This window comes from Pristiophorus japonicus, chromosome 21 (assembly GCF_044704955.1).
Source record: "Pristiophorus japonicus isolate sPriJap1 chromosome 21, sPriJap1.hap1, whole genome shotgun sequence".
NCBI lineage: Eukaryota > Metazoa > Chordata > Chondrichthyes > Pristiophoridae > Pristiophorus > Pristiophorus japonicus.
In genome coordinates, this window is record NC_091997.1 from 44,705,213 (window position 1) to 44,849,391 (window position 144,179).

The 144,179-nt window shown below is 43.1% G+C and overlaps 1 protein-coding gene across 2 annotated transcripts; it reads right to left on the reverse strand.

Moving 5' to 3' along the window:
* Positions 1-2,561: 2,561 nt before the first annotated feature.
* Positions 2,562-104,784, reverse strand: LOC139233980 (26S proteasome non-ATPase regulatory subunit 11). 2 transcript variants are annotated; one of them, XM_070864722.1, is made up of 15 exons: positions 104,638-104,784; positions 72,647-72,748; positions 54,160-54,284; positions 52,532-52,603; positions 46,666-46,723; positions 41,415-41,609; positions 39,767-39,911; positions 38,658-38,718; positions 36,685-36,747; positions 20,291-20,416; positions 12,620-12,655; positions 10,446-10,497; positions 9,392-9,418; positions 8,676-8,818; positions 2,562-3,067 (listed from the first exon to the last, which is right to left on the reverse strand). In XM_070864722.1, exons 1-14 carry the CDS (start codon positions 104,726-104,728, stop codon positions 8,676-8,678), a joined length of 1,296 nt encoding a protein of 431 aa, XP_070720823.1. In that variant the 5' UTR covers positions 104,729-104,784; the 3' UTR covers positions 2,562-3,067. The 2 variants fall into 2 exon arrangements, with proteins under 2 accessions (XP_070720823.1, XP_070720824.1); XM_070864723.1 differs by lacking the exon at positions 9,392-9,418 and having other exon boundaries at positions 104,638-104,783.
* Positions 104,785-144,179: the final 39,395 nt, after the last annotated feature.

Genomic DNA, 144,179 nt, shown 5'->3' on the forward strand with positions numbered 1-144,179 from the left:
ACAAGGACCTATGGACTTCATGAACATTTTAAAGCCAGACATTGGAAATAACTGGGACCTAGGGTTAAGGGCTCACAAAAGCTGGACTGCCCGTTAAAAGCCTCCTTCAAAATGATACCAGTTCATAATCACTGAGCCTTTAAACTGTGCATGAGAACTTGAGGAAAAAAATTAAGTATTTCACTTCACCTCATCTCTCCCACCCCAAAAAAGCTTGTAGATTAAAAAACATTTTTTAAACTGCGTAGTGAAAATAAAATGAACGGTGTACAATATTGTTTAGTGTGATCGATATCAGGCAAACCACCTGCTGGCCAAGACAAGGAAAACAATGTCGACTGCGACCAAGTGGAGGAAGGTCATCGGCCACCTGGAGAGATTTACAGAGGCACAGTGACCTCCTCTGGAGGATAGCAGTTCCGATTTGTACATGAAAATGAATAAAAGACAGATCTTACAGAAGATCTGTTTGGTTGAATGTACATGCTGGGATGCTAGCATTTCTAGCTAAAGAATACCACTTTCACGAGGTAATGAGTAAAACCTCCAATATGAACTAACACTGTTACAAGCTGTAAAACATTCATATAATTTAATTTAAAACTCTTAAAATGCACTAGATCAAAGATTTTTTTTGGGGTCGGGTTTAAATTGTAGAAATATGCCAACATTCTCAATATCTTCCAATATTCCATGTGGACAATGACATGAACAGGTACAGGTGATGGAGGAGCTCCATGCACCGTATCTGTACATTTTAAGCAGGATCAATCAAATGTAGCGACATGAAAACTACCTCAATTAGGCTCAAAACCCTCCCCAAAAATAAAAATTAGACACACCTGCATAGGGCATGTACTGTCCCAAACTACATTTAGTTACTGTGATCATCACAGCTACACATTAAAGCAGTTTTAGCAACAAAAAAAGTCCTCCTAACAGTCTTGATTTGTTAAATAACAGGACGTATGTTAATCTATTGGATAGGGATTTTGTGTGTCAAAATACTCAAGTACAAAATTAACCGGGTACAACAGCAACTTGCCTCTTAAATTCAATTTCTCTTTTTGGGCTTGAGAGGATTGCCAAGATTTTACGTTTCATCTCTGCTAACATTCTCATTTGATATAATTCCCATTTTTTTATATGCCTGCCTTTCATGTAGGGTTTAAATCTGGCAGTGAGCTAACATTCCCTCCTTGAGGAGCTGAACATTTCCTGTTTGAGGCATCAATGTTTAATGCAGTTGTTTCTAACTCGATATCCTGCTATTCCACCGCAATTGAGCTGAGCTGCCCACAGCCATATCATGTGTTGCAAGTGAAAGTAGAGTAGACTCGACAATGCCATCCTTAGATATGGGACGGAAGCTAACGGTTTCCTTCATATTCCCTCATGCACAAATCTGTCTAAGGAAGGTCTAAAGAATTAGAATCATTACGAGTTATTGCTGATTTTGCTGACTGAGGTTCATTTGTGAAAGTCTGAAGTAGTGGTCAATCAAGAATGCTCTGAAAAGATCGATCATGTCACCGGTTAAAGACAGCTACTGTGAATTAAATCAGTTCATCTTTTTGCATCTAAAAGCATCAGAATCACTTATCTCGCATTGCAGAGGCGAAGCACACTCACTGCTCTATTATAATAAAACTAGCCATAGCCAAAAAATAACTTGGGCTTGATGAAGTGTCAGTGCAACCTTCAGCCATCTGGTGTAACTAGTCGGAAACAATGTTGCTTTTGCTTCTGCTGCTGACAGCAGAACCAATACTTTGTAATTTTAACATAATTTCATTGCATTCCACATTTACACTGCAGATAGAACACGATGTTCAGAATCAATCCAGCAGCTATTAATTCGTTAATGAAATCATGGAAATCAATTTCCGGAAATCTTTTGCAACTGAATACATTTTATGCCACCAAAAATAATTAGGAATGCAAAGTCCAGTTGTAAAGGAAAAACGTGGCGGTTCGAATCCAGCGAGTTGTGAAAGGGACCAGTGACTAGGCCACTACATCGACAAGCAACCCTTATACTTCAGTGACCTTGAAAACTAGGTTTGGAACTGTATCATCAGCCCTTTAAAAACTTGCAGACCACTCTACTTTTCGAAAGTATTCCCTCTCCCAGTTTACTTTTTTAAACTGCTGGTGGAGTTTGCTTAAAAAGACCACTAGCAGCTTTTTAGGCAAATCTCCTTCAACAAGATGCTGATTTAATATGTGCAATTTAGTCTTGCCAAATGACTTCTTACACATCGATGTTCAGTGTAGAATATACAGTACCAATATTGATATTTCAAAAAATTACCAAGAGACTTTCTTCCTCTTCCCACCCGCCCCCCACAAAGAGACGCAAAAAGACGGCAGAAAGTATGTACACTACTGACGACTCATCAATAACATTTTATTTAAAATATTCAAACATCTGTGGGAAAGCCGAGATAAGGTTCTTAGGTACCTATGAATTCCAAGAGTCAATCTACACAGTTTTCGCAAGTTTTTTTTCTCAAAACTAATTTAGAAACCTAAAAAGGAAAAAAAAGCACACATCACACTTTGAAAAAAAATGTTTTCTTCTTTATTTATGAACTCATCTGAACATCAGATATACCTGATAATTGTTGGTTAGCGAGAACCGTTTGTACATTTGATATTGATGGCAAGAACCAAAACAGCGACGGCATGTGTAGGAAACTGTTGGAAAACAAGTCAGGTCAAAAGCAGTGTGATGTCAGCCAGGTCCATAGAGACAGCATGGGTCAACGGTCAACCAAAAACCTCTGCATATAACAAAGCGAGAGTTTGGTTAAACCCTCGAGAGAATGAAGAGCAGGACAAAATATGACAAAGGATTAAAAAAAATGTCATACCATCCCCTGATAACCTGCTGGGTAAAGGCTACATCAAACCGGAACAAACCTGTTCTGAACAGAATGAGTTTGACGAGGGATTTAAAAACTTTCAGACTGAAAGTAGGACACACTGAAAAAATCCTAGCATTTCTCCAAGCTCCGCTCTCTTCTGTCACACACTCCAACTCTCTGGAATAAAGTCGCTCTCTCTGTAGGAGGAAAACAAACAGCTAAATATACATCGATAGAGCTGAGCAAGAGCTAGTCTGACAACAAAACTGAAATGATTATTTTATAGTAAAGAAAAATTCTATTGAGCACATAGCTCAGCTTGCAAAGGGAAAAAAGAGATAAATCTTAATTACCACTGAAAATTGGTCAGAGACAATGTTATCATTGAATGATATGGCACAGAGGAGGCCATTTGGCCCAGTGTGCCTGTGGCTGTTATAGTGGCCAATGTGTGAATATGGACACTATATTTTGTACCCGATTGTCCCTTTAGAACCTCAGGAAGGATATGCTTGCCTTGGAAGGGTTACAGCACAATTTCACCAGACGAATATCTGGGATTAAAGAGTTGAATTATGAGAATCGGTTACATAAACTTGGCTTGAATTCCCTCGAGTTTAGAAGATTGGGAGGTGATATTATCAGTGTTTAAAATGATAAAGGGATTCAATAGGGTAGATACAGAGAAACTATTTCTGCTGGCGGGGAATCCGGAATTGTTGGGCAAGGGCATCAAGGGATATAGAACTCTACTGATAACGGAAATTCTTGAAGTTTGGGATGAAAATGCTGCCACTGGTTGCTCTATGGTGCATAGAACCTTTAGCTTGACCTACAAACCAAATTGGAAAGACTCAGCACCAATGTTCCGAACTACTAAAGGCAAAAGCTCTCCTCGAAAACACACCAACTCCACGGTCATTACTCCTCAGCTCAAAGTACAGTAACTAATTCTCACACTCATGTTCTTTTATTGACACAATAACCGGATAATGATTTTTTTGGCACCACTTTATCAATCCTTTTTGGTTTTCGTTACCACACGTGAACAGACTTTCCAATTAATAGGGCTAAAAACAGAAGATCTACACAAGTTCTTTTTTTAAAAAAAAACTTGATTCAAAATGTAATGAAAAATACAAAGCCATCATTGTAAGGGCCCAATTTCAAAAATAAAATTGTATTTTGAAATAATTTGAACAAAATAATTTGTTCCAAAAACAAAAGAGAATTGAATTGAACCATTACATATTTCTGCCATGGCTTAAATGTAGCATTTTGGCAAAGGAAAAGATTGTTAGACAAAGTGAACACTCCCCCAGGAGAGCAATACATTATTCATTAAAAATCTGTGATAACAGTGTCTCATACATTTTTCAAACCTAAAAGTTTGTAGGCACAAATGTACAGAAACAGTATTCACACATCTAAGAGTGGAATCACACCCCAGTAGTCTTTGCCTAATGCTAAACTGGAAGAGTAAACACAGACTCAGGGCACCATTCAACTCCAGCAAAGTGGAGTGTGACTCAGGAGGTAGTCTTACACCGCGTAACATCGCATGGAGTGTCCATGCTACTGAGGTGACAAGTTACAAGATTAACAGAAGTCATCTGGGGTGATGATGGTCTGCGCCCTGTACATTTAATGAGAAAAATCCAAAGAAATAACTTGCCTTTGCTGGTGGATAACTTAGTCTGTCTGAACCGAACACATTTATTACACAATGAGCAATTCAGGCAATGGTCAAAGATGCAATAGAAAAACATCTACAAACTGAAAATGTAACAAAGAGCAGTCAGTCAGCACGGATTCTAAAAGACAAGGTCATGCTTGATCAACCTTATTGAATTCATTGAAGAAGTAACAGAAAGAGTAGATAAGGATAATGCAGTAGACGTAATATATTTGGTTTTCTAAAAGGCCTTCGATAAGGTACCGCATAGTAGACTCATGACTAAGGTCAGAACCTTTGGAGTCAGGGGACAAGTAGCAGAATGGATAGCTAGCTGTCTACAAAACAGAAACCAGAAAGTAGGGGTTGAAGGTAGTTATTCAGACTGACAAAAGAGGGGAAGTGGTGGTCCACAAGGATTGGCGCTGGGACCACTGTTGTTCACCATTTACATAAACGATTTGAATATGGGAATAGGAAGCACAATTTCAAAATTTGCAGATGACACCAAATTTTGGGGGTGGGGATGGGCGGTGTAGTTAATACAGCGAAGCAGCACTGTGACAAAATACAGGAAGACATTAATAAACTTGCAGAAGTTTCTCAATTTAATCCAAGTTAGTATGTGTAGCATTGCCTTCATCTCCTGCCAAGATCGTGGGGGATACCCCCACCTGCCTGAGCAGTAAATTAAGCGCTGTTCTAAAAATCGAGCTAATTGTTTTCAAGGCTCTGCTGAGTGCTAACGTGATTTATGTACTGCAAGGTAGTTCAGACGACCGATGGAGTGCTACGCAAGACACTGCATCAAATCAGCCTATGGAAATCCCTGCCTCTATATATAAACTTTGTGTAGAAATTGAGCTCAAGTGTTGGGTCATGGAACTATAGAACACAAACTGGTCAAAGTAATGGTTCCTATATTCCCGTTATATGTGTGAGAGAGAGAGAGAGAGAGAGAGAGCGAGCGCGAGCGCACGCTACAAATTAATTACATAGGATATACGACACAGAAACAGGCCATTTGGCCGAACCAGTCCATGCCGACGTTTATGCTCCACTTGAGCCTCCTTCCATCTTTCCTCATCTAAATCTATCAGCATAACCTTCGATTCCCTTCTCCCTCATATACCTGTCTAGCCTTTTTTCTACGATACAATAGCACATAATTCTGAAGACGTGGCAGAGTAATTGGTTTCTAGGCAATTAAACTTAACTACTTGCAAAATGAGATTTTGTTCAGCAAAAAAAAAAGCACTTCTTCAGAGACTTCTAAGCAAAGAGATTGGCATTAAACCACAGACTGACGGTTATAGGAAAGAGACCATTTTAAAGAGTGAAAGGTTCACAAGTTGTTTTGACCGAATAGAGGTCATTCAGGAAACCTACAAAAGACGGGCGTCTACTTTTTATAGGCTGGGATTGAGTAAATAGGAGGCAGGCTGGAACTGAGCAAGCAGATGGAAGAGGGAGAGCAGGCAGGATGTGGTGTTGGGCGATGAGTGATGTATAGAGCACTAGCAAGCAAACTGCTTTAGAGCATCTCCTCTTTAATGGCAGTGAGAAACCAAGGTGAAGTTGGTGGGGAACTGTCATGTCAGGTTCCTATGTTTGGAATTTGATTGGTCCGTTAGCCATGTGACTGGTCCACACTAACCACATTTCAATCAGAAACACTGGAAGCAATCTACAATCATAACATTTAAGACTATATAAGAACATGAGGAGGAAGAGAAGGAAACACTCATTCCTAAACAGCAATTAGGCTCTGTTCTACTTGAGAATGGGAAAACACATGGGAGGTTCTGAATATTTATTCCCTGCCAGCGACATTTCATCAGACTAAACCTGCCACCTTTTTAAAAAAAAAAAGTGGGCTAATTTTTTCTCCGTTAATTTAAAAAATGCTGTATAACTTGAATTAGTTATTTTAACAAGCTGTACATTCATAGTAGGCTCCATGCCAATCATACTTTCATGGAAGCTTTTAAATTAGTTTAGTTTAAATATATATTGCCTTTAATCTGTAAATCAGCTGTACTCAGTCCCATGATGAGAATTAGGCATGTTTTTAATGTTATACAACAAAGGTAGGCAATGCAGGCTTTTAATTAACCGGCCAGCTGAGCAAAAGGAGGCCCCAATATTGCATAAAGGGATGGTTATATCAAAATATAATGGAGTTTCTCTACAATTCCTGATGTGTCTAGAAATATCGACATTGTATTCGCAAGATAAATAATTTAACCCAAAAAATTAGCAGTACAAGCAGAAAAGTGGTCTTTGTACAGAAGTTGTTCAGTACTCAATAAAGGGTTGTGTCAGTGAAAGCACAGAATTATATTTAAAATCTTTTAAGATGAACATTAATTTGAAAGGTGTGCACGTGGGCATCATTAACAGGCTTGGATGGTGATGCTGGTCGACTACCTTCCAGACACGTACTTTGTGGGCTCGCACACAAAGAAAGGAAAACTTAGAGAAGGTGCCTTCATCCTTGGAATTGCAGCCTATATCTGTAAGCACCTTTATGGGGAGGGAAGAAATTAATGTAACCGATCAATTAATTTAAAAGAAAGCAGTTAATCAGAATTTTAACTTCAACTGTAGTCTGGATGAGCTTGGTGCAATACATTTAGTCGTTCAGATCCTGTTCTTAGATGGACATCACTGTTCTCATATCCAGTATGAAAATGGCCTCACGGTCTTTAGGTATTGGGCGGATAACTGACAGTATGCATCTCAATGTCAAAGCAGAAACCCAATTACTATAGTATTTCTGCGACTAATTGGACAGGAGTCTTGTTTAAAATGATATAAAAGACTACATTTTAATATCTTTTAATGAATCTTGTAGCTTTGTCAGCATTGGAGCCTCCTCAATTTAACTGCTGCTTGCCGGAAACAAATAGTCCGTGTGTACCTGAAGTACCCATTATTTGTCTCATGCTGAAACCATTGCGAAGGCTTGACGAGCCACCCGTCTCAATAAATCATTTAACGGATGCTAATTCCAATTCCACATACATGACAAACACTTTATACCAGTCGATCATCCGTGTCATTGCACACATGGAGTGAAGAGCAAATGTAGTCTTCAAATGAAGCAGGGCTAGAGGGCCGGCTTTAATTTGACAAGGGCACACAGACATAATTAAGACCCTATTTTAAGGTCATACATTCTGTCCCCATTAACTATAAATAATATAAAAGTAAAAAGTAAAGCAGCAAAATGTTCAACAAGTTAGGAAGCAAAGACGTAGAGTTGGTTGAAGTTAGATTTTCTCTGCAGTATAGGTCAAGGTGCTGCGAGACACCAAACTGAGGCACGGCAGTGCCACCACTGGCAGGAACATGCAATTACAGCATGACAAATTTACATACGCAGTTTCCAATGTAAATACAAACACAGGAATTTATAATGGAAATGCAGGCTTGTAAAAGATTGTTAACACGGGAAGTCAACAGGGTGGATAATTGGACAGGGTGCAGAGATGTAATTCATTCTGCAGTGCCTCCACTGGCTGGTGGGTATAATTATAATTTGACAAGTTTTCATTATAAATGCAGACACAGGAATTTAAAATGGAAAAAGTAGACGGAAAATGCATGCAGTTATGTATTATGGATAAATATTGATTAGTTGGCTGAGAGAAGGAGACTAAGCTAATCGTTTGGGATTGCTAGCCCAACTTTTTGTTGCGGTGGGAGGGGGAAAGAGAGCTAATCCCATTCTGCATGAAAGTTGCTTTGCTCTGCAGGTGGAAACTTTAGGAAAATTGGTCAAATAGAACGATCCCTTTGCATTCTACTTTGGTTATTAAATATAATTGTGAAAGATAACCAATTAATCTTTTGGCCCAGTTTGGTCTTCAAGGTAAAAATGGGATACAACGGGTTTGCGTACCTCGGTCCCTTATTGGATTTCTGCCTTGCCGAGCAGCTGTACAAAGTAGCGGAAAAATTCCATGATGTCCAATTTGATGGAACAAAAACGTATTTTGCACATGAATAATGCCTTGCCTCGCGAGTAAGGAAGGCCATGGATATCTTCTGGTGACTACACGTAGGTCATCAACTACACCTGAAAAAAGAGAGAGATTCTGTCCCTCGCATTATTTTACACCCACCTATGTTAGTTTTTTTGCCTTGTTGTAGAGCGAGTCCACTACTTTACTCATATTCTGGATTGTTTCAAGCGCAGTTTCATATGTTTTGTCTACTGGAGGCTCATCAAACACAATCAGGACCCCTTCACCTTGGTCTAGAATACCTGAAGTAAATACAGGGAAAAAACACGAATGAATCCTGGAGTATAACTGGCTGGAAATAATTTTTCAAATTTCTCCTGCCAGATTACTAGTTTTTAAAAATAAATCTAAGGAAGCATCAATCTAATACCTGGAGAGCTATATAATATACAATATCCAGTGTGAAATTATACAACTGAGCATACCGAATTTATTGGTTGCACAATATTGACGGGATTGGTTATTCCAATACCAACAAATCTTCCAGGAACTATTTAGTTAAAACTAGTAACTACAAGTTAGACAGTTATTTTTTAGCGCTAAAATATCCTAATCTGCCACGGGTTAAGGTGATAAAAGTTAAAAATAATGATTGCGTTTAACATATCATTTTTATCTGTGTATACAAAACTCTTCAATTTCTGCATGGTATTTCTTACACTGCAGCCAAAACCAGAATTGTGTCATACCAAGGAAATGCAGTATGGAACTGCATACTGGAGAAAACATGCCACACGCAGCTAATATTTCAGTTCCATCTGGAACAGGTAAAACGTTATTTGGGACAAAAGATTTGATCAAAGTTAAAATCATACCTGTCTTCGGAGATGATTTATTGAGAACTAAAAAAAAAAGACAAAGGCTACTCTTGGCAAAAATGTTAGCCCTCAAAGAAAGATATTGCACAGTCAAGATATCAAATTATAACTGCAACTGTGATTAGGCTAGGTGGTTATATCGGTTACATGAAAAAGGTTTTTGGTTATTGACTAGTTTATCATATAGGGCTGGAAATTTGGTTCTTAAGGCTCTAGTGTCAGGTGGTCGCTAAATTTAGCGCCGGAAAATGGGTCAAGACAGCAGCCAAAAAATTCAGTGGTTGCGCCCTGACAGTGGAGTGAAGCGCAAAGGGAAGCGTTCCACACCTCTCTTAGGGTGCTAGGCCGGGTGAACAACTGAATATCCCGTGCTAAACAGCCAGCTTCGTTGCGCCCTAAGAGAGGCCTCCCTGCAAAAAAAAGAATCGTAACAAAAAACACAAAAAACATTCCCGATACATTACTCACCCCAAATAAAGCTAAATCGCAAAAAAAATATCACACTTACCTCATGCAGTCATTCCTTCCCTTAGCACCCTGGGACAACTCTGCACGGCAGCTTTCCCTGGCGCGGTTACTACAGGGCGCTACGGGTGCAGCGCAAACCAAATGTTGCATCCGTGTGTGAGGCGGACTGGTTGGGCTGGGCGCTCTTTATCTTTCCGCTATTGTTCATAGGTTTATATGTAACCTTCAGGGCTGCTGACCGAGGGCCGTGCGGCTCTTTGTCGGCCGGCGCGGACATGATGGGCCAAAATGGCCTCCTTCTGCACTGTAAATTTCTATGTTTCTATACCAGGGGCGTTGCACACCGGTGCTACGCTCCCAGGCGATACTCCTCAGCGCTGCCGGTAACACCACATTGAATTTGCCAAGTGGCACAAATGCCGGCGCTCGCGGCTGCAAATCCTTTAACACCCCTGTTCCGACCCTCACGTGGGGCGCTATCCAACCGAATTTCTCACCCATAAATGGGCTGTCAGAGATGGGCATGATTTTAACTTTATTGTAGTTCCACCTGTGTTCAATGTAGAAACTGTTCAACACTTACCATGAAACTTCTTGTCCAAGATCATCTGAGAGAGTTTTCTTTCCACATCACCCTGTAATAACAGTCGTGTTAGCTCCAAGTTTGATTTTACACTTGCCCAGCTGAAGATGGGTTACTTTGGTTGCATTATTTAGGGTAACATTCCCTGGATTTTCTCCCATCTTGGCTGGAGCAGAGCTCATGGCATTTCAAATTTAGTCAAATAACATTCCCGAGATCCAGTAGAAGATACAGATTGGGAAGTTTGGCAGGTTTCAAGATAACCAAACAATTGACTTGATGCACTGTCAAACTCTCTTGGCATTTCAGTTGCATGTGGGACAATAGTTATTTTCAACCATCAGTCCAGAGAATGGATATAGACTTTAAATTATTCAAAACAAACCATTATTGATAGATCTCAAGTGCATTATCAAACAAACTATAAACCTGCTCAATTTCATGAACTGGCACAAATATAGTGGTGCACAGTGCTTTTTAACTCTACCCTCAAAGAAATATCCTAAAAGGCCTGGATAGAAATGTAAGACTCTCTACAACTTTGCCATGCGTGTTTGTTTAAAGCAGAACTACTTGGGATATAGACCCATGAGGTCAGTGACTACTACATATTATCAAGCTAACCATCTGTACTCCGATGAACTGCCAACTACAGTGAAATTAATTTGGTGTGCTGAAAAATGTCTTGCCATTCATTCTTAACTCAGAGCACCTTCATTACTCTAGTGGGAGCACTGAGCAAGAGATGCTGGGAGGCAAAGGCATATTTCAACCGCTTGGTTTTGAAACATAGTGAAGTGTGATTTTGAGGCCAGCTGCTACATAGCAAGATTAAAAATAAATCTGCTTTTTAAAAAAAAATTAAATTTCACGTTTTTTCTGTAGAAAAAAAATCAAAAACCAAGACCTTCAGTCCTAGAGCAAGAGATAACCCCCGATTTATTTTTTTAAAAGTTGTGCTCACCAAGGTGAAGGATGCCAGTTAAGGGTTGAAACTTTTCTAGTTTTACTGTATCTATTCAGTAAACATTCAGAGAACAGATTAAAATAGGGAGTCAAAGATATTGCAAATAATTCTCTTGATTCATTACTTTGGATTCTAGCTTTGTTACAGAATGTGCAGATTCAACTATTTGGAAAAACAACAGTTTATAGAAAGTGGCGAGCTAATCCAATCCAAAATTGTTGTGGAAGGTAATTAGTTACAGTCTCTGCACTACAGAGAACTGCATTTTTTTAATCCTCAATTTTCTCTTCTCTTGATGGTGTTGACCCTTTGCTGAGATGCAGTTCCAGAGTTCATTATTCTGAAGTATTGGCAGGCGACTCGGTCATAGGGAGGTGTCGCAGCTCAGCTTAAGCTTATCCTTACCCAATGAGCAATTTCAGTGGGGGGGCCCTGGATAGAAATAAAGAGCTGGAATGCCGCTCAAATTTCCCCTCCTCAACCCCAGGACAGTGAAGCCAACTGTCGTACTCTGGCTGAGATCAACTGACTAAGCAACAGAAGGATCACATGGGATCTTCCTGGTCTGAAATGCTCAGCTACTCGTTTACTAAATGTAGTCAGCCACCAGGGAGCTCAAGGAGAATGCTTTAATTTTGCTTCATGCAGTCTTAGAAACAACTCAATTAGATTACTTAAGATACTGTTATGAAAGAGTGTCAAACAGATTTGCAAGAGAGACTTTCATTTTTGTAGCATCTTTTCACATCTCAAATGTCTCGAAGCACTTCAGATATAATGAATTACTTTGAAATGAAGGGATGTACATATGGCAACCATTTTACTTACAGCAAAACACCCACAAACAGCAATAACATCAACCAACAGTTAATCTACTTTCAGTGTGTGGGCCGAGGGAGGAATTTTGGCAAGACACCAGAGAACTCTGCACTTCTCTGAATAATACAATGGGACTTTCTTGATGCTCATCTGAATCACCAGATCAAAAAGAGCAAGTTTTAGTTGAACATCTCCCTTAGCAGTGCATTGAAGTTTCAGCCTAGATTACGTGCTCCAATTTTGGATTGAGGCTTGAGCCCTCAATCTGCTGCCTTTGAGGTGAATGCTACCAAGTAAGGCAAACTGGCTTAAAAAAAAATTAGATTCAGATCAGCATCAACAAAATGCAGAGTTTGTATTTCACTTCTAAATGTAGATGATCACTTACCTTGGATAGTTTTATAATGCTTGCTATGTGTTCTATCTGTAAGATTAAGAACATTTTATTTTATTAACTACAGGCTGCCATTTAAATACAAGACTAGGAAAGAATCATTTGTCATAATGGCATGCAAGGATCTTCACAACACAATCAAGCAGCAACACAAGCTGTAACTTTTTACTGAATGTTCAAAGAGTTTGCCAAATAATTTGTGCTATTTTAATACTCAAAAAGCGGAAGTAACAAGATTTGCAAAATGATAAAATTCTAATATTTTCAGTAAAACAAGCCTTTGTTATACAAGAGTAGCTATTCTGAAATTAATGATGACTTTATGTGGCAATAAATTCAGTCATTGCACTTTGTTCTATGGGTGTGAACAATTTATATACTGGATAGGAAATCTTGCACTTTTATTCATGTATATGGAGAAAATTGACTTCACAACAGTCAAAGCTAAAGCAATCAACCTGCACGAGCGGGGACCTTTACAGAAGAATGTATGCACGTAAAAAACAGGCCCACTTTTAGTGGTATTTTCTATATTTTGTATACAATTGCTGGATTCAAAGGCTTTAGTAACGCAAGAAACCTGGGAAGATGTGCCTCAGTTGAGTTTCGGTCACCAATATAATGCTCAGTGCGTGGGAGCGGTTTGCGTTCGTCCACTCTAGAAATTTTTGCTCAGCAATGATGTGGCAAAGTGAATTTGCTATTCCATCTTGGAACTGATGCGGCGTGCGTGCAAAGTGGGGGGGGGTGACTGTAAGCTTGTTATTCAACCGGAGATTATTGAGGCATAATATATACTCTGTTCAGCAGGGCAATTAATTGTCATAGAAGGATTGGAGATTTCTACAGTTTATGGACTGCTCTATTCATGTGGCAAATGAGATGCAGTGCATCTCAAATCAAGAATTGCGCTTCACAAACTCTCCAATTCCAAAGAGAGCCAAAGTAACACATAGGATCACACAATCCATCAATACAAGTGGTTTGACTCTTTGTTCATTAACAAATTCAAATCCTAAGCAGGAGGTAATTAGCTTTACTTTCCATGTCTTTCTAAGTCCACACAACCTGGATGTGTGGGTTTTCTGTCAGTAAGTAAGACCATGGAAGTCTATATTCTAGCAGAATTTGAAAATATACATTCTACTGGGTTCCTGCTGCTGTCATAGCATCAGTTGATAAAGCTTTTCCATTTTGCAAGGTAAGCCTTGAAAAATTGAGGGCTTGCAACTGCTTAAGCTAGTCTTCCTTATAAGCCAGGTTCTGCAGAAGAGCCTGTGTGGGTCGTTGTATCATTTTGGGTCTCCATTAATAGACCTTCTCTGAATGGGTTCAGATAAAATTTGTTGGTATGAAATCCTCATGCTGCTTGGACTGTAAGGAATGTTCATACATTACCGTTCAAATGGATGTAAAGGATCACATCACAGTATTTGAAGATCAGCAGCAGTAACCTGGTCAACATTCCACCCTCAACTAACACCCCAGCAAAAAAATAAAAATAACTGACCAGTTATTTCATTTGCTCGCAGGATCTGGCTGTGTGAAGATGGATTAGAAACATAGAAAATAGGTGCAGGAGTAGGCTATTTCCATACTCCTTAATCCCTTTAACCGTAAGGGCCATATCTAATTCCCTTTTGAATATATCCAATGAACTGGTATCAACAACTCTCTGTCGTAGGGAATTCCACAGGTTAACAACTCTGAGTGAAAAAGTTTCTCCTCATCTCAGCCCTAAACGGCCTACCCCTTATCCCAAGACTGTGTCCCCTGGTTCTGGACTTCCCCATCATCGGGAACATTCTTCCCGCATCTAACCTGTCCAGTCCCATCAGAATCTTATAAGTTTCTATGAGATCCCCTCACATCCTTCTAAACTCCAGTGTATAAAGGCCAAGTTGATCCAGTCTCTCCTCGTATGTCAGTCCCACCATCCCGGGAATCAGTCAGGTGAACCTTCGCTGCACTCCTTCAATAGCTAGAACGTCCTACCTCTGATTCGGAGACCAAAACTGAACACAATATTCCAGGTGAGGCCTCACCAAGGCCCTGTACAACTGCAGTAAGACCTCCCTGCTCTTATACTCAAATCCTCTAGCTATGAAGGTCAACATACCATTTGCCTTCTTCACCGCCTGCTGTACCTGTATGCCAACGTTCAATGACTGATGAACCATGACACCCTGGTCTCGTTGCACCTCCCCCTTTCCTAATCTGCCACCATTCAGATAATATTCTGCCTTTGTGTTTTTGTCCCCAAAGTGGATAACCTCACATTTATCCACATTATATTGCATCTGCCATGCATTTGCCCACTTACCTAACCTGTCCAAGTCACCCTGCAGCCTTTTAGAGTCCTCCTCAGAGCTCACACCGCCACCCAGTTTAGTGTCATCTGCAAACTTGGAGATATTACACTCAATTCCTTCATCTAAATCATTAATATATATTGTAAAGAACTGGGGTCCCAGCACTGTATCCTGCTGCACTCCACTAGTCACTGCCTGCCATTCTGAAAAGGACCCGTTTATCCCGACTCGCTGCTTCCCGTCTGCCAACCAGTTCTCTATCCACGTCAGTACATTACCCCCAATACCATGTGCTTTGATTTTGCACACCAATCTCGTGTGGAACCTTGTCAAAAGCCTTTTGAAAGTCCAAATACACCACATCCACTGGTTCTCCCTTGTCCACTCTACTAGTTACATCCTCAAAAAATTCCAGAAGATTTGTCAAGCATGATTTCCCTTTCATAAATCCATGCTGACTTGGTCCTGTCACTGCTTTCCAAATGCGCTGCTATTTCATCTTTAATAATTGATTCCAACATATTTCCAACTATTGACGTCAGGCTAACCGGTCTATAATTTTCCGTTTTCTCTCTCCCGCCTTTTTAAAAAAGTGGTGTTACATTAGCTACCCTCCAGTTCATAGGAACTGATCCAGAGTCGAGACTGTTGGAAAATGATCACCAATGCATCCACTATTTCTATGGCCACTTCCTTTAGTACTCTAGGATGCATACTATCAGGCCCCGGAGATTTATCGGCCTTCAATCCCATCAATTTCCCTAACACAATTTCCCGCTTTATGAGGATATCCTTCAGTTCCTCCTTCTCACCAGACTCTCGGACCCCTAGTGTTTCTGAAAGGTTATTTGTCTTCCTTTGTGAAAACAGAACCAAAGTATTTGTTTAACTGGTCCGCCATTTCTTTGTTCCCCATTATAAATTCACCTGAATCTGACTGCAAGGGACCTACGTTTGTTTTCACTAATCTTTTTCTCTTCACATATCTATGGAAGATTTGCAGTCAGTTTTTATGTTCCCAGCAAGCTTCCTCTCATACTCTATTTCCCCCTTTCTAATTAAACCCTTTGTCCTCCTCTGCTGTATTACAAAATTTTCCCATTCCTCAGGATTGCTGCTTTTTCTGGCCAATTTATATGCTTCTTCCTTGGATTTAACACTATGCTTAATTTCCCTCGTTAGCCATGGTTGAACCACCTTCCCCATTTTATTCTTACTCCAGACAGGGATGTACAATTGTTGAAGTTCATCCACGTGATCTTTAATCGTTTGCCATTGCCTATCCACCGTCAACTCTTTAAGTATCGCTCGCCAGTCTATTGTAGCCAATTCACGTCTCATACCATCGAAGTTACCTTTCCCCAAGTTCAGGAACCTAGTTTCTGAATTAACTGTGTCACTCTCCATCTTAATAAAGAATTCTACCATATTGTGGTCACTCTTCCCCAAGGGGCCTCGCACAACAAGATTGCTAATTAGTCCTTTCTCATTGCACATCACCCAGTCTAGGATGGCCAGCTCTCTAGTTGGTTCCTCGACATATTGATATAGAAAACCATCCCTAATACACTCAGGAAATCCTCCTCCACCGCATTGCTACCAGTTTGGTCAGCCCAGTCAATATGTAGATTAAAGTTGTCCATAATAACTGCTGTACCTTTATTGCACGCATCCCTAATTTCTTGTTTGATGCTGTCCCCAACCTCACTACTACTGTTTGGTGGTCTGTACACAACTCCCACTAGCGTTTTCTGCCCTTTGGTATTCCGTAGCTCCACCATACAGATTCCACATCATCCAAGCTAAAGATCTTGCTTACTATTGAATTAATTTCCTCTTTAACCAGCAACGCCACCCCACCTCCTTTTCCTTTCTGTCTATCATTCCTAAATGTTGCCAAATGATTGCCAAATTTGCCTACATAATGACAGCAACCCCACTTCAAAAATAAATCAATGGTTGTGAAGCATTTTGGGACACTTTGAAGTGATAGTTTTACATAATTTGAAGTTCTTCCTTTCACTGAGGCTTCCTCCAAGTGAATATTGCGATCGATCTTTGGAATGAAGGATCAGAAGTAAGACAGAAAGACCTTTTGTTTCAGGGATCAAGTAACTAAGTGTTGTTGGCTGTCTTGGCTATTGCAACTTCTTGCCATAACCCCAACTGGAGATGACTTGTACCATCTTATTGTAGAATCAATGCATCATCCCCAAGTGCACCTTCTGGTGCTCAGAGCTCCAGCAAGGTGTTGAGGTCTATGTGATTTTGATACCAATTCCAGATCTGCATGACACCAAGGCAGAAATGCAGAACCAATGCATTCATACACAGTACCCCATGACAATACAGAAGCAGATCAATTTATTGAGAATGCTCTTTTAACAGGACCACGCAGGGTGCTTGCTACTCCAGCCTGTTTACATGCAAGAGATGTATGGGGTGGGTTCATATTCTTTTGAGATGTAGGCTCCAACCTGTAAGGGATGTGTTGATTGCCTGCTCACCTGCTGCAACTCATGTGGAATATTTTGCTTTTGGGACGACCACCTTGGGACATCACCTATCTCTTCGTTAAACTCTTCCTTAGATTAATAGTGCTTACTGACGGCCACCAGGAACATTTAATTGCACCCACCTCCTGAATAATTTTGGTATTATAAAATATTGTTGCTCAAAAGGAACTCCCTTGCTTTCCTCTTCTGAAGACACTTGCTGTGGTATGGCTGGTGCAAGCTCATGTGGAGCATCAACGCCGGCATAGATCAGCATAGACCAATTTCTGTGCTGTAAACTCGATGCAAGGCTCTATGGGCATGGGCCATCCTCCGATACCTTGCCCAAGTGGTCATTCTTCATCTGGGAGCCCAGACAGTGAGTACCAGCAGACTATTTGACTACTGGGCATCAACGCAGTACCCAATCCTGTTCTTTCTCAGTGTCTACACATCCAGCAAGGATCACGAAAAAGACTCCAGCCTGATTTCCCCTTTCTTAACTCAGGAGTATAGAGGGCAACTGTAGCACCCCTACCACTGCCCTGGCTGAGGTCAGCAAACTCAGCAAAGGATCTGCATGGCTCAACTAATCATCTTGATACTGGGGCGGCTCTCACTGAACAGATTAGTTCAAATCAAGAGTTTTAATGCAAGGGTATGACAAGTTATGCTCATGGCTATAGTGACAGATTAATAGGCTCCATAAATGCTTACCATAGAGAATTTAAACCAGCCTGATTACAAAAAAAACATTGATAGATTCCATTAAGCTATATTGTGCACATTTGAGAATATGAAGGCCACATCTACATCTTCAGTACAACCATAAATCTGCAATATTCAGGCATTTTATCACAACTATAATTTACTTGCATACTATCGAATGAAATTTGAATACAAAAGCAACTTCTCTCTTCAATCAGCAGCAAATAAATTTGAAGAGATTTCCCATTTTTCTTCTGCTTTGCGCTGAGTTATGCCAAATCACTGGTTACAGACTGGTGTATGTAGCCTTTTGGGACAAGACAGCACAAGGTTCCCCTGATGGCTGAGAGAGAGTTTAACCAGTACCCAAACCATTTGGGCACTAAGGAGCTGTCAGCATTGGCAGTGTTGGCAAGATACTAACCGGTGCTTGGTACTGAAGACTCGTGGCTGGAACACACCCGACGACAACCGCCAGTCTTTTCTCAGGTGCGTTCATTTTTCTTGTGCTTTTACACTGTAATTTATCCCACTTCATGCAGAATAAGTAGAGTGCTTATTTCTTACGGTGCAAGTTTTGCTTGGGGGCAGGCCGTGTAATTACTGATGGTGTGCTTAGCAATGGGTATTTTATGTTGTTCTCACACCTTTCATTACTGAGAATGGGCTGCTTCAATGCTATAAACTCTTCGGTTGAGGCAACCTTAATCAATTCAAAATGGATTAAAAATGTGAATACAAAGGACTCCTAACTATTCAATTTTTCAGCGTGCCTGACTAACAATTTTTAATTGGAAATGTGCTGATTGACCAAAGAGAAGGTTGCACTACCCCTTTCTTATAGCAGATCCAAATAATGACGTGAACAGCACTAGGAGCACCAAACTCAGTACAGGAGCAGGGCAAAATTGAACTAGCACACAAACATGTTGCCTGTCTTTATATAGTATAGCGAGTTGGCACCAGTACAAATAATGGCATTTTTTGCGTGCTAAGCATGTATTCCCAGGACCCAATCAGAAGATTGCTAAAGTGTACAGAAAACGTGGAATGGAAAAAGAGAACCAAGAGGCTCTACTATGGGGGTTTAACACAAAAGTAACAGCTTCATGATCCAAAGTTGTTTAGTAAGATGTGGGCAAACAGCATTTAGGGAGTTGAGTTTGCAGGCGGCGTTAGCTGATGTATACATAATAGCATGATAGAAAACAAAAGGCAATATTTTCATATAATGGTAACTTGTAGCAAGCAGGTGCTGTAGCAAAAATTAAATAACTGGTAGAAATGGTATGAGGGGACATCTTTAAAAGGATGCTATCTTCAATATACACATGCACACCACACACAATTTTAATAGTGAAAAAGGTTTCAGAAACAGTCCACTGCAAATAATCCATCAATATTCAGTCTACAGGTGAGCAATATTGAAGAACCCAATATTTTTGTAATATGCCGCAAATATTAAAATTAATTTCAGGACGGGTTCCAGTTCGACCTGCTGTATAAGCAAATACTTTAAGAACATAAGAATTAGGAACAGGAGTAGGCCATCTAGCCCCTCGAGCCTGCTCTGCCATTCAATAAGATCATGGCTGATCTGGCCGTGGACTCAGCTCCACTTACCCGCCCTCTCCCCGTAACCCTTAATTCCCTTATTGCTTAAAAATCTATCTATCTGTGACTTGAATACATTCAATGAGCTAGCCACAACTGCTTCCTTGGGAAGAGAATTCCACAGAGTCACAACCCTCTGGGAGAAGAAATTCCTTCTCAACTCGGTTTTAAATTGGCTCCCCCGTATTTTGAGGCTGTGCCCCCGAGTTCTAGTCTCCCCTACCAGTGGAAACAACCTCTCTGCCTCTATCTTGTCTATCCCTTTCATGATTTTAAATGTTTCTATAAGATCACCCCTCATCCTTCTAAACTCCAACGAGTAAAGACCCAGTCTACTCAATCTATCATCATAAGGTAACCCCCTCATCTCCGGAATCAGCCTAGTGAATCGTCTCTGTACCCCCTCCAAAGCCAGTATATCCTTCCTTAAGTAAGGTGACCAAAACTGCACGCAGTACTCCAGGTGCGTCCTTACCAATACCCCTATACAGTTGCAGTTAGGATCTTTATTTCATTCACACTACTTGCAACCATACCTGAACTCTGGAGAAAGGCTCAATCACTCGGATAAGATTCTGCTCCAGTAAGTTGTCGTACAGTTTTGCCAGATGCGTGGTGATAATTGGATCATCCCGTAGCTCTGCTTGGAAATCTGTTAAAGCCTGCAAACCGGAAGGGCAGAATTGTCATTGACAGGATATTTCAGCAGCTGCAAAATTCACACGCTCACAATTAAGCAAATTAAGGTAATGCTTTTCTTTTTTGCAGGACTGAATTTAACAAGGCAAAATCCGCCCTGGGTATCTGGCTGGCATAGTGACAAAAATCCTGAAACCAACCATTCTAGAATAAGACATTTCTTTAACCTCTTGCTTTGCAGGCTGCTTACCACCAATAGAATCATAGAATGGTTACAGCTTGAAGGAGACCATTCAGCCCGTCGAATCTGTGCCAGCTCTCTGCAACAGCACTTCAGCTAGTCCCACTTGGTCACCTTTACCCCGTGATCCAGCAATTTTTTTTGGAAGCCACGACTGAATCTGCCTCCACCACCCTTTTCAGGCAGTGCATTCCAGATCCTAACCACTCGCTGCATAGAAAATTTTTTCTTCATTGGTTCTTCTGCAAATCACCTTAAATCTGTCCTCGGGTTCTCGACCCTTCTGCCAATGGGAACTGGTGCACACCATCTACTGCGTCTAGACCTCGCATGATGTTGAACACCTCTATCAGATCTCCACTCAAACTTCTCTGCTCTAAGGAGAACAACCCTAGCTTCTCCAGTCTATCCACATAACCAAAGTCCTTCATCCCCGGAACCATTCTTGTAAATCTTTTCTGCACCCTCTCTAAGAACATAAGAAACATAAGAAATAGGAGCCGGAGTAGGCCATTTAACCCCTCGAGCTTGCTCCGCCATTTAATAAGATCATGGCTGATCTGATCATGGACTCAGTTCCACTTTCCTGCCCGCTCCCCATAACCCTTTATTCCCTTATCGCTCAAAAATTTGTCTATCGCCGCCTTATATATATTCAGTGACCCAGCCTCCACAGCTCTCTGGGGCAGAGAATTCCACAGATTTACAACCCTGAAGCAATTCCTTCTCATCTCAGCTTTAAATGGGCGTCCCCTTATTATGAGACTATGCCCCCTAGTTTTAGTTTCCTCTATCAGTGGAAACATCCTCTCTGCATCCACCTTATCGAGCCCCCTCATTATCTTATATGTTTCGATAAGATCACCACTCAAAAAACAAAAAGGGCCACTGAATATAAAGGGGCTGCAGGAGGGGTCAAAACTAGAAATCATGGTTTAAAAACTAGGATTAAAACACTCTACTGTGGAAATGTATTTTTATCTAAGCTGATACCACACGGTATTTTTGTGCCCTTTTTAATATATAACAAAATGGAGTCCTGGTCCTTCCAGAAATTTCTGCATAAAGCAGTCGGCTTGCATAAACAGCTAAACCTGGCTTGAAATGGCTGATAGCCACCAGACAGCTAGGAGACAAGTCCTGCTGAGACAGGAGGCTCATGGTGCTCTCCTATTGTCCATATAACACCAGTTCCACTCCATCCCAGCCTTTTCGAAGTATTCAAACCACCAGCCATTATCTCTTGTAGCGACCTCATCCATTTGATGCAAAAAGATAACTGACTAGGAAACTGAACAATCCTGACACAATGCAAGACAGGTAATAGCTCATTACCACACTCTCATGGAGTAATGGCCGGCTGGCCAACTAATAACCCTGACAAAAGGAAATATCTGGAAACCATGTCAGGACAAGGATGTAGTAATTAACTCTTTATCTGTATTCACTGACTGCGAGACAGAGCCAATACACGGAGAGGCCATATCTTGTGAAACTGTACGATTTCGGAGGTGTTCACTTAGCCCTTGACTGAGTGTGACCTGCCCCTTGCAAGCAAGTAAATTAAAGAAACTTCTGCTGGAGCTGAAAGTGTCGGAGTCATTTTTTTTCGGAGGTCGAGATTTCGACAGTTACTTCTTGGAGGTTCCACCAAGATGCATACTCTCTGCCCTGTGAGTAAAACGGATACAAGCATAGTGCCTCTCCAGTGAAAGGCTTCAGTGGCCAAAACAAGGTGAGCCTTTTGCTCACAAGAGGTTTCTTCACTGTTGAATCGCATATGTAATCTGTTGCCCACAGGGGAGGTACTGCAATCTACAAGACTCGACATTTAAAAGCTAAAGTTATTTTTTTTAACCATTTCTTTCTCAGCTTGCAAGCAGAAGAGAACGGGTTGTGGAAAAATCTCGAAACAGCCCGGGGAAGGTTTCAGTAGGTAAGGTAGAAACAGCGCTAGTCGATCGAAAAAGGTTCCTGAAGGTTCTTATGTGATAAGATTAGGAAAAAAAAGCACTAATCGATCGAAGGTTCTTATGTGATAAGAGTTAAGTTTTTAATTAGGAAAAGGTTCTTATGTGATAAGAGTAGGAAAAAAAAAGAAGCGCAATCGATCGAAGGTTCTTATGTGATAAGAGTTAGGGTAATGGAACCATAAGTTTTATCAGTTTTATAAGTTTTATTAGGATAAGTTAAGGACTCGGTCTGTAGTGGCGTACAACGCAGACTGAGAATTGATTATTTGTTTAAATAGAGTTTAAGGTTATGATTTGTATACTCGCGTGAATGTTGTTTGTCCTAGCTGTCCTTGTTATATTGTTGTGTTCAATACCTTTGTGCGACATTGCAGTTAGAGAAACGGGAAGAGTCACTGGGGAAAATTGTGATTCGGAAAAAAAAACAAGGATTGATTAAGAGAAGAAACAGTAACTGATTGATCAACTACGGTTGATTCGTGCCAACATATCTCACACACCCAGACTGAGCCCAAATTAAGAGCCTTTTCAGGCTACGTAACGGCCAGGAGAAGTGGGCATAGAGAACTCGGTTGGCCGAAAGGATTGTGAGATCAGAAACTGTGGAAAATCTTAATCATCCAGAATGGGTGCCGGAGCAAGTTAAAACACCGCAAAAGGCACACCAGCCTATGTCATGCTCCAGAATTGTGGTCAGTCTTAAATTGACCAAAGAAAAAAAGGGTAAAGTGGACTAAGGGTGAAAACAGGCCATTTCCACCCGATGGTTCATTTAATTTAGAGAGAACAACATGTCTAGAGGAGTGTCTTATAAACAGAGATCCAGGTAGAAGAGGTTAAAAAAAAGGGAAGTAATAGAAAAGGCCTGGGTTCCGATTCTTCAAGCCCATGTAAAATTAACAGAGGAAGTAAATCAATATGTAAAAAAAAGGAGAACCTGATAGTGACTTATGATTCAAAAAAAAATAAAGCTAGCCAAAAAAAAAATAAAGCTAGCCAAAAAAAAGCTTTATTGAATGGAGAGAGACTTTTGTGAATGTCTTGTCTTTGAATGAGAGTGCTTCTGTGTTTTTTTTTCATGTGTCTGGAAACCTGTTTGGAAAGGTTGTGGAGCTGCCTGTTTGTTTTAGCTCCACCCACTTTTTCAAACAGAATGAAGTTTTTTAACCCTTCATAGTGTTGTCCTGTATGTGGGAAGTTTGACATTTTAAGTTAGAAACGCAGGTGTGGATTTATTCGGATGAGAAGTTACGGAGCTAGGAAATGCACAGAGGATAAGGTTTGTCGAGACATGGTCCCGGTGGTTTAAAATAAAAAGAGAATTTATTTGACACGCTCACTTACTTGTCGAAAGAAGACATGCAATCATTATATTGGTATGAAAGACATAAATTTAGTCTAGGAGTAAGATAAAGAACGGGGAAGGGAAGTTGTAATGCCTTTTTTAAAAAAAAGCCTTTGTGGGCCTTTCGCGGTGCAGGCTGGGGGAGTACACTTCCATTGTCCTTGGTATAAAAGCTTCTATAGCTCAGTAAGAGGATTTTTTTTTAGATAAAGAGTGGCAGTACAATATTTGAATTGGGATTTTGAGATATTTCAGGTGATCTCCTTGATCAACATTTTGGGGGTATTGGAAAAATCTTGGGTTTGGAAGCCTTTTAATAAAATTATAAAACAAGTACTTTACATTCTGTGATTTGTGAATCACTATAAGCATAAATGAGATGTCCGTGTAACACACCGATTCTTCCGGTTCAGAAGCCCAATAGTGACAAATGGAGGTTTGTCCATTACCTATGAGCTGTGAATGAATCTACTATATTCTCACAATGCTTAAAGGAGGATTTGGAATGAAGAATCCCGGAATGCTTTCCAGAGTCTTAAGCAGTCCCTCACTTCAGCACCAGCCTTGGGATTACCAGATTACACTAAGCTATTCAACTTATTTGTGCATCACAAAATCGGGTTTTGCACAATCTGTTTTGACTCAGTTACATGGGGACAGGCAGCGGCCGGTAGAGTATTTCAGTACCCAACTAGACCCAGTGGCACGCGGACTACCAGGATGTCTTCCTTCGTTGGCAGCAGCTTATTATGCTATACAACAGGCTCAGACAATAACTCTAAATCATCAGACCATTTTGTATATCCCACACTCTGTCGAGATTTTACTTACTAAGTGTGCCACCCAACACCTAACCTCCGCAAGAACCACTAAATAGGAGGTCGAACTGTTATCAAATCCGAACCTTATCAAAAGATGCACTACCTTAAATCCAGCCACTCTACTCCCCACGGAAGAAGACGGCGAACCCCATTCATGTGAAATGGTAACCGAATTAGTGACTAAACCACGTATCAATCTAACAGATGTACCAATGTGTAACCCTGATCTAGTGTACTATGTTGACGGATCAGCCCTATGAAATGATAGGGGCCAACCTAGAACGGCTTATGCAATTGTAACCCAGTTTAATGTTGTCGAAACAGCCTCTCTTCCAGACTCCTTTTCAGCCCAACAAGCCGAATTGTTTGCGTTAACTCGAGCCTGTATTCTGGCTGAAGGACAAACAGTTAATATCTACACTGACTCCAGGTATGCTTTTGGGGTATCACATGACTATGGACAAATTTGGAAGATTCGCAGGTACCTGACTTCTTCAGGAACCCCTATCAAAAATGCAGAAGTGGAAAATCTTCTGCGAGCCATTCAATGCCCCTTGAAACTTGCCATTATCAAATGCCAAGCACATACAGGCCAGTCGAATGAGGGGGCACTTGGGAATGCCAGAGCTGATAATGCAGCTAAGTCAGCAGCTCTGTCAAAAGGGGGGATGCAGGTGTCATGTTCCCATTAAGGAAAAATAATTGCTCAGACCCGCCACCCACTATTAATAATGTGCTGGCCTTTCAGACACAGGCCAGTACGGAGGAGGTTGACCTGGACGAAGGATCAATGTTATAAAAATCCAGAAGGAATATGGGTTCACCACGACGGCCGCATGGTGGCACCCAAATCCTTACTTCCATGGATTGCCCGATGTGTTCATACATTCACACATGCAGGCAAAGGGGGAATGGCAGATTATATTTTGGCAACTTTGTATGCACCAGGTATTTCGGCAATCGCAAAACAAATCTGTGAAAATTGTGTTACCTGTCAGACAATGAATCCGGGTAAGACGGAAAAAGTAGAATCTGCCTCCCACCCAAATCCAGTCGGGCTTTTATACATTTACAAATGGATTTTATTGAATTACCTATGCGTATGGGATTCAAGTATGTATTAGTTATTGTAGATGTGTTCTCTAGATGGATTGAAGCCTTTCCATGTAAAAAGGTCGATGCCACTACTGTTGCTAAATGTTTGTTAAAAGAAATCGTACCGCGCTTCGGAATCCCTGCTAAGCTTTCTAGTGATAACGGGTCACATTTCACAGGAACTATTATAAGGGAAATGTGTAAAGCTTTACAGATTAATCAACATTTTCATTGCAGTTATCATCCACAATCAGCTGGACTTGTTGAAAGATATAATGGAATGCTTAAAAATAAGCTGGCAAAACTATGCAATGACACTGGACTGAAATGGACAGAACTGCTGCCCTTAGCTTTGATGGTAATGCGAACTGCAACCAACAGAACAACAGGCCTGTCACCGCACGAGATAGTTATGGGACGTCCCCAACGACTACCTTTTACAGCACCATTTACTGCAAAACAAATGGACATCCACAAAATGGAGGAAAATATGTTGAATTATTGTATTGCACTAACCAAATGTATTTCCAGCTTTCATTCACAGGTAAAGGAAGCTCAAGTCAAGCCAGCGGAAGGGAAGTGTCATAACCTGGAGCCAGGGGAATTCGTTTACATCAAGATTTTTAAAAGAAAAAGCAGTTTACAGCCAAGATTCGAAGAACCATACCAGGTCTTGCTGGCGACTAATACTGCAATCAAGGCACCCGACCAGGAGGCAGGGAAGAAGGAACCAGAGGAACAGAAAAAGACCGAATAAGGAACTGTATGGACTATGGGGACTGATGGTGCTGGGCTTGACAGGGTTTTACTTTGCATTATTGATTACACCAGGGGTACAGACCCGCCACCGAAGGGAATTGCAAGTAAACGTATTTATGGCACTGAGTCATAGGTATGCTCAAGAAGGAAACTTGTCGAGTTGTTGGATATGTTCCCATGTACCTGTCCACTCCGAAGGGGGTATTCCCCTGAGACCTGTCCGCTTTAACGAATCAGAAATGGTAGAATGGTTGATAGTGCAAAATAGGACAAACCTAACTAAGGGTCCAGAAACGAAGGAGCAAACAGAATGGAGGCAAGCAGGGTATAAACTTACAGCCTTCCAGGGATGGTACCAGCCCAATTATGATAATAACCGTCAGCCTCCCTTCCGAAGCATTACTCCCGGAATAGGAAATCCTGAAGGTATAATACTGCCTAGTGAGTGATGAGACTAAAGGACCAGAAATGGGACGCAGCAAGTGTTCCCAAATGACTAAATGGCAAGCCACAACTAATCCCACTGATGGGAGAAAGATAGCAACCGTTGGCTGGACAATGGTCCATAACAAAGCCCCAGGTGAAGGGTGGGAAGGTGAGACCACTAGAGTATGGATGGCGCGAAAGGACCAAGAGCTGACGTCCTATAATTGCACCTACTTTATTTGTGGCCATAAAGCCTACCCGTGGTTACCAGCCAACAGGGTCCTGTTACTTAGGATATGTGGTACCCTTTATCAGATCAATAAAGACTCTAAGGGATGCCTATGGAAGTCATAGCTTTAAACAGGATTTGAAATGGCTAAACGGAATATTCAAGGTAATGGTGCCACCCTATGGAATAGCATCAACCGAATGGCAGTTACGGGAACTGGCTAACTTAGTCGAATCAGTAGCCAACGCAACTTCCCAAGCCTTTGAAGGGGTAAATGATGAAATGGTAGCTATTCGAACAGTGGCTCTCCTAGCCAAGGAAGGAGAGACATGCGCATTAATAGGTGGAGAATGCTGTATGTATATCCCAGATAAATCAGAAGAAATCGGCAGTCTAGCTGAATACATCAGGAAAAAGGTAATAGAGTATAATCAGACAGTTGGCCAGGACGGTATCACCTTGTGGGGTTGGGCATCGGAATGGTTGGGATCCCTAGGGAAATCTGTGGTACAGGGTTTGATCATATTCCTGCTGATAGTCTTCGCCCTGTATCTATTATTTGTCGTCGTTAAGTGTTGCTGTGCCAGGTTGGGAAAAACTATGTTACCTACCAAGACCACGGCTAGAGTTATGGTAGCAACAACTGAAGGGTCTTGTGTGGAAATGGAAATGGAGAGACTGTACAAGATCAGAATGGATTAAGTTGTCCTTGTGAAGGACAAAATGGGGGAATGTGGAAATGTATTTTTATCTAAGCTGATACCACACGGTATTTTTGTGCCCTTTTTAATATATAACAAAATGGAGTCCTGGTCCTTCCAGAAATTTCTGCATAAAGCAGTCGGCTTGCATAAACAGCTAAACCTGGCTTGAAATGGCTGATAGCCACCAGACAGCTAGGAGACAAGTCCTGCTGAGACAGGTACCCCCCATGGTGCTCTCCTATTGTCCATACAACACCACTTCCACTCCATCCCAGCCTTTTCGAAGTACTCAAACCACCAGCCATTATCTCTTGTAGAGACCTCATCCATTTGATGCAAAAAGATAACTGACTAGGAAACTGGACAATCCTGACACAATGCAAGACAGGTAATAGCTCATTACCACACTCATGGAGTAATGGCCGGCTGGCCAACTAATAACCCTGACAAAAGGAAATTGTGTTGGGGAAATTGATGGGATTGAAGGCCGATAAATCCCCAGGGCCTGATGGACTGCATCCCAGAGTACTTAAGGAGGTGGCCTTGGAAATAGCGGATGCATTGACAGTCATTTTCCAACATTCCATTGACTCTGGATCAGTTCCTATCGAGTGGAGGGTAGCCAATGTAACCCCACTTTTTAAAAAAGGAGGGAGAGAAAACAGGGAATTATAGACCGGTCAGCCTGACCTCAGTAGTGGGTAAAATGATGGAATCAATTATTAAGGATGTCATAGCAGCGCATTTGGAAAATGGTGACATGATAGGTCCAAGTCAGCATGGATTTGTGAAAGGGAAATCATGCTTGACAAATCTTCTGGAATTTTTTGAGGATGTTTCCAGTAAAGTGGACAAAGGAGAACCAGTTGATGTGGTATATTTGTACTTTCAGAAGGCTTTCGACAAGGTCCCACACAAGAGATTAATGTGCAAAGTTAAAGCACATGGGATTGGGGGTAGTGTGCTGACGTGGATTGAGAACTGGTTGTCAGACAGGAAGCAAAGAGTAGGAGTAAACGGGTACTTTTCAGAATGGCAGGCAGTGACTAGTGGGGTGCCGCAAGGTTCTGTGCTGGGGCCCCAGCTGTTTACATTGTACATTAATGATTTAGACGAGGGGATTAAATGTAGTATCCCCAAATTTGCGGATGACACTAAGTTGGGTGGCAGTGTGAGCTGCGAGGAGGATGCTATGAGGTTGCAGAGTGACTTGGATAGGTTAGGTGAGTGGGCAAATGCATGGCAGATGAAGTATAATGTGAATAAATGTGAGGTTATCTACTTTGGTGGTAAAAACAGAGAGACAGACTATTATCTGAATGGTGACAGATTAGGAAAAGGGGAGGTGCAACGAGACCTGGGTGTCATGGTACATCAGTCATTGAAGGTTGGCATGCAGGTACAGCAGGCGGTTAAGAAAGCAAATGGCATGTTGGCCTTCATAGCGAGGGGATTTGAGTACAGGGGCAGGGAGGTGTTGCTACAGTTGTACAGGGCCTTGGTGAGGCCACACCTGGAGTATTGTGTACAGGTTTGGTCTCCTAACTTGAGGAAGGACATTCTTGCTATTGAGGGAGTGCAGCGAAGATTCACCAGACTGATTCCCGGGATGGTGGGACTGACTTATCAAGAAAGACTGGATCAACTGGGCTTGTATTCACTGGAGTTCAGAAGAATGAGAGGCGACCTCATAGAAACGTTTAAAATTCTGACGGGTTTAGACAGGTTAGATGCAGGAAGAATGTTCCCAATGTTGGGGAAGTCCAGAACCAGGGGTCACAGTCTAAGGATAAGGAGAAAGCCATTTAGGACCGAGATGAGGAGAAACTTCTTCACCCAGAGAGTGGTGAACCTGTGGAATTCTCTACCACAGGAAGTAGTTGAGGTCAATTCACTAAATATATTCAAAAGGGAGTTAGATGAAGTCCTTACTACTCAGGGGATCAAGGGGTATGGCGAGAAAGCAGGAAGGGGGTACTGAAGTTGCATGTTCAACCATGAACTCATTGAATGGCGGTGCAGGCTAGAAGGGCTGAATGGCATACTCCTGCACCTATTTTCTATGTTTCTATATCTGGAAACCATGTCAGGACAAGGATGTAGTAATTAACTCTATCTGTATTCACTGACTGCGAGAGAGAACCAATACACAGGGAGAGGCCATATCTTGGGTTTTACTGTATAAATATCTCGTGAAACTGTACCATTGCGGAGGTGTTCACTTAGCCATTGACTGAGTGTGACCTGCCCCTTGCAAGCAAGTAAATTAAAGAAACTTCTGCCGGAGCTGAAAGTGTCGGAGTCATTTTTTTTTCGGAGGTCGAGATTTCGACACTACCTAAACGCATGCAGCATTCGAAATAAAGTAAATAAGTTGACGGCACAAATCATTAGAAGTGGGTATGATTTGGTGGCCATTACAGAAACATGGTTGCAGGGTGGCCAAGACTGGGAATTAAACATACAAGGGTATCTGACGATTCGGAAAGATAGACAAGAAGGGAAAGGAGGTGGGGTAAGCTCTATTAATAAAGGATGATATCAGGGCAGTTGTGAGAGACGATATTGGCTCTAATGAACAAAATGTTGAATCTTTGTGGGTGGAGATTAGAGATAGTAAGGGGAAAAAGTCACTGGTGGGCGTAGTTTATAATCAAGGAAATAATGGAGGCATGTGAAAAAGGAACGGCAGTAGTCATGGGGGATTTTAACCTACATATCGATTGGTCAACTCAAATCGCACGGGGTAGCCTGGAGGAGGAATTCATAGAATGCATACGGGATTGTTTCTTAGAACAGTATGTTACAGAACCTACAATGGAGCAAGCTATCTTAGATCTGGTCCTGTGCAATGAGACAGGAAAAATAAACGATCTCCTAGTAAAAGATCCTCTCGGAATGAGTGATCACAGTAGGGTTGAATTTGAAATACAGATTGAGGGTGAGGAAGTAGTGTCTCAAATGAGCTTACTATGCTTAAACAAAGGGGACTACAGTGGGATGAGGGCAGAGTTAGCTAAAGTAGACTGGAAACACAGACTAAACGGAGGCACAATTGAGGACTTTTAAGGAGTTCTTTCATACTGCGCAACAAAAATATATTCCAGTGAAAAAGAAGGGTGGTAAGAGAAGGGATAACCAGCTGTGGATAACCAAGAAAATAAAGGAGAGCATCAAATCAAAGACCAATGCGTATAAGTTGGCCAAGGTTAGTGGGAAACTAGAAGATTGGGAAAATTTTAAACAGCAAAGAATAACTAAAAAAGCAATAAAGAAAGGAAAGATAGATTACGAAGGTAAACTTGCGCAAAACATAAAAACAAATAGTAAAAGCTTTTACAGATATATAAAACTGAAAAGAGTGACTAACGTAAATGTTGGTCCCTTAGAAGATGAGAAGGGGGATTTAATAATGGGAAATGTGGAAATGGCTGAAACTTTAAACAATTATTTTGCTTCGGTCTTCACAGTGGAAGACACAAAAACCATGCCAAAAATTGCTGGTCACAGGAATGTGGGAAGGGAGGACCTTGAGACAATCACTATCACTAGGGGGGTAGTGCTGGACAGGCTAATGGGACTGAAGGTAGACAAGTCCCCTGGTCCTGATGAAATGCATCCCAGGGTATTAAAAGAGATGGCGGAAGTTATAGCAGATGCATTCGTTATAATCTACCAAAATTCTCTGGACTCTGGGGAGGTACCAGCGGATTGGAAAGCAGCGAATGTAACGCCTCTGTTTAAAAAAGGGGGCAGACAAAAGGCAGGTAACTATAGGCCGGTTAGTTTAACATCTGTAGTGGGGAAAATGCTTGAAACTATCATTAAGGAAGAAATAGCGGGACACCTAGATAGGAATAGTGCAATCAAGCAGACGCAACTTGGATTCATGAGGGGGAAATCATGGTTAACTGATTTACTGGAATTCTTTGAGGATATAATGAGCATTGTGGATAGAGGTGTACCGATGGATGTGGTGTATTTAGATTTCCAAAAGGCATTCGATAAGGTGCCACACAAAAGGTTACTGCAGAAGATAGAGGTACGCGGAGTCAGAGGAATTGTATTAGCATGGATAGAGAATTGGCTGGCGAACAGAAAGCAGAGAGTCGGGATAAATGGGTCCTTTTCGGGTTGGAAATCGGTGGTTAGTGTGTGCCACAGGGATCGGTGCTGGGACCACAACTGTTTACAATATACATAGATGACCTGGAAGAGGGGACAGAGTGTAGTGTAACAAAATTTGCAGATGACACAAAGATTAGTGGGAAAGCGGGTTGTGTAGAGGACACAGAGAGACTGCAAAGAGATTTGGATAGGTTAAGCGAATGGGCTAAGGTTCGCCAGATGGAATACAATGTCGGAAAGTGTGAGGTCATCCACCTTGGGGAGAAAAAAAAACAGTAAAAGGGAATATTATTTGAATGGGGAGATTACAACATGCTGAGGTGCAGAGGGACCTGGGGGTCCTTGTGCATGAATCCCAAAAAGTTAGTTTGCAGGTGCAACAGGTAATCAGGAAGGCGAATGGAATGTTGGCCTTCATTGCGAGAGGGATAGAGTACAAAAGCAGGGAGGTCCTGCTGCAACTGTATAGGGTATTGGTAAGGCCGCACCTGGAGTACTGCGTGCAGTTTTGGTCACCTTACTTAAGGAAGGATATACTGGCTTTGGAGGGGGTACAGAGACAATTCACTAGGCTAATTCCGGAGATGAGGGGATTAGCTTATGATGATAGATTGAGTAGACTGGATCTTTACTCGTTGGAGTTCAGAAGGATGAGTGGTGATCTTATAGAAACATTTAAAATAATGAAAGGGATAGACAAGATAGAGGCGGAGAGGTTGTTTCCGCTGGTCGGGGAGACTAGAACTAGAAGGCACAGCCTCAAAATACGGGGGAGCCAATTTAAAACTGAGTTGAGAAGGAATTTCTTCTCCCAGAGGGTGGTGAATCTGTGGAATTCTCTGCCCAAGGAAGCAGTTGAGGCTAGCTCATTGAATGTATTCAAGTCACAGATAGATAGATTTTTAACCAATAAGGGAATTAAGGGTTACGGGGAACAGGCGGGTAAGTGGAGCTGAGTCCACGGCCAGATCAGCCATGATCTTATTGAATGGCGGAGCAGGCTCGAGGGGCTAGATGGCCTACTCCTGTTCCTAATTCTTATGTTTTTATTCTTCTGAACTCCAATGAGTATAAGCCCAACTTACTAAACCTATCTTCATAAATCAACCCCCTCAACTCCGGAATCAACCCAGTGAACCTTCTCTGAACTGCCTCCAATGGAAGTATACCCTTCCTTAAATATGGAGACCAAAACAGTACGCAGTACTCTAGGTGTGGCCTCACCAATACCCTGTACAGTTGTAGCAGGACTTCTCTGCTTTTATACTCTATCCCCCTTGCAATAAAGGCCAACATTCCACTTGCCTTCCTGATTACTTGCTGTACTTGCATACTAACTTTTTGTGTTTCATGCACAAGGACCCCCCAGGTCCCTCTGTACTACAGCACTTTGCAATTGTTGTCCATTTAAATTATAATTTGCTTTTCTATTTTTTCTGCCAACGTGGATAATCTCACATTTTTCCACATTGCCCAATTTTTGCCCACTCACTTAGCCTGTCCATATCCCTTTGCAGATTTTTGTGTGTCCTCCTCACAATTTGCTTTCCCACCCATTTTTGTATCTTGGCTACATTACACTCGGTCCCTTCATCCAAGTCATTAATATAGATTGTAAATAGCTGAGGCCCCAGCACCGATCCCTGCGGCATCCCAGTGGTCACTGTTTGCCAACTGGAAAATGACCCATTTATCCCGAATCTCTGTTTTCTGTAGTGAGCCAATTCCCCTATCCATGCTAATACATTACCCCCAAGACCTTCACATCCTTCCTAAAGTGCGGTACCCAGAATTGGGCACATTCCAGTTGAGTCCATACCTGTGTTTCATAAAGGTTCATCATAACTTCCTGGCTTTTGTACTCTTATATCTATTAATAAAACCCAGGATCCCGTATGCTATTTTAACTGCTTTCCCAACCTGCCTGCCACCTTCAACGATTTGTACACATATACCCGCCAAGATCTCTCTGTTTCTGCACCCGCTTTAGAACTGTAGCCCTTAGTTTATATTGCCTCTCCTCATTCTTCCTACCAAAGTGTATCAAAATGTATTCACACTGTTCTGCAACAAATTTCATCTGCCATGTGTCCGCCCAATCTACCAGCCTGTATGTTCTCTTGAAGTCCATCACTATCCTCCTCACTGTTCACTATACTTCCAACTTTTGTGTCATCTGCAAATTTTTAAATTGTGCCCTGTACACCCAAGTCCAAGTCATTAATATATATCAAGAAAAGCAGTGGTCCTAGTACCAACCCCTGGGGAACACCAATGTATACCTTCCTCAAGGGTGAAAAACAACCATTCACCACTACTCTGTTTCCTGTCACTTAGCCAATTTCGAATCCATGCTGCCACTGTCCCTTTTATTCCATGGGCTTCAACTTTGCTGGCAAGCCTATTACGTAGCTTGCCAGCAAAGTTGAAAAAGGAGGATGCAAAGCATAGTCTGGGCTCAAAATGTTACTTTCCACCAATGGCACTCTGAACAGTCAATAAAGGAACTGTTCCAGTAGGAATTGTCCATCCCTCAAAGGGTGAATAGCTTTCTTTCATATAGTTACCTGGAGCCATACCAACAAAGAAAATTCAGTGGCTCTGAAATTGCAGTCGGAGGCTTCCCGCACGGGCAGATCCCTCCGACCACAAAAATATTTGTGAATTTACCTGGTGGTCCCGGAGAAACGAACACTTGCGCTATGAGGCCTCCATGCGCAGCTCATCGCTGAGGCCCATGTATTCCAGGAGTGTATATGCAGCCTGGGATGACATGGGCCGGACCAACCAATGAAAATAGCATACCCCCATTCACAGACATGGTGAGTTCCGTTTGTATGGAGGTCACCATTTCTGCGAATGAAAATACCCCCAAAACACACGCATTTTAAATAAATAAGAAAAGCACTTCACATATTTAAAATAAATTGAAATTGAATTTAATTAAATGTTTTAGACAAAAATTATTTAAAAAAAATGTTTTAATAGGGGTAAAAATAAACTTACCTAATGGTCAGGCTTTTTAAATATAAAAATTATTGATAACATTTTATTTTTATAGCCTTTAAAACTCTTACGCTGGTAAGAGCAGGCCTTACAACTGCTTTTACCAGGCGTAAGAGTTTGAAAGACATTCGCTGGGCAAGAGTTGGGTAAATAGCCCAAATCTCCACTCGCAAAGGCTCTTCTCCCGGAAATGCTTCGGAACGGTCAAAATAAATTGATAGTTCGCAAATGCCGGATTTTGGCGCATGTGCATTGCGTACCGAGTACCGACACTTGAGGCCTCTACGGGTGTGTGCACACATCATACGCGCCTGTAGAGACCGCGATTTTTGGTCCACTAAGTCTGAGTGACTTATCAACCTAGTTGAATTTAGATTTTTGGTTTCAAACTCAAATACTTATTCTTTTGAACTGCTGGGTCACATAACGCTCTCAATGTTAACCTGTTAAACACTATAATAGTAACTAACAACTCACAAATTCACCATGCGCTCGTTAGTTTTCTTCTAATCTTAACATGCTACTTCAAATCGTTTACAAGCGTCCAACAAACCTATTTACCCCCATTTGTTTAGAAACAAATAATTTGATATAGATCTCAGTGACAAACATTACTTTGCTTCTGGCAGATGTGATAATAATGAAAAAGCTCTTCCAAACAAATGGTATGCCAAAAAAAAACTTTTATAGAAGAGAATGCCATTAAGATAAATAGTCTTTAAGAGCAACTGAAACTCTGATGTAGACAGTCACCTATGAGTATTGCTGACATCATAGTGAACAACAGTTTGGAGACCAAAAGCTGATACAATCTACCCAGTTTAACCCCCATCTAATCTCAGTAGGTGGTGACATTAGCAGCTCCTGCAGCAAGCACTTTCTGTATTATGAACAGCAGTCCAAAAATTAGAATATGTGATCTAATCTTATAAAATCTATTCAATTTTACAATCCAGGATTCATGTATTTTTAGTATTCACCATTTTCAACTGGAAGGCAAAATTTGATCGAAACTAAAAAGTTAGATAAATCTGGGCATGTTGAGCTTCTCAACTGCAAACTCCTCAGCAAGAAGAAACGCATTGCCTCGGGAAAGCTCAGTGGGAAAAAAGACACACATATATTCTTCAACCCCAAACATTAAAGTACTGCCTAATATATTGCAAATATTTACAGTTCACAGGAACAGGATAAAATGTTAGAGGAACAAATATTTTCCCATTGTTTGAATGGAGAATTTTCCCAACTGGGCAACAGTATCAGTAAACCCATGCACATCACCTTTTCACAGGCATGTTCTGTAGTGGGGTGCCCCATGGACTGTTTTACTGTAAGGCCTCAAGTTTCGCTTTGAACCCTTTTTCTCCATAAATAGGCTAAAACTTCCTTGTATTTTTGTTGTACAGTGAGAAGCTAAACATACCATCACCTAACAGTACATCCTTTCTGATTATTTGGATTTCATGCCACTAGCATACAGTTTCCCTCTCACTATGGATACTGCATACCACCGGCTAACAGTGACATTTTTCATTACTTCCAGTTCAGCTTCCTGTTAACTTACCTTTTCAAAATCAGCCAACGATCGATTCTTGCTTGCACGGGCCACACATTTTAGAGAATCGGTCTTAAAATAAACAAAAAGTTAACCATTAGCCGAGGTGAAATTAATCGTTTTAACTAGAGTCTGCTCTCAATCACCACTTAAACATACCAGAGATGCAAAAAACAGCTCGGACTATTTTATGACATACAACAACTTGTATTTATATAGCGCCTTTAACATAGTAAAATGTCCCAAGGTGCTTCACAGGAGTGTTACAAGTCGAAACAAATAAATCTGACATCGAGCTACACAAGAAGAAATTACGGCAGATGCTTGGTCAAAGAGGTAAGTTTTAAGGAGTGCCTTAAAGGAGAAGAGAGAGGTGGAGAGGTGGAGAGGTTTAGGGAGGGAATTCCAAAGCTTGGGGCCGAGGCAACTGAAGGCATGGCCACCAATGGTTGAGCGATTATAATCAGGGATGCTCATGAGGACAGAATTTGAGGCATGCAGATATCTTAGGGGGCTTGTGAGGCTGAAGGAGATTACAGAGACATGGAGGGGAGAGGCCATGGAGAGATTTGTAAACAAGGATGATAATTTTGAAATCGAGGCATTGCTTAACCGGGAGCCAATGTAAGTCAGCGAGCACAGGGGTGATAGGGGAGCGGAACTTGGTGCAAGTTAGGACACGGGCTGCCGAGTTTTGGATGACCTGTGTCTTTATATAATAAAGCTATATACTATTTCAACCTAGTTCTTTTCAACAAGACAGTAACACACAGTAAAACTGTTGGTGTTTTAGAACCAAGGCAGTAGAATGATAACTTACTATCCTTGCCTGCCCAATACCACTGTTGCTCTATCGACACATTAGCATCATTTTGTGCTGCTTTTCTTGTCATGGGTTTAAGTTAATTTAAAAACCATTTCTAAACTTGATACTTTTTTTTGTTATGTTCTTCTCCTTTTCAGTCCCCAACACTACCTGCATGACTCAACATGCTTCACGCTAAAACGAGAAACGTGCGAACAGAACAGAGATCCAAGGAAAGACACATCAACTCAGCCAAAAGCTGGGATTGAATTCCCTCTCTCCAGTCCACCTTTCACGTAAAAATTCAAGCAAATGCTCACTTAATGAGGTAATGGCGAATGCATCACCAATGGTGGCACCGTGCCATATAGAAGAGCAAGGCTGTGGATTTGATCCTAAATTTCTGATGGATCAGCTGATTTTAGCTAAGGCAACATTAGAGGTGCTATAATTGACTATCCTAGGCTTTTGGCCCCTGACTGGCAAGTGTATAGGCACCGGGTAATCTGTGATGCCCTCTACAGTGGTCAAGTCATTGGCCAGACTCTTGGACAAAAAACCAGAGATCTGCCAGTGTTAAGGACACAGCAGTTTTAGGAGACAAATAAAAGGGTGTAAAAATGAAATAATGATAGACTACTAACACATAGTGGCCTAGAAAGAGGAAGGTGGGAAAACTGATTCAGATACTTCATTTTTATCCACACACCGTTGATATCCTCAGAAGTTAACCAAATGGAAAGGGAGCGTAGTAAATGTTTGTAAACCTTGCTTTCTGCAAATGTAGTCTATGGCTACCCATTAAAGCTAGCCCATACTGGGGTCATAAATCTTTTCTGGCAAGTCCCAGTCCTGCCAATGAATATACTCACATACGGAAGTCAATTTGACCCTGGGTCCTGACTGCCTGGATGATCAAGAGCTGGCCAAAACTTCCAAGAACTCTTGGCCCGTTTATATATAAACAGAGAATCCACGCAATGGAATATATGCTCCTCGTTAAATTTCAGAATACAAGAGGAAGAAAATATTTTACTACCCAAGGTAAATTGGGGAGAGGACCTAAAAGCATCTGTGAGAAACAGACTGAAATCCATACTGGCAACCCATTCATTACCCATTTTTCTCATCCTCTCATTCTCCTGAAATCAAATCATATATACAATTTTTATATTACCTGTCGCCCAGCATATCGGAGAGCAAGCTTCCCACTCACTAATGCCTGCACATCCTCTGGTCTGAAAGAAAAACAAAGAATTCACATTTTGAAAATTGCTGTGAGATCCACCTTTCTTCAAGTATTGTAATACGATTTGCCAGTCCACCTGTAGACCCCACTTCATCAATTCGGATGGTCTCTTCCCTCCCCCAACAAAAGAAAGGCAATGCCAGAGCTTTATAGTCACAGGAACTACCTATCTTTGATACAGCGCATATTTAGACATCAGCTTTAAAGGCATTCTACAGTATTCATTCCAGAGGCATTTTCAAAACCACAAAGGGACTGGTTTTTGATCTCCTTTAACTACAGTAACTAACAAAGGAGAATGTGCTTCTAAAAAAGTATTCATTAGCATTGGGATATTCTTCAAAATATAAATCAGGCACCTAAACCCATGAACCACATTGTCAGCATTATTCTGAAATGGCCTCTAAGGTGGGTTTTTTTTCCCCCCCAGGCCTTCGATTACAAGATTGTTAAGTATGACATTCAAGTTTTCAACTCTTTTCCTTCCTGTAATCCACATGGGGCTGTATTCAGAATTATTTTAAGCTATTAGTTTCCTGCTTGGTCAACTGCTCTTTCTCAAAATAGTTTGTCATACATGAGTGGCCAGGTGGCTTTAGTGGAATAGTTTTGGCCATGCTGACTAAAGGCAGAACAAGGCATTTACTGCAAGTGAACACGTGTCTCAATCACCACCTTCTCTGTGCCACTCTGCCCCACCAAACAAAAAAAATCTTTATTAACTTTGACCAGTTGAACAGCAAGGGGTAGGAACAGTTGCCATAATTGCAGCCTTGTTTATCACAAGCGTTCAGATTTTATAGGTTCAACTCAAGGCACTTTTACAGTTTGTCTGGGTCCGGGGTCTTGAGAGAATGGTCTATGTGCACTGCTCCCCAATATTTACATAATTAACTGCATTCAGACTTTGCATAGACCATCAAAATCCAGCTGTTTCGTGTACGCACTATTCCTTTAACCAGACTAACTATAGTTGCTTTCTAAGGTACTGTACAGCTTCTGCACAAACAATTTTGACCAAAATCTTTCAAACTTACGTATTTAACATAATTTTGCACAGTAGCATATATTTCAATGCTGTGATAGCTTTGGGGCTATCAATAGAGTCATATCCTTCAAATGCCTCGTAAAAATAGGAATAAGCAGTCTTCCAGTCCTTCTCTTCAGCAGCATGGATAATACCTACACGTAGAAGCAACAATCTCAGATTAATGCTTTATTTACAAAGCTAACCTGATGTTTAAAGGCAGTCTATTTTCTTGTTTTGGCTCATCACATTTCTCATTATGTATATCTGACAAACAAATAGTATGGGCAAGACCATTTGGACATTATTTCTATTAGTAATAGATTAAACTGTTCCAAACCAATTAAGATAGCAGAAATGTCTCAAAAATCTGGGTTCTCAGATTTCCCCATGACTTAACTGGTTAAATCAGTAAATATATGGACTAGGAAAGGTTCCATGTTCGATTACAGAACTTAATGGATCTCAGCTAGGGCAGCATTTAGAACAATCGGCCACATTGCCCCCAGATTATGGAGGAGAAAAACTGGCTATACTTCACACTCCTGTCCTGCCAGCCACATAAAGAAACAAAGACTTGGAATTTATATAGTGCCTTTCACAAACTCAGGACGTCCCAGATCACTTTATTGCCAATGCAGTCGCTGTAATAGAGGAAATGCAGCAGTCAATTTGCGCACAGCAAGGTCCCACAAACAGCAAAGTGGTAATGACCAGGTAATCAGTTTTAGTGAACTTGGTTTGAGGGATAAATATTGGCCAGGACACCAGGGAGAACGCCCCTGCTCCTCTTCGAATAATGCCATGGAATCTTTTACGTCCATCTGAGAGGACAGACGAGGCCTCGGTTTAATGTTTCATCCGAAAGTTGGCACCTCCGACATGCAGCACTCCCCGAGTACTGTGCTAGAGTGTCAGCCTAGATTACGTGCTCAAGTCTCTTCTCTCAGAGGGTCGTGAATCTTTGGAATCACAGATCCGTGGAGGCTGGGTCATGGAATATATTTAAGGTAGAGATAGACAGACTTTTGAATGACAAGGGAGTCAAGGGTTATGGGGAATGGGCAGGGAAGTGGAGTTGAGGCCAAGATCAGATCAGCCATGATCTTACTGAATGGCAGAGCAAGCTTGAGGGGCCAAGTGGCCTAATCCTGCTTCTATTTCTTATGTTCTCTGGCATGGGACTTGAACCCATGACCTTCTGACTTAGAGGTGAGAGTGCTACCAACTGAGCCAAGGCAATATAATGATCCTGACCATCTCTTATACAAGGGGTGCTACAGGTTGGTAATGACTAGAATCCTTGAGGTGAGAACAAGTCTGCTCAGTAACTATTCCTACAGATAGTATACAACTTTTAGGATTTATACAGTACATATAATATTGCAGGTTTTCCACATTAATTTCAGATAGAAGTCAAGCATAAAAATCTATTTTAACCTAATTTCATCTAGGATATCCCTATAATCAGTGAAATTCTTTCCTTTATAAAGATATATATTTTAATTGTCTGTGCTTCATGATTAAACAATCTTACAATTTCAGGTAAAAAGATTTTAAACAGTGTTCTATTTTCTGCAAAAGGGATAAACGGAAGAAAAATCCTACTGGGATGCATTGAAAAGGCTAAAATTATACGTTTTATTTTTGTTCCATACCTGACTGCATATCGAGTGCAGCCTGTAGTTTGGGTGGGCAATAGATTGCATTTGCAGTTGTTCGTGCTGAGGTCAGGGCAGCTCGTGCTTTTGGCAAGTTACTCAAAGCGTGATACGTCTTACTCTCCAACAGCTGAACTTCCACCAAAAGTGCCTTGTCATCCATCTTCTTCAGCTCACGAAGCAACTGTGATCCTGAAAAAGATTAGAAAATTTAGTAGAGTTATTTTTTTAATTAATTCAAAAACTGTTAGGATTTTATTGATGGTGTGATCATCCTCATAACTGGACCATTATTCTTTATGTCAGTAATACTTAAAATACTTCTGAAATCTGGGTTAATGTAGGTTTGAAAGGATATTATTAATCGTACTTTTGAGCAAGTTTTTAAAAACTTGAATACAATCAAATTAAGCCATTTCCTGATCAGCTGCCCAATTGTCACAGTTTGTGACCCCATTAGAGCAGGTGATTAATAAAGGGGAAACACTTTAACAACTTGCAGTTATATAGTGCCTATGACATCGAAAAAGATCAGCAATGCTTCACAGGAGGAAAAAGGAAGACACTGAGCCTTTGTGGGAGAGTTAGGAAAGGTGACTAACAAAACATGGGGCCCAAGTTTCCACAAGAAAAAAAACGGGCGCCCCTCCGAGCTGGGCGCCCGTTTTTCGCGCCTAAAAAAATCCTCGGTATTCTCCACCGACTTACAGGTCCTGTGGCACTCGGCGCAGCCGGCACGAGCTGTGGGGGGGCGGAGCCAGGTCCCTGCGCTGAAAACAGTGCCGGGACCTCTGCACATGCGCGCTACAGTCGGCACGCAAGTGCAGTAGCTCCAGGCGCCGAACTGTGTGGGAGGGGCCCGAAGCACGCAGCCCCTAGCCCTGGCCCAATGGCCTCACTGGGGCTGCGTGAATGAGGCTCCTCCCACGGCCAGCTCCTGCTCCCCGCCCGACCAGACCCGACACTCGCTCCCCCCCCCCCCCGCCGACCAGACCCGACCCCCGCTCCCCCTTGCCCTGACCGAGACCCGACACCCGCTCTCCCCACCCCCCCCGCCCCGAGACCCACTCTCCCCACCCTCCCGCCCCGACCCGAGACCCGCTCTCCCCCCACCCCCTCGCCCCGACCCGCTCTTCCCCCCCCCTCCCCCGACCCGACCCGCTCTCCCCCCCCCGACCCGAGACCCGCTCCCCCCAACCCGACACCCGCTCCTCTTCCCCGACCCCCCCCTCTCTTCTCTCTCTTCCTCTCTCTCTCTCTCTCTCGCTCAGCGGCACGAACAGCTGCAGAATTCTCCCTGGCTGAAGCACTTTCACACAGGTAGGAAGATGGTTTATTTAATCTTTTCTTGGCTTATAATTGTTTATTCAGGTTGGATTTATTTGTAGAAGTATAAATAAGGATTTATTGTCAAATTTAATGAGTTCCCTTCACCCCCACCTCGTTCTGGGCGCCTAATTTTTTAATGTGTAGAACAGGTTTTTTCAGTTCTACAAAAATCTTTACTGGCGCCATTCTACTTTAGTTTGGAGTACATTTTCACTGTGGAAATTTTCAAACCAGGCGTCAGTGGCCGGACACACCCACTTTTGAAGAAAAAATTCTGTTCTAAACTAGAACTGTTCTACCTGACTAGAACTGCAGAAAAAAAACTGTGGAGAATTGCGATTTCTAAAATAGTCCGTTCTCCACCAGTTGCTCCTAAAAATCAGGCGTGAATCATGTGGAAACTTGGGCCCATGGTGTCTAAACTGTGGGCAGAGAGAATCATATCCAGCACGAGCTCCAATTATCCATCCCACAAAGCCCCAATCTCCTCACTCAATTTCCCAGTTGCTATATTTCTTCTGTCTAGTTTGGCTTTTTAAACTTGTGGGCTGGCAGATTGAATAAGGCTACGCTGTAAAAACTGTACCCCGATTAGTGGATTTAGGCCCAATTGGACCAGCTTTTTTCCAACAATGGCTTGTAGGCTTTTCCAACAATCAGGCCCAAAAAGTTCAAAAAAAGCACATAAGAAATAGAGCTGAAGTGGGCAAGCGTCAAGGAGAGAATTATGTAGTGGAAACAGAGAGGAAGGAACAGCAGGTGAGTGAGTAAGGAGCATGGTGTGGAGCCATGGCAAAGCAGGGAGCAGCTTTTCCTTTTTCTGCTCCTCTGGGAGCTATAGGATTTTAAAAAAATGGACATTCACAAAAGAAAACATGTAAAATATGATCAGGAAATTGTAAGAAAACTTTTAACATGAATATTTATTTTAATCAATTGTACAAACTTTAAAAGTCTGCATTTAATGGATATTGATCACAAGTTATCAAGGATCTCACGTTCAAACACATTTATTTTAAATGAGCAAAGTGCATAAAAAATGTTTAAATCCAATAGATATAGGAACATGAGAGGAAGAATAGACCACCCAACGCCTCAAGTCTGCTTTGCCACACTATTAGATCATGGCTCATCTGTGGTTCAACTTAATTTACCACCTTTACTCAATATCCCTTTATATCCTTGCCAACATGAATCTATCGCTCTCAGTCTTGAAAATCTCAATTGACCAAGCATCAATGACCGTTTGGGGTGCAGAGTTCAGATTTACACTATCCTTTGTGTGTATGTGTAATTAGATAGAGTACCCAAGAATATCACCAAGGAGGTACACTGAAGTGAGGGTGGAGGCAGTGCTGAGCTGGCACTTGGGAGATGATGATGCTTGGGATCTTGCATTTATGTTTGAAGCTTTCCAAGAAATTCACAGCATTCAAGACACTGCATGATTGAAAAATAGTTTTCAAAATGGCTGCCAGTAAACCACCATTTGAATTAACACAAAAACACAGTCTACACATTCTATCCATTGAGGAGAATTTCAATTTCTGAGTTGAAGTCTTTTATAATACAATTAAGGTCTAAAAACTGCACCAAGGTCAGATTGCTCAGTAACTCTAATGTTACATCACTGCACTGTCACTCAAGTCTGTTCAAATTCCAGCTTCAGCTGTCAAACACTAATCTGCAAGGCTCTCCAACTATTGTCTAGGGCACTTCTGGGAGAAACCAAAAGCTAGCAGCACCATTTCCAATTTGCTGAAAGGCATCTCCTACAGCAATTAATTATTATTTTCTTTAAGAACACCCAATTTAACAGGATAACAGACCATTGGTCCATCAAGAATATTGTTATCACCCAATGTCTACACATGCACACTTCCAGAGCTATAGGTTCATTGGTCAAGCATGAGAACTTTGGCTAATTTTTCTTCTCTAAAACAGGAGCACTAAGGTCAATTATACATGCGGAGATACAATAAATTAACAGAGATGAGAGATAGACCCCGAGACCCTTCTGGACTGTAAGCTCGGCTAGTCGTCGATTAAACCCACTCAGGCATTGTCGGAGTCCCTTTAAAAATATTTACTCAAGTCAAAAATCATTCTCTGGTCAAAAGCTGGGCTAGTGATCGGAACTTAGACCTCAGCCATTGTTGCACTTGGTATTGCTGCTGGAAAGTGGAGGAACACACCCAGTCAATAACCAGCTATCCCTCCCTTTACAGGTGATCACTTCAGCCATGCTTTGTATCTCTAACAGAACAGCTCAGGTATTTCAACAGGCGAGAAAAATTCGAGACAAACTTGCGCGACACAATGTATTCAGCGCGTTGCATCTTTCAGCATTCTTATTAGGTCATTAAACTTTAAAAAAGGTGTCTAATCCTAAATATTCAGCAAGTGGTATCTGGCTGCTGAGCATAGCAAAGCAAAGTTGAAAACAATGGTGCGAAAGATGATGCACAAAAGTGGAAATCCAAGACAGCTTCAAGACCTGTCGGAAAAATATTGCTTCATGCTCAGGCATAGAGAAACAAAACTCCCGCACTGTGTAATAACGTGAAGTATAAGGGGAAGTGGAGCTGCATTCTAGCTAATTTCATCATTCTCAGTCCAGCTTCGTTATTACCATTATTTCCCTTCCCGTAAAAATAATCGAAGACCAATTCTGTTAATGACTCAATTTATGTAGAATATGCATCTTTCACTATGTGAAGTGCATTCGAGATGTCTCAGAGATGCAATAAAGCTGCTACATAAATGTCTGTCTTTGTTTCTAAACCTTTTAATTGCAAATTTAAAAACACGTGAGAGAAAATTCAGCATACCTATACCAACAGAAATACTAAAGTAATTAAATTCAATTATGTTCCATAGTACACTGACCCCTAGTGGGCAGTTAGGGATATATAAACCATGGTATTAAATTACAGCAAGTTCTGAAAGGTTATAGAGCCCTGCCCTCTAGTGGAACTTGTATGTTGTATACTGAAGAGAATTGATGGCTTAGCACAGTGGATGCACCGCCATGGTTCTGAAAAACAATTACTAAAGCGGTTAAGGATAAAGTGCCTTAATAAAAGACACTGCATATTACAGAAACTAGAATAATAGGTTTGAAATCAACACATTGGTCTCATTTTAAACTGAGGCCAGAAACAGTTTTGAAGTCACTTTATCTGACTTTAAGCACAAAGTAACTCACTAATGTGAAGTGCTTCGAGATGCATATCAGATGCAATAAAGGTACTATATAAAATGTTCATCTTTCTTTCAAAACTTCTTCAAATATTAAATATATGGAAATTCACAGCTTACTCATCTTGAAATCGGTGTCAAAACAAATAGTAAAACATTTCTCAGGATATCAAACAGAAGATCAATAGTTGGTGCAAATTTGAATAAAAATCACATATCTCAATTGAAAAAGCGTGAAATTACTCTGTCATTTCCCCAGGTATCAGTGTTTAGATTTTGTTTTAGCACTGGTGCTTACCAGGTTTTTGTATGGATAGATCATTGTATAGTTTCCCCAGATATCGGTGTTTTTAGATTTTGTTTTAGCACTGGTGCTCACCTGGTTATTATACTGATACAATTCCTTAAGCATCATCTGATTAATAACCAGTCCAACACAAGATCCACCCCAAAACAGCTGAAAAACACCACCATATATTTCCCAAAATAAAAATACACAGCTTAAGATTTCTGTCCAATGACAAAATGCAGCACTTTTTGGGACAGACTTAAACCAGTAGTACACAACCTGCAAGCTACTTCATTACCATTAACACCTTAAATATACGCAAGGCATTGAAAGGTTTGGGAATGAAGATGTGTCTCTTCCACCCATGCCACAGTGATCACAGCTCCCATGCCATCCACCCAATAGATGAAAGGCAGTATCAATAGTTACCTAATTGCAATGCCTCCTGGTACCTCTTAGTGTCAAAGTATAGAGAAACCAAGCGAGCCTGTATAGGAAATATTAAAATGGTTAAAATGTGTGTGTTTCAGCTGAAGTTTGAACTCAAGTCATTAAAGTGTAACACTTTTGGAAGTACAGTAAATACGTTAAAAATCCTTTAACTCTGCTGCCAAACTTCTGTTGCAATACATCTTCCATAACTTTAAATCTTTAAGATATGGGCCTGACTATACCTATATCTGACAGCCATCTTAAATTCTCCAAAACAGTTTTGCAAAAAGAACATTATTCTAAGGTGCAGTTGTTGTGAAAAATTAATTTAACAGATTTGAATTAGGCTGATTAAAAATAGATGATATGGAACTAGAAAAATTTTGTTGAAGCAGGCCGAATGAATTACTTCCTCATACTCAAGCCGGAATTGCAAAATATTCCCTCTTTTGCACCTGGTATCAACAATTGAACACTCCTAAGCTCGGACAGCTGATGAATAATCTACTTTACATTTTATTTTCCATCACCAACTATTTTTGATAACCAAGTGAATTTATCAGCTGAAAGACAATAATGGGTAAATCATCATGGAAACTTTACCCAAAATTCAAGGAACTGTTGAGGGTAAAATTGAAATAAAAATCATGAATATAAAAATAGATTATTGCTCAAATGTACATGTCAGCAGAGCTAGCATAATGACAAGTGGGGAATTAAAAATGTTTTTGTTAAATTGCATCTTCAAGACAATTAAGTAGCTGAGCATTGGGATCAGCATACAGTTAGTTGCAGTGCACCAGTATCGTACTGTATTAACTGGAGCAGGCCATACTACAGCTAGTGATCCTACAGGAAGCACTCCAGTTGCTGTTGTTGAAGTTTATCTTAAAAAGGCACAATATAGAAAGCAAATTTGTTGTTAGCGCAACATTAAAAAAAACTTATGTCAACATTCAAAAAGTCATCACAATCCCAGGCAGCAAAATCATGCTAATCACAGTAGTTACAAAAACCATGGGATGTCGGTGTTTGCAATCTGTAACAAATCACTAAGCCTCATCATGGACACGTTTTTGGGTGCTGGCATATAATTTCCAGGTTATCACTAGGAACTGGCTGTACCTGCCCAAACTAATCAGGAAATATGTTGCAGATCTCAACCTGAACTGGATTTGAATGCAGTTCTGTGATTTTAATAAATACAACTCCTACTTTCCTCATGCTCAGCATTAAGGACTAACCTCATAAGCAAGCCACTGTTCACTATAAACTTAAAAGTGTGACTTTAAAGACATATGTGGTATTGTACTGATGCCCAAGGGTCAAGCAAAAAACCCTAATTATTGTATTTAGCCGACAAACATGACATGAGCCCTCTTGTGATCTCCTTCGGAACGCTAGCAAAGAGCATTACTGCTGCTTGCGTTATAAAGTATAGGAAAGGTTTATCTATTATCAGTAGTAAAAGCAACACAGCAAATTACAGCATCTTACAGGACATTAAACTCTCACTCCGTCCTTGGATACAAAAATAACAAATGCATACTTCACTAAATATGCAGTGGTATCCAAGTGGTATCCACATGGAGATTCGTGTGGCTCACAGGGTCTTACTGTAGTATAACAGTACAGGAGCAATGGGTATCATTTGTTCAGGAACAAAGGAAACTATCTTTCCAAGTCAAATAAAGCTTCCAATCAAACTTGTATTTAGACAGAGAGAAGGTCTGCTGATCTTATCTAATTGATGTTTCATACAAAACTATCTGCCACTTAATTGAGCATTCACTGAACAAAGCAGGATGTACCAACTAGTTTACAACTGAACAGGTACACTTAAGCAAGTACTTTTTAAGCTTTGTGAACAAAATGTATTTGCATTGGAAGAATATTCTATCCATTTAGCAAAATGCAAAAGACATGGATTTTGTCTGCAGTGGCTTATATATTTTGAATTGAATATTAACTGTGACAGTAACCAAAATTTAAGTGAATGCTAGTTTCCTATACAGGATATTATATGACTGTTTGTCACAAGGTCCTATGGGGAAGGATTGCATTCTAATCCAGTGCTTCCTTTAAAATAATTAATGGGTAGATATCTACCAATGGCAACTTCTTTGCAGAGCTTTAAAAAGTATTTTGTTTGCTACAGGAAGCAATAATGCCTGGTTTGTATACAGATGCTGGCTTGTTCTATACACATGTGCTTCTGTTAAGGATAAACCCTAGGTGCAAACAAAATTTGCAATATATACATGGTATTTTCTTTCCTCAGATGGGTGTCTAACACACAAGGAAATACATCACGACGCCTCACAGTCTTCACCAAACAACTGACAAAATCCACAAAGTGGACTAGGTTTGCCTGATACGCAATGCACTCTATCTACCTACTGGTCACGTACACTTACCTGAACCCAAAGAACTTGCATGCAGGTTGGCAAAGCCAAACCTTAGCGACCCAATCATGGGTATTGCTGGAGTTGAACCATGCAGCTCAACAGCACAGAACGTTGCTAAGATTCCAGCTGCTTTTCCGCCCTACCCGATTTAGCATTATCTTGCAGCGTTATGCAGGGCAGAGCGGGAATAACTCTAGCGCCAATGACAAGTTTCGGCAATGAGTTAGGCTCTCCGGCCAATCCACAATCCCCTGGAGTACTATGGATCTGTGCGATTCAAGTATCAGATTAACAAGTCTGCAAGAGGGGCTCAACCTGGCTCCAATCTTCCATATGTCAAGCTTGATCTCAAAAGAGGCAGCACTTAGCTCACTTATCGCCCCCTAGCCAGCCACTAGACAACTGACTTGTGAGCTTCAGCCATTGCTAAGCGGAGACAGCAGGCCAGAAATGAGTGGAGCACATACGCTTGATACTGTCCCTTATAATGCCATCCAACACATTGATGCAGGTATTAAATAGGATGGTGATGGTGGACTGGCTTGCGAGTATATTTAGCGAGCCTGCCAACTGCCCTTGAGATCTTAGAGCTGAAGTGCACATCCTGGATAAAATAAAAGACTCAGCAATATGCTTCCAACTTCTGCATGAGGGTGGTATGAGAACTAGGTTGGAAATCTTAAGATGCATGAAAGCACTACAAGTGGGCTCCTCTGAGCCTTACATCATTCAAATCTCATTCAAAGCTACAACCTGCTTCAGACAATAATCATGGCAATTAAATCTTATTCCCTTTTCATTATACCCCAGGTTTCCAATACATTTGACATACATCCTGGAGAAAAGAAAATGACGACGATGATGATGATGATGCACTTATATTGCAATCAGCAAGATTCCTCAGTAATTTAGAATCTCCCTTCTTGTGAATATAAATCACAATTACACGGAGGGAGTACATATCCCAAATTGAATCCAATTCTCCAGCCTCAAATGGGCTGCTTCAAGATGAGTCAGCGAATCTTCGTACTTATCATCGCCAAGACTATTACCTCTAGTCGAGAGCAGCTTCTAGAAATTTACCATTTCATGTCTGCATCTCATCTTTAACAGAATATAGAGTCCACTCTCTCCCAGTAAAATTGCTGATTAAGTCCTATCTACACATTACATTCCAGTGGCTTTTTCAACATCAAAGCAGATGCCACCCTATTGAGTCAGGCACTAACAAGGTTCAATGTTTTCTCCAGATCCAGAGAATACTTTTGTGTGCTTGTTGAACAGCATCAGACTTGGAACTCATTAGGACTAATCCAGGGGAAACTTTTGACCATGATTGACAAAAGTCTTTAGGCAATGGAAATTTAGGATAACTTTTGTCATCATGACCTTTTGCGGATGAACACAATGAAGTGCATCATATTCCTAATCACCCCCGTAGCTTCATAATGTGCCGAATCATCTACTTTCAAAGCAGTTCTGAACTGCCTAAAGCAGCTTCAAATACCTCTCTAAAAGACCCCATACTTCCACTCAACAGCACTTCTTCCCTTTGCTGTCAACTTAAAAGGACTTAGCAGATGTGCACGAGCAGGCTCCAGCTTCAGTTGTTTTTTAAGATTTAACTCTCAAACAAAAAAATCACTGACCGACTCATCTGCCATCAGCTCCCCCAATCAGCAGTCAAAGACGAATGCCAGATTGCCTAGTCACCAATTGCCTTTGTGCAATTGAGTGTATTGTCTCACTCCATTGGGACTGCACCAAAATAATCCCATATTTTTGAACTTTATAACAATCACATAGCAGTTAAAAACCTAGGCTTAGTGCAATTAATAGTGGTGATATATACAGTAAAGAAGGAATTCTCTTCACTGCCTCGTGCCATAGAAGATTTGCACACTAATACGTTGCAGAGTGCTAAGTATGTGAATTTTCATCTGTAACTTCCCACATATCAGACTTGAGGGTATCTTCAGCATTGCCTCCACCATTTACTTCGAGATACACTTTAAATCACATTAAGAATCAGGAAAATGCTCAACTATGAATGCATCTCAAACTTCTTGAAAAATAATTCTCCAACCCACTTTTCAAATCTGTCCATGCTACAGGTACATCATCTCAAATCCGGCTATCCAAAAATTGGAATTGTCCGAAAACCGGACATTTTTGAGAAAATCCCATTTGACATTCAGTAAAATAAAATCTGGAAATATTGTCCGATAACCAGCAGGCCGTACTAGTTATCAGCTTCGCTGCTATGTTTTAAATGGTGTAAGCCTTGGCCAATGACCCTCGATCCAGCCCGACCCACGCCACCATTAGTACTTTGTCTGTCTTTGTCCAAAATCCGAAAACCGGCACGGTCTCAGTCCCGAGTTTGCTGGATTGGGACATTGTACCTGTATACAATTTCCCTGGCTGATACCTCCTCTCAAACATTTACTGTTCTACGTCACAACTCTAACATGCTTAAAAATGTTTTCCTGGTATTCCTGCAACTTAGTAAGCTTTACAATTAACCCCTCAACAAAACTATCAATAGGTCAATGATACAAAGTTCCCCCCACGGAGGTGATTAAGTTTAATTCTTAAAATACAAATTGTAAATTTGAAGTCAGTGACTATGGATTAAAAGTACAAATGCTATGCACACCCTTTAACTAGCATTTCTGGAAGACAAGCTAACAATTTTTGTAATTTCAGGTATTCACTAGTAAGGTGCAGATTTAAAAATCTTGAGAAGCCCTATTTTAGCAATAATGAGTCACACCACCTGTGTATTAATCCAAATTAAGTTTCACAGTAGAAGTGTCCAGGTGAAACTATGAACAAGAAATTTTTGCCCCTCCCTGTTCAACTCCCTTGCTGAGAACAGTGGGCTGGTGTCATGTTCACGGGCTCCCGCTAATGCAGCAGTGGAACTAGCTTCTAGCTAGAAAGTACATAAACACGGTGTCAATGTTAGCTCATTTCCCTCACTGCCTTGGGAAAGCAGGCCACCTCATGCATGCAATACCTAGAGAGGTGCTGAGTGTCAGAAATTCGTATTCTAGTAGTCTCATTGATTGATTCCCCTGAATGTCAAAAGTAAATATTGGAGATTCCCCCAAATGATACAAGAGAATCAAAATGATACAATTTTATAAAAACTTTAAAAAAATTACTCAATGCTAAAGTGTTAAATATGAAAAATAAGTCAAAATCTAAGTATTCTTTGCTGTTCCAAAAAGCATGAATGGCTTGATAAATTTATTAAAAAGAAAAATGTATGAAAATAATACTTAGAACACACTACAACATTTCTCCCTACAAATACTAGCATGTATTAAGTTGGAATTTTGGAAGAAAAAAAATTGATTTAGCAACTTCATCTGAACTCTTGGGTGAGTTGTAGACTTTAATTGGATATTATTTAGTAGTACCTCCCAATTAATGTGTCAGAAACATACCTCCAAAGCCTGGCGTAGAAACGTCCTTTTCTCAGATTTCGCCCACTCAATGCATTCTAAACATAATTCAACCTGTAAAAGCCATATCTTAGTTAATTCCACAACAGCCAAATACAAAGGAAAGCAAGCTAAACAATCTGATGTGAGGGCACAGCATTTCTAAAAAAATTATGCGGCAACAAAAAAAGCATCCAACATTGGCCTGGAATTTGCGGTCTGGATCACGGCGAACAGGCAGCGTTCGTCGTCATTCCACCTTTGAAACTGACCGCAACATCGGGATTAACTGCATGTGCAAGTGGACATCTTGGAAGTTGCGCTCTATCATTCAGTGCTCCTCCACAGGCTGCGCCGTGCCCCCCCCACACAGAGCCGGCAACCAATATAATCACTCAAATCAGAAAAACGGATAAAATCTTCGGATTTTCCGCAGTAATTATTCCGCACTAAAAGTTAGACCCAAAGGGATTAGGTGTAACTGGAGTTTTAACAGTGTATTGACTGCTAAACAAAGGTTATGGCCCTGAAAAACTAAGTTTAATTTTGTGCAGTGTCAAATTTATCCATTTTAATCAAAATTAAAAATTAATTTAAAAAAAATTATATTTAGTTTTCAAAAAGATTGTTCATCTTTATTTCAGGTTTACCGTTTCCCAATGCGAGAGCCCCAATCTTTGTTTTGCTCCTAACATTTTTAAAAAGGAAGCTTATTCAATTTCTTGTTCGCTGACTCTGCGAATTCTGCGTTTTGATTGGCTGCGTAGACAGCTTGTTGATGTCACAGCAGCACGCACGAGGTAATCCTTACTAAACTCCACTGATTTGAACTACGTGACGGAAAACCCAAACTTACTACACAAATTGCGAGATCTTACTTTGGGGCCAGTGGCGAACGCCTTTGCTTCACCGCTAACATCCCATTCTGGGGCCACTAACTTAATTTAATCTACAGGCCCACCTTCTGCAGTCTCTGGATGTGCCAAAGAGCTTCACAGACAAGGAAGTAACGTAGGGAAAGGTGGCAGCCAAATAGTGCACAGCAAGGTCCCACAAACAGTAATGAAATTGATGATCAGATAATCTGCTTTAGTGATGTTAGTTCAGGGATAAATATTGGCCAGGCTCTGGAGAACTCCTCTGCTTTTCTTCGGATTTTTTAAGACCACATCAGAGGGTAGACGGGACCTCGGTTCAACATCTCATCTGAAAGATGGCACCACGAATAGTGCAGCATTCCCTCAGCACTACAAAGAAGTGTCAGCCTAGAATATGTGCTCAGTTTTCTGGATTGGGGCCATCACTGAACCGTGGCTGACATTATTAGGTGGCTTGTTGTCCACTTGATAGCCGCTTGTCACCATACAATAATTACCAGGATGGATGGTCTGGGCCATCAACTTCACCTCCATCAATGCAGGTCCAAATTCCTGGTAGGATTCACTGAATTAGGGGTATGCATGAAATGCCGGACTCCAGTTTTTGGTCATGACTTTAATCCTGCATTATTTAGGTCCCAGGGAAGTCAATTCTATGTAATCACAACGATGCTTTCATTTGTTTTCGTGAATTAAAACATTAACTAGAAAATCAGCATTGGGTAGTTAAAATTCAGCACTGTTGGCTCTTACCTCTTGGCCAGTTGCTGCCTCCATATCGAGGAACAAGTCGAGCAGAGACCGAACCAACCGAGCAGCCTTAGCTTTACTGATGGAATTCAGGAATGGTCTGACGTACTTCAGCAGCCCCCCCAGCTCTTTGGAGAAAAAAAGACAGATTTCAGATGTTCAGAGTTGCATTACATACAAAACAAAAATCAGGATCCTCAATTTTCTTTTGCCATAAAAGGGAAACCACAATGGTATTTTACCAGATACCATTTCTGCACTTCCTCTTTGTACTGCGGATGGTTGAAGGCTTGGAACCCAAGAAGCATTCAAAGCATTCTTCCACTTACTTTTGGTTAATTAGAACTTGGTGATCACTTTCACAATGAGTGCCCACAAACTCTGGGAAATGCACCTCATACATGGCTTGGTGTCAGCTGGTTACAACTGCTCAAATCTCAATTACTAGAGTAATTTGAAGAGAAAGGGAGAAGCAAAGAAATAAAGTCTGTGCTGTTGTGAAAATGTGGCATCAATTATCAATGCCTCCTCAGCCGTTTGTAATACGTTCATGAAAGAACATACAAAATACTATGTTTCAGAGCTATGTTGATATGTACAGTAAATGCCATTTGCCACTCACCTCTTCATTTTCCCACCCTATCCAGATCCCTCCCATTCACCTGACAGCTTTGTTTACGGCCCATGATATCACACTAATGTCCTCCATTTCAGAAAAGTAAACACGATCTTCTGACGCACAGAGTGGTCTCAAACTGAGTGCTTCTAAACAGAGTGTTATTGGGAATTTGGATAGAGTGGAAGTCTTTGGTAAGTTCTGGGTGAGTATTAACTGTAAAAAGTGAAATTTAGTTTAATTTTGAATATAACATAGAACTTAAAAACTGTAGTTCACTGCCAGTCAGCTACAATTGCTTGTCTTGAATAGGCGCTAATTACTGTGAGCAGTGTGCTGCGACAACACTTGTAACTCCAAGGGTATAACACTATCTGCTAGCGCAGAGTGGTCTGCACAGAGTGATCTTAAACACAGTGCTTCTAGAGTGTTAACATTTGGAATTTGGAGAGAGTGGGAATTCTGAGCAAAGGAGCTGCTGCTTTTTGCCTCCAATACTTGTAGAGCTTTGTGTTACAGGTAAATATTTAATTCCATTTACCTAGAATTTAAATAAGATCGAGTAATGAGTTTAAAACGAAACTATAAGCTAAGTTAATTAAATGCATACATTTTAATTAAATAAATAAAACTAGGTTATAAAGGGATGGCAGTGTAGTTGATGTGCTGCAACTGCAGCATGTGGAAGCTTGTGGAGAACACCGCGATCCCTGATAACCACGTCTGCAGTAAGAGTTGTTGAGCTGGAGTCTAAGGTGCAGACATTGCGGGTCATCAGGAAGGGGGAAGAGTTATCCTGACACTTTGATCCAGGAGGCAGTCACACCCCTTCGGCTCGGTACTGGTAGAGGTCTGCTTAGTGGTCAGGGACAGAAGGGTGTGACTGCAACTCAGGCAGATAAGAGAACTCCAGGTGCAGTGTTGGAGGAGCCTTGGCCTTTGCCCTTCTCCAACAGGTATGAGGTTCTTGCTGCCTGTGTGGATGAGGGAAGAGTCTGCAGGGTGGATGAGCAAATTGACCATAGCACCATTCAAGTCGGGGTAGTGAAAAGGAATGTTGTAGTGGTAGGAGACAGTATAGTCAGGGGGATAGATACTATTCTCTGCAGCCGCGATTGGGAGTTCCGTAGGCTGTATTGCCTGCCCCGGTGCTAGGGTTAAGAATAACGTCTCAAGGCTGGAGAAGAATTTGGAGAGGGACGATCTAGTTGTCATGGTCCGCCTAAGAGCCAACAACATAGGTAGAATTAGGAATGAGTTTCTGCTGAGTTTGAGGAGCTAGGGTCCAAATTAAAAAGCACAACCTCAAAGGTAATAATCTCCGAATTGCTTCCTGAGCCATGTGCTAATTAGCATAGGGACAAGCATATCAGAGAGTTAAATGCGTGGCTCAGAGTGGCGTGGGAGTAAGGGCTTCCGATTCATGGGGCACTGGCACTAGTACTGGGGAAAGGGGAAGCTGTTCCCTTGGGACGGTCTCCACTTAAACCTATTGGGACCAGCGTCCTGTCAAATCGAATAACAAAGGCTGTAAATAGGGCTTTAAACTAAAAAGGGGTTTGGGGGGGCGGGGGGGGGAAATGACGGAATTTAGAAATCCAAGGAGAAAAATCAAGGCAACAGAGCAGTGTCGTGATTTGGGTAAAGATAAGCAGAGCGTGATAGGAAGGGAAGTGTGTTTAATGGTAAAAGTGCATCAACGAATAAGGTGAAAAGCAGGGAATAATGGTAAAAAGTTCAAATTAAAGGCTCTTTATCTGAATGCACAAAGCATTCGTAACAAGGTAGATGAACACGAGTAGAGGGTTGGCTAAGGTAGATTGGGAAATTAGATTAAAAGATATGACGATAGATGAGCAGAGGCAAACATTTAAAGAAGTATTCCAAAATTCTTAATGAATATACATTCCCATTGCGAAATAAAAACTCCATGGGAAAAGTGATCCATTCATGGCTAAAGATGTTAAGGATAATATTAGATCGAGAAAGGCTTAAAATGTTGTGAAGAATAGCTGTAAGCCTGAGGATCGGGAGAGCTTTAAAAACCAGCAAAGGATGACCAAAAGAAAAATCGATAAAAGGGGAAAAAAAATAGAATGAGAATAAATTAGCAAGAAATATAAAAACAGATTGCAAGAGCTTCTACATGCATGTAAAAAGGAAGAGAGGAGCAAAAGTAAGCGTTGGTCCCTAGGAGGCTGATACGGGTGAAATTATAATGGAGAATAAGGAAATGGCAGACTTTGAACAAATATTTTGTATCTGTCATCATGGACGAAAACACAAAACGCATACCAAAAATAGTGGGGAACCAAGGGGATAAGAGTAAGGAGCAAGCGCTCGACTCGGAACTCCTACACAGCAAGCGAGCCCCAGGTGGGCAGAGGAAACATTTCAAGAACACCCTCAAAGCCTCCTTGATGAAGTGCAACATCCCCACTGCACCTGGGAGTCCCTGGCCCAAGACCGCCCTAAGTGGAGGAAGAGTATCCGGGAGAGCATTGGGCACCTCGAGTCTCGTCGCCGAGAGCATGCAGAAATCAAGCGCAGACAGCGGAAGGAGCGTGCGGCAAACCAGACTCCCCACCCACCCTTTCCTTCAACCACTGTCTGTCCCACCTGTGACAAGAGACTGTAATTTCCGTATTGGACTGTACTGTCATCTGAGAATTCACTTTTAGAGTGGAAGCAAGTCTTCGAGGGACTTGATGATGAACAGCGAGGAACTTAAAGTAATTAATATCAGTAGAGAACAAGTATTCGAGAAACGAATGGGATTAAAAGCCAACAAATCCCCTGGATCCGATGGCCTACATCCTAGGGTTCTAAAAGAGGTGGCTACAGAGATAGTGGATGCATTGGTTATGATAAGGTGCCCATTAAAAGGTTGCTACCCAAGCTAAGAGCTTGTGGGTAGTAGATTAGCATGGATAGAGGATTGGTTAAAGGACAGAAAACCGTTACAGGTTTTCCTTGCTACAGGTGTGGTGCCGGAGGACTGGAGGACTGCTAACGTGATACCTTTGTTTAAAAAAGGAGAAAGGAATAGATTACAGGCCAGTCAGCCTAACCTTGGCGGTGGGAAAATTACTGGAAAAAATTCTGAGGGACAGGATAAATCTTAATTTAGAAAGACACGGATTAATCAAGGACAATCAGCATGTATTTGTTAAGGGAAGGTCGTGTCTGACTAACTTGATTGAATATTCTGAGGTGCTAACAGAGGGTCGATGAGGGCAGTGCGTTTGATGCAGTGTATATGGATTTTAGCAAGGCTTTTGATAAGGTCCCACATGGCAGACTGGTCATGAAAGCAAAAGCCCATGGAATCCAGGGCAAAGTGGCAAGTTGGATCCAAAATTGAATCAGAGGCAGGAAGCAAAGGGTAATGGTTGATGGGCGTTTTTGTGACTGGAAGGCTGTTTCCAGTGGTGTTCCGCAGGGCTCAGTACTGTGTAGAAATATGCAGGCTATGGCAACATGAAATGGAAAGACCCCAAAAAATAAGGTTAAGGTGCCTTGAACATAAAATGAATTACCAATTGAAATTTGATTAGTCATGCTTCCTTAGCATTGCAGTAACTAGAATATACTAATCATAAGGATACAGACAAAATGTAATCAATGGGACAGAATATACTAACCAGCAGGGTACAGACAAAATGGGACAGATTGCCCCCCCCCACACCCCCTGGTAAAAACGGAGCACCTCCGTGAGCTGCGCCGGTTTTCTAGACTAAAAAGGGCACTGAAAAGTTACCGTCCTATTCTCCCCACTCCTCAGGATGTCTTCAGCCGCGGTGTGGCGCAGCACATCCAATGGGGGGGGGGGGGGGGGAGGGGGGGGGCGGAGCCAGGTCCCGGCGCTGAAAACAGTCCCGGGACCTCTGCACATGCGCGCTAGAGTGTGCGGGCATGTGCAATGGCTCCTCGCAGCCCGAATCTCTGACGCTCTGCAGGCTGCGTGGGAGGGGCCCGAAGCATGCCGCCCCTATCCCGGGCCGAGTGGCCTGCTGCACAGGCCAGCCGCTGCCTTCCTGCGCTCACTTAGTCCTGCCCGAGAGAGCAGGAGTTGGAGGAGCCCAGGGGAGCTGGAGCTGGAGGAGCAGGAACAGGTGCTGGAGGAGCCCGGGGGGGAGGAAGAGCAGGAGCTGGAGGAGCCCGGGGGAGGAGGAGCAGGAGCTGGAGGAGCCCGGGGGAGGAGGAGCAGGAGCTGGAGGAGCCCGGGGGAGGAGGAGCAGGAGCTGGAGGAGCCCGGGGGAGGAGGAGCAGGAGCTGGAGGAGCCCGGGGGAGGAGGAGCAGGAGCTGGAGGAGCCCGGGGGAGGAGGAGCAGGAGCTGGAGGAGCCCGGGGGAGAAGGAGCAGGAGCTGGAGGAGCCCGGGGGAGGAGGAGCAGGAGCAGGAGCTGGAGGAGCCCGGGGGTGGAGGAGCAGGAGCTGGAGGAGGCCCGGGGGAGCAGGAGCAGGAGCTGGAGGAGGCCCGGGGGTGGAGGAGCAGGAGCTGGAGGAGCCCGGGGGAGGAGGAGCAGGAGCTGGAGGAGCCCGGGGGAGGAGGAGCAGGAGCTGGAGGAGCCCGGGGGTGGAGGAGCAGGAGCTGGAGGAGCCCGGGGGTGGAGGAGCAGGAGCTGGAGGAGGCCCGGGGGAGCAGGAGCAGGAGCTGGAGGAGGCCCGGGGGTGGAGGAGCAGGAGCTGGAGGAGGCCCGGGGGAGCAGGAGCAGGAGCTGGAGGAGGCCCGGGGGAGCAGGAGCAGGAGCTGGAGGAGGCCCGGGGGAGCAGGAGCAGGAGCTGGAGGAGGCCCGGGGGAGCAGGAGCAGGATGAGCCCGGGGGAGCAGGAGCAGGAGGAGCCCGGGGGACAGGAGCAGGAGCTGGAGGCGGCCTGGGGGAGCAGGAGCAGGAGCTGGAGGAGGCCTGGGGAGGAGGAGCAGGAGCTGAAGGAGGCCCGGGGGAGCAGGAGCAGGAGTTGGAGGAGCCCTGGGGAGCGCAGCTCGAGTCCAATGTGTGCACCTTTCAAATAGTTCGATTGACATGCCCTGGAGGGCTCTCCCGCTGCTTGCTGCGAGCCTCCTGCCCCTAAGCCCTGGCCGAAGGGCTTGCCGGTGTGCTGTAGTCGGCGAGGTAGGGCTTTTTATTTTTTAGTAATTGATTTATTTTTCATTTATTATTGATATTTGTGAGGGTGCTGTGATGGGAGATGCTGTTCATTTCTGGCTACCTGCACTGATTTCTTAATTCACCGCAAGGTTTTTCTGAGCGGACACAAGTGGCCTCATACGCTGGCCTAAGTTAGTTTGGAGTAACTTTTAGCAGGCTAAACTTGCTTAAATGGCCAAAACAGGCATAAGTGGCTGGTAACACCCCCTTTTGAAAAAAAAACTAATTAAAATCCTAACTCACTCACTTACAGTGGAGCAAATTAAATGGAGAGAATTGCAATTTTAAATTACTCCAAAAAAATCTAGTTGCTCCAAAAAAAAAAGGGAGCAACTGCTGGGGAAATTTGGGCCCATAGCAACTAAAATATCCCAATCGCCAGGACACAGACAAATGTGTCATCAAAGAGATGGAACAGATTATAGCAGAGTATAAACCAGGAAGGGAAATCCCACAGAAGCAGCGAGAACCTAGGAGCCACACTTGAGAAGCAGGAACCTTAGGCCAAAGGCTCAAAGCAGGACACGAGAAAAGTTGGACCTTTAAGAAGAGGCTTGAAAGCAGGATACCAGTGACGGAGACTGATCACCTCTGTTAACGGGTAATACCAGCACAAGTAGTGAGGCTTATGTGCTATTTTATACATTGTTTGTTCTTTATTTCTACTTTGGGAAATCGTTTGAACTTTAATTCTACTTTGGGAAGAAGGATAAAGTTTGTTTAGCTGAAACATAATGTTTGTCGACGACTTTCTTTCAATACTCGAAGTCCCACCAAATTGTTGCGACTGTAGTGACTAAATGCCTACTACATAAGCTGTCTACAAACCTACAGAGAGTTTTGGGCAACAGATTGGCACCCCAGATGGGACTGTGAATTTAAAGAGCATTGCAAGAAAGCAAAAATTTGAACTGGTCAGGGACCAGGACTAAGGATAGTCAGTATGGTGACTAAAAGGACATTCAAGGTTTAGAACAATAATTATGGACAGGGTTATGGGCAAGGAACCCACGATGGAGGATAGGATATCCTCGTATGTATTTGGGAAAGTAAATCTTTCTGACATGATGCTAGAAATGTTACACTCTGACTGTCCGTATGAGAAAGCGGTAGAGTGGATGGGTAGCAGTGTACATAAGAAATCGAAGGAAAAGGCAATTTGGTTAATATGTATGCAGAAACAAATTCAGATGCTCATGGAGTAAGTTGAGCGTTTAGAAAAAGAGAAACAGGAATCAGAAAGTAGGGCAGGAGAGAGAGAGAGAGTCCGTAGTGAACCGGCTGACAGAAGTTTTGAGCATTGAAAGGCAGGAGAGATAAGCTCAGGAAGAAACTGCAAGAAACACGATAGAGTACCTGCAATTTCAGGCCACCGAAAGTAGAAGGCAGTGTCAGGTTCAACAAGAAGAAGGAAATAGGAACTGAGAGAGAGCTGACAAGGCTGAGGGTCAGTTAAAAGATATAAAAGTGGCAGACGGTAGCTTAAAATCGGGTATATGAAGAGGCCGATCATGATCCCTGTAATAAAAAAAATCAGTAAGTTGACCCTAGCATTATCTGGGGCCAGGGGTATGGCTTGTCTTATGACACCGGGGGAAGTTGGGGTAAACTGGGATAAAGAGAGAAAGGAGTCCGATGATGGGACCCAGTATAGTGAGGGTTGATCAGCTCCCGAAGCACCAGACTGATCAATAACTGTGATGAGGATGAATCGGCACCATTGAGCCGATATATAGGCCCCATTATCTCCACGGATAGTCCGCTGGATGTTAACAGACGCTGGGCGGATTTTTGGAGGGGTAACCTGGAGTTGGGGGATGTGAACTTGAAACAGATCCTCAGGAGCTGCAAAAGCAGTTTTAAAAATCTGAAAGCTGACAGCAGAGTTTTCAGGAAAGGGTTAAACAAGGTGAGCAGAAGGACCCTGCGGAATCCAAAGGGAAGAACAAAGCATGGCACGGAAGCAGTGTGTTTATGGTAGTAAACCGCTTGTTTAAGAAAAAAAATAGAAAAACATTTCTATGAATCTAAGAAAATAAAGCATAGAATTTGTTACTATGGATGTTTGAAAAGTTATGAAATGTATTGTGTGTGATGTTTCAATGTGAATGGTAAAGTTAAAAGCATGTGGATGGTTTTTAACTTGTCTTTAAGTGTGTGTGTCTGGATAGATTTTTTTTCAACTGGCACTGGTTAGTTTGAACTAATTTGGAGTTATTGAGGTTAATTAACCCGTGAAATGCAGATTTTTTTATGATGGCCATGATGAATTTTTGATTGGTTTAAATTGTATGAAAAACCTCTAGTTCTGGACATGAGACAATCACACATATTTGGTATTTTAAAGCAAGAAGTAGGAGATAGTACCACCGAGGGAAAAATGGGAAGGAAGAGAGGATTAGTAAACGATGTAGGCACTGTATATGGCACCGGTATGGCTACTGTAAATAACATGGATATAACAAATTTGAACAATAAGATTAAAACTTTGACTAATCAGATCAAGGGAGCCCTAAAGGATTTGAACAACAATCAGCGAACCTCTTCATAGGCAGGCAAGGAGAATGCTCAGACACAGGAAGGGATAGGGAGAGTTTTAGAAGGACATGCTCAAACCATCAATAAAATAATCCAGGTAACTCAGTCGGGCCTAGTCAGAAGCAAGGATTATTATGATGGTCACATTAACAATTGTGAACTGAGGAAACTTAGTAAAGTTTGGTTCAACAAGGACTGCAAGGGCAGTAGCAGTAATAGCGCCTTGGATCTAGTTATTGATATCCCAATTACGGTAGAGCAAGGAAAGATGAATTTAGTGGACGTCCAGAGAATACAGGGAGGAGTCTGGGTAAGGTATGACCATCTGTTGCCATATGCCGTATAACAGAATGATACTTTGATCGGCACCAGACTTAATCAATGCAAACAAACAGTGCGAGTGGTGATAGGTCCATACAAAATCTATTCCACCAACACCGCCAGGTGTGGGTTCAAAGGAAATCTACCCATAAATTGCACCACGAGGATTGAAGCAACTACGAAATCAATCGTGAGAACCAGTTACCAAGGAAATGGGGCTTACTGCATCACCATGAACGAAAAAACTTACCATTACGGGAATAGAGTATGCCTCATAAAGGATTTCACATTTTGTCTACATCCCCAAATACCGATGAGGCTGGGAAATGAAGAAATCATCAACATAGAAAGAAGGCCAGCCGTGGAAATCAATGTGATCAACGAACTAAAGGGACATCTGAGAGACTACTTTGCCAAATATGATAATGATATCGCACTGGAAAAGGAACATTTGTTTAGGATGCACAGCCAGCTGGAATTGGCACATCAAACCTATTTAAAGGTAGAACAAAATACCAAAGGAATAGGAAAGGACACCTGGTGGGACAACATATGGAATTGGGGAAACAGCATCAACGTTCATCCCTGGATCAGAATATTCTCACACGTTAGTGATCCTAATCGTAGTGGTGTTCGTATGCTTATGCCTCACATGGAGAAATATGTTGAAACTAGAAAAGGGGTTGAAGCTGAGACTTGAGAATGTAGAGGTTTATCAATCTTTGCACAAATCAAGACAAGAGAAGCCCTATGACAACATGAACGGGTGATCATGATACTCTTCAATTTAATATGATCAAAAGGGAAGAATGTAGAAATATGCAGGCTATGACAACATAAAATGGGAAGACCCCCCAGAGTAAGGTTAAGGTGCCTTGAACATAAAATGAATTACCAATTGAAATTTGATTAGTCATGCTTCCTTAGCATCGTCTTAGAATATACTAATCATAAGGATACAGACAAAATGTAATCAATGGGACAGAATATACTAATCAGCAGGGTACAGACAAAATGTAATCAAGGAAATGGGACAGATTGTAACTAGAATAACCCAATCACCAGGGCACAGACAAATGTGTCATCAAAGAGATAGAACAGATTATAGCAGAGTATAAACCAGGAAGGGAAATCCCACAGAAGCAGCGAGAACCTAGGGGAAATACTCGAGAAGCAGGAACCTTCGGCCAGGAACTTGAAAGCAGGACACCAATGGCGGAGACTGATCACCTCTTAACAGGTAATACCAGCACAAGTAGTGAGGCTTATGTGCTATTTTGTACATTGTTTGTACTTTATTTTTACTTTGGGAAATCGTTTGAACTTTAATTCTACTTTGGGAAGTATAAATTTTGTTTAGCTGAAACATAACGTTTGTCGACGACTTTCTTTCAATACTCGAAGTCCCAACAAATTGTTGCGACTGTAGTGACGAAATACCTACTACGTAAACTGTCGACAAACCTACAGTGAGTTTTGGGCAACAACTGGGTCCCTTGCTTTTTGTGGTATGTATCAATGACTAGACTTGAATGTAGGGGATATGATTAAGAAGTTTTCAGATGATACTAAAATCGGCTGTGTGGTTGATAATGAAGCAAGCTGCAGACTGCCGGAACATATCAATGAACTGCTCAGGTGAGCAGAACAGTGGCAAATGGAATTCAATCCAGAGAAGTGGGAGGTAATGTATTTGGGGAGGGCTAACAAGGCAAGGGAATACCTTTCAAATAGTAGGACACTGAGAAATGTAGAGGAACAAAGGGACCTTGGAGCGCATGTCCAGATCCCTTAAGGTAGCAGGACAGGTAGATAAGGTGGTGACAGAATACTTGCCTTTATTAGCCAAGGCATAGACTACAAGAGCAGGGAGGTTATGCTTGAACTATATAAAACACTAGTTAGACCACATTACAGGAAAGATGTGATTGCACTGGAGAGGGGACAGAGGAAATTTACGAGGATGTTGCCTGGACTGGAGAATATTAGCTCTGAGGAAAATTGGATAGGCTGTGTTTGTTTTCTTTGGAACAGAAAGGCTGAGGGGTAACCTTATTAAGGTGTATAAAATTATCAGGGGCCTAGATAGAGTGGATAGGATGGACCAATTTCCCTTAGCAGAGGGGTCAATAACCAGGGGGCATAGATTTAAAGTAATTAGTAAACATCGAAACATAGAAAAATAGGTGCAGGAGTAGGCCATTCGGCCCTTCGAGTCTGCAGCACCATTCAATAAGATCATGGCTGATCATTCACCTTAGTACCCCTTTTTCCTGCTTTCTCTCCATACCCCTTGATCCCTTTAGCTGTAAGGGCCATATCTAACTCCCTCTTGAATACATCTAACGAACTGGCATCAACAACTCTCTGCGATTGAGAATTCCACAGGTTAACAACTCTCTTGAGTGAAGAAGTTTCTCCTCATCTGGGTCCTAAGTGGCTTACTAATGTCAGGCTAACAGGTCTATAATTTGCTGTTTTCTCTGTCCCTCCTTTTTTAAAAAGTGGGGTTACATTAGCTACCATCCAATCCATAGGAACTGATCCAGAGTCTATAGAATGTTGGAAAATGACCACCAATGTGTCCACTATTTCTAGGGCCACTTCCTTAAGTACTCTGGCATGCAGACTATCAGGCTCTGGGGATTTATTGGCCTTCAATCCCATCAATTTCCCTAACACAATTTCCTGACTAATAAGGATTTCCTTCAGTTCTTCCTCCTCGCTAGACCCTCGGTCCCCTAGTATTTCCGGGAGGTTATTTGTGTATTCCTTAGTGAGGACAGAACCCAAGTATTTGTTCAATTGGTCTGCCATTTCTTTGTTCCCCATTATAAATTCACCTGATTCTGACTGCAAGGGACCTACATTTGTCTTCACTAATCGTTTTCTCTTCACATATCTATAGAAGCTTTTGCAGTCCTTTTTATTTTTCCTGCAAGCTTGCTCTCATACTCTATTTTCCCCCTCCTAATTAAACCCTTTGTCTTCCTCTGCTGAATTCTAAATTTCTCCCAGTCCTCAAGTTTGCTACTTTTTATGGCCAATTTATATGCCTCTTCCTTGGATTTAACACTATCCCTAATTTCCCTTGTTAGCCATGGTTGAGCCACCTTCCCCGTTTTATTTTTACGCCAGACAGGATGTACAATTGTTGAAGTTCATCCATGTGATCTTTAAATGTCTGCCATTGCCTATCCACCGTCAACCCTTTAAATATCATTCACCAGTCTATCCTAGCCAATTCAAGTCTCATACCATCGAAGTTACATTTCCCCCAAGTTCAGGACCCTAGTCTCTGAATTAACTGTGTCACTCTCCATCTTAATGAAGAATTCTATCATATTATGGTCTCTCTTCCCCAAGGGGCCTCGCACAACAAGATTGCTAATTAATCCTCTCTCATTACACAACACTCAGTCTACGATGGCCTGCTCTCTAGTTGGTTCCTCGACATATTGAACTAGAAAACTATCCCTTATACACTCCAGGAAATCCTCCTCCACTGTGTTGCTACCAGTTTGGTTAGCCCAATCTATATGTAGATTAAAGTCACCCATGATAACTGCTGTACCTTTATTGCACACATCCCTAATTTCCTGTTTGACGCCATCCCCAACCTCACTACTACTGTTTGGTGGTCTGTACACAACTCCCACTAGCGTTTTCTGCGCTTTGGTGTTCCGCAGCTCTACCCATACAGATTCGACATCATCCAAGCGAATGTCCTTCTTTACTATTGTGTTAATCTCCTCTTTAACCAGCAAAGCTACCCCACCACCTTTTCCCTTCTGTCTTACCTTCCTGAATATTGAATACCCCTGGATGTTGTGTTCCCAGCCTTGGTCACTCTGGAGCCATGTCTCCGTAATCCCAATTACGTCATATCTGTTAACAGCTATTTGCGTAGTTAATTCATCCACCTTATTACGAATGCTCCTCGCATTGAGACACAAAGCCTTCAGGTTTTTTTTTAAAACAGGCTTTGTCCTTTTAGAATTATGTTGTAATGTGGCCCTTTTTGATTTTTGCCTTTGATTTCTCTGCCCTCATCTCCTTTCTATCTTTTGCTAGGTAGAGAAGGGGTCTGATCAATGATGCAGGAACGGCATATGGAGCAGGGATGGTCACGGTGAACACCTTGGATTTGGTTAATCTAAATTTAAAGGTTAGAACCTTAACCTACCAGTTAAAGGAAAGATTGAAGAAAATGAATGACAATCAAAGAGACTCCTCAAAGGGAGGACAAGCAGGAATGGACATCCAGTTACAACAGGTGGTGGTATTAGAAGGATATAGAAACATAGAAATTAGGTGCAGGAGCAGGCCATTTGGCCCTTCGAACCTGCACCACCATTCAATAAGATCATGGCTGATCATTCAACCTCAGTACCCCATTCCTGCTTTCTCTCCATACCTCTTGATCCCTTTAGCCGCAAGGGCCATATCTAACTCCCTTTTGAATATATCTAACGAACCGGCCTCAACAACTTTCTGCGTAGAGAATTCCAAAGGTTAACCACTCTCTGAGTGAAGAGGTTTCTCCTCATCTCGGTCCTAAATGGCTTACTCCTTATTCTTAGACTGTGACTCCTGGTTCTGGAACTCCCCAGCAACGGGAACATTCTTCCTGCCTCTAACCTGTCCAATCCCGTCAGAATTTTATATGTTTCTATGAGATCCCCTCTCATGCTTCTAAACTCCAGTGGATACAAGCCCAGTTGATCCAGTCTCTCCTCATATGTCAGTCCTGCCATCCCGGAAATCAGTCTGGTGAACCTTCGCTGTACTCCCTCAATAGCAAGAACATCCTTCCTCAGATTAGGAGACCAAAACTGAACACAATATTCCAGGTGTGGCCTCACCAAGGCTCTGTACAACTACAGTAAGACCTCCCTGCTCCTATACTCAAATCGTCTAGCTATGAAGGCCAACATGCCATTTGCCTTCTTCACCACCTGCTGCACCTGCATGTCAACTTTCAATGACTGATGTACCATGACATCCAGGTCTCGTTGCACCTCCCCTTTTCCTAATCTGTCACCATTCAGATAATATTCTGTCTTCCTGTTTTTGCCACCAAACTGGATAACCTCACATTTATCCACATTATACTGCATCTGCCATGCATTTGCCCTCTCATCTAACCTGTCCAAGTCATCCTGCAGCCTCTTAGCATCCTCTTCACAGCTCACACCGCCGCCCAGCTTAGTGTCATCTGCAAACTTGGAGATATTACATTCAATTCCTTCATCTAAATCATTGATGTATACTGTAAATAGCTGGGGTCCCAGCACTGAACCCTGCAGCCCCCCACTGGCCACTGCCTGCCATTCTGAAAAGGACCAGTTTATTCCAACTCTCTGCTTCCTGTCTGCCAACCAGTTCTCTATCCACGTTAATACATTACCCCCAATACCATGTGCTTTGATTTTGCACACTAATCTCTCGTGTGGGACCTTGTCAAAAGCCCTTTGAAAGTCCAAATACACCACATCCATGGCTTCTGCCTTGTCCACTCGAGCAGTTACATCCTCAAAAAATTCTAGAAGATTCGTCAAACATGATTTCCCTTTCATAAATCCAAGCTGACTTGGACCGATTCTGTCACTGCTTTCCAAATGCGCTGCTATTACATCTTTAATAATTGATTCCAACATTTTCCCCACCACCGATGTCAGGCTAACCAGTCTATAATTCCCTGTTTTCTCTCGCCCTCCTTTTTAAAAAGTGGTGTTACATTAGCTACTCTCTAGGTTATTTGTGTCTTCCTTCGTGAAGACAGAACCGAAGTATTTGTTCAATTGGTCTGCCATTCCTTTGTTCCCCATTATAAATTCACCTGATTCTGACTGCAAGGGACCTACGTTTTTGCCTTCACTAATCTTTTTCTCGTCACATATCTATAGAAGCATTTGCAGTCAATTTTTATGTTCCCAGCAAACTTCCTCTCATACTCTATTTTCCCCCTCCTAATTAAACCCTTTGTCTTCCTCTGCTGAATTCTAAATTTCTTCTAGTCCTCAGGTTTGCTGCTCTTTCAATTTATATGCCTCTTCCTTGGATTTAGCACTATCCCTAATTTCCCCTGTTAGCCACGGTTGAGCCACCTTCCCCATTTTATTTTTACTCCAGACAGGGATGTACAATTGTTGAAGTTCATCCAGGTGCTCCTTAAATGTTTGCCATTGCCCATCCATCGTCAATCCTTTAAGTATCATTTGTCGGTCTACTCTAGCCAATTCACATCTCATACCATCGAAGTTACCTTTCCTTAAGTTCAGGGCCCTAGTCTCTGAATTAACTATGTCAGTCTCCATCTTAATAAAGAATTCTACCATATTATGGTCACTCTTCACCAAAGGGCCTCGCAAAACAAGATTGCTAATTAGTCCTTTCTTGTTACGCATCACCCAATCTAGGATGGCCAGCCTCCTTGTTGGTTCCTCGACATATTGGCCTGGAAAACCATCCCTAATACACTCCAGGAAATCCTCCTCCACCCTACTGCTACCAGTTTGGTTAGCCCAATTTATATGCAGATTAAAGTCGCCCATGATAACTGCTGTACCTTTATTGCACGCATCCCTAAGTTCTTGTTTGATGCTGTCCCCAACCTCACTATCACTGTTTGGTGGTCTGTACACAACTCCTACTAGCATTTTCTGCCCTTTGGTATTCCACAGCTCTACCTATACAGATTCCACATCATCTAAGCTAATGTCCTTCCTTACTATTGCGTTAATTTCTTCTCTAACCAGCAACGCTACCCAGCCTCCTTTTCCTTTCTGTCTATCCTTCCTGAATGTTGAATACCCCTGGATGTTGAGTTCCCAGCCTTCGTCAGTAGAAGGTTTAGAGGGGATTTGAGAGGAAATTTCTTCACCCAGAGGGTGGTGGGAGTCTGGAACTCACTGCCTGAAAGGGTGGTAGAGGCAGAAACCCTCACCACATTTAAAAAGTACTTGGATGTGCATTTCAAGTGCTGTAAGCGACGGAAACGAACCAAGAGTTGGAAAATGGGACTAAGCTGGATAGCTCATGGGCCGAAATGACTGCCTTCTGTACTGTATATTTCTATGATTCTATGAAAACAGAGAGTAGAGATAAATGGGTTAGTTGGCAGTCTGTAACTAGTGGGGTGTCGCAATGATCAGTGCTTGGGTCTTGGCTATTTACAATCTATATTAATGACCTAGATGAAGGGACCAAGTGCAAGGTTTCCAAGTTTGCTAACAGTACAAAGCTAGATAGGAAAGGGGGACAGAAAGAGCCTGCAAAGGGATGTATACAGGTTAAGTGAGTGGGCCATAGGTGGCAGATGGGAGTATAATGTGGGGAAATTAGGATATTCACTTTGGTAGGAATAGAAAAACAGAATACTTTTTAAATGGCGATAAATTATTAAATGTTTGTGTTTAGAGAGATTTAGGTATCCTCATACAGGAAACACAAAGTTAGTATGCGGGTACAGCAAGCAATTAAGAAGACAAGTGGCATGTTGGCCTTTATTGTAAGGAGTTGAAGTACAAGAGCAAGGAAGTCTTACTACCTTGTAGAGGGTTTTGGTGAGACCACACCTGGAATGCTGTGCTCAACTTTGGTCTCCTTATTTGATAAAGAACATACATGCCTTAGAGCCGGTGAAACAAAGGTTCACTAAATTGATCCCTGGGATGAGAGGGTTGTCCTATGAGGAGAGATTGAGTAGACTGGCCTATACTCTCTGGAGTTTAGAAGAATGAGAGGGGATGATCTCATTGAAACATAAAAGATTTTGAGGGAGATTGACAGTAGATGCTGAGAGGTTGTTTCCCCTGGCTGGATTGTCTAGAACTCAGGAGCACAGTCTCAGGATAAGGGGTCGGACATTTAAAACTGAGATGAGGAGGAATTACTTCACTGAGGGTTGTGAATCTTTGGAATTCTCTACCCTAAAGGGCTGTGGATGCTGAATTGTTGAGTATATTCAAGGCGGAGATAAACAGATTTTTGAACTCTAGGGGAATCATGGGATTATGGGGTTTGGGCAGGAATGTGGAGTTGAGGTCAAAGATCAGCCATGATCTCATTGAACAGAGGAGGAGGCTTGAGGGACCGAGTGGCCTACTCCTGCTCCTACTCCTAATTTTTATATTCTTATGTAACTGGTTCTTGGGTTTGCCAAATAGATTGCATTCCACAGACAAGGTTAAAAGTACCAGTGCCTACAAATTTGAAAGACAGGTGCTTTGCGCTTCCAGGAGTATGCATTGGAGACACACATTGGGATGCAAATGTATATCCAAGTGTTAAGTGAGTTATGGTCAGTGCATTGAATGGGATGGAGTGCACCCCAGCTTAGAATAATATTTACAATGTGTGCCACATTTAATTTAAACAACTAGGGATAAATTTAAAAATGGGAAATAAACTGATGAATAGACTATGGAGTAATTCTGCTTCACAATGGTATCCATTCTTAACTGTGATATTTCACATGAAAAAGGAAAATTATTTCTTGGAGATGACATTTTGTTTGATATAAAATGATCAAGAACACAAACTTACCATTTACACAAAACAAAACAGACAGAACACAATCCCAAGACACTGATAAATGACCTGAAATACATTGCAATAAAATGGAATTTGACTGATTCACCACTGTAAACCAGTGAATCGATAGAGGATTTACTATCAGCACTGCAGTTCCACAAAGTGCTTACAGGTGGCACTGTTGAGACCAATGCCTTCTGCAAGTTCCACATTGCCATATGCTGTATTTTGTCACAACAGGCACAATTAAACCACAAATACAAGTTTAGATAGAAGCAACAATTTAAAATCTCTAAAATAGTACAATTTTAAGGGGGTGCAGAACAGAGAAACCTGGGGGTGTAGGTACACAAATCTGAAGGTTGTTTAAAAAAAAATCGTACGGTATCCATGGCTTTATAAACATAGGCAGAGTACATAAGCAAGGAAATTATGCTGAATCTTTGTGGGCCTCACTTTAGGAAGAATGTCAAGACCTTAGAAAAGGTGCAGAGATTTACTAGAATGGTACCAGGGATACGGGACCTCAGTTACATGGAGAGAATAGAGAAGCAAGCTAGGGTCGTTCTCCTTGGAGCAGAGAAGGTTAAGTGAAGATTTAATAAAAGTGTTCAAAATCATGAAGTGTTTTGATAAAGTAAATAAGGAGAAACTGTTTCCAGTGGTAGAAGAGTCGGTCGATAACCAGAGGAGACAGATTTAAGGTAATGGACAAATTATTGATATATTTTTTTAAACGCAGAGTTATGATGATCTGGAATACATTGTCTGAAATGGTGACGGAAGCAGATTCAATAGTAACTTTCAAAAGGAAATTGGGTAAGTATTTGAAGGGGAAAAATGTGCAGGACTCTGGGGAAAGAGCGGGGCGAGTGTGACTAATTGGATAACTCTTTCAAAGAGCTAGCACCGGCACAATGGGCCGAATGGCCTCCTGCTGTGCCATATCATTCTACAAAAATTATTTAATGTCCATATACTGTCTAAAAAAAAGAGGAAAACAAGTACTACACTCATTGATTTACTCTTCCTAATACTGCCAGAACAAGATACACTCCAGGAGGGAGCCACTGGAAAACATCTGCTGGAAGACTGCCTTTGATCAGCAATGTGAAAATATAAACCAGGAAAGGATCACCAGGGGTCAGCTATTTCCCTTCTCGAATCCACAATCCAGCGTAATAACTTTTAATGCAACACATCCATAAACAGGAAACAGAATGCTCTTGATAGAAACAAGTTTTTGTACACTGGCCTCACATGTACTCAATACTAGTTGCAGTATACATGTCCCCTCCACCAATAGACAAGTGCTTTATAGTTTACCTGCTGCCTGCCCTGTTTTGGCTAGGAGTGCCCCCAGCTCCAGAATGCTCTGCTCCTTAACACGGACAGCTTCTTCATCATCTTGCTGGATATCACGTTTCACTGGAATATAGAACAAATGAGACATTTAGTCCAGTATCGTTGGAGAGATGCGCTAGCTTGGACTTTCGTCACACCTGCAGGTTTTTCTGTAGTGTTAGAATACCTGCACTTAGAAGGTTGCATACATTTTCTACAGCAAGTTTCTCGACAGTTTTCTAAACGGCACTTGTGACATCTAGCAGTTGAAGAATAGTACTTCAAAATTCTAGTGCTAACAGAGCATTTAAAAAGTAAAAACTTACAAGGAAACCAGCCATGCAAATTTAGGTGGGTCAACTTTTTCCCAAGGGTGAAGGAAGGGAAACTTCTCACAGGATGGAATCTATAAATATTGGTATCAATCTTGAAGGACAAATCTCCTTGGTATTGCAAGTCTTATTTATACAGGCTAAGAGATTGCAAGTGTCTCCACAACTGATAGTGAGAGGCCCTTTGCTGGGAGCTATGGGTACTCAACAGGCAGGTCACCAAATTGGCCTGTAAAACCCAGTGAGTTCAGTTTTATTCTGAAGTACCAAATTAGATTGCAGTTAACACACTGTTGTCAGTTCGGGCCCTACAAATTGAGACAATGGCCTAGATGTTGGTTCATACTGGCAAGCTTGCATGAACTGACAACAGGAAATGATTCGTGCAACAGAACAGGTAGGGCCCGAGGCATACACTATATTAGGCCTCGGGCTTCCTTTACACAAGACCATCGAGCTGCAAACGCCTGCGGTGTGTGCCCAGGAAGTGAGGAGGATTTTAATTTCAGCACACAGTAACCCTCTAGTAGGTCGGCCACTGTTGTGGGGGGAGCTTTTGCGATTGGATGGAGCAATGGTTTTCAGCACTGCCCCTCCCAGCTCAACATTCACATATATCGTTTTTTAAAAACGTACCTTTTTGGTTACGGCCTCCAGGAGTTCTTTTAAGGACTCAGCACAAAAGGAAGACCAATCTTGGGAAGGGGGCCTGAAAGAGGCATTGGGTAATTTGCATATGCAAATAAATGGCCTCGTGCCCATCTCAAGTGCAAACCCTGGACGCCTCTTTTTTCATCTTCACAGATATGGCACATGCCACCCGTCTTATTGGACGCATATTCACTCATCTTTCGCCTATAAAATGGGTGCGGCATCAACCAATTTCAAGTCCACAAACTCCACAAGGGAGGATTTAATCAGCCTTTTGGGGACTTGTCTGCTATCATGAGGACCTGGTACCCTTGAATCAACAATGAGGTCAACATAATTTTATCTTGAGGCTCCTTGAGCACATTCCCAGCGTCTCAGAAAGGTTAGGGAGCCATGCTTTCTGTGTTTGCAAGGGGAAGGTAGGCCAAAAGCGTAAGCCTCATACCAGGTTTCATTACTCACAAGAAGCATCAGAGTCATCTAGTGCTTATAAAGCTTTGTAACATTAAGTTGAGTAAATTAGGCTTTTTGAATCTCAGAGATGTTGGCAGGAAGGTAAGGATTGACTTGGCCCAGTGGGATGTTTTTAGACATGAGGCAGGACAGTTACATGTTCGATACCTCAACATCATTGATCAAAAAAAGTGTAAAAGGATCATGCTCTCTTCAGCTTATCCTAGTGCAATGCAAAAAGATCATGGCTGATCTGGCCGTGGACTCAGCTCCACTTACCCGACCGCTCCCCATAACCCTTAATTCCTTTATTGGTTAAAAATCTATCTATCTGTGATTTGAATACATTCAATGAGCTAACCTCAACTGCTTCCTTGGGCAGAGAATTCCACAGATTCACAACCCTCTGGGAGAAGAAATTCCTTCTCAACTCGGTTTTAAATTGGCTCCCCTGTATTTTGAGGCTGTGCCCCCTAGTGCTAGTCTCCCCAACCAGTGGAAACAACCTTACTGCCTCTATCTTGTCTATCCCTTTCATTATTTTAAATGTTTCTATAAGATTATCCCTCAGCCTTCTGAACTCCAACAGATGTAATCCTTACTACTAGGGGGATCAAGGGGTATGGCAAGAAAGCAGGAATGGGGTACTGAGGTTGCATGTTCAATGGTGGTGCAGGCTCGAAGGGCCGAATGGCCTACTCCTGCACCTATTTTCTATGTTTCAACTAGGCTGGAGTTTAATATTTTGATATTTCAAATAACAGTGCTGATATTTGATTTCTCCAAGATAAGGGGAGATTAATTGATGTCCTGTTTCTGACTGCTCCATTTTTGATCCGGGCGGAGGAGCAGTGAGAGATCGGGGCCCAGGAGCATTGTGATCGAGGCCCAGAAGAGCCGAGGGCCCGGGGCAGCACGGGCCAGCCCACACCGCGATCTATGGATAGTAGGAGCATGTGTGCGTACTCGGTCCGTGCATTAGAGCTTGGTCTCTAATCGTCTTGGTTAACTCTTGCCACTGGATCAAGACCTAGTTCTGTCAAGCTCGTGTGGTGGCTGGTGTGCAACGGCCATCCCATGTTAAAAAAATCCACAGGCATCTTCCACACTTCGATATGTAGTTCGGGACCTAGAATGTCAGGTCCCTCATTGAAACACCTGTGAACTCATCCCTTTTTGGTGTGGAAGAGGGTCATCCTCGATATGAGGGACTGCCTAATACTATGCTAATTATTAATTCCAATAACTTCTCCACAACAGATGTTAGACTAACAGCTCTATTATTTTCTGGTTTCTCTCTCTCTTGCCTTTCTTAAATAAATGGAGTTACATTTGCAATTTTCCAAGCCAAAGGGACAATTCCTGAATCGAGAGCGCTTTGGAAGATAGTCTTCAACGGAGATGGATCTATAAGTACTACACTTAACGGGAGAAATGCATATTCTGATTTAGAAGGAGGGCTGTATTATATGCATGTCATATTCTCCCTAAACACAAGAACATAAAAAATAGGAGCAGGAGTAGGCCATATGGCCCCTCGAGCCTGCTCCGCCATTTAATACGATCATGGCTGATCCAATCATGGACTCAGGTCCACTTCCCCGCCCGCTCTCCATAACCCCTTATTCCCTTATCGTTTAAGAAACTGTCTATTTCTGTATTAAATGTATTCAATGTCCCAGCTTCCACAGCTCTCTGAGGCAGCGAATTCCACAGATCCATAACCCTCAGAGAAGAAATTTCTCCTCATCTCAGTTTTAAATGGGCAGCCCCTTATTCTAAGATCATGCCCTCTAGTTCTAGTCTCCCCTATCAGTGGAAACATCCTCTCTGCATCCACCTTGTCAAGCCCCCTTATAATCTTACACGTTTCAATAAGAACACCTCTCATTCTTCTGAATTCCAATGAGTAGAGGCCCAACCTACTCAACCTTTCCTCATAAGTCAACCCCCTCATCTCTGGAATCAACCTAGTGAACCTTTTCTGAACTGCCTCCAAAGCAAGTATATCCTTTAGTAAATATGGAAACCAAAACTGCACGCAGTATTCCAGGTATGGCCTCACCAATACCCTGTACAACTGTTGCAAGACTTCCCTGCTTTAATATTCCATCCCCTTTGCAATAAAGGCCAAGATTCCACTGGCCTTCCTGATCAATTGCTGTACCTGCATACCTTTTGTGTTTCATGCACAAGTACCCCCCAGGTCTCGATGTACTGCAGCACTTTGCAATCTTTCTCCATTTAAATAATAACTTGCTCTTTGATTTTTTCTGCCAAAGTACATGACCTCACACTTTCCAACATTATACTCCATCTACCAAAATTTTGCCCGCTCACTTAGCCTGTCTATGTTCTTTTGCAGATTTTTTGTGTTCTCCTCATACATTGCTATTCCTCCCATCTTTATATCGTCGGCAAACTTGGCTACGTTACAATCGATCACTTCATCCAAGTCGTTAATATAGATTGTAAATAGTTGGGGTCCCAGCATTGATCTCTATAACACCCCACTGGTTACTCAAATGTCCTTCCTAGCAACTTCTCTAAAGGTGGTGGACCCAGCAGTAGCACAATACCAGGACATAATCTGCTGTTTGCTCCACTCCCCCAGCACTGCGATACTTAAAAGCTACAAATTTCCCTCTCTACTTCAGTTCAGGATCCCACTGTTAATTTAGAATCAGATACAACCAGCCTGGGTTACATTCTGAAGAAGGAAATTTAAAATCGGGGGGCAGGAGCTGATACTAAAAGCAACCGGGAGGATGGTTATTTAAATATAATAGCACGAGAAAAGTGAGGCAATAATGGATAAGAATGACATATCAAGTAAAATACGTATTTGTGTGCGACAGCCTCACAGAAGTGACAGAAATGTTTTAAATGTGTCATTTGTTTTATAAAAGATCCACGGATTTTGTTTTGTGGGTGGGGGATGGGAGGAGGGAGGAGAGAGAAGTTAAGTCTTCTATGCAGATCCACCTTAGAACCAAGTACAAGTGGTAAATCCATATCCATAAGAGAGTGAGCTAACTATTTAACCAAAAAGTCCAATAAACCAAACAAACCCTCGAGGTCTGGTATCAACAACTTGTATTTATATGGCGCTTTTAATGTGTGTATCCAGAATTGGCCTATACAGCCACATGCCATTGATGATTAGCACATCAACGTCTTTGTTGGATACGACATACCAATAAAAAAAAATATAGTAAAACATCCCAAGGCACTTCACAGTCGTGTTACAAGACAAAACAAATAAATTTGACACCGAGCCACATAAGAAAGTATGGCAGATGACCAAAAGCTTTGTTAAAGAGGTAGGTTTTAAGGAGCATCTTAAAGGAGGAAAGAGAGGTAGGGTGGCAGAGGTTTAGGGAGGGAGTTCCAGAGCTTAGTGCCTAGGCATCTGAAGGCATGGCCACCGATGGTTGAGCAGTTATAATCGTGGATACTCAAGAGGGCAAAATTTGATGAGCGCAGACCTCTTGTGGGGTTGTGAGGTTGAGAGAGGAGTCATATGTACACACATTCATGAATACTTCCCCCACCACAGAAGGAACAGCAGTATCTAATCGAGAGTCATAAAAAAGCTGATGTGTAAGAAATAAAGCAGTTTTTTTGAATCCAATAGCTGCAAATTCAAATAAAAATATACACTGGTGCCTTGTTGGCAATCGGAAACAATTCTCTTAGTTCCAAATGGTGGACATCTGCGTCCCTGCTGTTCCTTCACATTTTATCAGCCAACTCCCAAATGGAAGATTAATACTGACTGCATCATCCTTTTATGTTGGCAAGTTTCTGATAAACTTCAAGAGTTCAGATTGCAATGATGTGAAATAAGAAACTAATTCACCACAAAGACTTGCCAGCCAAAGCATCAGAACATACCAGGGACGTTTTCACACATCGACTTCTTGGCCCCTCCCTTTATCAGACTTATCAGTGAGACTAGCCTTGCTGTTAGATGCAATATAGGGCTCAATTATCCCCAAAGTTTTTTTTTGGCGTACTTGAACAATTACGCCCGTTTTTTTGGGGCCCCAAGTACGGCAAAATTTTTTTTTCTAAGTTTCCCCGTTGGATTTATTCATTTTGGTGTGGCCTAACCTGTACTTTGGGGGTGGAGCCTTGATCTGTGCCAAAAAGATCAGGCAGCCATGGTAACCAGGGCTACAATGCGAGCTGAGGCTGCAAAGTGAAACATACAGCCAGCTCGTAGCACATTGCATCAATTCTCTCTCTCGCTCTCTCCCTCCCTCTCTTGCCCCCACCCTCCCTCCCTCCCTCCCTCCCTGCCTGCCTCTCCTCCTCCTCCTCCTCCTCCTCCTCCTCCTCCTCCTCCTCCTCCTCCTCCTCCTCCTCCTCCTCCTCCTCCCCCTCTTCGCCCCCCCCCCCCCCCAAACCGGGTCTGGCCATCTGCTGCACTTACCTGCGCCGATTTCCTTACTTGCGCCAATTTCTTTAACTCTCCAGAAGGTTTTTCTGCAGAGGCCACATACGCTGGCCGAAGCAGAACTGGAGTAACTCTCAGCTGGCCAAACTTGCCTAAATGGCCAGAATTGGCGTGGGTGGCAGGTTGCTCCCGCTTTGGCTGAAAAAAAAACTAACCTAAAAAAATCGTAACGGAGTTACGCTGGTGCAAATTGATTGGGGGAAAACTGTTTTTTTTAAAAACTTAGGCCAAAAAAAGCAGCATGCTCCAAAGGCCAAAAGAAGCAGCCTGCTCAAAAAAAACAGCACAAATCACTGGGGAAAATTGAGCCCACAGACCTGCATCATATACTGCAAGATAAAAATCTAGAGGCCTCTCCGATGTGAACAGTCATATACACGGGTAAATCAGCACAGCTGGCTTTATCACAATTAGGGACAATTAACACTTGCTAAAACTTAGTGTGCAGGAGCCAGTGAAGCATTGTGGTAGGTCCTATTTTAAAAAGGAAGATGACAAAAAGCAGGAAACTATAGACCAGTTAGCCTAACATCTGTGGTTGGGAAAATGTTGGGAGTCCATTATTAAAGAAGCAGTAGCAGGACATTTGGAGAAGCAAAATTCAGTCAAACAGAGTCAGCATGGATTTATGAAGAAGAAGTCACGTTTGACAAATTTGCTGGAGTTCTTTGAGGATGTAACGATCAGGGTGGATAAAAGGGAACCAATGGATGTGGAGTATTTGGACTTCCAGAAGGCATTTGACAAGGTGCCACATAAAAAGGTTACTGCACAAGATAAAAGTTCATGGGATTGAGGGTAATATATTAGCATGGATAGAGGATTGGCTAACAGACAGATAAATGGTTCATTCTCTGGTTGGCAACCAGTAACTAGTGGGGTGCCGCAGGGATCAGTGCTGGGACCCCAACTACTTACAATCTATATTAACGACTTGGAAGAAGGGACCGAGTGTAACGTAGCCAAGTTTGCTGATGATACAAAGATGGGAGGAAAAGCAATATGTGAGGAAGACACAAAAAATCTGCAAAAGAACATAGACAGGCTAAGTGAGTGGGCAAAAATTTGGCAGATGGAGTATAATGTTAGAAAGTGTGAAGTCATGCACTTTGGCAGAAAAAAAATCAAAGAGCGAGTTATTATTTAAATGGAGAAAAATTGCAAAGTGCCACAGTACAGCAGGACCTAGGGGTACTTGTGCACGAAACACAAACGGATAGTATGCAATTGATCAGAAAGGCCAATGGTGTCTTGGCCTTTATTGCAAAGGGGATGGAGTATAAAAGCAGGGAAGTCTTACTACAGCTATGCAAGGTATTGGTGAGGCCACACTTGGAATACTGCGTGCAGTTTTGATTTCCAGATTTACGAAAGGATATACTTGCTTTGGAGGAAGTTCAGAGAAGGTTCACTAGGTTGATTCCAAGAATGAGGGGGCTGACTTATGAGGAAAGGTTGAGTAGGTTGGGCCTCTACTCATTGGAATTCAGAAGAATGAGAGGTGATCTTATCGAAACATATACAATTATGAGGGGGCTTGACAAGATGGATGCAGAGAGGATGTTTCCACTGATGGGGGAGACTAGAACTAGAGGGCATGATCTTAGAATAAGGGGCTGCCCATTTAAAACTGAGATGAGGAGAAATTCTTTTCTCAGAGGGTTGTAAATCTGTGGAATTTACTGCCCCAAAGAGCTGTGGAAGCTGGGACATTGAATAAATTTAACACAGAAATAATAAATTTAACAGTTTCTTAAATGATAAGGGGATAAGGGGTTATGGGGAGCGGGCGGGAAAGTGGAGCTGAGTCCATGATCAGATCAGCCATGATCGTATTGAACGGTGGAGCAGGCTCGAGGGGCCATATGACGTACTCCTGTTCCTATTTCTTATGTTCTTATTATATTCTTATGTCTACGGGAGCACTATAAACAGGGTCTCATTCAATCATACAACCAGCTTTACATGCAGAAACTACAGGCAGCTTTTTATTTTCAGTGCTACACCCCAGTTACCACTACTAGAACACAAGAAAAAAAGAGTAGGCCATACGGCCCATCAAGCCTGCTCCACCATTCATGTGGCTGAACTTTTACCAACACCACTTTTCCACCCTATTCCAATATCTTCCTGCCAAAGTGGATGATTTCACACTTCCCCACTTTATACTCTGTCTGCCACCTTCTTGCCCAATCACTTAGCCAGTCTATATCCCTTTGCAGCCTCTTTACATCCTCCTCCCAGCTTACTTTCCCATCTAGCTTTGTAGCATCAGAAAACTTGGATATGTTACACTCGGTCCCTTCATCTAAGGTTTTGATATAGATTGTAAATAGCTGAGGCCCAAGCACTGATCCTTGCGGCACTCCACTAGTTACACCCTGCCAACCCAAAAATGACCCGTTTATTCCTACTGTTTTCTGTTCATTAACCAATCCTCAATCCATGCTAATATATTACCCCATATCACATGAGCCCTAATCTTGTGCAACAACCTCTTGTATGGCACCTTATTGAATGCCTTCTGAATATTCAAATATACTATATCAACTGGTTCCCCTTATCTACCGCGCTAGTTACACCCTCAAAATGTCAAACACGATTTCCCTTCCATAAAAACATGTTGACTCTGTATAATCATTGTGATTTTCCAAGTACCCTGTTACCACGTCCTTAATAATAGATTCTAGCATTTTCCCTACTACTGATGTCAGGCTAACTGGCCTATAGTTCCCCTTTTTCCTGAACAGCGGGGTTACATTTGCTACCTTTCAATCCACAGGGACCATTCTAGAATCTAGGGAATTCTGGAAGTTCAAAACCAATGCATCAACAATCTCTGCAACCACCACTTTTAAAACGCTAAGGTGTAGACCATCAGGTCCAGGGGATTTGTCAGCTTTTACGCCCATTAACTTCTCCAGTACTTTTTCTTTACTAATATTAATTACTTTAAGTTTCTCACTCTCATTAGATCCTTGGTTTCCCACAATTGCCTGCATGTTCTTTGTGCCTTCTACTGTGAAGACAGACACAAAATATTTGTTTTTAACAACTCTGCATTTCCTTATGCCCCATTATAATTTCTCCTGTGTCTGCCTCCAAGGGACCCACATTTACTTTCACTAATCTCATTTTTTTACATACTTGTAAAAGCTCTTACATACTTGTAAAAGCTCTTACAATCTGTTTTTATGTTTCTTGCTAGTTTACTCTCATTTGCTGATTTTTTAAACCCTCCAATCCTCAGGTTTACTATTCTTTTTGGCAACATTGTAAGCTCCTTCTTTTAATGTAATGCTATCCTGAACGTCTCTATTTAGCTATGGCTGTACCACCTTTCCAGTAAAGTTTTTAATTCCTCAAAGGAATGTATATATTTGGTGAGAATTACCAACTATTTCTTTAAATGTTTTGACATTGCTTATCATCCGCCATATCTTTTAAACTAATTTCCCAATCGTCCCTCATACCTGGGTAATTGGCTTTGTTTAAATTTTAGACCCTAGTTTAGGGCTTAACCACATCACTCTCATCTCAAACTTAATATAAAATTCTATTATATTATGATCACTCTTCCCCCAAAGAATGCTTTACTACATTACTAATTAACCCTTCTCATTACACAATACTAGATCTAAAATAGCCTCTTCCCTAGTTGGTTCCTCAACTATCGTTCTGGAAAAACATCTCGAATGTATCCCATGAGCTCGTCCTCCAAGTTACTTTTGCCAATTTGGTTTGCTCAGTTTATATGAAGATTAAAGTCCCCCACAATTATTGCATTATCCCCCATGATCATAGACTACAGTTCTTTACAAGTCTTTGTAAACACAACATCAGTTTCCACATGTATGCTGATGACACCCAGCTCTACCTCCCGACCACTTCTCTCAACCCCTCCATGGTCTCTAAATTGCTTGTCCGACATCCAGTACTGGATGAGCAGAAATTTTCTTCAATTAAATACTGGGAAGACCGAAACCATTGTTTTCGGTCCCGACCACAAACTGTTTCCTAGCCACTGACTCCATCCCTCTCTCGTACATCTGTCTGAGGCTGAACCACACTGTTCGCAACCTTGGTGACATATTTGACCCTGAAATGAGCTTTACGCTTATTCAACCTCCATATCATCGCCCAAGCTCCGCCCTTGCCTCAGCTCATCCACTGCTGAAACCTTCATCCGTGCCTTTGTTACCTCTAGACTTGACTATTCCAACGCACTCCTAGCTGGTCTCCCACATTCTATCCAAAGCAAAATTGAAGTCATCCAAAACGTGGCTGCCCTGTCCTAATTTGCAGCAAATCCCGTTCACCCATCAACCCTGTGCTCGCTGACCTACATTGACTTAAGGTTAAGCAATGTTTCGATTTCAAAATTCTCATCCTTGTTTTTAAATACTTCCACAGCCTCGCCCCTCTCCATCTCTAATCTCTAATCTCCTTCAGCCCCACAACACCCCCCCTCTCCCCCGAGATGTCTGCGCTCCTCTAATTCTTTCCTCTTGAGCAACACTGATTATAATTGCTCAACTATTGGTGGCCGTGCCTTCTGTTGCCTAGGCCCCAAGCTCTGGAATTCCTTCCATAAACCTCTCCACCTCTCTTCCCTCCTTTAAGACACCCCTTAAACCAAGCATTTGGTCACCTGCTCTAATTTCTCCTTATGTTGCTTGGTGTCAAATTTTTTGTCTTCTAATACTGCTGTGAAGCGCTTTGGGACGTTTTACTATGTTAAAGGCGCTTTACAAATAAAAGTAGTTGTTGTTTATAGAACATAAGCAACTTTTAAACTAGTTCCCTGATCTCTAGCAATGTTTCACTTTTATTGAGTACACCTCGAAGCAGTTAACAGTTAAGATTTCATTATTCACCAGGCTATCAGAGTTTGAAAATAGTTATCAATCAGAGTTCTGCATTTTCAGTCAGTATGATTGACGAGGTTCAGTGAACAGCTTTGCAGTTGAAAATTTGTCCACATGGTAGAAATATATATTTGAGAGACAGAAGAATCAGTAGGAGAAAATAGTTGGGCTAGAATAGTATTTTTTTTCTAAGAAAAATTTAGGGTATTAATCTGTAGCATTTTATATATGACAAACCATACAAAATTAATGATAACATGTGGATCTCCTGTGGCATTGGTCACAGGTCCCAATGAAGACAAATAAAGGCATTTACACAGGGATTGGGAGTGGGGTCGAGAGAAGTCACTTCCACCTCTCAGCTCAGTGCAGGTAGCTTTTGTTAAAAACCCAACTTCTTGTTGTGCTTCGCTCTCAGTCCATCCTTTTTATCTCCTACCATAATTTCTTTCCTGGCTTCCTTGTGTCGCTCCCTTTCAGGATTTTTTTGCCTTCTCTCCTTCCAATTGTTTTCCCTTTGCTTTTATTTTTTCTTCCCTCTGTGCATTACCCTGCAATTCTTTGACTCTTTCCAGGACTGAGTTCAGTAATGGGGTGGGGAGTGGGATGCGTTCGTTAGACTGATCCAGAGAGAGAAAATTTGGGAACTGCGGAATAAACTAATCAAGGGGCTTAAGCTCGGTTGGGACTCTGTCAAACCTATACTAGCAGTGCAACATGGAGAAGGTTTCAGAGTGATGGACTGCAAACAGCTGGCTGGATCTGGGCTCAGGCTGTAGGTGTAGCGAGGACCATGGGTGGTTCAGCTCGGGAGTGAGGAGTGTGGCTGGCGCATGGAACGAGCCTCATCAGGAACTGAAATGCTGCAGACAGATGCACTCATTCCCTCCCCTCTCTCCCCCAGTATGTGTGGGTGCCTTCCTGCCTTGGTCATATTGGGGATTAGCTTGGTAAGCCATGGAGTAGAAGTATGTGGCGGTCTAGTGCTGTTTTCCAATATGGGTGGTGTACCTGGGTCACGGTTGTTATGATTCTAAGAGGGTACAGGTGAGGTAGTTGATGATGTGATTAGGAGATGCAAGACAGAGATATTTTCTCTTGTTAATTTAGCATATTTATTCAGCTCCAAATTTTATTTTAGGAATTAGATAATCAATGGTGGTTGTATGCCAAAGAATGCTTTGTTGGAGAGTAATATCAATCAAAAATGACACTAGAGATGGTTCTGCAATCCAATCAGTTCCTGCTGCTGACTGGTCGAATGTAGAGTGGTCAAAAAACTGATTGGCTAAAAGTCCTCTACTACACTACTCCATTACATCATACAGTCATAGATATGGTTTTTAAAAAGATAGAGATCTTTTCTAAAAACACACAGGGTCTCCTATATGTTACAGAAATCCCTACGAGACAATTTTACTGTGAAATTGTTTTTCTCCAACATTGGGAAAAATACCTGTATATGCACAATCTTACGAGGTATCCTATCGAGCAGAAATGATAATACAAGAATTTCCTTAGTCAAAATAAAAATTGTTTCTGTAAAATAGGACGCGATGACAAAAAGATGTTATACATCTTCATTTTCATACAATTTTGCTTTGAAAATGTAATACACCGCCAATATTAACGAAAGAAAATTTTCTTCTGGATATAATTTAAATCTACCCTCAAGATACTCGATAACTGCAACAAAAACGAGCTTACATTCATGACAAAAATGCCTCATCTGAATAAGAATCCAATAATTGTGCGGTTGCTTAAGTGACAAACTTTGGAATAATTCCACTCTGTTCATGGCTATTAAATGCGAGTATTTTCTCATCACTTACAGCTAGGTTTCTAACTTCCACGTATGCATGGGATTCCATGAACTGCCAACTGGTGGGTGGCATAGGCACCAGTTATTAATGGCATTTACTAAAATACCTAGAAAAACAAAGGCAACATTAAGCCTCTAACAGCTCAATTGATACCATTACAACGGGCTGCAAACTTGCAGAGTGATTCAAAACTAGATTCCGTATCAAAGCTTTGTCAAATAGATCATAGAACATGCAAGTCTATATTTTAATGCACAAGAATAGACCCTAAGCATCTTCGAAAACAGATTCCTTTTTCAAAATACTGTGACAAGGGTAATAGGCGAGTTCATTAAAATGACGAGTTCATCTACGGCGCTGATCAGGTGGAACAAAACAAATTGTTTCTCTCTAAAAATGGAATGACATGCACAGGGAGCTGCTGGACCCTGAACCCGGAGCATGCAAGGCTGTCCAGTCTCCTCGTGCACAGGCTGCAAAGGTGCACTGTGTCCTGAAGTGGGGATTATGGCAAGTGGTTGCCGCAAGAGAGGTTTGCCAATATCATGACGTATAGTTACTTGCAGAGAGACATAATCCGTGATTCCTTTGAGAAGTCGATGAGAAAGTCCAGCACATCTTGCCAGAGTAGGAGATACAAAGTGTCAGTAGCAGCAAGAGCTGAAAGGGGGGACATGCAAGAGTCTGTGAAATACTGTGCGTGTGGAAGAGAGAGAGAATAGGAATAGGGAGAGTAGCACATATGACTGGACCAGAGTGCAAGACAAATACATGGGCAACGAGCAAAAGAAATGAACCTAGAGGTTCCCAGGATACAAGTAGGCTTCCGCAAAGATATAGTATGGCAGGATTGTGGAACAGCAGAGTCTAAGTGTAAGATTTTAGCCAGATTTATTTAATATTTATCATTAATTTTCCCATGGTGCTACCTAGTGGCTGGAGCCTGCAACTACATTATGACAGGATGACAGCATATAACTACTATTTATATGGCTATACATTCAGCTGGGTCAGACAGAAAATTAAGGCTACAACCATTTTGGTTGAAATGACAGCTTTCAGGTGGCTGCATCTCCGGGATCTTTGTTGATCTCTATTTTAGCAAATCTGTATGGCCAAGTTCCTTACCTTAATCAGAAAGGTTTCTGCTACAGATTTAATAAATGACACACTACGTACAAAATGTTGTATTACATTGATAGCTGAATGCTTAATTCTTACAATGTAACTTCAGAATCAATAGCAACATAGCTCCTGCCAACAAGGCCCATAATTATTTGTGATACTACTTAACTGAAAGTATACTCAAGAATGAATAGAATTTTACTTCATTAGAAAGCTGAAAAATAAATTACATAGAATTTACAGCACATAAACAGGCCACTCAACCCAACTGGTCTATGCCAATGTTTATGGTCTCCTGTTTCTCCTGAATTCCTAATTGGATTTATTAGTGACTATCTTATATTTACGGCCCCTAGTTTTGGTCTCCCCCACAAATAGAAACATCTCTACATCGCTCATCTATGCCTTTTTTACCTCTAGACTTGACTACTCCAATGCACTCCTGGCTGGCCTGCCACATTCTACCCTATGTAATACTTGAGGTCATCCAAAACTCGGCAGCCCATGTCCCATCTCGCACCAAGTCACATTCACCCATCACCCCTGTGGTCGCTGACTGGTTAAGCAACGCTTCGATTTAAAAATTCTCATCCTTGTTTACAAATCCCTCCATGGCTTCGCACCTCTCTAATCTCCTCCAGCTCCACAAGCACCAACCCTCCACCCACTCCCAACCGAGATATCTGCGCTCCTCAAATTCTGCCCGCTTGAACACCCCCGATTATAATTGCTCAACCATCAGTGGCCGTGCCTGGGCCCTAAACTCTGGAACTCCCTCCCTAAATCTCTCCGCCTCTCTTTCCTCCTTTAAGACACTCCTTAAAACCTACTTCTTTGGCCAAGCTTTTGATCATCTGCCATTATTTCTTACGTTCAAATTTATTTTTTTGGCTTATAATACTCCTGTGAAACGTTAAAGGTGCTATATAAATACAAGTTGTTGTCTACAATATCAACAATTTGCATTTATATAGCGCCTTGAAAGTAGTAAAACATCACAAGATGCTTCACAGGAGAGTTATCAAACAAAATTTGACACCAAGCCATGCAAGGAGATATTAGGGCAGAAACTTGCTCAAGGAGGTAGGTTTTAAGGAGTGTCTTAAAGAAGGAGAGGTAGAGAGGTTCATAGAAAACCTGTTTCCTAAGTCACGTTAGATTTGAGACCTAAATATAACAGAACATAAATCTATACCTAAAACTGCAAACTTCACATTCAGCTAAAAACTTCTTGAAAAACACATTAATGTTACCTACAGCTGCCTGCTTTCCTGAATGTAGGTTGGATGAGTATCAATAACTTACACTCAGCACCTTTCACATAACAAATATCCCACAATGCTTTACAAGTGAACAAAGTAAACCAAGTGAGAATGGGAGACAAGTTATAGAAGGTGACATTGAAGTAGTAGGTGGGAGAGAAGTCAGTCAGTTAGAGAACTGTAATGCAACTGTCATTTTCAGATGACAGTGAAAAACATTATGTTCCAGGAATTTTTGGGGGGTATTTTACAAATATAAGTTTGATGCCAATTAATTCATTTAACATGGCTACTGCTTTCATTAAAGTGCTACATGTGCCACTAAGAACATGTCATTAACCCAAATCCATTGATGTTTAAACTTAAATATTGACTATTTATGTCAGCAGCAGTTTGAAAGTTAACCCGTCAGTGATTTTGCTAGTGACAGCACCACCACACCAGATCAAAGATGAGAATATTTGGTTTCTGTTTGCACCACTTGTGACAGAAAATCTGTTTCCACCACACCTCACCATCACCAAAACATTCATCTACACCTTTATTACCATCACCGTTGACCTCAAGCTCACGCTGGTCAGAAATCACTCCGTGGAATGGTCACAAATCTCCCTGTGGAACACTCACATGCTGAAATTTTCACTATTTTATAGCAAGATAAACATCTTGCCAAAAAAAGATTTGGAGACAGCAAACAGTGTATATTTTCAGATGAAAGTTTTACTCTCAAACTCTTTCCACCTGCCATCAGCAAGCAGACCAGAGGTATAAATATTAAGCTGTGAATAAAAATTAATAATCCAACCAAAATTTAAAGATTGAGCTCCCTTTCAGCAAATTTTACTTAAGTAATCCTTGCAAATTTACAATTTGCGTATTTCTATATTTTAATTATAAAACCTAATCTATTAGCACCACTTAATATTGAGCTGCGTTGTTTCTGAAGCTGCATTCCTTAATTTGTTAAAATCAACTGTACTCCCAACAAAAGTAGCCAAAACAAAGAAAGGCTCAGTGACCTTGCATTGGAAAAACGACTGAACCAATTGCAAGGCATCGCAGCCTTATTCTTCAGCCAATCACAATCTAGCCTGTCAATCAGAGCATCACACTGCAAGCCAGTGTTCAGAGCCAACAATTACAGCTGGTACACATAAGTATAATCCAGATTTAATAGAGAAAATGTCCCAAGCAATCTTAAAGGCAAAAAATATTCTTATTTGTCAAAATTCTCATCCTGGTTTACAAATCCCTCCATGGTCTCGCCCCTCCCTATCTCTGGAATCTCCTCAAATTCTGCCCTCTTGAGCATCCCCGATTATAACTGCTCAACCATCGGTGGCCGAGCCCGGACCCTAAAGTTCTAGAATGCCCTCCTTCCTTCCCCCCCAACGCCCCCCCCCCCCGCAAACCTCTTTGCTCTTTTCCTCCTTTAAGACGCTCCTTAAAACCTACCTCTTTGACCAAGCTTTTAGTCATCTGCCGTAATTTCTTCTTATGTGGCTCGGTGTCAAATTTTTGTTGTTGGCTTATAACACTCCCGTGAAGCACCTTGGGACGTTTTACTACTTTAAAAGGCGCTATATAAATACAAGTTGTTGTTACGTTACGTACAAAAAGATATCCGAGAGAGGTGGCGAATGCGCACTGCGGTCGGGGAGGTGGGAAACAGAAGTAGTTCAGGAGCGGATAGATGTACAAAGAGGAGGCCTCTTTAAGAAGCATTTGAAGGAAGGTGACAAGGCAAAGATTCTGAAGGAGAGAGTTTCAGAAGGTGGGGCACGGTGGCTGAGGGAGCGGAGTAATGTGTTGCAATGCAGAGAGACATGGTGGTAGAAGAGATCACAGATAGGGAGGGGTGAGGTTGAGGAAGGACGGAAAGGCAAGGATGATACAGGAAGTTGGTGGAGCTTTGCAAGGACAACGGTGATGGGGATGCTGGATACTACCCGTGGCATGCTGGAGGATGTGTCATTTAAGCATGGTGGGAGTGAGGAGGCCAGAAAGGACAGCTTGTGAGAAGCCCAGCTGCAAGGAGATAAATGCTAAATTCATAGGCAGCTCCATTCTTTTCTGTTTTGAAGATGCCACATGGTGGGGTTGAAGAAAATAATATTGATGCATTTAAGGGGTGGCTTCTTGTATACTTAAGAAAAGAGAATAGAGGATATAGGAAGGAGGGGTGCAGGGTGGAATGAGGAAATTAAGAGGAGGAGAAGGCTTGTGGACTATAAGCACTGGCATAGAACAGTTGGGCTGAAATGGCCTGTTTCCATGCATTAGGAGCAGGATGCCATCAAAGAAGGGTGGCGTCATGTAGTCTAGTTTTTGATCTCAGCAATAAAATTGTATTTTTGAAAGAAAAGTAAACATTCATTAAAATCCCACATACCTACAACATTGGGTGTTGTTACATTAGGGATAAGACTACTCGAAGTGATTTTTGTACAAGGTACCAGGATGAGTTCTCACACATGAGAATTCCTCAACTATAGGGAGAGAGGAAGTATTAAGGAGCTTAGCATCTTTGGAAGTGGATAAATCCCCAGGTCCGGATGAAGTGTATCCCAGGCTGTTAAGAGAAGCAAAAGAGGAAATAGCAGCGGCCCTGACTATCATTTTCTAATCCTCTCTGGTTACAGGTGTGGTGCCAAAGCCCAAGGGATCCAGGGCAAAGTTGGATCCAAAATTGGATCAGAGGAAGGAAACAAAGGGTTGATTGCGTTTTTGTGACAGGAAGGATGTATCCAGTGGGGTTCCGCAGGGCTCAGTGCTGGGTCCCTTGCTTTTTGTGGTATATATCAATGACTTGGACTTGAATGTTGGGGGTATGATTAAGAAGTTTGCAGATGACACTAAGATAGGCTGTGTGGTTGATAATGAAGAAGAAAGCTGCGGACTGCAGGAAGATATCAATATACTGGTCGGGTGGGCAGAACAGTGGCAAATAGAATTCAATCCAGAGAAGTGTGAGGTAATGCATTTGGGGAGGTCTAACAAGGCAAGGGAATACACATTAAATGGTACGACACTGAAAAGTGTAGAGGAACAAAGTGACCTTGGAGTACAGGTCCACAGATCTCTGAAGGTAGCAGGCCAGGTAAATAAGGTGGTTAAGGCGGCATATGGAATACTTTCCTTTATTAGTCGAGGCATGGAGTACAAGAGCAAGGACGGTATGCTTGAACTGTATAAAACACTGGTTAAGCCGCAGCTGAAGTACTGTGTGCAGTTCTGGTCACCACATTATAGGAAAGATGTGATTGCACTGGAAAGGGTGTAGAGGAGTATTACAAGAATGCTGCCTGGACTGGAGAATTTTGTTGGTGAAGAAAGATTGGAGATGCTGGGTCTTTGGAACAGAGGAGACTGAGGGAGACCTGATTAAGGTATATAAAATTATGAGGGGCCTGGATAGAATGGATAGGAAGGGCCTGTTTCCCTTGGCAGAGGGGTCAGCAACCAGGTGGTATAGATTTAAAGTAATTGGGGGGGGGTTAAAGAGGAGATATGAGGGAAATTTTCTTCACCCAGAGGGTGGTAGGGGTCTGGAACTCACTGCCTGAAAGAGTGGTAGAGGCAGAAAGCCTCACCACAATTAAAGCATACTTGGATGTGCACTTGAAGTGCCATAACCTATAGAGCTATGGACCAAGGGCTAGAAGGTGAGATTAGGCTGGATAGTTCTTGGTCGGCCAGCGCGGACACGATGGGCCGAAATGGCCTACTTCCATGCTGTAAATCTCAAAAAAAATAAATTTCTATGATACCTACTTTTCACAAGTCATTGGCGCTTCTGAAATATCCCCAATAGCTGCACATTGGCACAAACTGGTACTCAACCACAACTTAGCTTTATGTGCAATCAGCATCAGAAAGTCAGTCCTGCCACATAACTGATATATGCATCAGGCTTCCTCATACTGGTTATCTAAGTCTCCAAGTGCCCCATCACGATACAAGGTAAACACTAATATATGAAACTGGATTATATTCAATGGATGTGGAACGCCATGTTTGTGGATAAAGTATTTATTCCAGTTGTGAACACCACCTGCATACTAACTTGGGAGCCACGAAGGGTCCTTCAATTGTGGAGTAAGTATAGTATTCAGCAATTACTCACGCAAATCACAAACAGGCTGACTTAATCACTCATGAGTGAGTTTATGGTCATCAAAGCGAGTGGGGGAGATAAATTACACTTAGTTCTTTATCACTTGTTATTCATACCACACATTAAGTAGATAAAATGATGTTTCTTTTTTAAATTAATTTTATGTCGGTAAAAGGAGAAACTTGAAGCACTAAAATAAAGTGCTGGGAGGTTGGAACAGGAGCAGTACTTTGGCTTATGGAACTACGGAGTATAATATAGGATGGTTTCACAAAATTTTTCTAATCAAATTCCATCAATGACCCGAAACAAGCTACAAGTATCAAAGCAACTGCAGACCTACGCAAAAAATAGATGTGTCTGAAGTGGAGATTTACTGCATGGGGAACCTCCTGTAATTATTCAAATATCTTTGAGGATCCCAAACTATTTCCAAAACATGGCATCGGCTATCCAAAGTGTTCAGCAATAGAAATATATTTTTAAAAATTCGTTCACAGGATGTGGGCTTTGCTGGCAAGACCCGCATTTATTGCCCATCCCTAATTGCCCTCGAGTGGCTTGCTGGGCTATTTCAGAGGGAAGCTAAGGTCAACCACATTGCTGTGGGTCTGGAGTCACATATAGGCCAGACCGGGTAAAGATGGCAGATTTCCTTCCCTAAGAAGGACATCAGTGAACCAGATAGGTTTTTACGCCAATCCGGTAGTTTCATGGTCACTACTACTGACACTAGCTTTTTATTCCAGATTTATTTAACTGAATTTAAATTCCCCAGCTGCTTTGGTGAGATTTGAACTCGCATCTCCAGATTATTAGTCCAGGCCTCTGGATTACTAGTCCAGTAACACCACCACGATGCTACCGTCCCCATGTGTTGTTAATGTCAATAAATAGAGATCTGATACAATGGTCATGACTCCCATTCCTTCGTGGATTCTCCCAAGCGCCAAGGACCCCAGAAAAAATGTGCATTACCACGCTGTTCAGGTCACATTCACAAAATCTGGGTCACGGTTTGATCACTAGGCCAAAACTAAACTGTCCAAGCTCAAAGCAGCTTTCACCCCATGAAATCAATATTTAGGTTACCTGCAAACGCCTCAATATATTCAAGGCACTGAGTTACACAGAAAATTAAGCAATATTATTTTGTGCAACTTTGGCAGCAGTATCCTCTTTCTAAAGTTGCAAAGATTTGTGATTAGCAGCTCCTCAATGGCTTAGTTGATAAATGCATCAGTGTGGTAGTAACCAAACAGAAGGGGACCGAAATTCAGGCATGCCAGAAAGTTAACGCACCTATGATTTTTCTACCTGGTTTTACTGCCGGGTGCCATGAGGCAATCTTCCGAGCGATTTTCTGGACTTTGAAATTTTTTTGACGTCAGTCATAATGGGGGGGGGGGGCGGAAGTGCGGCGGTAATTCCTGCTGAGGGGCAGAAGTTGGGGCGGGATCGAGTCCCCGCTGCTGTGCATGTGCATCACCGCGGTCTCTCCCCTCTATTAAAGGGGAGAGAATCGGAGATTTTTTAGCTTCAGCCACTGGACCAACAGGGAGGGTTTCGGCCGAGCCAGCGGCCTGGCACCCAAGAGGGGGTTGCCAGGCTGCCTGTTAGTGGCCAGGCTGAACCCAGGGCAATAATTGGCCAGCCGATCGGGAAGTCGGCCGGCAAAAATAAAAACATGGTGGCTGCGGAGTGGGCCTTCCCCTAGAAGGGCTGCCACACTGCCGTACACACACAGAACACAGAAATAGGAAGCGCAGAGAGGAAGCAGCATCTGAGGAAAGACATTCTTGCTATTGAGTGCAGCGAAGGTTTACCAGACTGATTCCAGGGATGGCAGGACTGACATATGAAAAAAGACTGGAACGACTAGGCTTATATTCACTGGAATTTAGAAAAATGAGTGGGGATCTCATAGAAACATAAAATTCTGATGGGATTGGACAGGATAGATGCAGGAAGAATGTTCCCGATGTTGGGGAAGTCCAGAACCAGGGGTCACAGTCCAAGGATAAGGGGTAAGCCATTTAGGACCGAGATGAGGAGCAACCTCTTCACTCAGAGAATTGTGAACCTGTGGAATCCTCTACCACAGAAAGTTGTTGAGGCCAGTTCGTTAGATATATTTAAAAGGGAGTTAGATGTGATCCTTACAGCTAAAGTGATCAGGAGGTATGGAGAGAAGGCAGGAATGGGGTACTGAAGTTGCATGATCAGCCATGATCATATTGAATGGTGGTGCAGGCTCGAAGGGCCGATTGGCCTACTCCTGCACCTATTTTCTATGAAAAGCAGTCGGGGGCACCGTGCAGCGATTTTTTAAGGTAAATTTGGGACAGAGTGTTCTGGAGGTGCGGGAGATCGTGGTGCGCGTTTTGATGACATGCTTTCAGCAGTCGGCAGCAGTGGGACGGAAGTGGAGACCGCCCGAAAAATCTCCGAGCTGAATTTGGGTCGGGGCGGTCCATCGACTGCAACCCAACGGCCACTCGATTCCACCGCATGGCCGCCGTAAAATGGTGTTAAGAGGCCTTATCCGGACCCTGAATTTCGGTCCCATATGTGAAAATTGAACTTGTTTGAGCCAGAGTAGTAGATGGGTGCTACAATTCACCTCAGTAGCTCTGGGCTGAACATGGAGTGGGATGGGTGGCGGGGGAATCTTCCAGGGTTTTTGCTCCTAAATGCTGTTAGATATGGATGAAAACAGGATTAGAGTTAGGGCCGTAATGCCCTGGAGGACTGAACAGCCTGTTGACACTCGAGGGTCAAACCTGCCAAATGAAGAATGTCCCTTAAGCAAGGGACTGGTGGGCTGGCACTACCTAGGAAGCATAGAGCAAGAGCAAGAGCTTTCAGGAGTGTAGGACAATAATGGATGGGGGGGAAACTGTGATTAACTTAACATCTATTTTTCTACTGGAATATTTAGGGGCTGAGTGTTGATGACATCCCAGTAGAGTGGTTTGGAGGAGTGACTGAGACCCACAGTGCAAACAAAACTAAATTTGCAGCAAATGTTATACTCAAGAACACTTTAGCAATCTAGTCATGTGAGGGAGTGAAATTAGGATGCTCACTATGTCCTCCAATTATACCACCAGTAGTTACTATTTGAACTAAAACAGACACAAATGTCTAGACAAGTGCATGATAATTGTATAATTTTCATTGTGGAAAAAGATTCCAATTGTTGCACTCTATTTAAATGCATGCCAACGCACACACTAGACCACTTATACAAATTTTGGAATGGGTCTCGGACAAGGAAAGATTGTACAAGATGCCAGTTTCAATTATCCTGCTGAACCAATTATAGTCAAACATTTATAAAGGCTAACAAATTCCTTCTTTTTAATTTAGACATTATCCTGACCAATTCAGTTGCCAAGAGTAACCTGGCATAGCCCATAACCAATTACACAAAGACCTAAACCCTTGGCCCAACCTGCATCTATTTGCTGATTGCTTAGCTGCCAGCAGCCTCTACTAACCATCATGTACTGTACAACAATTAACAACAACTTCCTGCATTTATATAGCGCCTTTAACATCGTTTAAAAACATCCCAAGGTGCTTCACTGGAGCATTATCAGACAAAATTTGATGCTCAGCCACAGAGATATTAGGAGAGGTGGCTAAAAGTTTGCCAAAGGAGGTAGGTTTTAAGGAACATCTTAAGTGGAAAGGCAGAGAAGTGTAGGGAGCGAATTCCAGAACTTGAAGCCTACCCAGCTGAAGGTACAGCCAGCAGTGGTGGAACGATGAAAATCAGGGATGTGCAATAGGCCAGAATTGGAGGAGCGCAGAGATCTCGGAGGGTTGGTTGTGGGGCTGAAGGAGATTACTCAGATCGGGAGGGGCGGGACCATGAAGGGGATCGGACACCAGGATGAGAATTTTCAGAAATCGAGACATTGCCTGACTGGGAGCCAATGTAGGTCAGCGAGTACGTACAGTGGTGATGGAGTAGGATATGGGCAGCAGAGTTTTAAGATACTAAAAGATACTTGTACATTCATTTGCTATTTTAGGGAGCAACTCGAATTCCTATCAGGACAGAACCTGGTTTACATTGCTTGTCTCTTGCCTCCCCAAAACTTTAACTGTCCTACCCCTACAGAGTCAGGTCAGACCTCTTCCAGCTTAGCATCAACGCAGAGCAAGAATCGCGTCATATTGAAACTAAACTTGCAGTGCATTCTTAAACAGCAGCAAATCCTTGCACAGAGTTATTAAAAAAAGGTACTTAGACAAATAAAGTTTGAAATTGCAAGCATTTCCTCACTCGTGGGACACAGACTCGGGCTACAGAAACGCCGATCAGAGAACTGGATGTGGGGTTCTGTCCAACTAACTTGTGCTTCCAATTTTCTGGAAATCTGATCTCCCGGCTAGATTACCCATATCTGAGCTCCCCAGAACAAGGCTTCACAATAATAGCATTCGCCTTACAAGATCAGCCAGAAATTCTCTTAACCCAAAAGAAAGATATTTACTGTCAATGAGAGAAACCACAAGAACACGAGGAGGGGAGATAGGAACAGCAGTAAAACATCGCAGAAACAGTCTTCCAAACAGTAGGGATATGCCTGGAGGACCAGGGCATTTTATGTCCAGGAAGCAGACCTTGAGATTTTCCTGTCGTTGTTAAAATTTGCACCAACTTGTGGCTGACTGGTATCATGTGGTATTTTCCATCCGGAGGAAAGGCAATTTCCTCCAGGACAATCACCATTTTTTTAAATGTTTTTAATATTTTTTTTAAAAAGGGGCACATTGTAGAAGGTGAATTTTGCCCACGGTTGACGAACCATGCAAAAAAAAGACAGGGCTTTGTGTACAAAGCAGCACAGTCCATTAATACCTGAGCATACTACACCAAGGACTTGCACTCATTACTCATGTTGCAAATTACTATTCCCTTCTGTGCCACTGGAGAACGCAGTGTAAATATTCTGCACGTGCTAGGATGCTTCTTTCATTAGTATTTAAAAGTTGATGCTGGCATAAGCACATCTGAAGGTGTAATAAAAAACAATCAGAAATATTTCTTGGATGCTACTCATACTAGGATCTACGATAGGCGTGTTGTGCAAGCAGCAATCCAAGATCACCACTTTAGAATGCAATAATGTTGGGGAAGTTGCAGTAAAGATGGTCAGCAATGTCAGGAATGAGAAAAGGCCATTCAGCCCAGTCAAACTCATTCCTCAATGGCATTACCCCTCCCTCATAACATCTCGTTGCATCTTGGTGCTTCCATTTATAGAGCGCCTTTCAGGCCCTCGGGCTGTCCCAAAAGCTTCTCAGCCAATGAAGCACTTTTGGTAGTGTGAGATCACTGCTGCAACACGAGAAATATGGTAGCTAATTTCAACACAGATTATCCAGTCATTTATCTTTTTTCTCGCCAGAAAGACAAATGACCAGATAATCTGTTTCAAATAAAGTTGGTCGAGGGCCAAATGTTGGCCAGGACACCGGGAGAGCTCACCTACTCTGCCTCAAATAATGCCATGGAATATTATACTTCCAGCTGAGGGAGTAGTCAGGGCCTTGGTTTCAAAAGACCGCGCCTGCAAGAGTGCAGCACTCGTCCAGTACAGCACTGTAAGCGTCAGCCTAGATTACGCACTCAAGTCTCTGCAGTGGGGTTTGAACCACTCATGCGGCTGGCACCTTTGCTTCTATTTATCTTGTTTGATAGATTATTCAATACATTTATCACTGAATAAAGAAGTTTTACTGTTCAAGTGAAAAGACCATGTAACTAAGATGGTGTAAAAACAAAAAAGTGTATGCTCCACCCAACGTGTATTGAGCCAGGGAGTAGTGCACAGGCATCTTCCACCCCCTCAATTGGAGTTCAGGATTGGCACATCGGGTCCTTCATTGAAACATCTGTGAACTCTTGTGGAAGCAAGTCATCCTCGTTCGAGGGACCGCCTATGATGATGAGTTCATCATTACATCTCCAGGCTTGCCCAACCCTGTACAGTCACACAGTATGAAGCAGATCAGCATGTACACAGTTCCTGCATAATGACGTGGACCTGCCAGTAAAGTTGGAGACAGTAAAGTGTATTCAGACAAATAAACAAAATATATCACATATATAGACGTCAGGATTCTATTCATCAATAATTTCCTATTGATAATGATAATTTTAAACTCAACAGTGCACAATTCTCAATTCCTCAGTTTTGGAATGGATGCGTGGACACCAATGAAAACAAATTAAGGAAATAAAATTTGGGATTGAAGGTATTTTCTAACCTGGCCCCTAATTAGTCTCCAATTGTTTTATCTATATATCAACACTACCAAAATAGCTTTCTTGCATGCACCTGTACCAGAGGGCAACTGTCCAAACCATTATGAAAAGTAAAAACTAGGAAACGGTTGAAACACTCAGTAGGTCAGTCAGCAACTCTGGAGATGGTTCAAGTGTAGACCTTTCAACAAAGGTGTTCTGACGAAGGGTTAGCACCCGAAGCATTAACACATCTGTTCTCTCCACAGATGCTGACCAACTCGAGACCTTCCAGCATCTCTGCTTTTGTTTGAACTTTTTTGCTTTCTGTCTTTTCATTTAAAAAGTCACGCCTGTGAGTCTCCCGCATCCAGTAGGGTGGCTAACTTGTTCGGAGCTGCAACAAGGTACCTCCCCCACTGTGGGGAAGTACAGCTCCGCCAATGTTCCCTCTAAAAAAAAATGTTGTACGTAGTCCGTTTAAACTTGCTGTGCGGCTGCGTGTGGTAACAGCTTGTGAGTGGCCAGCACGGGACCTCCCGACTGATGCGCGGCTGTGTGCCCATGCACTTTAGGGGGAATATTGATCTCCGTCCACAAAAAAACGTGGTTGAGACATTCTGGAACTGGCATAACAGCATCCCACCACCTGGCCAGGAGTAGCACAGACACCAACTGCCATGACCACCGGTATTGCCAGCCTCCTCGCCCTCAGGCCTAACTCACCAGCTGAACCAAAAGACAAACAAGCTTCATAGGCGGTCCCTTGATCGAGGATGACTTGCTTCCACATGAGTTCACAAATGTTTCAATGAACTCCGGGGGAGGGAGTGGAAGATGTCTATGCGTGGATTTTTTTTAACGTGGGGTGACCCTTGCACATCAGCCACCACACGGGCTTGACAGAGCTAGGCCGTTATCCAGTGGCAAGGGTTAAACAGGACGACTGGAGACCAGCTCTGCTGCACGGACCTAGTGCGCGCACACATCGCAGTGTGGGCTGGTCCATGCTGCCCCTGGGCCCTCAACTCTTCTAGGCCCCGAACCCTCATTCGCCTTCTCTTTATCGTCTCGCGCCGGGCCCTGGAACATCGTGGACCACCCCGAACTGCGAGAGACCACCGCAGGTTGGGAGTATAAAGAGCTGGAGCATGCCACTACAGCTTCCAGCGTGAGCTGACACAAGAGTGAGACAGCTTTGAGGTGGGCAAGTGGATGACATCATCAGGACCCAAGTCGCTGTTTGGAGCATGGGCAGGAACATCGGCGGGGCCCTAGTAAAGCAGAGGAGCAGGAAGGTCATGGCGGACTTGCGAGGAGTGATGAGGGATTGTGGCGGAGGTGCGGCGAATGTTTGTGGCAGAGGAGCGGCGAGAGATCGTGGTCCATCTACCATGTTCTTGCCTACTCACTTAACCTGTCTATATCCCTTTTCAGCCTCTTTGTATCCTCCTCACAACTTATTTTCCTTTCCCAGCAAACTTGAATACATTACATTCTGTCTCCTCATCTAAATAAATAACTGAGGCCCAAGCACTGATCCTTGTGGTACCCCACTAGATACAGTCTGTTAACTCGAAAATGATCCGTTTATTCCAACTCTCCGTTTTCTGTCTGTTAATCAATCCTCAATCCATGCTAATATATTACCCCCAATCCCATCAGCCTTACTTTTGTGCAATAACCTCTTTGTGGCACCTCATCGAATACCTTCTGAAAATCCAAATACACTACATCCACTCGTTCACTATTATCTACCCTGCTAGTTACAACTTCAAAAGCACAATTTCCCTCTGTCCAATCATATTCTGATTTTCTAAGAACTTACCCCAACCCTGGCCCACAAGCACAGTCATGCCATGGAGTATGGATATATCAACGTGAAATCAAAATGTATGATTTTGTAAAACATGAATGGGATGTACACATTTGTGAAATAAATGTGACTGTTCACCTAAATTGGTCTTAAAAATGTGTGTGTGAATATGCACTTCAGTATTAAAAACTGGCACCTCCAGTATCAGAACCCAATGAAAATCTTTAAACAGAAGTTAATCATAATTCTCTTTTGTTTAAAGTGAGCGCTGAAAACAACACCCAGGGCGTAGGTACTGAGCCTGATAGCAGCAGAATGGAATATATTCAAAATATACTTCAGTATCAACTGTATGTAAATACCATTCTCTCAGTGTCAAGCTCTGCAACTCAAATCATTTAATTAGTGCTTCCATTTCAATGAAAAGGGGGGAAAGTGTTACTTATAATTATTTGCAACTGATTTTTTAATTTTTTTAATTAAAAAAGTGCCCTGGTCTTGAGATTTCCATTTAAAATTGGCCTCAAAGATTACTTTGCCTTTTACAGTTTCCCGGGATCAACAACTTTTATTTATGTAACACCTTTAATATAGTAAAACGTCCCAAGGTGCCTCACAGCAGTGTTATAAGACAAAACAAATAAGGAGCGTCCTAAATGAGGGAAGAGAGGTAGACAGGTTTAGGGAGGGAGTTCCAGAGCTTAGGGCCCAGGCAGCTGAAGGCACGGCCACCAATGGTTGAGCGATTATAATCAGGGATGCTCAAGAGGGCAGAATTTGAGGAGCGCAGATATCTCGTGAGGTTGTGAGGCTGAAGGAGATTACAGAGATAGGGAGGGGTGAGAATTTTGAATTCGCGGCGTTGCTTAACCAGGAGCCAATGTAGGCCAGCGAGTTCTTGTGGTTCAATGTAGGTTCCTCATTTCCAGGAGGTAGCTGCTTCTCATTGGAATTACAGCTTCATAGTGTCTAACCCAAGTGACATTATCTGTGTGTGAGCCTTGACAGAGTGCCAGCAGGCTCTTTAACTACTGAGGATGAGGAAGGGGCATTACAACCAAGCCAAATCCTCTCCATGTTATTCGAACTATTTTCTCGCATGGAGGGTGAACGCCAACACACACCGGTTGGGCCGAATGGCCTATTTTCATGCACTTCCATGATATCTAATCATATGCACTTCCAGGAGCGGTGACTGGATGTGATCAGGAGGAGGAACACTGCCCAATATTTATTTTTCTAATAAAGGTTAACTGAAGTGCTCCTTCTGCTGCCCCAGTGATTAGCCAACTCAGAACAGGAATCAAACCAGTTTGGTTCTATTACTCACTTGATACACTTACTGAGCCAGCAGGGAGATTTTCCAATACTTTTTATGGGGATATGCAGTTTTAAATACAATTAATACATTTCCTTCGCATTTATTAAAACATTTATTTGACAACAAATCCACCGATATTAACTACTTATTTAACTTTTAAACACTAAATTCCCACAATGTAGTGTTATTTAGGTTGCTCAAGTTAATTTTAGCGCAAAAAAAAGGAATCATCAAGAATTGACTGCATTCACAAAAGTAAGAGTTAAAACTGCTTATCTGATTCACCTATTTTGGAATTCACGGTTAAATACGGATATAAAAATGAAATGAACGTTTTTTGTCTGAAGACTTTAGGACCAAAGATCGCTCAACAAATCGAATATAGACCTGCCAATAACATCGGGAGGTTTTCAACTGAATCATATTCTCATGTTTCTTCAGGTTGACAGCATGACTATACACGTCATGAAAACAATTTTGAGACCGCTCTCTGTAGCTAAATGGAAATCAACACACTTTAAAAGTAAATTGCACAATTAATATTTATATAGTGCACTGACTGCTTAAATTCCGTACAACTGAAGCAAGATTTCGATGGCAAGTGAAATTTTTGCACTGAGTCCACTTGAATTGTACACCGTGCAGTGCAACGATAGATTTTGCCCTTTCAAGTGTGGTTATGGAGAAAATATTTTGAATTCCGTAACATAACGGTGTTGATCAAGGGAATGGTGGGATTGTATTGAAATAATAAATTAGTAAGACATGCTTAAGGTACATCTCACTTCTCACCCAATAACCCAACAATTAGATACAGGAGTGTCTGGATTTTCAGTTATACAGCTGAATAAGTGAATGAAGAGATTTTCATTATAAATAGCTTCACCCTACAAGTTCTTGTAGATTGGTTCCATTGTACTGGAAAAGCATTTTGGCAAAATCAAAGCTATCCAACAAGTGTTGCACATAAACAATCAAATAGTTTACTTTCCAAAGCCTCAAACTCAGGACTGGAGAACAGATCAATCTGACAAAGAACTCACAAAAGCTCAGTCTACCTTTGTATTTGGGTCTATTGCTGATAACACTGAACAATGACATAAGGACAACATTTGTCATTTGTGGCAACCACAGTTGCTTCTTCCAGAATTCTAGTGAGTCAAGAAGATAAATGAAAAACTGTAATGCTTCCAAACAAAGCCAAATACTCTTGACCGGTGGAATTTTTCAACTTGACTGTCATTCAGGAAAGAACACTCTCATGGCCACATTCAGAAACCTGTTTGTTATTGATTCCCTAATGCATTTGGTGTCTCTTCTTGCTAACCAGATCTGAACCCTGACTAAACTGCTCTTCAGCCCCACCTCGAGAACCTCCCTGCATTATTGACGAAGAGATCCTATAGGTGATATTACTGTTGGACAATGCAAAACCAAGATAGCACAAGAGAGTCTTAGATGTAGGCTCAAATTTTGTTTAAAAAAAGTAGTTCCCAAATACCAAAACAGCCACCAATAATAAGTAAAGGCAATCTACTTAACATACATTGCCATATCTTCCAATCAGGCTCAGCTTATGCTGAATTGTTTTGTGAAGTCAGTACAGAACTTCTTAAAACCAAACAAGCCAATTAAAAGATTAAAACTCCTACAGAATTAGATCTGATAGAGATACTTTAGGATCTGCAAGATACATTTCTGCACCATAGGACCATTACAGCCAACTCATTTGATTTAGCAGTAAACTTTACGCTTCATGCTGATTCCCTCCAACATATTAGATGATAACATAATTGACTTTTAATAGAAGATTTAAAATTCTCATCTCTTTTCCGATTCATCAAGATTTTTGAACTAATCAAGTATCCAAAAACACCGACAGGGCATTAAATGTGTGTTTCGATGAAGTGTCCAACCTGAAATATTAACCTTTCATTCTCTTTCAAATGCTGCCCGACATTATGGCCATTTCCAGCAATTTGTTTTGAATTTATATAAAATATTTGTTGTGGAGATACAGGTGTCTCACTCCAAAAGAGACAGTATTTCTGAATGATGGGAAATTGTCAAACACTCACCTGATAAGATGCCTTACTATGAATCACTCACACAAAAACTGAGTGACAGTTAACTGTTTAGTCCTTCCAATTCTACACCACCCCCACCAGACAATGAAGTAGAAAATAGTTTCAAAACGCAGGTATATTCAATGTGTACACATGAATACATGTTACAAACCTTAAAAATAGGATACTACGCGACAGAAAACTTGATAATCAGTGCAAAAAAGTAGTGGAATCTATTTAAAGTTATTACTTCATCTATTTTCAGATGCACAGGATAAAGAGTGTAATTCAATTCCAGTTCAACTTAATTGTGCATGTCATTCGTGTATGCACTCTGGACACTGCATTCACATGCAAAATCACAAGCACCAGTTGATCTGTTCTGGCCTTGCCTACCCTCCTTACCTTGAAGCTGACTGAGCACTTTTTGAAAACTCATAATAAACCATGCTGGATATAGTGCTCGGTTCTCCCCTTTAGATGCTAGAAAAAGTACAAATGTACCAGCTAATTTGGGCAAGTATCAAATACTTCATTCACATAATTACCACATTCCCGATTGCAAAACTGATGTAGACCAGAAAACTGTGCTGGCTTCATATTGGCTTACTTAAATGATCAGCTTTCACTAATCAAAGAAATTAGTTGTCAGAACCCTTTGCACTCTGATTAGGACACACTCCTGACAATAATTATTTGTGTGTTTTCCTTTGCAATATTACTACTTTCTGAGCTGCCCCTGTTCACTCCCATATACTGATCGTAGATGACATGTTTGTCCATTGTTACTATGACTCAGTAAATTAGCTCACTCTTGCCAATCCCGGTTCTTGGTATTAGGTCTCTCTTTGACTACTTTTGCAGTCCTGTGCTTTGCATTTTGATCTTTTAATTTTTACTTTCTCCAAAACTGCTGATTTTAAAATAATATAATTTCCGGACGATTCCTCATTGAAGATCTGTTAGTTGCCTGCCAAACCCATGTCAGATTCTTTTAAGTGACTGTACCAGGAGGAGGATCGTGTGCGAAGCCCCTTGGAGCCGTGCGCCCGGGAGCCTGGCAATTTCAAACCCTTCTCTTGCCGGACTCTCCATTCATCCGCCTGTGAGCTGCCGCTCGCTCCTCGGCTCCCGCTCTCCCGCCCGGCCGCAATGATCGTGTTGCCCGCCGGGTGTTCGGAGCCCTGGAGTCCGGGGGCTGTGTTCCCCCCCGCGCTGGCCGGTACACGGACAGTGTGTGAGGAGAGTGAGAGAGAGTGTGTATGTGTGCAGACTAGGCCCGGCCCCGCACTCACAGTGAGTCAGCAGCGTTAGCCCCGCGGCCCTGCGCCTCCCGCCCGGCCTCTTGCCGCCCACTCTCTCCCTCCACTGCCCGCCAAGCCCCATGGGCCGGCCCGCCCGCCCTCACTCACCGATACTGTGCAGGATGTCGATGGACGCGTTCCGGTCGGTGCTGACTAAGGACTGAGCGCGCTGGAACTCCACTAAAGCCGCCGCCGCCATCTTTTTTTCCTCGCCGACAATCACATCAACTCCCTCCTCCCCCCCGCTCCTCCGCCGCGCAACCTAACCTCCTCACCTTCCCCTCCCCCCCCGCGCGGCTCTCACAATACGTCATCTGACTGACAGCCCGACGGCCCACTGACGTGTCCGGCCGTCGACGTCATCGCGCGCTCCAGCCCAATGGACGTCACGTGTGGGCGGGGCGGAGCGGCGTTCCGAACCAGTAAGCTAGGTTGTGCAGCAGGCGGTGCAGTGACGGCCGTCTGCCCGAGCATGCGCGTTCGCGCTCGGCGGGGTTGTGGGTAATGTAGTTTTCTCTGCATAGACCAGAATGGGGAAAATTGATGGATAAGAAACCAGCTTATTATTTCTGCGCCTTTGCACTGCGAAAGATCCTCCATATTGCACTTTCCCTGCTTCCATTCTGTACTCAAGAATCCCATTGATTGTTTTACTTTAGAATGTGAAAAAAGAGAGTTTAATTGACCTTTCTTTAACTCTTTAATGGGTTTGTAGTATCAAGTCAACACCAAAAAGCAAAGATGAAATATTTCCTGTCGATGCCCAGTATATTAGGGCTGCCAACCCACCAGGAATGTCCTGGAGTCTTCAGGAAGTAAAGATAAATTTACTGGATACTGCTGTGAGCAACCCAGGAGAAAGATCATAGGGTCGTTAAAAATATTGTGTATTTTTCATTTTCATTGAACACTTTTGTCTATCAAAATATTGGAGAAAGCTATTGGTCTGCGGCCGGTTGAATGTGGGAGAACTTGCAAAGAAACCTCCAGGAATATGTCCAACCAGAGTTGGCAACCCTCCAGTACATTGCAGACTAAATAATGTTCTTCGTTTCTGTCCCTGGCTGAGTTTGTCAAGCAGGCGAAAGTTTGTCAACATCCTTCGCCTGCTTCACGATGACATGCAGGCCATGATCCTTACCAACGGATCCATTACAGACCCAATCCACACTGGACCGGGGTTAAATAGGGCTGCATTATCGCTCCAACCCTCTTCTCAATCTTCCTCGCCGCCATGCTCCACCTCACAATCAATAAGCTCCCTGCTGGAGTGGAACTAAACTACAGAACCAGTGGGAAGCTGTTTAACCTACGCCACCTCCAGGCCAGGTCCAAGATCACCCCAACCTCTGTCGTTGAGCTGCAGTATGCGGACGACGCCTGCGTCTGTGCACATTCAGAGACTGAACTCCAGGATATAGTCAATGTATTCACTGAGGCATATGAAAGCATGGGCCTTACGCTTAACATCTGTAAGACAAAGGTCCTCCACCAGTCTGTCACTGCCGCACAGCACTGCCCTCCAATCATCAAGATCCACGGCGCGGCCCTGGACAACATGGGCCATTTCCCGTATCTCGGGAGCCTCTTATCAACAAAGGCAGACATTGATGCGGAGATTCAGCATCACCTCCAGTGCACCAGCGTAGCCTTCGGCCATCTGAGGAAAGAATGATTGAAGACCAGGCCCTCAAATATACCACCAAACTCATGGTCTACAGGGCTGTAGTAATACCCCCCCTCCTGTATGGATCTGAGGCATGGACGATGTATAGAAGGCACTTCAAGTCGCTGGAGATATATCACCAACGATGTCTCCGCAAGATCCTGTAAGTCCCCTGGGAGTACAGGCGCACCAATATCAGTGTCCTCGACCAGGCTAACATCCTCAGTATTGAAGCACTGACCACACTCGATCAGCTTCGCTGCGCAGGCCATATAGTACGCATGCCAGATACGAGACTCCCTAAGCAAACGTCTTATACGGAGCTCCTTCATGGTAAACGAGCCAAAGGAGGACAGCGGAAACATTATAAGGACACCCTTAAAGCCTCCCTGGTAAAGTGCGACATCACCACTAAAACCTGGGAGACCCTGGCCGCAGACTGCCCGAGGTGGAGAAAGTCCATCCGGGAGGGCAATGACCTCTTCGAGTCTCAACGCAAAGTGCATGAAGAGGCCAAGCGCAGGCAGCAGAAGGAGCGTGTGGCAAACCAGCCCTACCGACAGCTTCCCTCGACGAATGTCTGTCCCACCTGTAACAGGGTCTGTGGCTCTCGTATCGGACTGATCAGCTATCAAAGAACTCACTTTGGGAGTGGAAGCAAGTCCTCCTTGATTCTGAGGGACTGCCTATGATGATGGATGAATGTTCTTCGTTGCTGCGCATTCTCTAGTTCTACTTCATTACTCTAGAGTTTTATAAGAAAAATCATAGAGGTCAAGCAGCATTTGTGGAGAAAGGAAAAAGCCTGGGTTAACGCTTCGGGTCTATGAGCCTCTGTCAGGACCCAAAAGAAAGACATGCATTTAAAAAGCACATTTCACGACCACCAGACATCCCTCAGTGTTTTACAGCCAACGAAGTACTTTTGGAGTGTGTTCATTGTTGCAATGTAGGAAATGCAGCAGCCAATTTGCGCATAGCAAGCTCCCATAAACAGCAATGTGATAATGACCAGATAATCTGTTTTAGTGATATCGGCCAGGACACCGGGGATAACTTTCCTGTTCTTCTTCGAAATAGCACCATGGGATCTTTTATGTCCATCTGAGAGAGTAGACGGAACTTTGGTTTAATGTCTCATCTGAAAAACATAATAGTTGGAATTAACCCCTAAAATAAAACGGGTGGGTTTGGAGCGTGGGAGCGGTGAAATTGTTAAAAAGGTAAATCCTGACCTGATCCCGTCTCCAACCCGCCCACTTTCTGGTTTTCCCGGAGGCGGGGCAGGGTGGGATGGGAGTGGGCAGCCAACCCGCTCCCAGGTGGCGGTACACCAATTTAAATATTATAATGAGGCTGGAAGCCTCTATTATCTCTTTCATTTTGATATTAACTGCCTGTGGAAGGGTTTCACTCAATTCATGAAACCCGGCAGTTAAACCAAGGTGGGAACTGCTGCATCCAGGAGGTAAGTGAATTTATGCCTACTTCCCGGATCCAGGGACCCGAGAATACCGCCATCCCCCCCCCCCAACTCAGGCCTCCCCCATCCCCGCACCCAAGCCTCCACCCCCAATGATGATGATGAGGCCGGCCCGATTCTCCGGCCCTGCGCATGGATCCCTGGCTGACACCCCCGCACCCCCCCCATGAACCCCGATCCCTCTCCTTTTCCCCAATTCCCCCCACGATCCTCGACCCTGATCGCCGATCCCCTCCCCCGGTCCTCGACCCCCTCCCGACCACTGACCTTGACCACCCCCCGCCTTCTCGGATCGGCAATCGTTGATCACTTTGGACCAGCGATCCTCAGTTCCCCTCCCACGATCTCAGACTCTGGATCGGCAATCTTCGCTCCCCCCACCACGATCCCAGACTCTGGACTGGTGATCCTAACTAAGGCCTACCCGCCCGCAGCCAGCCATCCTCTCAAGCGCACTGGCTGCAGGCAGGAATTCGAGGCCTCCTGTATTTCCCGCCCACCTCGAACCCCGCCCCCAACCAGCCTACCGGCGGAAAATTCCAGCCAATGTAATAAGAAAAGTCTTGCCATCTAAAAGGAAGAAAAGTTTGTTGTTAAAACCAGATAAGGCGAAGGGTGAATTGAAATTGGGTAACTAGGACAGCTCTGAAATAAAGTGAGTCAGTGCTACTGAAGAGAAAGTTCAAAAGTGTGGATAAGGCAGCACATGGTGGACCTGTTGAACTAGTGATAGCAGTGGTTAGAGAAATGATAAATACCACAGAGGTACCTGTGATTGTGGGTTAATCTGAAAGAGGAAGGGTGGAATTTAAGCTGGAATCCATGTGGAATGAGTTGGAGCTGAAAACAGAGATGGTGCTGTGGAAGCGAGTTTTCCTATGTTCCTATTTATATTTTAGATTTCCAGCATCTGTAGTATTTTATTTGTTTGACAGATATATCATCTTTTGCAGATCTACTGCTTTTAAAATTAATTGTAAAATGATGGAAAAGAATAAAGGAAGGACATAATGATTTGAGAGCTGGCAAAGTGCTTTGATACTTAAAGGATTTAAAAATGCATGATTTATTGGCCATATTTTTTTTCCAAAGGCTATAAACTAGCAGCTAGCGTTCCTACAGAAAGAGTTCTTGCTTTTTCCAAAAATGCAGATGAATAATATCTGTTTACAAGAGGAGAAAACGCTTTGTTTTGAATTGATTAATACTTTCAATATTTCAGAGACAAGCATAGGGCCTTGAAGATAGGAGACAAGCAAAGCAGCAAGTAGTTGAATAAATAAATCCTGTCACATGTTTAAACATTTTTATTGGAAAGTTAGTACTCTAGTGCAGGAAGCCTGCTCCTCTACGTTCTAAAAGGGGAAAAGGCAACAAAACATGCATATTATTGGATTTGTGGTAACTTTTTTTTAATCGAGAAAATATCTTTTGGGACAATTCTAGTATCTGTTGCAGTTGGAATGTTACATTTGTCGCTCAGTCCCTGGTCTAGTGAGGGGGGGAAATCATCCAAGATTCTCATTGACCATTGACGAAAATATACATGGGTGGACATCAGATAAAAGTAGGATAGGGTTCAGCTGTGAAATCACAACCCACAACCCCATTTCACACAGTTCAATTATCTGCCAGCATTTTGTGATAGACTCACAACTCAGAGACACCAGAGGGCAGCTGACTCATGTGGAACTGTATGGGAGAAATGAGGGGGTTAGAGTGACAGCAGGACTCAGCATAGAAACATAGAGTTTTCAATTTTCAGAATTTAGAGTGAAGTTAATTGTATGGTTGTTTAGCCCCTTAACCAACTCTAAACTCCAACCTCTCCCTCATCACACAAAACTTTTACATATTTTTGTGCATCATCATTATCATCATCATAGGCAGTCCCTTGGAATTGAGGAAGACTTGCTTCCACTCTTAAAATGAGTCCTTAGGTGGCTGAACAGTCCAATATGAGAACCACAGTCCCTGTCACAGGTGGGGCAGATAGTCGTTGAGGGAAGGAATGGGTGTGACAGGTTTGCTGCACGCTCTTTCCGCTGCCTGCGCTTGATTTCTGCATGCTCTTGGCGATGAGACTCATGGTGCTCAGCGCCCTCCCAGATGCAATTCTTCCACTTAGGATGGTGTGTGGCCAGGGACTCCCAGGTGTCAGTGGGGTAGTTGCACTTTGTGCATCAGTGTTACAAAAATGAATTAAAATTAATGACTGTACATCCGTGCACAAAAATTGAACATTGTTTGTTGATTTACCTGAGATTTGGGGTATTTTCGATAAGAATACCAAACATCAGCATTGTGGGTCAGTATTTCTGCGGACTTAGGGCAGAGGAAAGGCAAGCTTTGAGTTCGGCCCTTGCTTTAAGTGGCTATGGTAAGATTACAAACTTACTGTAGTGTGGGACGAACTCAAAATTGATTATCCATGCATACTGCAACTGTGCTCAGCACGCCACTGTATCTCTGGATGTGTTACTGCACATTGGAATGTCACCTGCCTACTGCTGACCTTGCAGGGGGAGCTATTTAGCACAACATGTGAGATCTATTTATGTTCATTTTGAAAGAGTGTGATTTTCAGAAATATATTAGTGTTTTTCAAACCAAAGTAGTAAGCCTCCTTCACTGACTTTGTAGCTTATCTGTATGGGCCACACACTCTCAGGAAGTATTTGTCCAAACATCTGAAAGACAGTGACAACTACCCAAAGGAAAATGGTGCTCTCATTTGCAGAAATATTTTTAATTAGTAAACAGCCACATGAAATGTTTGCCAGTAACAAATAAATATTGAAAGATATAGAAATCTGTTGACAGCGGGTCAGAGATTATAATGACCTGTGGATCCCCCAGAGAAACACACACAAGCAAATTGAATATTCTCAGAACTGAGAGATTGCCGACATTACAACAGTGACTACTCTTCAAAAGAATAGATTGGCTGTAAATCACTTTGGGACATCATAAGAACATAAGACCATAAGAAATAGGAACAGGAGTAGGCTATACAGCTCCTTGAGCCTGCTCCGCCATTCAATAAGATCATGGCTGATCTGATCCTGGACTCAGCTCCACTCCCCCCCCCCCCCGTTCCCCATAACCCCTTATCCCCTTATTATTTAAGAAACTATCTATTTCTGTCTTAAATTTATTCTATGTCCCAAATTCCACAGCTCTCTGAGGCAGCGAATTCCACAGATTTACAACCCTCTGAGAGAAGAAATTCCTCCTCATCTCTGTTTTAAATGGGCGGCCCCTTATTCTAAGATCATGCCCTCTAGTTCTAGTCTCCTCCATTAGTGGAAACATCCTCTCAGCATCCACTTTATCAAGCCCCCTCATAATCTTATACATTTTGATAACACAGAGAATTGTGAACCTGTGGAATTCTCTACCACAGAAAGTTGTTGAGGCCAGTTCGTTAGATATATTCAAAAAGGAATTAGATGTGGCCCTTACGGCTAAAGGGATCAAGGGGTATGGAGAAAAAGCAGGAATGGGGTACTGAAGTTGCATGATCAGCCATGATCATATTGAATGGTGGTGCAGGCTCGAAGGGCCGAATGGCCTACTCCTGCACCTACTTTCTATGTTTCCATGTTTCTATGTAAGATCACCTTTCATTCTTCTGAATTCCAATGAGTAGAGGCCCAACCTACTCAACCTTTCCTCATAAGTCAACCTCCTCATCCCTGGAATCAATTCTCTGAATTGCTTCCAAAGTCCTTTCGCAAATATGGAAACCAAAACTGCATGCAGTATTCCAGGTGTGGCTTCACCAATATCTTGTATAGCTATAGCAAGGCTTCCCTGCTTTTATACTCCATTCCCTTTGCAATAAAGGCCAAGATTCCATTGGCCTTCCTGATTACTTGCTGTACCTGCATACTATCCTTTTGTGTTTCATGCACAAGTACCCCCAGGTCCCGCTGTACTGCGGCATTTTGCAATCTTTCTCCATTTAAATAATAACTTGCTCTTTGATTTTTTTCTGCCAAAGTGCATGACCTCACACTTTCCAACATTATACTCCATCTGCCAAATTTTTGCCCACTCACTTAGCCTGTCTAGGTCCTTTTGCAGATTTTTTATGTCCTCCTCACACATTGCTTTTCCTCCCACCTTTGTATCGTCAACAAACTTAGCTATGTTACACTCAGTCCCTTATTCCAAGTTGTTAATGTAGATTGTAAATAGTTGGGGTCCCAGCACTGATCCCTGCAGCACCCCACTAGTTACTGGTTATGAGGTCGTGAAAGGCACTATATAAATGCAACTTCTTTCTTAACCTCCATTCTCTTGCGGACCCTCCAGGACCTCATATATTTGAAATTCTATAGTCTACTCTAAAACACCGGGATCTGAAGGCCTGAAATAAAAGATCTACATATGCAAGAAATGGTGAAATACCCTGAATTTGAGGGACTGGCCACAGTTCAATTAACCTTCATTACTTTCTTAAAGCCTTTACCAATGCACTGAACAGAAAACAAGACATGTGCAAACAACGATATGTACATACTAAATGTACATATATTGCGCCAAGCAAACTAATTCAAAAGAACTAAGTCACATAGGATTACATTGGATATATGGCCATTCGGCCCAAACAGTCCATGTTAGCATTTATGTTCCACTTGAGCCTCCTCCCGTCTTTCCTCATCTAAATTTATCCGCATAACCCTCTATTCCCTTTTCCCTCATAGGCTTGTCTAACTTCCCCTGAAATGCATTTATACTATTCGCTTCAACCACTCCCTGTTCCACATTCTCACCACTCTTTGGGTAAATAAGTTTCTTCTGAATTCTCTATTGGATTTCTGGTGACTATCTTATATTGATGGCCTCTAGTTATGCTCTTCCCCACAAGTGGAAACACTCTCTCTGTATTCACTCTATCAAAACCTTTCATAATTTTAAAGACCTCTATTAGGTTACCCATCAGCCTTCTTTTTTCAAGAGAAAAGAGATCCAGCCTGTTCATCCTTTCTTGATATGAATACCCTTGCATTTCTGGTAGCATCCTTATAAATCTTCTCTGCATCCTTTCCATTGTCTCTATATCCTTTGTGTCCCCTGGCTCTGGACTTCCCCAACATCGGGAACATTCTTCCCGCATCTAACTTGTCCCGTCCCATCAGAATCTTATACGTTTCTATCAGATCCCTTCTCATCCTTCTAAACTCTAGTGTTTAAAGGCCCAGTTGAGCCAGTCTCTCCTCATAGGTCAGTCTAGCCATCCCTGGAATCAATCTGGTGAACCTTCGCTGCACTCCCTCAATAGCAAGAACGTCCTTCCTCAGATTAGGAGACCAAAACTGAACACAATATTCCAGGTGAGGCCTCACCAAGGCCCTGTACAATTGCAGTAAGATCTCCCTGCTCCTATACTCAAATTCCCTAGCTATGAAGGCCAACATGCCATTTGCCTTCTTCACCGCCTGCTGTACCTGCATGCCAACTTTCAATGACTGATGAACCATGACACCCAAGTCTCGTTGCACCTCGCCTTTTCCTAATCTGCCGCCATTCAGATAATATTCTGACTTCATGTTTTTGCCACCAAAGTGGATAACCTCACATTTATCCACATTATACTACATCTGCCATGCATTTATCCACAAACCTGTCTAAATCACCCTGCAGCCTCTTAGCATCCTCCTCACAGCTCACACCGCCACCCAGTTTAGTGTCATTTGCAAACTTGGAGATATTACACTCAATTCCTTCATCCAAATCATTAATGTATATTGTAAAGAGCTGGGGTCCCAGCACTGAGCCCTGCGGCACTCCACTAGTCACTGCCTCCCATTCCGAAAAGGACCCGTTTATCCCGACTCTTTGCTTCCTGTCTGCCAACCAATTCTCTATCCACGCCAGTGCATTACCCCCAATACCATGTGCTTTGATTTTGCACACCAATCTCTGATGTGGGACCTTGTCAAAGGCCTTTTGAAAGTCTAAATACACCACATCCATTGGTTCTCCCTTGTCCACTCTATTAGTTACACCCTCAAAAAATTCCAGAAGATTTGTCAGGCATGATTTCCCTTTCATAAATCCATGCTGACTTGGACCCATCCTGTCACTGCTTTCCAAATGCGCTGCTATTTCATCCTTAATAATTGATTCCAACATTTTCCCCACTACTGATATCAGTCTAACCGGTCTATAATTCCCCGTTTTCTCTCTCCTCCTTTTTTAAAAAGTGGTGTTACATTAGCTACCCTCCAGTCCATAGGAACTATTCCAGAGTCGATAGACTGTTGGAAAATGATCACCAACGCATCTACTATTTCTAGGGCCACTTCCTTAAGTACTCTGGGATGCAGCCAATCAGGCCCGGGGAAATTATCGGCCTTTAATCCCATCAATTTCCCCAACACAATTTCCCACCTAATAAGGATATCCTTCAGTTCCTCCTTCTCACTAGACTCTCGGTCCCCTAGTACATCCAGAAGGTTATTTGTATCTTCCATTGTGAAGACAGAACCAAAGTATTTGTTCAATTGGTCTGCCATTTCTTTGCTCCCCATTATAAATTCACCTGAGTCCGACTGCAAGGGACCTACGTTTGTCTGCACTAATCTTTTTCTCTTCACATATCTATAGAAGCGTTTGCAGTCAGGTTTTATGTTCCCGGCAAGCTACCTCTCGTACTCTATTTTCCCCCTCCTAATTAAACCCTTTGTCCTCCTCTACTGAATTCTAAGTTTCTCCCAGTCCTCAGGTTTGCTGCTTTTTCTAGCCAATTTATATGCCTCTTCCTTGGATCTAACACTATCCTTAATTTCTCTTGTTAGCCACGGTTGAGCCACCTTCCCTGTTTTATTTTTACTCCAGACAGGGATTGTTGAAGTTTATCCATGTGATCTATAAATGTTTGCCGTTGCCTATCCACTGTCAACCCTTTAAGTATCATTTGCCAGTCTATTCTAGCCAATTCACGCCTCATGCCATCGAAGTTAGTTTTCCTTAAGTTCAGGACCTTAGTTTCTGAATTAACTGTGCCACTCTCCATCTTAATAAAGAATTCTACCATATTATGGTGACTCTTCCCCAAGGGGCCTCGCACAACAAGATTACTAATTAGTCCCTTCTCATTACACATTAACCAATCTAGGATGGCCAACTCTCTAGTTGGTTCCTCGACATATTGGTCAAGAAAACCATCCCTAATACACTCCAGGAAATCCTCCTCCACCGCATTGCTACCAGTTTGGCTAGCCCAATCTATATGTAAATTAAAGTCGCCCATTATAACTGTTGTACCTTTATTACACACATCCCTTATTTCTTGTTTGATGCTGTCCCCAACATCACTACTACTGTTTGGTGGCCTGTACACAACTCCCACCAGCGTTTTCTGCCCTTTGGTATTCTGTAGCTCCACCCATACCGATTCCACATCATCCAAGCCAATGTCCTTCCTTACTATTGCATTAATTTCCTCTTTAACCAGCAATGCCACCCCGCCTCCTTTTCCTTTCTGTCTATCCTTCCTAAATGTTGAATACCCCTGGATGTTGAGTTCCCAGCCTTGGTCACCCTGGAGCCAGGTCTCTGGGATGCAATTACATCATACCCATTAACAGCTATCTGCGCAGTTAATTCGTCCACCTTATTCCGAATACTCCTTGCATTGAGGCTCAGAGCCTTCAGGCTTGTCTTTTTAACACACTTTGCCCCTTTAGAATTTTGCTGTAATGTGGCCCTTTTTGTTTTTTACCTTGGGTTTCTCTGCCCTCCACTTTTACTATTCTCCTTTCTATCTTTTACCTCTTCTCCCTTTTATTTTCCTCTGTCTCCCTGCATAGGTTCCCATCCCCCTGCCTTATTAGTTTAACTCCTCCCCAACAGCACTAGCAAACACTCCCCCTGGGACATTGGTTCCGGTGCAGACCGTCCTGTTTGTACTGGTCCCACTTCCCCCAGAACAGGTTCTAATGCCCCAGGAATTTGAATCCCTCCCTGCTGCACCACTCCTCAAGCTACGTATTCATCTGAGCTATCCTGTGATTCCTACTCTGACTAGCACGTGGCACTGGTAGCAATCCTGAGATCACTACTTTTGAGGTTCTACTTTTTAATTTAGCTCCTAGCTCCCTAAATTCGTCTCGTAGATCTAATCAAGGTTCAATACAAGTTTAGCATAACTCCCTACTTTTTAATTCTATATCTTTAGAAATAAACCCTAGTGCTTGGTTTGCTTTTTATGGCCTTGCTAACCTGTGTCACAACTTTTGGTGATTTGTGTATTTGTACTCCGGGACCCCTTTGTTCCTCTACCCCACTTAGACTCGCACCCTCCAAGTAATGTGACCTCCATATTCTTCCTACCGAAATATAATACCGAACATTCATTTGTGTTGAACTTCATTTGCCAATTATATGCCCATTCTGCAAATATAAATTAATTCCAAATATAATGAAAAAAAGTACCCAAAGTTCGCAGGCTACAGAGATTTACTTTTACTTTACTTAGAGGCTATACTTTTCAGCATGTATTAAATATGATCTCATCTCGATCTAGTTTCTCAAGAAGCACCCAACCTTTTTACTACATTTTTCTGTGTTAGAAAGAAAAGTGGCCAAACTGGAAGGCCTTCTTCCACCATCATTCGAATCACTTTCTTTATAGAAAGAATGAATGAACAAACTAGCATTTCTATAGCACCAGTCTCATCACCAGGAGATCCCAAAGAACCTCACAGCCAATGCAAGTATAATCATTAACGTTTTGTAGGCAAACGAGGCTGCCAATTTTCTCACAGCTAAATCCCATAAGTTGAAAAATTACCTGTTAACCTATTTCAGTTGTGGAATGAATGTTGCCAAAGACCGTCTTAAGTGGAGGAAATGCATCCGGGAGGGTGCTGAGCACCTCGAGTCTCATCGTCGAGAGCATGCAGAAATCAAGCGCAGGCAGTGGAAAGAGCGTGTGGCAAACCAGTCCCACCCACCCTTTCCCTCAACGACTATCTGATCCACCTGTGACAGGGACTGTGGTTCTTGTATCGGACTGTTCAGACACCTCAGGACTTATTTATAGAGTGGAAGCAAATCTTCCTCGATTTCGAGGGACTGCCTATGATGATGATGATGATGATGAATGTTGTCTGTTTTTCTTTCCTGCAACTCCATGTTTAAATCTCTCCAATCAGGTTTCCACCCTTAGTGTTTTGTGTGAGTCAGTACACCAGGGCTGTTGCCCCATTAGATTTGGTATTCCATAACCAATTGGAAATGATCAGTGATCTGTTGATGCGGGACATATTGCTGAAACATGAGGAGAATTGATATCAATAACAATACAACAAGCGGAGCAGAGTCCAATTAAAACTCATTTAATGTCGAGCAGGAAAGTAGGTGTAATTTATTTACTTCATGGGTTCTTTGCTTAAGAATTCATAGCAACCCATTGCTATTACGAACTAGTTGCTTTATTAGCAAGGTTTAACGCTTACACTACACATTACAGTTCATCCACCAGGCTCACAACCACCTGTCTCATCGTGGATCCCCTGAACTCAGCTAGCTGGGGTTTTATTGAGTCTTGTGAACATCACGTGACTGGTTAAGCCGCTCACAATGCAACAGCACTACAACTATTTTAAGTAAGCTTTAAATCAAATGCCCCCTCGTTAAAGGGGGCACTAGAACCGACAAATTAACAAATTATACTTTTTGAAAAACTACAGTCAAATTAAAATTTGATTGCCAGGAGTGAGGATGCACTCCAGTCCCTCCAGTGCCCGCCTCTCGCGGAAGACCGCGAGCGTACCGGTGGATACCGCGTGCTCCATCTCCAGGGACACCCTAGTTCGAATGTAACCGTGGAAGAGAGGTAGGCAGTCGGGCTGAATGACCCCCTTGACCACCCACTGCCTGAACTAATTGATGGCCCCCTTGGCCAGGCCCAGGAACCTGCCTGCTCCCCTCCTCACAGGGTGCCCAAAGATCAGGAGCGTAGGACTGAAGTGCAACCAAAAATTGAGGAGCAGCGCCTTTAAATATTGGAAGAGGGGCAGCAACCTCATGCACTGAACATAAATGTGCAACATGGACTCCCCCAGGCCGCAGAAATTGCAGGCGGCCTGGGAGTCTGTGAACCGACTTAAAAACCTATTGCACAGTGTTATGTATGTAATAACTCGATAGACTGAATACTGTAAACTCACTCAGGTGCGAACCTGGCTCAACTTTATTCGGGCCCAAAGTGCCCACATTACATGGTGGCTTGCTTTATATACCTGGCCCGCACACAAGTGCGTACAGCCCAATGACCTCTGACAGTGGCGCCCCCTGGTGACTAGTAACCCCAAGCATACATACATGACAACATCCCCCTTCAAGATCTTAGTATCAGTCTTTTTACAAGTTAAGACGTTCCGGGGCTTTTCGCTCACGAATTGATCGTCTCAGTTCAACTCCAGTTCTGGGCGAGCGTTCTGAGTCAGTTATGACTGGGGGCTGGGTAACCGATCTGATGGGAGTGGCAATGACCATGTCAGAGATTGAAAGTCCAGATTCATTGATGACAGCGGAGTCCTCTGATGACTGAGGGTAGGTTGGTTGGTCGCTGATTGTGTCTTCCTCAGACTGTTCCAGTTCATCCGTGTGCCACAGCTTTATCGGATCAACATGTTTCCTGCATGTCTGCCCATTCTTGAGCATGACAATAAACACTCTGTTACCCTTCTTGGCCGTTACAGTACTGGTGATCCACTTGGAACCTTGACCATAATTTAGCACATACATTGGATCGTTAACAGAGATGTTGTGTGACACAGCAGCATGATCATGATACCACTGCTGATTCTGACGTCTGTTTTTAACACAATTATTCAAGTCAGGATGGACGAGACAGAGCTTGGTCTTGAGACCTCTATTCATCAATAGTTCAGGAGGGGAGACCCCGGTAAGCGTATGGGATCTTGTCCTGTAACTAAGCAATATGCACGACAAGCGAGTCTGCAGTGAACCCTGAGTTACATGTTTCATACTCTGCTTGATGGTTTGAACCGCACGCTTTGCTTGACCATTAGAAGCGGGTTTGAATGGTGCTGACCTCACATGTTTGATACCATTGAGTTTCATGAACTCTTGAAACTCCAGACTTGTGAAGCAAGATCTGTTGTCGCTCACAGCGATGTCAGGCAAAGCATGAGTAGCAAACATGATACGAAGGCTCTCAATGGTAGCTGTGGATGTACTGGATGACATGATTATACACTCTATTCACTTGGAATATGCATCCACCACAACAAAAAAACATCATACCCAGGAAAGGACCCGCAAAGTCGATGTGGATCATCGACCATGGTTTAGACGGCACGACCATAGACTCAGTGGAGACTCCGTTGGTGCTTTACCTAGCAGCATGCAAGTGTTGCACTGATGCACACTTGATTCCAGATCAGAGTCAATTCCAGGCCATCATACGTGAGACCTGGTGATGGCTTTCATCATGACAATACCGGGATGAGTGCTGTGTAGATCATGTACAAATCTCTTTCTGCCTTTCTTAGGCACAAGAACATGATTACCCCACAATAAAAAATCTGACTGAATGGATAGTTCGTCTTTGCGACGGTTGTAAGGTTTGGTCTCATCACACATTTCCATAGGCACAGCAGACCAATCACCACTAAGGACACAACGTTTTACAACCGATAAAATCGGGTCCTGTCTGGTCCAGTCCTAACTTGTTGATCAGTGACATGGATTCCTTCACTCTGAAAAGCATCCATAACTAACAATAGATCTGCAGATTGTGGCGCCTCCACCTCCGGTGTGGGCAAAGGCAGATGGTTCAGTGCATCGGCACAATTTTCGGTGCCAGGTCTATCATAGGCAGATAATGTCAGTGCCCACCTCTGGATGTGCGACGATGCATTGGTATTGATACCTTTGTTTTCCGAAAACAATGAAATGTGATCCGTTTCGAGTTCAAAATGAAGACCAAGCAGGTACTGATGCATCTTTTTAAACCCATATACGCAGGCTAAAGCTTCTTTTTCTACCTGGCTGTAGGCTCTTTCTGCCTTTGACAAACTTTTCGAATCATATGCAACAGGTTGTAGTTTATCCGACTCATTAGCTTGTTGGAGCAGCAGCCAACCCCTTATGATAAAGCATCACAGGCCAATACTAGACACTTACATGGATCATAATGTACCAGAAACTTGTTAGAGCAAAGCAGATTTGTAGCTTTCTCTAAAGCTCTATCTTGAGACACACCCCAAACCCAGTTGTCGCCTTTTCTGAGCAGCACATGCAGTGGCCCTAATAAAGTGCTCAATCTAGGTAAGAAATTACCGAAGTAGTTGAGTAGACCAAAGAATGAATGCAGCTCCGTCACATTCTGAGGCCTGAGTGCATTTTTGATGCCCTTGGTTTTCGAGTCCATAGGCCTGATGCCATCGCAGCAATCTTCCTCCCCAGAAATTCGACTTCCGGTGCCATGAAGACGCACTTTGAATGTTTCAGCCTGAGTCCCACTTTGTCCAGACGATGTAAAACCTCTTCAAGGTTGTTCAGATGTTCGGCAGTGTCACGACCTGTGACCAGAATGTCATTTTGAAACACGACGGTTCTAGGGACGGACTTCAGTAAACTCTCCATGTTCCTCTGAAATATGGCTGCAGCCGAGCAAATTCCAAAAGGACACCTGTTGTAGATAAACAGTCCTTTATGAGTGTTGATGCTCGTAAGTTTCTTCAACATGTCGACCAGCTCCTGTGTCATATAGGCCAATGTCAGATCCAGTTTAGTGAACGACTTCCCCCCGGCTAGCATTGCAAACATGTCATCAGTGGAGTGGATAGGAAGGACCTATTTCCCTTAGCAGAGTGGTCAATAACCAGGAGGCATAGATTTAAAGTAGTTGGAAGGAGGTTTAGAAGGGATTTGAGGAGAATTTTTTTCATGCAGAGGGTGGTGGAGGTTCTGGAACTCACTGCCTGAAAAGCTGGAAGAGGCAGAAACCCTAATAGCATTTACAAAGTACTTGGATGTGCACTTGAAGTGCAGTAACCTATAAGGCTACGGACCAAGAGCTGGAAAGTGGGATTAGGCTGGTTGGTTCTTTGTCGGCCGGCATGGACACGATGGGCCGAATGGCCTCCTTCTGTGCTGTAAATGTCTATGATTTTATGAGTCAAAAGGTTGCAGGTTCAAGCGTCACTCTAGAACTTAAGCACATGATCTAGGCTGACACTTCAGTGGCGCTGTTAAGAATGACATCTTTTGGCTGAAATGTTAAACTGGGTTCCCTTCTTGCTGCCTGGGTAAAAGATCCATTGCCACTATTTGAAGAACAAGGGAGTTCTCCCGGTGTGCTGGCCAACATTTACCCTTCAGCCAATATTACACAAAAAATGAACTGGTTATTTATCTCATTGCTGTGTGTGAGATGTTGCTGTGTGCAAATTGACTGTTGTGTTTGCTTACATAACAATAGTGACGACACTATAATAATTAATGGGCTGTGAAGCACTTTGCGACATCCTGTAGACATAAAAGGCACTATAAAAATACTTTGTAATACTTTGTAAAGTTCTTTCATCCTTTCGTAAAGGCCATTCTCACAGGACTTAAGAACACTACATGGACGGAAGCTGTTCAATAACCTTACCTCAACTCACTCTGTTATGGTAGGGTGTCCAGTTTATGTTGGAAATGTGCCTGGAAATAGAACGTGATGTGAAGCACAAAACCTCTCATTTATATAGTGCCTTAACACATCTCTCAGGACATGCCAAAGCCTGTTAAAATCCAATAAATTAACTTTCGAAACACAATAAATGTTGTTAGTATTCTCTACTTTTGAGTCACAAAACCTTTCATCATTGCTAAGAAATAGGAAATATTAATGCTGTGCAAAACAAATAGATTTGTTTTTTTTCTCTTTAAATTGCCCCTGGATATTTTTCTATGTTAAAGGCACTATATAAATCTGTTGGTACAAATTAAACATTGCACAAAGTGTTGCAAGTAACCCTCTTCTAACTTGTAGTTTTAATCACGTGGAGGGTACACTTTCTTCCCATTTATTAATTGTTATGAAAAGGTAGATATGAGTATAAAATGACATTGCCCACTCTATACTCATACCCAGCTAAAGTTAATTAATAAGGGAAAATACAGCTCATAATTTATCATTTATTACCTCTCCTTACAATGTAGATGGGCAATTAACCTTCCCTACTATAATGTATGCTCACAGATTTGTGGAGCTGTTGATGACGGAATTCCTCATCGGCGCCAAGTCCCGAAACCTCCCTCGGGAGCCGGCGCCTCACAACTTAAGCCTCCTCTGGGAAATCCCCTCCGTGCCTTTCAGTTCTGCGTGGAGGGGATTCCTGTACGGGCTGCTCTTGCACTCTCTCCACTTTGCCATCCTCATCTGCCGTCCGGACACGCCATGGCGCACCATCTTGCCATTGGAGGAGGTGGGGAACCCCAATGGAGTGCTGTCTACACGGGAGTCCTTCCTCTATTTAATGGGGACTTGGCCTGGAGGGTGTTGCACGGGACAGTCCTGTGTGTCATGTATGTATGCTTGGGGTTACTAGTCACCAGGGGGGGGGCGCTCTGTCGGAAGTCATTGGACTGTAATCATGTGTTGCAGGCCAGGTATATAAAGCAAGCCACCATGTAATGTGGGCACTTTGGGCCCGAATAAAGTTGAGCCAGGTTCGCACCTGAGTGAGTTTACAGTATTCAGTCTATCGAGTTATTACATACATAACATTTGGCGACGAGGTAACAAGAACCTTTGCATGCAAAATGAGCACCATTGGAATTCTGGAGCGATTCGTGGAAGGAGAGGACTTTATCGATTGCTTGGACCAGTACTTCGTGGCCAACAAAACGGAGGAAGCTACTGACGCAGTTAGGCGCAGGATGGTTTTCCTCACTGTTTGCGGTCCAAAAATCTATGGCCTCATAAAAAATCTCCTCTCGTCTGCACCTCCAACCGACAAGGACTATGAGGAATTGTGTGCTCTGGTACGTGACCATCTCAAACCGAAAGAAGGCATCATCATCTCACACTATCGATTCTACACGCATATTCGTTCTGAGGGCTAGGATGTGTCGGAATTCGTCGCCGACCTAAGATGTCTTGCTGGGTCATGCAAGTTTGAAGATGCGTTGGGAGACATGCTGCGAGATTTCTTCGTAATAGGAATCAACCACGAGGTGATTCTCTGGAAGTTATTGGCTACGGAGACCCTGGATTTGAGCAAGGCCATCGTGATTGCCCAGGCATGCATGACGACAAATGATAATTTAAGGCAGATATCATCGAAGAGTCGGAGCTCTACGGCTGTAAACAACATTGTGTCGTCGTATGGCAAAGTTGCTTATGGCAGGGCTTACTCAACTGCGTATGCGAAACCTGTAGCTGCTCAAAGTCTGCCAACAGGTACGAATCCGATTTCATCCTGTTGGTGTTGTGGGGACAATCATCGGCATCATCAGTGTTATTTTAAACAGTACATCTGTAAAGGCTGTTCGAAAGTGGGTCATCTTCTGCGAATGTGTCCATAACTGAGCAAGCATGCTGCAACTCACCACATGGATGATGATAACCAGTCCAGTGTGGACCTGGATATGCAACCCGAGATACCCGAGGAGGAAGTGTATGGACTGTATTCATTCCTGACAAAGAGCCAACCAATAATGGTAAATGTAAAACTAAATGGCGTGCCGGTATCGATGGAATTGGACATGGGTGAAAGTCAGTCAATAATGAGCCAAAAGACATTTGACAAGCTGTGGGACACTAAGGCTGTGAAGCCTAAGCTGAGTCCAGTCAATGCCAAATTGCGTACTTACACCAAAGAACTCATACCGGTGATTGGCATTGCAGTAGTCAAGGTGTCGTATGATGGTTTTTGAATATTTTAATGGGGAGAAATTACAACATGCTGCGGTGCAGAGGGACCTGGGGGTCCTTGTGCATGAATCCCAAAAAGTTAGTTTGCAGGTGTAGCAGGTAATCAGGAAGGCGAATGGAATGTTGGCCTTCATTGCGAGAGGGATGGAGTACAAAAGCAGGGAGGTCCTTCTGCAACTGTATAGGGTATTGATGAGGCCGCACCTGGAGTACTGCGTGCAGTTTTGGTCACCTTACTTAAGGAAGGATATACTAGCCTTGGAGGGGGTACAGAGACGATTCACTAGGCTGATTCCGGAGATGAGGGGGTTACCTTATGATGATAGATTGAGTAGACTGGGTCTTTACTCGTTGGAGTTCAGAAGGATGAGGGGTGATCTTATAGAAACATTTAAAATAATGAAAGGGATAGTCAAGATAGAGGCAGAGAGGTTGTTTCCACTGGTCGGGGAGACTAGAACTAGGGCGTACAGCCTCAAAATACGGGGGTGCCAATTTAAAACCAAGTTGAGAAGGATTTTCTTCTCCCAGAGGGTTGTGAATCTGTGGAATTCTCTGCCCAAGGAAGCAGTTGAGGCTAGCTCATTGAATGTATTCAAATCACAGATAGATAGATTTTTAACCAATAAGGGAATTAAGGGTTATGGGGAGTGGGCGGGTAAGTGGAGCTGAGTCCACGGCCAGATCAGCCATGATCTTGTTGAATGGCGGAGCAGGCTCGAGAGGCTAGATGGCCTACTCCTGTTCCTAATTCTTATGTTCTTACGTTTTTATGGTGTGGTTCATGATCAACCGTTATGGATCGGTCCAGGAAATGGTCCAACGCTGTTCACCAGGAATTCGCTTGAAAAAATGAAATGGAATAGGAATGATATCAAAGCGTTGTCATCGGTGGATGACACTTCATGTGCTCAAGTGCTGAGCAAGTTTCCCTCACTGTTTGAACCGGGCATCGGCAATTTCACGGGAGCCAAGGTGCAGATTCACCTGGACCCGAGCGCAAGACCCGTCGATCACAAAGCTCGGGCTGTTCCGTACATGATGAGGGAGAAAGTCGAAATTGAGCTGGACAGACTCCAATGTGAAGGTGTCATATCACCGGTCGAATTTAACGAATGGGCCAGTCCCATTTTTCCTGTGTTGAAGAGTGATGGCACTGTCAGGATTTGTGGAGACTACAAGGTCACAATCAACCCATTTTCAAAACATAATTTTATACACCTCAGTTAGGTCTCCCCTCAGCCTCCTCTGTTCCAAAGAATCCCAGCCTCTCGAATCTTTCCTCATAGCTAACATTCTCCAGTCAGGCAAAATCCTCGTAAATCTCCTCTGTACCCTCTCCAGTGCAATCACATCTTTCCTGTACTGTGGTGACCAGAACTGCACGCAGTACTCCAGCTGTGGTCTAACTAGTGTTTTATACAGTTCAAGCATAACCTCCCTGCTCTAATATTCTACACCTCGGCTAATAAAGGCAAGTATTCTGTTTGCCTTCTTAACCACCTTATCCAATCTGCTAAGGGAAATAGGTCCTTGTTCTGTCCTGCTACCTTCGGGGAACTGTGGACATGCACTCCAAGGTCCCTTTGTTCCTCTACACTTCTCAGTGTCCTACCATTTATCGTGTATTCCCTTGTCTTGTTCGCCCTCCCCAAATGCATCACACTTCTCTGGATTGAATTCCATTTGCCATTGTTCTGCCCACCTGACCAGTTCATTGATATCTTCCTGCAATCTACAGCTTTCTTCTACATTATCAACCATACGGCCAATTTTTGTATCATCTCTAAACTTCTTAATCATACCCCTTCATTCAAGTCTAAATCATTGATATATACCACAAAAAGCAAGGGACCTAGTACTGAGCCCTGCGGCACCCCACTGGAAACAGCCTTCCAGTCATAAAAACACCCATCGACCATTACCTTTGCTTCCTGCCTCTGAGCTAATTTTAGATCCAACTTGCCACTTTGTCTTGGATCCCATGGGCTGAAAAGTTAATTCTGTTTCACTCTCCAAGATGCTGCCTGACCAGCTGAGCATTTCCAGCATTTTCTATTTTATTTCAGATTCCCAGCATCTGCAGTATTTTGCATCTGTATGGGTCAGGAAGAGGTGTAAATGGATATAGCAGAATCATCAACAGCTGGTATCTGAAGAGATTATGAGCTGAATTTGTTGAACTCGATGTTGAGTCCAGAAGGCTGTAAAGTGCCTAATAAAAACATGAAATGCGGTTCCTTGAGCTTACTTTGAGTTTCGTTGGAACAATGTAAGAAGCCGAGGACAAAGAGATCAGAATGGGAGTGAAATGGAGAATTAAAGTGACAGGCGACTAGAAGCTTAGCGTAACGCTTGCGGACTGAGTGGAGGTGTTCCGCAAAGCAGTCACCCAATCAGCGTTTGATCTCCCCAATGTAGAGGAGACAGCATCGTGTGCAGCGAATGCAGTATACTAAATTCTAAGAAGTACAAGTAAATCACTGTTTCACCTGGAAGGAGTGTTTGGCCCTGGATGGTAGGAAGGGAGGAGGTAAAAGGGCAGGTGTTGCAACTCCTGCGCTTGCACGGGAAGGTGCCATGGGACAGAGGGTGGGTGCTGGGGGTGATTGAGGAATGGACCAGGGTGTCACGGAGGGAGCAGTCCCTTCGGAATACTGAGAGGGGAGGGGAGGGGTAGATGTGATTGGTGGTGGGATCACGCTGGAGGTGGTGGAAATAGTGGAGCATTAACTGTGGAATGTGGAGGCTGGGGGGGGGGGCGTGAAAGGTGAGGACAAGGGGACTATCATGGTTCTGGGAGGGAGGGGAAGGGGTGAGAGCAGAAGTGCAGGAAATGTAATGGACATAGACAAGGGTCATGTTAATCTCAGTAGAGGGGAATCCTTAGTTTAGGAAAAAGGAAGACATATCGGAAGCTTTAGTATGGAAGGTGGCATCATCAGAACAGATGTGATGGAGGTGGAGAAACTTGGAGAATGGAATAGGGTCCTTAGAGGAAGTGGGGTGGGAGGAATTGTATTGTAGATAGCTGTGGGAGTCAATGGGTGTTTGTGGATGTTTGTCGCTAACCTATCCCCAGAAATGGAGACAGAGAAGTCGAGGAAGGGAAGGAAAAAGTTGGAGCTGGATCATGTGTAGGTGAAGGAAGGGTGAAAATTGGAAGCAAAGTGAATGACATTTTCCAGTTCAGGGCGAGAGCAGGAAATGGCACTGATATAGTCATCAATGTACTGGAAAAAGAGGTGAGGGAGAGGACCTGAGTTGGACTGGAACAAGGAATATTCCACATATCCCAAGAAAAGGCAGGTATAGCTAGGACCCATGCGGGTTCCCATAGCAGCACCTTTAATTTGGAGGAAGTGAGTGGAGTCAAAGGGGACGTTGTTCAATGTGAGAAAAAGTTCAAGGAAGAAGCGGAGCACTCTCAGGCTATCCTGGTGAGGGATGGAGGTGTAGAAGGATTGGATGTCCATGGTGAAAAGGAGACCGTTAGAGCCAGGAAACAGGAAACTGTTAAAGTGGTGGAAGGCGTCAGACGAGTCATGGATGTAGGTGGGAAGAGTCTGGACAAGGGGAGAAAAAATAGAGTAGAGATAGGAAGAAATCAGTTCTGTGGGGCAAGAACAGGCTGAAACGAGGGCAGTCCTGTTTGTGGATCTTGGGAAGGAGGTAGAAGCGGGTTGTGCAGGTTTGGGGAACTACGAGGTTGGCGGAGGTGGAGGAAAGATCTCCAGAGGAGATGAGGTCAGTGACAGCCTTGGAAACGATGGCTTGATATTCAGTAGTGGGGTCATGGTCCAGGGGGAGGTAGGAGGAGGTGTCAGAGAGTTGCCGATCAGCCTCTGCAAGTTAGAGGTCAGTTCGCCAAACAATAACAGCGCCACCCTGGTCAGCAGGTTTAATGGCAATGTTAGAGTTGGATCTGAGAGAACGGAGTGCTGCAAGTTGGAGTGAGTGAGGGGAGCAGAGCAATTGAGATGGCAATGTCACTCCAGCAGTTCGGAATGAAAAAATCTAGAGAGGGTCAGAGGGTAAGAGGTTGAAGATTTATATCACACTGGTCAGACCTCACTTGGAATTCTGTGTGCATTTCTGGGCACCACTTCGAAAGAAACTTCCTTGCATTAGCAAGGATGCAGAGAAGAGAAACAAAAGGACATATGTTTAAGATCATCATGAAAAAATTAAAAGTGAGGTTAGGCAAAACATCTTTATAAGAAGGTGGTTAGAATGTGAAGTTCTCTGCCACAAACTATTGCTAAGAGATAATTATACAGTTACTTGAAAAGCAGATTATTAAAGGGTGTAGAAGAGTGAGAGTAAACTAGGTGGTTCATGCGGAGAAAATCGCCAGTACAGACCTAGAAGCATGGAATATTGAAACTTTACAGAACAGGAGTGTTAAGTATCGAATAACTCCACGAGGCTAAGTACGGTGAGCTAGTTCAGGCATGACCTTACTCCAGTTTATTTACTCTCAAAGTGAGGATTCAACATGGCTGCCAGCATTATATACACGGCTTGCACATGTCTGCCAGTGACCATTAGGACTCCGACAGTCGCGCCCTCCGGTGGCAGGTAAAACCCAGTTAACATACATAACATCATTCCCCCAAAGTACTTGGTACAGGTTGTATTTACAAGTTGAGACGGTCCGGGATCTTCCGCTCCCTGGTTGATCTACTCAGTTCGAACCCAAGCTTGGGTGAGTTAGTAGGACCATTGCTGCATTGCGGAGCAGTCGGTCTGACAGGACTGTCGGGGATGGTAAGTTCGTCCTCGTGAATGACATAAGGGTCAACTGAGGGTTGGATGTATGTTGGTTGGTCGTTGATGATGTCATCTTCAATTTGTTCTGGGTTGTCTGTGAATCACAGTTTAGTTTGGTCGATGTGCCTCTTGCATGTTTGGCCATTTAACAGTTTGATTACAAACACTGTGTTCCCCTCCTTGGCCAAACCCATGCCAGTATCCCACTTTGGACCATGACCATAATTCAAGACAAACACAGGGTCATGAACAGCAATGTCACGTGATACGGCCATTACCTTCTGGTTTCGACGTGATCATTGAGATCCGGGTGTACAAGGGAGAGCCTGGTTTTGAGACCTCTCTTCATTAACAGCTCGGCAGGAGGGACCCCGGTGAGCGAGTGGGGTCTCGTCCGGTAACTGAGCAGAATGCGGGACAAGCAGGTCTGTAGGGAGCTGTGAGTCACACGTTTTAGGCTCTTTTTAATGATTTGGACAGCCTGCTCTGCTTGACTGTTAGACGCGGTTTGAAAGGGGCAGACCTGACATGCTTGATGCCATTACTGGTCATAAACTCGTGGAACTCTGAACTGGTCCGTTGTCGCTGACAAGGACGTCAGGCAGGCCATGGGTGGCGAACATGGCCCAGAGGCTTTCAATAGTGGCTGTGGACGTGCTGGATGGCATGATTATGCATTCAATCCATTTGGAGTAAGCATCCACTACCACGCGAAACATTTTGCCGAGAAAGGGGCCAGCAAAGTCTATGTGGATCCTTGACTACGGTTTAGATGGCCATGACCACAGACTCAGCAGAGCCTTCACAGGTGCGTTACTCAGTTGCATGCAAATGTTGCACTGATGCACGCATGACTCCAAGTCTGAGTCAATGCCGGGCCACCAAATGTGAGACCTGGCAATGGCCTTCATCATGACAATGCCTGGGTGGGTACTGTGTAAATCTCGCACAAAAGTTTCCCTGCCTTTTTTTGGCATAACAACACGATTACCCCATAACAGACAATCAGACTAAATAGACAATTCATCTCTGTGGCGGCTATAAGGCTTAATTTCATCCTGCATTTCCGTGGGAACGGCAGACCAATTTCCATTTAGGACACACCTTTTTACGCGTGACAGTACAGGATCCTGGTTGGTCCAGGTCCTAATTTGGCGAGCCGTGATGGGTGACCCCTCGCTCTCGAAGGCATCCATGACCAGCAGCAAGTCTGCGGGATGCGGCATTTCCACCCCGGTTGTGGGCAATGGTAGCCGGCTAAGCGCATCAGCACAGTTTTCAGTGCTTGGTCTGTGGCGGATGACATAATCATAAGCGGATAATGTCAGCGCCCATCTTTGGATGTGGGACGAGGCATTGGTGTTTATACCTTTGCTCTCAGAAAACAATGAAATGAGTGGCTTGTGGTCTGTTTCAAGCTCAAACCGAAGCCCAAACAGGTATTGGTGCATTTTCCTAACGCCATATACGCATGCTAAAGCCTCTTTCTCTACCATACTATATGCTTTATCAGACATAGACAGACTTCTGGATGCGAATGCAACTGGTTGGAGTTTGCCTGATACATTGGCTTGCTGGAACACACAACCGACCCCATATGATGAGGCGTCGCAGGCCAGCACATAGTGTACCAGTAATTTATTGGAACATAGCAGGTTCCTGGCCTTCTCAAAGGCTGCGTTTTGAGATTTGCACCAAACCCAGTCGTTACCCTTTCTGTGCAACATGTGCAAGGGCTCGAGCAATATGCGCAAACTAGGTAGAAAGTTACCGAGAAGACCCAGGAACGAACGCAGCTCTGTCTGGGGTCTGGGTGCATTCTTGATGGCCTCTGTCTTTGAGTCCATAGGCCTGATGCTGAGTGCTGCAATCTTACTCCCCAGGAATTCGACTTCTGGTGCCATGAAAACGCACTTGGAGCGTTTTAGCCTGAGTCCCACTCTGTCCAGACGAGGTAGAACCTCTTCCGGTTGTGCAGGTGTTCGGTGGCGCCGCAACCGGTGATCAGGATGTCATCTTGGAACACGACAGTTCTTGGGACGGACTTCAGCAAACTCTCCATGTTTCTCTGAAATATGGCTGCTGCTGAGCGAATTCCGAAAGGGCATCTGTGGTATATAAACAGCCCTTTGTGCGTGTTGATGCACGTCAGTTTTTTCGAAGATTCGACCAGCTCCTGTGTCATGTAAGCAGAGGTCAGGTCCAATTTGGTGAATGACTTCCCCCCTGCTAGCGTTGCAAACTGGTCGTCAGCCTTGGGTAACAGGTACTGATCCTGTATCGAGACTCGGTTGATCGTTACCTTGTAGTCGCCGCAGATCCTGACCGTGCCATCACTTTTCAACACCGGGACAATTAGACTGGTCCATTCGCTGAACTCAACTGGTGATATGATTCCTTCCCGTTGAAGTCTGTCCAGTTTGATCTCGACCTTCTCCCTCATCATGTACGGAACCGCCCGAGCCTTGTGATGGTCGGGTCTTGCATCCGGGCCTAGGCGGATCTACACCTTGGCTCTCGTGAAGTTGCCAATGCCTGGTTCGAACAATGAGGGAAACTTGCTCAGCACTTGAGCACACGAAGTGTCATCCACTGATGATAAGGCTTTAATATCGTTCAAGTTCCATTTAATTTTCTCAAGCCAACTCCTGCTGAAAAGCATTGGGCCATTGCCTGGAATGATCCACAATGATAAATCATGCACAGCTTCATCGTACAATACCTTTACTGCCAGCTGCCAATGACTGGTATGAGCTCTTTGGTATAGGTACGCAGCTTCGCATTGATTGGGCTCAGTTTGAGTCTTTTTGCCTTAGTGTCCCACAGCTTTTTGAAAGACCTCTGGCTCATTATTGACTGACTCGCACCCGTGTCCAATTCCATGGATACTGGAACCCATTTAATTTAACTTCCAGCATTATCGGAGGAGTTTTGATCAAAGAATGTACCCCATACACTTCTTCGTCCTGTACCTCGGGTTGAGTTGCCTGTGCCACTTGATCCACACTGGATCGATCATCCTCAGCCACGTGGTGTGTCGCATCACGCTGCTCGGTTGCGGACACATTTGCTGAAGATGCCCCATTGTTGCACAGCCTTTGCACACGTATTGCTTGAATCGGCATTGTTGGGCCCGATGATAGCCCTGCAACGCCAACAAGCAGAGATTTGATTCACCCACGATGGTGGACTTTGAGCAGTTACAGATCGAAAGAACGCGGATGAGTAGGCCCTGCCATGTGCAGCTCTGCCTGCCGACGATATTATTTGATGCACAGTACTTGCCGGTGAGTTGTGATGCTGGGAAGATATCTGTTTCGAGTTTTTGTCCGTGGACATGCATGCCTGGGCGATTGTGATGGACCTGCTCAGGTCTAGAGATTCAGCAGCCAGCAGCTTTCGAAGGATGACCTCGTGGCCAATGTCAACGAAAAAGTCCTGCAGCGTTTCCTCCAACGCAGCTCCGAAGTTGCATGACTTCTCAAGTTGGCGACAAATTCCGCCACGTCTTGGCCCTCGGAGCGATTGTGCCTATAGAAACGATACCTTGCCATGATGATGCTTTCCTTTGGTTTAAAGTGGTTCCGAACCAACGTACACAATTCATCATAAGTCTCATCCATTGGTTGAGTCGGTGAGAATAGATTCTTGATAAGGCCATAAATCTTTGACCCACAAATGGTGAGAAGAATCGCCCTGCGCTTAATTGCATTATCAGTTCCTTCCAATCCGTTGGCTACGAAGTACTGGTCGAGGCAATCAGTGAAATCCTTCCAGTCTTCCCCTTCCATGAATCTCTCCAAAATTCCAACAGACATGGTTGCATGAAAGTTCGTATTTTTAACTCGTCGCCAATTGTTATGTATCGAATAACTCCACGAGGCTAAGTACAGTGAGCTAGTTCAGGCATGACCTTACTCCAGTTTATTTATTCACAAAGTGAGGATTCAACATGGCTGCCAACATTATATACACGGCTTGCACATGTCTACCAGTGACCATTAGGACTCCGACAGTCGCGCCCTCCGGTGTCAGGTAAAACCCAGTTAACATAAAGGAGACCTTTCAGCCCATCGAGCCTGTGCTGGCTCTCTGAAAGGGCTATCCCCTTAATCCCAATCTCCTGCCCATTCTTCATATGCTTTTAAATGTTTTTCTTCCCCAGATATTCATCCTCTTCTTTTAAAATTAAATATGGATTCTGATTCAACTACTGTTACTGAGAAGGTCTTCCATGTCCTAACCACCCTCTTTTGGGGCTGAATGGCCTATTCTATGGGGTAACATTCGATGATTCTATGAAATGCACAGCCACTGTTAGTCATAAGAATAATGTTTCACAAGCACACTGTTTAAGCCTGTTCTCGCCACGTAATGCTGCAGAATAAAAGTAAAAGTTGCAACATATACCAGTCTTTGGTTTGCTGCCTTCAATGTCTTATAATGGAAAGATATTGTTGTACAATACATCATATTATGGAAATTATTCGTAGAGGATAATGAAGGCATTAGTGGGTTGTGTAAAATTTTTCTGCTGTATTTTAACATGTTCATTAACCTCACTCTAGCTCATTTATTGTCTTACTTTCATGATGCTGACCTACTGACTTTCTTTATCGCACCATTCCATTTTATTCATCACAACCTTTGAGTTTGACTGGCCCTTTCCTTGGTAGATTCATGACCGGTTAAGTCATATGCCCACTGTGGAAAAATTTTCCACAACCCACTAATGCCTTCATTATCCTCTACGAATAATTTCCATAATATGATGTATTGTGCAACAATATCTTTCCATTATAAGGCATTGAAGGCAGCAAACCAAAGACTGGTATATGTTGCAACTTTTACTTTTATTCTGCAGCATTACGTGGCGAGAACAGGCTTAAACAGTGTGCTTGTGGGTTCGGGGGGGAGGAGGGAGGGATCTGAAATTTTGGGTGGAACCTGGATCATTGTTCCCTCTAAGCAGCGCAATCATCTGCAAGGTCCCACACTGGCGGCTCACCAAATTTTCCACTGTAGATACCGTGCAGTGTGCAAAAGTTTGAACGGTGGAGACAGGCCGTGTAGGAAGCAGTGCAGCTTACAGGGGACATTTACCTGGATGTGCTTCCATCCAGCCCACGACATCACGTGGCTGTGTCTGGGGAAGTTGTCAACTTTTAGGCGATTGGCAAGCAAGCCAAAGGTGGGCAGAGGAAACATTACAAGGACAGCCTCAAAGTCTTCCTGATAAAGTCAACATCCCCACTGACACCTGGGAGTCCCTGGCCAAAGACTGCCCTAAGTGGAGGAAGTGCATCCGGGAGGGCGCTGAGCACCTCGAGTATCATCGCCAAGAGCATGCAGAAATCATGCTCAGGCAGCGGAAGGAGCGTGCAGCAAACCAATCCCACTCACGACTATCTGACCCACCTGTGACAAAGATTGTGGTTCTTGTATTCAGCCACCTAAGGACTCAGTTTTAGAGTGGAAGCAAGTCTTCCTCGATTCCGAGGACTGCCTATGATGATGATGATGATTGGCAAATGAACCAGAGGCGACATGAGGAAACATTTATTTACACAGTGAGTTGTGATCTGGAATGCACTGCCTGAAAGGGTGGTGGAAGCAGATTCAGTGGTAGCATTCAAAAAAGAATTGGATAAATACTTGAAGGGAAAAATTTACACGGCAATAGGGAAAGAGCAGGAAACTGGGATTAATTGGATAGCTCTACCAAAGAGCCGGCACAATGGGCCAAATAGCTTCCTTCTATGCTGTATCAATCTTCGATTCTTTGATTCCATGATCTAAGTTCTCAGGCTACCCGAGGAAGTCCCCATTTACATCCCTGGGAGGCCCAATGGTAACTGTAGCCCACCAAGACCTGGAAAGAGTTCCATTCAAGGCCTGATAAAGAACCCCAGCAGTTACTAGGATAAAGGTAATCAATCCTGGAGGGAATCGAGCCCCTTTAAAAAAGGACCGCTTGCTCCCATTCCCGGGCCTCCATCCCACCCTCGGAGCGGCAGGCCACTGGTTTGATTTTCCTGATTAGGGCGAGTACCTCTGCTACTCGCTTACAACAACAACAGCAACAACAAAAACGTATTTATATAGCGCTTTTTATATCGCGCCATTAATGTAGGAAAACGTCCCAAGGCGCTTTACAGGAGTGTTTCAAACAAGATTTGGGACCCAGCCACATAAGACGCTATTAGGACAGCTTGGTCAAAGAGTTAGGCTTTAAGGAGCGCCTTAAAGGAGGAGTGAAAAGTAGAGAGGCGGAGAGGTTTAGGGAGGGAATTTTCAGAGCTTAGGGTCTAGGCAGCTGAAGGCACAGCTGCCAATGGTGGAGCGATGGAAATCGAGATTTCTAAAAGAGGCCAGAATTGAAGGAGCGCAGAGATCTCGGAGGGTTGTAGGGTGGAGAGGCACAAGCTTACCATTCTGATTATGTTAATGACCACATCCCTGGTATTTGAGATGGAGCTTACCTCGGCTTCCATGGGAAATAGGGGTTCTGCTCCGCTGAATCTTTCCCGGTATTTCAGAGCCTTTGTGGCTGCTTAGTTGACATCCACACATTGTAACATTTCTCTATTGGTTTAATGTTTTGGCCAGTCTATAATCAATTTTACACTAGACCTATTTTACATTGACTGTGACACAACATTACAGTAAGCTCCCATGTCTACCTTAAAATGAACAGTTCCATCATTCATCTTGAGATTGATTGTCCATTCAACATAGCCTTCTGTCTGAATCGCATTCATAATAAAACAAACATCAGACTTACTCTCTGGAGTAGATTTTGGTCCAGGCTCATTTTCGGGCCTATGTCTTGCACTGCGCGACGAGCGCACGCCATAACTGTGCAGCTTGAGGATCGATGGAAATCGGGCCTCATCAACGTACTCGACATGGGCTGCCGGCGCTGGTCACGCCTCCACAGCAGTCCGCCTGAGTGAAGTGATCAATGTTGGGCTATTTACCTCACCGGTAGTGGCCCTCAGGTAAATCCTGGAGCAGGCGTTGTAAGCAGGGTGGGGGGGATACTGATCGCAACTCTGTGGATTAAAAAAAATTCTTGTCTCTTTTTTGTTGGTAGCCACGAGGGTCGCTGAAGAATCCTGAGCAGGGAAAGTGCGGGGCAAAATATTTTTTGATGGGGTCTTGCGCGTTAGGCATTCTCCTGGAATGCTTAAAAAAATGGCCCCAGGAATTTAGCAGTGGGACCAACACCTGCGTAAGTGGACCACTGCTAAATTGGAATGGCCAAAAAATGGGCACAATGCTTATCAATTCTTACCCCTCTGACTGCTCTCCTACTGTATCAAATGTCTTTTTTATTCTCTGCCTATTTGACAGGGATGGTTATACTTTGGCTTTGCCTATTTTAGCAAAATGGTTTCACTTTTTACACCAGGTTATTCACGTGCTGGACGTATTTTCCCCTTATGATTTACCATAATACTTTACAATCCATGATTGCTGTTGGCCAACTTGATCTAACTGAATGGTGGAACATTACGGAACAGGTCCAAACAGTAAACATGGTCCATGTGGAATAGTTGCTGCTGAGCCTTCAGGCAGCAAGGCATTCATGGATGAACAGCTGGCGCAAGGCTCCAGCAATCGTTAGAGGGCCCGCCCTCCTCCACCGTCGTGCTCTGGGTTCAGGTAGTTGCATGGCTTCCTCGTCCTCCTCCTCCTCCTCGTCATCTGCATCTTCCTCATCATCAGCCACTCTCACCTCAGGTTGGTCTTCTACTATCAGCTGCTGCTGCCTCATGATGGCTAAGTTATGCAGCATGCAGCACACAACAGTGAACTAACCGACAATCTCAGGGGAGTGTTGCAAGTCGCCTCCGGAATGGTCCAGGCATCGGAAATGCTGTTTTAAGATGCCAATGGTCCTCTCAATTATGCTGTGCGTTGCAATGTGCAGCATGTTGTATTCCCGGTCAGCTTCAGTCTGGGATATGCGTAGGGGCGTCATGAGCCAAAAGGCGAGGCCGTACCCTTTGTCTCCCAGTAGCCAGCTCTGCTCTTCTGGCTGCTGCTGAAACATGGAAGATATAACACTCTCGCATAGGAGGAACTCATTATGGGTGCTCCCAGGCTATCTTGCATTAACTGACATGATGCGATGCATGTCATCACACATGAGTTGCACATTAATGGAGTGTAAGTCTTTTCTGTTCCTGTACATCTCGGAATCCTCCAAAGGTGCTCGAAGGTGATGTGGGTACAATCCATGCAGCCCTATACATTTAGGAAGCCAGCAATCCTGGAGAAGCCCACAGCCCTTTCCCACATTGCCTAGGTGGTCATGGGGAACTTTATGTAGTCATTCCTCCGGGCATGTAGTGCAGCAGTTACCTGCCAATTGCAGATATGTGTTGCATGTTGAGAAATGGCGCACACATCCCCAGGAATGATCCAGATGCATAGAATGAACGTGCAGCTGTAACCTTCACTTCAACTGACAAAGCAGTCCTCCTGACGCTTCTAGGTTGCAGGTCTGCTTTTACTAACTCACAGATCTCACTTACAACTTTGTTGCGGAAACGCAGCCATCTGACACAGTCTGCATCACTCAGGTGCAGGTACGAACACCTGTCTCGATATACCCGACGTGGGTAAGGCCATCTGTGCAACATCCTACGGGCTCTGAGGTTCCTCATGCGATGACGTCGAATCAATTGTCTCCTCCGCAGCACCAACATGAGAAGGCTTGCACGAGATATGGCATTGTCAATATTGCCTCCATGATTAAATTGTACCTTTGCAAGAAGCTCAAAATGGCAGGCAGGACAAGGTTCTTTGTTCTCTCTCTCCCCAAGGTCAATGCCCTAGTATGGACCACACCCAGGTCTGAGCATGCGCAATGCTTGGTAAACAGCTCCCCGCTCCCCCACCCCCCCATGGCTTCATTTGATGCATAGTGACATAATGTTATGCTTCTCATGCCTTCAGTTTGCCTTCCCCCTCCCCCCCCACCCTCCCCGGGCTTCTTTTCAACCCGAGCCATGAGCCCTTGTGTCCGGGTGAGGGACCGATTCTGCCAGCCGGCGTTCCGACCCTCGAGCCCGGTTTGGAGACGTTCGGTGGTGGTGTGGCACTTTAAAAAAAATCAAAACTTAAAGAATTCCATGAAACTTCCATTTTCTGTGTTTTAAGTGTGAAAAATTTAAGTTTGATGATGCATATTTATGTGTTCTTGACTCCCTCCAAAATTTCGCCTAAAAACAATGGCATTTTTATGCGCCGATTTTTTGATGTGCGCTTGCTTTTCTTAAGTGCCCAGAAGGTTTTTCGAGAGTGGTCACATACGCCGTCCTAGGAGAAATGTAAGTTGGCCAAACTTGCATAATTGTGAAAAACTGGCGCAGACATCAGGTTATGACGCAAAAAAAAAATGAACCTCAAAAAATCGTAACTAACTGAGTTACACTGGCACACAATCTTTGGGGAAATTTGTATTTTTAAAATTTAGGCCAAAAAAAGCAGCGCGAGCCAAAAAAAACGGTGCAAAGCACTGTGGAAAATTGAGCCCTTGGTTAGGAGGTAGGAAACAGAGAGTAGGAATAATGAGTATGTACTCAAATTGGCAGATGTGCCTAGTGGTATCCCCCAGGGATCTGTACTGAGGCCTCAGTAGTCCATTATATTTATAAACGACTTAGACAAAGGGACAGAGAGCCACATAGACAAGTTTGCTGACAACATTAAGTTAGGTGACACAGTAAAGAGTGTTGATGGCAGCAGAAAGTTGCAAGGGACATTGATTGATTAACTGAGAAGGCAAAATCGTGGTCGATGGAGGTTAATGTGGAGATGAGTGAGGCCATGCACTTTGGATCTAAGAAGGATAGAGCAGAGTATTTTCTAAATGGTGAGAAGTTAGGAACTACAAAGGAGCAGAGAGATTTAAGGGTCCATGCACACAAATCAGTAAAGGATAGTGCTCATTTAAAAGACTAACGGAATGTTGGCTTTTATCTCAAAGGAGCTGGTATACAAAGGGGTAGAAGTTATGTTACAGTTAAATAAAGCTCTGGTTAGACCCCGTCTGGAGTACACTGTTCAGTTCTGGGCATGCAACCTCAGGAAAGATATATTGGCCATGGAGACGGTGCAGCGTAGATTCACCAGAATGATACCAGGGTTAAAAGGGTACATTTATGAGTACAGGTAGCATTGACTAGGCTTGTATTCTCTTGGGTATAGAAGATTATTGGGTGATCTAATTGAAGGGTTTTAAGTGATTAAACAATTTGATAGGGTAGATAGAGAGAAACGATTTCCTCTGGTGCTGGAGACCAGAACAAGGAAACATAACATTAAAATTAGGGCTAAGTCATTCAGGGGTGATGTCAGGAAGCACTTCTTCACACAAATGTCAATGGAAATCTGGAAGTCGCGCTCCCAAAAAGCTGTTGAAGCTGGTTCAATTGAAAATTTCAAAACCGAGATTGATAAATATTTTTTAAGCAAGGGTATTAAGGGTTATGAAGCCAAGGCAGGTAAAGGGAATTAAGATACAGGTCAGCCATGATCTAATTGAATGACAGAACAGACTCAAGGGGATAAATAGCCTACTCCTATATTCCTATATTCCTAGCTATTACTGCAGGATAATCCTGGAGAACAAAGGTAATCTCCCAGTTTTTTTCCTCCATTACCAACTGTTTCCTTAAACCACTCTCCCCTGCCCCCTCCACTCTCATTTCCAACAAGTATTTAAAAAATTTGTTCCCGGGATGTGGGCGTCGCTGGCAAAACCAACATTTATTACCCATCCCTAATTGTCCCTGAGAAGGTGGTGGTGAGCCACTTTCTTGAACCGTTGCTGTCATTGTGGTGAAGGTGCTCCCGCAGTGCTGTTAGGGAGTGAGTTCCAGGATTTTGACCCAGTGACAATGAATGAACGGCAATATATTTCCAAGTCAGGATGCTATGGGACTTGGAGGGGAACTGCAGGTGATGGTGTTCCTGTGCGTCTACTGCCCCTTGTCCTTCTAGATGGTAGAAGTCGCGGGTTTTGGAGGTGCTGTCAAAGAAGCCTTTGTGAGTTGCTAAAGTGATTTTGTAGATGATACATACTGCAGTCATGGTACGCTGTTGGTGGAGGGAGTGGATGTTGAAGGTGGTGGATGGGGTGCCAATCAAGCAGGCTGCTTTGTCCTGGATGGCATCAAGCTTCTTGAGTGTTGTTGGAGCTGCACTCATCCAGGCAAGTGGAGAGTATTCCATCACACTCCTGACTTGTGCCTTGTAGATGGTCGCAAGGCTTTGGGGAGTCAGGAGGTGAGACACTTGCTGCAGAATACCCAGCCTCTGACCTGCTCTTGTAGCCATGCTATTTATGTGGCTGGTTCAGTTAAGTTTCTGGTCAATGGTGTTGATGGTGGGGAATTTGCTGATGGTGATGCCTTTGAATGTCAAGGGGCGGAGGTTAGACTCTTACTTGTTGTAGACAGTGATTGATTGACACTTGTTTGGCGCGAATGTTACTTGCCACTTATCAGCCCAAGCCTGAATGTCGTCCATAAGAACATAAGAAATAGGAGCAGGAGTATCCATTCGGTCCCTCGAGCCTGCTGCATCATTCAATAAGATCATGGCTGATCTTCTACCTCAACACCACTTTCCTGCACTATCCCCATATCTTTTCATTCCCTTTATATCCAAAAATCTATCACTCTCGATCTTGAATATACTCAACTGAGCCTCCACTGCCCTCTGGGGTAGAGAATTCCAAAGGTTCACCACCCTCTGAGTGAAGATATTTCTCCTCATCTTTGTCCTAAATGGCCGACCCTTTATTTTGAGTGACCCCTAGTTCTAGACTCCCCAGCCAGAGGAAACATCCTCCCTGCATCTACCCTGTCAAGCCCTGTAAGAATTTTGTACGTTTCACTGAAATCACCTCTCATTCTTCTAAACTCTAGAGAATATAGGCCTAATCTACTCAATCACTGCTCAAAGGACAATACCCCCATCCGAGGAATCAGTTTGGTGAACCTTCGTTGCACTCCCTCAATGGCAAGTATATCCTTCCTTACATAAGGAGACCCAAATTGTACACAATACTCCAGGTGCGGTCTCACAAGGGCCCTATTTAATTGCAGTAAGACAGCTTTACTCTTATACTCAAATTCTCTTGTAATAAAAGCCAACATACTATTTGCTTTCTTAATTGCTTGCTGTACCTGCATGTTAACTTTCAGTGATTCTTGTACAAGGACACCCAGGTCCCTCTGAACACCAACATTTCCCAATCTCTCACCATTTAAAAATACTCTGCTTTTCTATTTTTCCTGCCAAAGTGGATAACTTCACATTTCTGCACACTATACTCCATTTGCCATGTTCTTGCCCACTCACTTAGCCTGCCTATATCCCCTTGAAGGCTCTTTGCATCCTCTTCACAACTTACATTTCCACCTAGCTTTTTATCATCGGCAAACTTGGATATATTACATTTGGTCCCCTCATCCAAATCATTGATATAGATTGTGAATAGCTGGGGCCAAAGCAGCGATCCTTGTGGTACCCCACTAGTTACAGCCCGACAACCTGAAAATGACCCGTTTATTCCTACTCTCTGTTTTCTGTCCGTTAACCAATCCTCAATCCATGCTAATATATTACCCCAAATCTAATGAGCCCTAATTTTGTTTAAAAACCTCTGGTTTGCCTTCTGAAAATCTAAATACACCACATCCACTAGTTCTCCCTTATCTATTCTGCTGGTTACTACCTCAAAAAGCTCTAATAGATTTGTCAAACATGATTTCCTTTTCATAAATCCGTGTTGACTCTGCCCAATCCTATTCTTCTTCTCAAGTGCCCTGTTACCACGGCCTTAATAATAGATTCTAGCATTTTCCCCACTACTGATGTCAGGCTAATTGGTCTAGTGTCCAGTTTTCTCTCTCTCTCCTTTCTTAAACAGCGGTGTTATACTTGCTACCTTCCAATCCGGAGGAACCGTTCTAGAATCTATGGAATATTGGAAGATGACAACCAATGCAATCACTATCTCTATAGCCACCTCTTTCAAAATCCTAGGATGTAGGCCATCAGGTCCAGGGGATTTATCGGCTTTCAGTCCCATTAATTTCTTCAGTACTTTTTTTTGCTAATACTAATTTCTTCCAGTTCCTCATTTTCGTTAGACTCTTGGTTCTCCAATATATCTGGGAGGTTTTTTGCGTCTTCTTCCGTGAAGACAGAACACAAAGTATTTGTTTAATTTCGCTGCCATTTCCTTAGTCCCAATTATAATTTCTCCTGTCCTGTAAGGAAATGGCAGAGAAATTAGGTGCAGGAGCAGGCCATTCGGCCCTTTGAGCCTGCACCGCCATTCAAAATGATTCAGTACCCCACTCTCGCCTTCTCTCCGTAACCCCTGATCCCTTTAGCCGTAAGGGCCACATCTAACTCCCTCTTGAATATATCCAACGAACTGGACTCAACAACTTTCTGTGGTAGAGAATTCCACAGGTTCACCACTGTCTGGGTGAAAAAGTTTCTCCTCATCTCGGTCCTATATGGCTTACTCCTTATCCTTAGACTGTGACCCCTGGTTCTGGACTTCCCCAACATCGGGAACATTCTTCCTGCATCTAATCTGTCCAGTCCCGTCAGAATTTTATGTGTTTCTATGAGATCCCCTCTCATTTTTCTAAACTCCAGTGAGTATAAGCCTAGCTACTGGAGTCAAGTCGTCCTGACAGAACCCAAACTGAGCATCGGTGTGCAGGTTATTGGTGAGTAAGTGCCGCTTGATCGCACCTTCCATCACTTTACTAATGATTGAGAGTAGACTGATGGGGTGGCAATTGGCCATGTTGGATTTGAAGTATGAGAAGCTCATGGACTTCTTTTTCATTAACATTGAGACCATCCCTGCAGTTGCCTCTGCCCCTTCTACCCCTTCCGCTCGCCCACCAAGCCAAACCTCCACCGAGGCTCCTCCATGCCTGAGCCCTGAACCCGTATCTTTCTCTAGTTTCTCTCCTATTTCTCTTCATGCCCTCGCTGAGCTCAGCTTAACTGGAGGCACACCTTCTGCTCCTTTCCCTCCACTCCCTCTAAACTGCTGATCACCCACCTTCGCTTCCTGGCTGCCATGCAGATGACATTGTAAATGGCTTCTTCTAACCAAGTAATGTCTCCCTCTCTTTCAAAACTGCCATCATCACCACCTCTGCAAAAAACGGCAGTACTTGCAAACTGCTGCCCCACCCCCAACCTCCCTTTCTTCTTCAACGTCCTTGAACATATTGATACCTCTCAAATGCATGCCCATCTTTCCTGCCTCTCTGTTTGAATTTCTCCACTCAGGTTTTTGCCCTTGGCACAGCATCAAGACGGCTGGTACTAATGTGACAAAGGACATCCACTTCGACTGTGACTTTGATGCATTATCCCGCCTCGTCCTTCTTGATCTCAGTGCAGTCTTTGACACAGTTGACCACACCATCCTCCGCCAGCACCTCTCCTTCATTGTCCAGATCAATGGGACTGACATCCCTTTGTTACACTCTTGCCTACATGATCGTAGCCAGAACAACTCCAGCAATGGGTTCTCTTCCTGCCCTCACACCATTTTCTCTGGAGTTCCACAAGGATCTATCCTTGCCCCATTACAGCACCCCCCGCCCCACCTCTTCCTCATCTGTATGCTGCCCCTTGTTGACACATCTGCAACATGGGGTCAGCTTCCACGGCTTCTGACAACACCCAATTCTACTTCAACCCATCCACTCCCTCTCTGTGTTGTCAGACTGCTTATCTGACATCCGGTTTTGAATGAGCCGCATTTTCCTCCAGTTAAATATTGGGAATATCGAGCAATCGTCTTTGGCCCCGAATGACCCTGTACCCAGCCACTGTCTCAGGTTGAACCAAACTGTTCACAGTCTGCTCGACCTCCTATTCGATGCTGAGCGTCCAACCTCCTAATCTCTCCATCACAAAGATAACCTATTTCCACCTCCATAACACCATCTGCCTCTACCCTTGCAATAGCCATCTGCTGCTGAAACCCTCAGCAATCCCCGTGTCACCTCCAGACTCAACTATTCTAATACTCTCCTGGTCGATCCCCCATCCTCCAGACTTCATAAATCTCAGCTCATCCAAAACTCTGCTCCCTGTATCTTATCCCACACCAAGTCTGAACCATCAGCCTGTCCTCTCTGGCCTACATTGGTTCATGAGCCCCAATACCTCCACTTAAAAATGATTATACTCATGTTTATGCCCCATGCTCTGGAATTCTCTCACGATACCCAATGTTCCCTATAAGCCGCGCAACCGTGCAGCTACCTGCCAGTCCTGCACAGCCTGGGACTGGCTTTTTCAATATTAAGTTTTGCGCATGTGTGAAACATGTGAATGGGCCGTGCAGCCCCTTAAACGAGTCACACAACCCCAAAAATGAAGGAGAACATTGCCTATACCTGTACGCTTCTCCACCTCCCTCTCCTCCTTTAAGACCCTCCTTAAAACCTACCTTTTTGACCCCTCCTAATATGTATTTCTTTGGCTCGGCATCAATTTTTATCTGATTATGCCTCTGTGAAATGCCTTGTATTATGTCTGTAATGCACTTATGAATGACTCCACGAGGCAATGTGTTGTACTCAAACTGTTGTGACCTTGGTCCTTTATTCGTAACTCTAGAGTGAGGCACAAGCATGGTGAGCAGCCTTTTATACTGGGCCCTGCACACCTCTGGTCTCCCACCACAGTGCCCTCTGGTGGACAGGCTCCTGCTACAGGGGCAGGAAACCCCGGTCTCCACCAGT

Excerpts from the sequence above, each read along its gene's own strand:
- LOC139233980 (XM_070864722.1), bottom strand. The coding sequence starts at position 104,728 with ATGGCGGCGGCGGCTTTAGTGGAGTTCCAGCGCGCTCAGTCCTTAGTC. Across the intron at positions 41,610-46,665 it reads CCAGGAGGCATTGCAATTAG|GATCACAGTTGCTTCGTGAG; the intron begins GTAACTATTGAT and ends AATCTTTTTCAG. Across the intron at positions 39,912-41,414 it reads TGCACTCGATATGCAGTCAG|GTATTATCCATGCTGCTGAA; the intron begins GTATGGAACAAA and ends TTCTACGTGTAG.